This window comes from Eublepharis macularius, chromosome 3 (assembly GCF_028583425.1).
Source record: "Eublepharis macularius isolate TG4126 chromosome 3, MPM_Emac_v1.0, whole genome shotgun sequence".
In the NCBI taxonomy this organism is placed as follows: domain Eukaryota; kingdom Metazoa; phylum Chordata; class Lepidosauria; order Squamata; family Eublepharidae; genus Eublepharis; species Eublepharis macularius.
In genome coordinates this window covers 149858320-149995275 of record NC_072792.1, presented here as the reverse complement: position 1 = coordinate 149995275, position 136956 = coordinate 149858320, and the positions used below count along the sequence as shown (strand labels likewise).

At 42.2% G+C, this 136956-nt stretch overlaps 2 protein-coding genes and 1 long non-coding RNA gene across 3 annotated transcripts; 1 reads left to right on the top strand and 2 right to left on the bottom strand.

Moving 5' to 3' along the window:
• Positions 1-37472: 37472 nt before the first annotated feature.
• Positions 37473-40126, bottom strand: LOC129326770 (uncharacterized). Its single transcript, XR_008596732.1, has 2 exons — positions 39913-40126; positions 37473-38044 (listed from the first exon to the last, which is right to left on the bottom strand). It is a non-coding gene; the product is annotated as an uncharacterized LOC129326770 (long non-coding RNA).
• A 225-nt stretch (positions 40127-40351) lies between these two features.
• Positions 40352-47081, top strand: RFXAP (regulatory factor X associated protein). Its single transcript, XM_054973097.1, has 3 exons — positions 40352-40902; positions 43774-43881; positions 44268-47081. The coding sequence occupies exons 1-3, from the start codon at positions 40441-40443 to the stop codon at positions 44376-44378; spliced, it is 681 nt and encodes a 226-aa protein (XP_054829072.1). The 5' UTR covers positions 40352-40440; the 3' UTR covers positions 44379-47081.
• A 10831-nt stretch (positions 47082-57912) lies between these two features.
• SMAD9 (SMAD family member 9) lies at positions 57913-112778 on the bottom strand. The gene is made up of 7 exons (XM_054974341.1): positions 112695-112778; positions 83112-83702; positions 79301-79555; positions 71922-72032; positions 68679-68900; positions 67322-67578; positions 57913-61502 (listed from the first exon to the last, which is right to left on the bottom strand). The coding sequence occupies exons 2-7, from the start codon at positions 83521-83523 to the stop codon at positions 61359-61361; spliced, it is 1401 nt and encodes a 466-aa protein (XP_054830316.1). The 5' UTR covers positions 83524-83702; positions 112695-112778; the 3' UTR covers positions 57913-61358.
• Between the last annotated feature and the right edge of the window lie 24178 nt (positions 112779-136956).

Here is a 136956-nt window from a genome sequence, read left to right as displayed (position 1 = left end):
AAGATCCACATGGTCATATAAAGTGACCTTATTCCAAGTTAGAATGCTGGTTCATCTAAGTTAGTATAGTTTACTATGCCTGGAAATAACTCTGATACAGTCTTTGGAACACAAGGGTCTTTCTCAATTTCTACTACTTGAGATTCCCTGTAGAGGCCAGGGACTTAATTGGGACTTCTGCATGGAAAACTGGTGCTCTCTTACTGGCCGCTGACCTTTCTCCAGAGCGCCATTTGTTTGGCCCTCCAGGGCAACTGGTTGGTTGCTGTTTAGTTTATTTTTAACCCGCCCTCCCCGCAAGTGGGTTCAGGGCGGGGTACAGCAATAGTAAAATACACAGAATAAAAAGTAAAACAACAGTCTCAAAGAGTTTAACTTCAGAGTTAAAATCAAGAATATAAATTCAGACATACCAGGACAGGGCCCTTTTATGCTTCCCTGCCCACCAACATAAGATAAAAGGGGGAAAGGTGTGAGTTGATATTGTACTATAATGTTGCATGTATGAGGGGCAAATCACTGTACAGAGAGCTATATAGCTCCCCCCCTGCTGATAGGAGACTGATAGGGAGGTTCGTTTGATGGACCTAATGCTAGTCTCAACCATATGCTTGGCAGAATATCTCTGTCTTGTAGGCCCACCGAAAGGATGCAAGATCTCGGCGGGCCCGAGTATCCTCCGGCAGAGTTCTACCAGGTTGGGGACAGGACTGAAAATGCCCTGGCCCTTTCCTAAATGTATTTTTCACATGTGTAGGAGCAGGAGGAGAGATGATAAAAATCAATACATAAGAATCTTATATACTAATCGCCAAGTGGCCTCGATCTGTGGATACCTAAATCTGGAAATTGGAGCCATGAACAGACAAGATCTTTCTACACATCTGAAAAATACCCAAGGTTTGCAGAAAATTCTGAAATCTAAAAAAAAACAAATGATTGAAGGAGCTCCTGTAGCTTTAACCAGAGGCCCTCAGTGGCTGTTGCTAGGCAACCATAAAACAGTATTCCTGGATTGGTTTCTGTCAGGAAAAGGCAGGGGGAGTGGGCAGGGCCCTTTCCAGGGATGCTTTGGCCTTTGAAGGAGGACTCTTTAGGGCCTGGCCCAGAAACAGCCATCAGATGACTTAATACCTAGGCTTCTCTGGTCCAATGTATTGTTGAAGGCTTTCACGGCCGGAGAACGATGGTTGTTGTGGGTTTTCCGGGCTGTATTGCCGTGGTCTTGGCATTGTAGTTCCTGATGTTTCGCCAGCAGCTGTGGCTGGCATCTTCAGAGGTGTAGCACCAAAAGACAGAGATATCTTAGCTGCTGGCGAAACGTCAGGAACTACAATGCCAAGACCACGGCAATACAGCCCGGAAAACCCACAACAACCATCCTTCTCTGGTCCCTATATCCTCTTCGCAGTATAGGGACCTGGGACTTGCCTGTGGGAGTCTCCTCACATGCTCACACTTCTGGAGCAGCCACGGGCTTGCTCCCATGGTTTGTGTAGGGCTAATTCTTGCCTGGCTGGGGCCAAAATTGACATCACTTTGGGAAGTGATATTATTGCACCCCACCGGGAGTGTACCCCCTGCATGCTTTTCTGAGTTGCCTACCAGTGACAGGCAAGCACCAGAGGGTTGCCACCTCCCACTAATTGACAGGAAACCAGGCAAACCCCAGGAGATGGTAGGCTTATTAATACCACATAACTTGCATGACTCTCCCAGGCTTGCTACTGCTCATGAGCAACCCCTCCTAAAGCCAGTGTAGTATAGTGGTTAGAATTCCAGAGAAGAATGTGGGAGAGCCAGGTTCGAATCTCCACTCTGCTGCGGAAGTTCACTGGTTGACTTTGATCCAATCACACACTTATTGCCTAACTCTCATAGTTGTTGTGAGGATGATATGGAGGCAAGAAGCACAATGTAAGCTGATTTAGGTCCCCACTGTGGAGAAAGGTAGTATATAAATGAAGTAAATTAGTAAATATAGATGAAGATTCAGGGCAGATAAAAGGTAAGTTGTTTAATGGGTTGAAAGAGAGAAGAACATAGGGAAAGGTGAGCATGGGGGCTGCCAGGAGGAAGGAAAGAGGAAATGGTGTGGGGAAGGGTATACAGAGAAAAGTGAAGTTCCCCCTCCACAAGTCCTTGCAGGTTCCCCACCATGCAACTGGACCCTGCTCAGCTATCATCATGCAATTGGGCCATTGGGGAGAGGCTACCTGGAGTGGAAGGGGGAAAGGTTTAAAACGGGAACAGACAAAGGCTGGTGGGAAGGAGAAAAAGAAACAAGAAAAGGGGAGAATCCATGGGGGACAGGGAAGGGAAAGAGATCGTGATGCAGGAACAGAACACAAGATGCCTCCCAGAAGTCCTTGCAGGTCCCCCATTTGTAAAAATATTTAATGCCAATCTCATGCGGAGGGAATCAGTGAAAAAAACCTTCCTTCCTTCTATCAGCTGAAATTGTCTGCAAGACCCAATCCAAAGAGCGTCTCAGCTAAAAATATTGTGTAGTATTGTTTCTATTAAATATTTTTATTGCTTACATATTTCTAAATATATTCAGAAGTAGAAATGCTCATTAATGGACCATATGGAAAGAGTGTCAAGAATTTAGAATCACATGGCTAGGTGGACCCAAAGCAGTTACCCAGTTCAAATCACCATCTCAGCTCCCCAAACACCAAACAGCAGCATCCAGATCACAATTTGGTTTGCCTAAAGCAGAGAACAGGCTATTCCAGCAGCTTCTACGGAGCAAATCAATTCAGAGGAATTACAAGACCAAATTTATCATGAGTGTCTTCTCTCATCAGTTTGGACTAAACCAAAGACATCAATGCAGTAGTTAAAGGTTCCAGAATTTCTTTTTGGATCAGGACCTGGCAGCTGTACTGTGTGAAGGCCTAATATTCACTTTGCCTTTACAATTGTGACCGGAGAGTTGTTAGTGCTTCTGTGTCAAATACACTAATATATCTTGGTTATTTAGGAAGAGAGAAGTGTATTGCAAGTAGAGCTGTCAGTCCCCTGGTGGGGGTGGGGAATCTCCCACTCCTAGCCTCTGCCCTCCCACTGCCACTTACCTGGCCGGCAGGGTAAAAGGCCTCAGAGAACAGGCTCAGGAGACAAAAACCCACCTGGGCCAGTGTGCAGTGGGCGTGCTCTCCACAGGCGTGATGCCATGACTTCCTCAAAATTGGCCCCTGTGAAGACCAGGAGCATGCCCACTGCCAAGCGAGATAATGTCTCTTCCAGAAGATATGTCATGGTGCCTTCTGGGAGTGTATGCACGCAAATTGCGCACACGAGGAGATCGGCAAGGTACCCTCTCCTACTGGGAGGCTAAGGGGACCTGGTGACCCTAACTGCAGATCTGTTTCTGTGGAATGCCCCTAAAAGGGTGTCCCTCTCTCCCACCAATCTTGAATGAAGTCTGTTATTGCAGCTATTGTTTTTAAACAAGTTGGTCAGAATGTCCAGTTGTTGAGAATGTCCTAAAGATTATAGTGCCAGAAATTAAGTATACTTGTTTTCCTTGTGCTATTATACTTTTAACCATAGTGGATACTCTATCTTGGGAAATTCCTGGAGTGCAAAGCCCAAGGAGAGGAGAGTTGGGGAGGGGAGATAACTTGGGAACATGATGCCATAAAGTCTGCTCTCCAAAGCTGCTATTTCCTCCTGGGGAATTGATCTCTGTAGTCTGGCAATCAGCTGTAATTCCAGGATAACTCCAGCCGCCACCTGAAGGTCCGTAATCCTAATAGAGGAACATATTGGGTTAAACATAGGATACTACACTGCATAGACAGATGCTCTAACACACTCAGTACTCATATCAGGGAAAAAGCCTTTACCTTTATGCCCTGTTTGTTGGCGACTGGCTGGCTGCTGTGTGAAACAGGATACTGAACCAAATGGACCTCATGGTTGGACTGAGCATGGCTTGTTCTTCTCATATCAGTGGTTACTGGTGGCAAGTGCCAACTTCAGATATAATTGCACATCTTCTAAAGTAAAGTCCTCTGTGGAAAGGAGCTCTATAGAACTGGGCTTTTTACATATTGAAATCTCAAATTTAGACCTTGTCTTCTTTAATATCTTTCTTACGCCTTTTAATAAGAAATAAATATGTTAATTAATTTCATTGCAGGTGTTAAACAGTAGTGGGCTGAGAATGATCATGGAGAGCAAAGGCTGAACAAGGAACTGGGTGAAGATAAAACACAGGATGGAAATAGTAAAAAAAAAACCTGGCAGTGTCTGGAAAAAAAAAAGGTTCATATCCATAAAATACCAACTCTTATTTAGAGAAAGAGAAAATATTGGACAGCAGTTTGAGTTGAAGGCATTTATTGGAGATAGAAGGCAGAACATTACAACCATCTGGACTAGAGGCAACAGGAAAAGCCTGCATATGGTCACACACATACCCCCTACACACGCACGCCACCACCTGGTTTTACATATTCACTAATATTAGAAGGATTCAGCTTTCACTGCGAATCAAGAAGTGCTGTTTCTCTAGCCCTTACTAATTATGGGAAGAAAAACAAATCCTGTATTGTTGCAGATGTACAAAAGTGTTTTGCTACAGACTGTGGCCATCATTATAAGCTTTTGAAGCACTTTTGTATAAACAGGCCCCGCCTAGATGCCTGTTTGTACAGTATTATGGAGGGCAATGTGAATAGATTCTGTAGGATGGTTTTCATCAACTGGGTTATTGGTAAGATAACTGCAACTGTCATGAATGATAGCATTTGTCACATGGTATCACTCCATGAGATAGTTTTGTTTTTCATCTCCTAAGAGCTGCAGGTGTCAAAGGAAAGGAAGTTCCATCTCCTAGACCATCAGGTGATCATCACAAGGAGAGGCTTCCTTACATATCCAACATAAGCAGAGCTGAATAGACCATGATGTTTTTGTCTGCAGCAGCGAAATAAAGACTAACCACATTTATTGCAGCAGCTTCCACACATCATTGGGTATTGCACTATGGTTGAAATGTAACAGACATTTGTAACTGGATTGGCTTGCTGGCCAGAAAAATCCAGTTGTGAATGATAATTATAGCACAATAATAGCACATAGGGCTGACCATTAGCACCTAGTGGGAGACTGGGAGCGGGGACACTGTCATATTGATGGCATGATGTCACTTTTGGGCCAAAACCAGAAGTGATGTCATACTACTGTAGGATTCAGCAGAAACTATGATTGTACCAGAAAATCCTAGAGTAGGGTGACATCACTTCCAGGTTCAGCTAGGCAATGACATCATGCCATCACCACAATGTTGTTTTTTCTTCATTTTTCTTCTTCATCTGCCAGCCTAAGCAGCAGGAGGGTTCAAGGGTGTTGATGAGAGGACTTCCACTATAGCAGGAGAACTGGCAACTCTAATAGGGCAGTACCCAATGATGCAGGATGCAGCTCCTCATATGTGATAAGCTTTTGTGAATCACTTCTGCCTCACACAAGCTTATTTTGGAATAAATTTTAAGGTGCCACTAGACTCCTGTTTTCTAAATCTGAGCAGGGTTCTTTGGGCTAGATTCTCCAAAGGCCCTAGGAATCTGAATGCAGTGGCTCCTGCATATCTATCAGTTTGTATATGGGACCCTATAACAGGGTTCTCTCTCCTTTCTCTGCTGGGTGGAAAAGCAGTAAAGCAAAGGAAAGAGATGGGGACAAAAGAGATGGGGACAACACATCCAAAAAGAATCTATTTAGGTGAAAGGAAATGGTTAATATTCTATTAGAGCTAAAGTGAAAGGCAAAAACTAAGGTTCCTTTCTTTTCTTTTCTTTTCTTTTTTACAAATACCATAATTTCCCACACGGGTTGCTTTTCATTTATACTCAGAGGAACAGAAATATCACTCAGCTGTGTAAGCCCAATAAGTGTGCTGTAAGAAGCCAAATGTTCTATTACCTAAAATGGCAACAGTCTCTACAGTGTGTGGCTGCTGAGAGAAAAATGAAGAGGAGAACCAGCTGTGTTGCAGTATTGGAAGGGATCTTACTGTCTAGGTGGTGTCCATCCCATTGTACTGTCATTTGCAGAATTTGGGGGGGGGGGGGCTTGAGCCTAGATGCATGGTGCTGAATGTTGGGATTGTCCCCTATATAACAATGAAGGAGGAACTCAATGTGTTAATAACTCCAAAATGCTAAAGATCACCACAGTGTATAAACTATTATAAAGAACTACCTATATATCAAAGACAGAACATGCAACATGTGATATATATTTAAACACAGAACATCTACATCTTGATGAAACCATAGCACAACAGAGCACATAACACAGAACAGTATATATTGTAAAAAGTGAACAACATGTAACAGGAACCTAGTACTGTAGCCTTTTTAAAAATATCTTCATCAGGAGAATACAAAATTGAAGTAAAATGAAGTTCTCCAATTGAAGTAAAATGACATTCTCTTAGATCTCCAATCACTGATTATAACCATAATAGCTGGAGAATATTCTGGCTTGCTCCCACAAAATGTAAACTTGCAACATCTGAAAAAGCTTTATCATCTTGATGCAATAGAAGTTGCAATAGACTTGCTGCAACTGACCCAGGGTTGTCAGGTTCCCTTACCCTCCCAGTGGGAGGGGGGGGCCCAGCACTCACCTTGTCTTCCCTCCTCGTGCATGTGCAAACCATACACGAGCTCCTGTATCTGTGTAATGTCATTGCTTCTGGGAAGTGATGTCATTGTGAGGTGCAGAAGCATGCATATGCTCTTCGCAGCAAACCAATTTGGGCCCCAAACAGGCCTGATGGTTGTCACACTGCCCTGGGATTGAGCCTGAGAGGCCTATTCCCACACCTCCCCCCCCCCTCATCGCCAGCCAGGTGAGTGATGGTGGGGGTGCAAGCGGGGGATCCCCTGCCCCCACCAGGGACCTGGGATCCCTAAGCTGATCCTTAGAGAGAAAGAGACCTTTATAATAGTGTATGAAGTACAGTGCCCAGACCTAGATAGTTCAGGCTAGCCTGAGCTTGTTAGATTTCAGAAGCTAAGCAGGGTCAGCCCTAGATAGAAGATCACTAAAGAGAAGCAGGCTATTAGACAAAATAATAATATACATGGCTTTATACATAATTCCTTGGAATTTAAAATTATTTTATATGCAGATGATATTTTATTAATTTCAGAATCTCAGTCTTCTATTCCCTTGATTAATAATGTTATGATTTGTCTGGTTATTCAGTTAATTGGACAAAATCAGAGTTGATGCCCCTGGGAAACAATATATCATGGAATGGATTTGCTAATGATTACTTATTTTGGAATATTGATTACTAGAGATATTAAGTGTATTATTATACTAAACTTTAGCAAGTTGATCGGTGATATATCTTTGGATTTGGACAGATGGGCAACTCTAAACTTGTCATGATGGGGTAAAGTAAATATACTCAAAATGAATATTGTGTCTCAGATTATATATATTGTGCATGCAATTCCTTTTCATATACCTTGTAGATATATTCATAAAATAAAACTTTGTTTTGGAAATTTATGTGGGGTTCATCATTGCCTTGGCTTGCTTTAAAGAGGCTGCAACTTTCAATTAATGAAGGAGGATTATTGGGATTGCGCCTCTCAATTAGATTATCCATTTTGGGCTTTCTTGGAGGTTTCTTGTTTGGCCTGTGTTAGGGTCTATTAGGGTCTGTTAAAATGGCTCCTATTCCTCCTGCAACTTCTGCAGTTAGAGAAGTATGGTGCATAATATCACAGCAATATCAGTTTGACCTATTCTCACATGCTAAATTAACGTTATGGACTAATCCAGATTTTAAAACTGGGAGGAAATCTTTTTTTATAGAAGACTTGAACAGATAAGGAAATTTTTACTGTGTATCAAATTGATAGGCTATGATGATGAGTTTTTGTCATTTTCTCTTCTGAGGTCTAAATATGATTTGCCAAATTTTGCTGAATGACAATATTTACAACTGCAACATTTGTTGGTATTTAAATATGGTCCTGCAGCTTTGAATATTTCACAGTCTCCCCCACTTTTGGAAACTCTTATTGAATCAACACAGAAAACAAAACCTACAATATTTATTTATAAATACTTGATGTCAGTTAATAAATATGATATGTAGAGTCTCAGAGATGAATGGAATAGTGAGCTAGATCACCCAAGTCTGCCAAAGCCAATAGGACAAAGCTTTAAGCCTTATACCTGTTGCTTCTATGAATCTTAACCTGCGGCCTATTCAGCAAAAAAATAATGTTTAGAGTAAATTGGACATGACAGTGCCTTTTTAGTAAAGGATTATTTATATAAAGGATTATTTAGTAAAGGATTATTAATTGCTGGCATTGTAACTTACAAGATGCATCTCTTAAGCATGTGCTTTGGATGTGTCAGTTATTTGGTCTTTTTGGGAGGAAGACATTACTCATATTAATTTTTATTAGAATACTCATTTATTTTTGAGAATGTTTATGTACTTTTAAACTATTTGTCTAACCAACGGTCAATGGAAATGAATCCTCTCTGTCCTCACAGTAGTTCAAAGACTTATACTACAGCACTGGAAAGACAAAAGCCCATATAGAGTTCATTAGATTGAGGATCTTATGGCCTTATCAACTTTTGAACATATTGCTTAGAGATGACAATTGCTTATGGACTTATTTTTAAATATCTGGAGACCCTTTATAGAAACCTATGTATATATTTGCCACCATTGGGCTTTTTTATTTCTTTCTCTCTTTTTGCTTTGCATGAATAAATAAAAATTAAATTTTAAAAAATTAAATGAGAAGCAAGCAATGCAAACCACCTCTCTTTGTATCTTCCCTTAAAAATCCTACGGGGTCACCATAAGGTGACAGTACCTCACACATATACACATATAATTCTATGTTCTTTAGCATTTTGGATTTGGGTGAATTGTCCCCCAGGACAGGGAGGGTTTCCAAATGGTCAGGAGGAAAAAATATATCCTGTCCCTTTAATACAGTCTTACTAGGATGCTATCAGATGATGTTATTTACCTCCATGCCATGAAAAGCTTTGATAGCTTAAGTCTCTGTTGAGGGGTTATGACATTTTTCTCCAGGCCAGTTGGCAAACCTAATGATGGAGGGAGGGGACTGTCTGCAAACTGCTTCAGTTTCTCCCACCATTCTGTGCAAAAGAGCAAATGAAACATGTCTGGGATTTGTATAAAATATCTGCATCCGTAATCTAATGACAAAATTCTGCATAATGTCTATCTCGAGGCTGAACTGGTGACAGAATTGTTAAGCAATCACTTCAAGTACAATTTTGCTTAGTTCAAGCAAAAGCCCATGAATAAATGCAGGATACCTACATAAGTATGCAGAAAGGATTTCCCACCTTCCCGCCCTGTCAGTGCTATTATCTTTTCCTGAAATGAAGTTGTCCCGGTGTATGTAATTGGCAAATGAATGAACCAGAATAAAAATGTATGGCTTAAACCAACGTCCAGAGCCCATTATTTTGCATAAATAACACCATATTGTGATTCTTTGCTTTAAAACTTAGGGACCAAGAAGTCCTTGTGATAGAAAGACAATATGATGTGTTGGTTATTGTTATGATCTTTACTTTCCTTGGGGTAGATTTTTCTTTTAATCTATCCCTTAACCCTCTGGGTAGTCTGCTGCCACCAGGAATATTTTATTCCAAGATATTTTTTTTAAATTTTCCCTTTGGTAACGTTCCCAAAGCATCAGGCTCCTTCGTGGTTCTATGTGGCCCTGAGGATAGGAATGGAATATAGCAATGACAGCTACACTGGGATATAATAAAACAAAATAAACTTTTATTTAGTTAAGAAGCGTATTGGTTTCATAAAAGTAGTTCTCGGTTCTTAAAGTTACTTCATTTACTCTCATTCACACAGATCTCTTCCAAGGCTTCACACACAGTTAGAGCAGAACCACAAGTGACAAAAGGCACAGATTGGACACTTGTCAGCTTCCCTCAAGTTTTGATGGGAAACGTAGGCATCCTGGTCTCGCAGCTTCGCTTTCTGACTGCTGTCCAATGGACTTTTCAACTGTCACTTGTCCAACATTCCGCCAAGCTGCCTACATTTCCCATCAAAACTTGAGGGAAGCTGACAAGTGTCCAATCTGTGCCTTTTGTCACTTGTGGTTCTGCTCTTAGCCTCTTTCTCTAACTCAATATTTGTCTCACAGAAATGCTTAAAACTCCTCAGGCAGCACACAGCTAGCCTCTCTGACTCTTATTCACAGGTAATAGAGTGGGCTACACCACTACATATTGCAGATGCGGTATTATATTTTCCAAAGTTTTACTGCATTAATCATTCCTTGTAAGTGGAGAATTAGCACAACATACAAAAATGGCAATAGATCCACACTACTCTCATGTAGAAAGCAACTGTATGAGTCGAAGTCTGTGCATTATTTACTTAGCCATGTAGCTCCATGATCCTGACCTTGGAAGTTAGTAGCAAGACTGGCTGAAAATGTGAACTTTGGCCTGTCATGCCAAGTGGTCTTCAGTGATCTCCTACATCACCACCGAGCGGCATGTGCACCTGCATGCACCAGAATGGGCAATCGTGTATGTCAGCTTGCAGGGCACAAGCCCCAGAGTCTGGGGGGTGTAGAATGTGGGGTGGTCCAAAGCTCTTTAGGGATGTAGGAATGCAGCTGTCCTATTCAGTAGATCTTATCATTAACTTCATTAACTTCATTGATACCCCGCCTTTCTCCCCAATGGAGATCCAAAGTGGCTTATATCGTTCTCCTCTCTTCCATTTTATCCTCACAACCCTGAGCAGAACCACAAGTGACAAAAGGCACAGATTGGACACTTGTCTGCTTCCCTCAAGTTTTGATGGGAAATGTAGGCATCCTGGTCTCGCAGCTTCACTCTCTGACTGCTGTCCAATGGACTTTTCAACTGTCACTTGTCCAACATTCCGCCAAGCTGCCTACATTTCCCATCAAAACTTGAGGGAAGCTGACAAGTGTCCAATCTGTGCCTTTTGTCACTTGTGGTTCTGCTCCCTGTGAGGTAGGTTAGGCTGGAAGTGTGAGAGTGGGCACTATGTTTGCCTTTTTGCATGCCTGTAGTGGGTAAATCTCCACCCTCAACCCCAATCCCCTGCTCTCGAGAAATTGAAGAAAAAATGGTCAGAAAATGGCCTCCACAATGAAGCTAAAGGACAGGGATCCCCAACATTTTTGAGGCTGCAGGCACCTTTGGGATTCTGACACAAGGTAGTGGGTGCAACCACTAAATGGCTGTCATGGGAGGTGTACCCCACGAATAATACAACAACTAGCATCTCGTGTTCACTGCCGCAGTCCCATATGGCAGCAGAGTCCCACTGTTAAATTATACTCACTGTTCAGAAATAAATGAAAACATCAACAGGCATAGAGTCCCAGACCTGCAGCTAATAGTTAGCAATAAGTAGCAGCCAGTGGCTACTCATAGTCATGAGAATTGGCCTTTTTAAGTCCTCTCTCCCTTGGGTTCTCTTCCCTAAATCAGTAAGTCAGCCAGAGAGAGTTGCACAGCAGTGAAATGAAGGAAAGAGATTCAACAAGCAGCTGAAGCAGCAGCCGCCTAGATAACAAGGCCTCTGAGACAGATATCAGGGTGCCATCAGTGAGCGAAGAACAACACAGTGGCAAGAAAACAGGATCATAGGGCATCATCCAATCATCAGCATGCCAATTTAGGAGAATCCCTACTAATTTGGTGTCAGTGTGAAGTTCAGCCTTGTAGAGTTACTTGTTTAATCTGTTCTTTTTTTTTATTAGGAGGAGGAGGAAAAAAATCACCTTTGGTTACTTACAAACAGAGATTTCATTCCTTTTCCTGCACAGAGGAGATTCACCTAAGGACTCCTACCTACCTTTAAAAGCTCCGCAGAAGTGGTCTTAAACCCTTGGGTTTAAAGAGGGCCTTTTTATTTGGATAGGACAAAGGAATTTTGCACAAACACACACCTCTTTGTTTTGGGGGACCCAATAAAAGGAAGCGGGCTTTGGCCCAAACTATATCAAGGTGGATTGTATCAGCAATTCAGAGCACATACCAGCAAGTGGATGTAGAATGCCCACTGCGAATCAGAATCCACTCTGTCTGCTTTTCTGAGGGGAATGACAGTAACTCAGATCTGTAGGGCCACAACCTGGTCCTCTTCAGATATTTTTGTTAAACATTATGCAATGGATGTAGATGTCACATGTGATGTTGCTGTTGCAAGGGCAGTTTTACATTCCTTATTGGTCTGAAGCACTGACAATATATATATGTATATATGTATAGATGATGTAAGATAAATCTTACAAAGTTAGAAGACCCAGTTAGTTGGGTCATGTTATCAATCAAATGACCCCAAAAATGTTTGGGTTACCACTGTATAGTTTATTATGCTTGTATTTACAAGACAGCTCTATATTTGTACATGTTTAATGTACATGCTTATTGTTGATGTTGAGCAACATAAAAAAAAATGAACTGTTTGTTCATACTTTGGGTGCTGAAGATGTGCTTCAGTGATACTCTTGTGTTGTAAACAAATAAAATTTAGTTGGAGAGATTAACCCTGCCTCCTTATTGTGTGTAGCTTGGTAATCTTCCCAATGTGGGAAGATGAAAACGGGGTTGTACATACCTGTAATGATTGTTCATCAAGTTCTTCTGTGCAGACACACATCCCTCCCTCTTGCTCCACTGTGAACTTTCTGATGGTAACTAGTTTGGGTTCGTGGCAGCTCAGGAGAACTGGGGAGGGGTGTCACTCCTAGGTCACGTGACTCATTTTAGGTGGGAAAAACAGTATACATCACTGGGGAGAAGTAGCCCATAGCAGAGCTCAAAAGAAGCTAGTAAGTTTCTCTGAACGCACACGCAATCCCAATGTGTGTCTGCACAGAACTCGATGAACAATAATTACAACCCTGTTGTGCAACCCTGTTAAGCAGCAATTAGGAGTAAGAGATGGTTGAAGGAAGGAAGAAAGGCTACCTTAATTAAAATTCAGGCTCTTTATGGTGGGTTGGAAAATGGGCCACATTGAAATTCACGCTGGAAATTTAAACAGGAAGGTGGGCCACATTCACACTGAAAGATGTCAAGGGTACACGTCTCCCTGACACCATATCATAACATTCCTGTTCTCCTCAAACATGATCCAGTTGAAGCCTACAAGTAGATCTGTAATATGATAATATGATATGGCCAAGGTATGCCACCTCTGCAGCCCAGCTGTAGTGTAGAAAATGGGTATACTTTCCCAAAGTACAGTCCATGGTGCAAAGCCATTATCATGATAAGATCTGTTTGTACAGTTTCAGTAACAAAGTGGACATTTTTCTTTCATGACTTGTGTAGGTTGAGGATATGTTAACAAGTACCTAGCCACAAGAGGTTGTAAACCTCTAATTTTCCCAACTATGCCTAATGTTCTCTTCCAAGTAAATCCTCAGGGGATGGAGAAGGGGGCACAACAAGGGAGCTAAATCCAAGTCTCTGCTCACATAGAGCAGAACCACAAGTGACAAAAGGCACAGGTTGGACACTTGTCAGCTTCCCTCAAGTTTTGATGGGAAATGTAGGCAGCTTGGCGGAATGTTGGACAAGTGACAGTTGAAAAGTCCATTGGACAGCAGTCAGAGAGCCAAGCTGCAAGACCAGGACGCTTACATTTCCCATCAAAACTTGAGGGAAGCTGACAAGTGTCCAACCTGTGCCTTTCGTCACTTGTGGTTCCGCTCATAGATGGGCAGGAAAGGTTGGGACTAATAAGTTTGTTAAAATTCCTCTAGGACTCAGATATTGGACTTAGGGTGCCAGACTTTGTTGTGGGGCTGGAGGGTGGGGTTCACTAGAAGGTTTTTAGGATGCCCCAGAAGGCAAATGTAACTGTGTCCTTGGTAAAATCGCTCAGCTTGAAGCAATTCCACAGACAACTATACAGACCAGCATATCAAAAGCAGTAAACTTTACTGAATTTATTTCCCAGCCCAATGCATGAACAACTTAACTTTTTATTGAAGTCATCTCTCTTTTACTCTGTTCTGTCTTCTATAAAGGGGATAGATTTTCTGCTGAGTAATTTAGCCAAAGAGCCCACAGAGCTATAAACCTCTTCAGCTTTATTCTGTAATACTGAACTCCATGCATCCCATTCAGAACACCTACTTCGCTAAGATGAAATTGCTTTGAAGCTTCATATCTTCTTCCCGTTAGGAGTTCTGCCATTCCATATTCTGTCTAGGCCTTTGATATGGTAATAATGTTGGGGTGAGGGATCTCCTGCTATGTTTTAGATGTGGTAAAATTCATACATATATATATATATATATATGTATATATATATTTGCTTTCTATTGTACTCTAAAGACAACTGGATGTGTTTCAAAACAATGTCTCTGGAAAATGAGCATGTACAGCTGAAACCTCATGATATTTAACTAATGAATTGCAGAATGAGATGATTCCAACAATATGGCCATTTCAGTACATAGACATGCTTCTCAAAAACTGCTAGGCTGGCTTTGTTCCAGGAGACAAGACTTTTTTCAGCAAATTCTAAGGCCAGGCTCACCTACATATGAACATAATTTATTCACCAATCATTTGATGATATAAGAAATCATGATATTAGAGCAAACTACATACGAAGTCTTGAGGTTAGTGGAAGAAAAGCAGTATTTCCAACTCTGGGTTTCAAAATTCCTGGCGATTTGGGGGTGGAGCCTGGACAGGGAAGGGTGGGGTTTGGTGAGGGGAGGGGCTTTAGCAGGGTATAATGCCATAGAATCCACCCTCCCAGGGCTTTTTTTCTGGGAAAAGAGGTGGGGGAACTCTCACCCGGGGCAACTCCCAGGAAGAGGTGGTGCGCGCTTCTGGGACGGCATGATGATGTCACTTCCAGGAAGTGATGTCATCACGCAGGCATAGCTGCCTTGGGAGCAATCCTGCACTCCATGGGGGGGGGTCCAATTCAGCCTGGAACAGGCCATTCTGCCATGGGGGAGCACTTCCCTGTCCAAAAGTGGCCGGATCTAGGCCATTTTGGCCCAAATTGGGCCAAAACGGGCCCAAAATGGCCCAGATCACTGTTGCCACATGGGAGAGCACTCCCCCGCAGGGCAGCAGCCCAAACCTGGCCATTTAAAGCCTGATCCAGGCAGTTCTGGGCCCAAATCGGGCCAAAATGGGCTAGAAACAGCCTAGATTGACCTGGAACAGGCTGCTGACACATGGGAGAGTGCTCCCCCCCCAGGCAGCATGCCCACCAGATCCGGGTCCAGATGAGAACGGTGGGGGAACCCTCCCTCACCCAGCACCAGATAGATCAAGGCCGTTTTGGCCCCAATCCTGGCCATTTGAAGGGCTAAATGAGCACAAAACAGTCAAAAATGCACCGAAATGGCCTGGATTGGGGCCAAACCAGCCTGGAATGGGCTGCTGCCGGGTGGGGGAACCCTCCTCCGCCTGGCACTGGCCTGATCCTGGCCATTTTGAGCCCTATCCGGGCTGTTTTGGGCCCAAAATGGCCAAAACAGCCTGGATCAGTCTGCTGCTGGGTGGGGGAACCATCTCCTGGCAGGCACCGGCCCAATCCTGGCCATTTTGGCCCTGAACTGGGCCATTTCGGCCCCAATCCAGGTGATTTCGGTGCAGTTTCGGCCATTTGGGGCCAATTTAAGGCCCAAAACGGCCCGGATCGGGGCCGAAACATCCCGTATCTGGCTGGTGCCGGGCGGGGGAACCCTCCCTCCCCCAGCAGCAGCCCAATCCAGGCTGTTTTGGGCTCTATCCAGGCCATTTTAAAAATATTTTAAAGAGCTGCCGGAACGCTGTTCTGGGAAGTTCTAGCTCAAAAAAAGCCCTGCACCCTCCAAAGCAGCCATTTTTGGGAAGTTCCTGGAGATTTGAAAGTGCTGCTCGGGGATGGCAGAGTTTGTGCAGTGGAGGAAGTTCAGCAGGGTTATGGTACTGTAGAGTCTCCCTCCAATGCTGCCTTTTTCTCGAGGGGAACTGATTTCTGTAGTCTAGAGATCAGTTGCAATTCCAGATCTACAGGCAACCCTAAAGGAAGGTAATGACTCTTTCAGGGTTGTTTTTTCCTTTTAGGGCAAAAAGCAACAGGGGGGTATTTTGAACAGAAAACTAGTCCAAGACAGGAAAGGCAAATACTAAACCTACGGGAAAGAGTTAATCAGTTGTAAGTACTCTCCTACTCAAAATTCCAGTATCCTGAATCCAGAATCTTCATTTTCCGTTTTAAAAAAGTTTTTCATGTTTTAAAAATTAAAAATAGCCCACAAACCTTGATTGGCAGCTGTCCCTGCCAACTGGAGATCTCCCGGTCTGCCCCATACAGCAGAGCAGCAGGGCAAGTGGGGTGATTAATCTCTTAGGCAACTGAGGAGATGGGCCTACAGTATCCATGGGAACACCAATCTCATCCCCCAAAACCCTGTTAGACAGGCCTGTCTGCCAACCACAGTGCTCCTGTTTTGCTCTGTGTCAGCATTTTATATAAAAACCTTGTGGTTTCAGTTCAAGTAGGCAGGGGGACAGGGAGGAACTGTAGCTGGAACTTGGAGAGTGAGAGAGAGTGCATTTGGGAGCTTTGGCCAGGATTTGGTGCTGGAGAAGAGACTGAAATGCCTCTTTCCAATTTCCTTTCCTTCTCCTAGTGGGGACGTGTTTGGGAAAGGGTGCCTTTCCCCCTTCACCCCACCCCACCCTAGCCCCGCCTTTGCCTGGAACTGGGGTCAAGTTTTACTGAGGCCTCCCTTTTGTTTTCTTTGCTTGTCTTTGTTTCTTGCTCTTACCAGGTCACGGCCATCTGCTGGAACTCCACCTACGAGCAGAACCACAAGTGACAAAAGGCACAGGTTGGACACTTGTCTGCTTCCCTCAAGTTTTGATGGGAAATGTAGGCAGCTTGGCGGAATGTTGGACAAGTGACAGTTGAAAAGTCCATTGGACAGCAGTCAGAGAGCGAAGCTGCGAGACCAGGATGCCTACATTTCCCATCAAAACTTGAGGGAAGCTGACAAGTGTCCAATCTGTGCCTTTTGTCACTTGTGGTTCTGCTCTACAACATGGTGAGTCATTTAGTGGAGCAAAAGAACCCTGTGCAGGACATCATGTCCTCAGTGCCAATTTTGCAGGGGAGAGAGGAGCTCAGCCTCAGCTCCATGAATTGGCTAGCCCTCTCTCAGATGGTCCGTGTCCTGAGGCCATTTAAGGAGACCGCCGAGTTCCTATGCTCGTATGAGTCCAGTCTGGGCCAGGTCATCCCCCTGATTCATGGCCTAGACCAGGTGCTGGCCAGAGAGATGGAGCAACAGGACCAGCTTGTCCCCAGGGTCAGGGACTTGGTTGGGAGGTTGCAGGCAGGCGTGGCCACCTGCTTGCATCATCTCTGCAAGGAGCTGCCATATAGACTGGCCTGCATATGTGATCCACGCATAAAAGGCAGCATAGTCATGTGGAATGGAGAACTCCATCAGTGGACAAGGGACCTGCGCAGAGTGGTGCCCAAGTTCTGGTCCAAACGAGTGGGATGGAGGGAAGAGGGTGTGGGTGCAGGGATGAAGAGGCGTAGACACGCTGGGCGTCCCCAAGCAAGACAGCTCTCCCCATGATGAACCACCACACTTCTGGTGCTCGGTGGTGGGCTGGGCAGTTGGCAGCAGTGGGGCTGGTACGTCCATCATGGCGGAGGACTCGTCGGAGGCGATGGCCAGAGAGTATCTCACCGAGCTCCCCAAGCCCCCCAAGCCCAACCCCCCTGGAGTATTGGGCAAGAAAATCTGCCATCTGGCCAGATGTCTCGAATGTGGCCACTAACATCCTCTACTGCCCTCCCAGTATCCAGAGTGAGCGGGTGTTCTCACACATGGGAGACCTCCTCCATCCCCACTGCTCGAGTCTGGACCCGGACCTGGTGGACATGCTGTCTTTCCTGAAGGTCAACCTCCCCCTGCTCAGCTACTCCTCCCTGGAACTGGAGTTTTCTGACCTCTGAGCCACCCTTGTCTCTGCTTTGCCACCCACCTACCATTAGGCTCTGGCACAGCCACAACATCTGAGATCAAGGTCCAAGCTTACTGGGTACCTCTGATGCAGGCTCACGGGAGCACATTTTAATGTTTTGTCTCCTTCACTATTCAGAACATTTTGCTTTTCCTTCCCCTTCGCTTTTGAGCACATTTTGAGTTTCTGTCTCCTTCGAGTCTTATTTTGAGCACCTTTCTCTGATGGGAAGGAGACCATCCACTGCCAGGGTCTGGCTGGGTTTCTCTGCTCACAGGAAAATGTAATTACTTAAAATGCCTGTCCAGAATGGGAAGAGGTGTGTGGGTTCAGGTCCTGCTGCACCAAAAGTGAAGACATCCACCATCAGATTCTGGGCCACCCACATGTTCTCGTGGTGGAAGGACATGTTAGTCTGTCTGCAGCAGTAGAGAAGAGCTACAGGTGAGTAAAAGAGTGAGGGGATTTTCTACCTCTTTCCCATTGCCTCGTGGGTGGCAGGCTTCCCTCACAGACCCCATGTCTGTATGGTGGGCTCTGCTGTTGAACGTGGCATTTTCAGAGAGGAGGACCTTCCCCTCCCACCCCGTTGTGCCAAATGCATTGGAAGAGGTGGGGTCCGAAGATGGCCACAGTGTCTCTATTGCATGGGCACCTTTGTGCCTACATCTGGTGTCGTGGATCAGGGAAGGTGATGGTATAATTGATTGTTTGGTGTAGTGGGTTCCACATATACTGTAATGTCTTCAATGCAATGCGATGCCCTATTGGCCTTTGTTTCTCCCTTCCCAAGACAGAGGAGAGCATCCTCCATCGTCGGCACATCCGGCTGGTGAGTTTTGTCGGTGGCAGCCTCTGATTCTCAACAGGAGGGGCAGGCAATAATTCAACTGTGCTGCCCTGCATTCTCTGTTTGGGGTAGGGGTTGGTCTCTCCGTCACCAGCTGTTGGGAGGGCACCCATCCTTGCTGCTATGTCTGGCTGGTGGGTTTTGCAGATGTTCAGCACCCAGGGGTCTTATTTTGTGCAACATGTCCCTCCTGCAAGGGTGCGTGGCACTCACCAGCATCACCATTTCCAGATGGTGTGTTCCATTGCGCACTGGCAGCCCACGCCCCACTCCTCAGCATGAGGGGCAGGCATCACTATTTATTCCCACTGCTTGCTGAACTAATGGCATCCATATCCATTCAAAACCACACCCATATCGGATTCCATTTGATATCAATTTGGAAATCACGTCCGGCCGGTAGGTTCTGCAAGGTATTCCTGCACCTCAATGCGAGTGCTGCACATGAGAATGGTGGGCTACCTGGCTGCCCCCATCTGGGGGAATTGCTTTGAGCATGCTGTCCCTTGTAGGAGGATGTGCAGGGCTCCCACCGGCGCCTCACTGTATGGCTGGATGGCATTTCCGGTGGCTTCCGTTCCTCAATGCAAGGAGCGGTCACCTTTCGCAGCATTGCTCTGCTTTCCCTTTTAGGGAGGAATGGGTCTCTCCCTCCCCTCCCCAACAGTGGGGAGAGCATCTTCAGCCACAACCATGACTGGCTGGTGGGTGATGTCACTGTGTGACATTTACTTTGTACTACATAGTATGTAATAGGTTATATGTGATATGTAGTATGTCATCCCTAAACCTATCTGAACCTATCTATATCAAAAACTACGTTTTACCCTGTACTGATATACCAATGAAGAGTGCACGTTGTGCCTATAACTATTACCCCATACCGATATACCGATGCAGATTGTGCCATATTCCTATACCCACACAGTACCCCTTACCTATATACCAATAAAGAGTGAACTTTGTGCCTATACCTATGTATGACCCCATACTGATATACCGATGAAGACTGTGCCATATTCCTATAATCACGTATCACCCCTTACTGATATACCAATGAAGAGTGAACCTTGTGCCTATACCCACGCATTACCCCTTACCGATATACCAATGAAGAGTGACCTTTGTGCCTTAACCTACGTGTTACCCCATACCAATATACTGATGAAGACTGTGCCATGTCCCTACAACCACATATTACCCCTTACTGAAATACCAATATACTGATATACCGACTTCATTGGTATACTGATATACTGATGAAGAGTGAATTTGTGCCTATACCCACATAGTGCCCCATGCCAATATACCACTGAAGAGTGAACCTTGTGTCTACAACCACGTATCACCCCTTACTGATATATTGATGAAGAGTGAACTTTGTGCCTTAACCCATGTATTACCCTGTACTAATATACCGATGAAGATTATGCCATGTTCCTATAACCACATATTACCCCTTAATGATATACCAGTGAAGCATGAACCTTGTGCCCATACCCACGCATTACCCCTTACCAATAAACTGATGAAGAGTGAACCTTGTGCCTACAACCACGTATAACCTTTTACCAATATACCGAAGAGAAGTGAACTTTGTGCCTTAACCTACGTATCACCCCTAACTGATATACCTTATGAATCAGAGGAGTTAGCCGTGTTAGTCTGTAGTAGCAAAATCAAAAAGAGTCCAGTAGCACCTTTAAGACTAACCAATTTTATTGTAGCATAAGCTTTCGAGAATCAAGTTCTCTTCGTCAGATGCATGGAACAGAAACTGGTCAAATATAGAAGAGGAGGGGGGAGGAGAGGAGGAGAGAGAAGATGCAGTTAGGGGGGGAGAGGGAGGGTTCAACCAAAACATTCCTTTGCCAGTAAATGTAAACATCTCCTTTTGGAGTGGAGATTAGTTGGCTTGTGTGAGGCTTCAAAGGAGTTTGCCGTGTTGGTTTGTAGCAACAAAACAACCAGACCATCCAATTCCAATGTAGTATAAGCCTTCGATAACTACAGCTCTCCCCGCCAGATGCATCTGACAAAGAGAACTGTGGTCCCCGGAAGCCCATGCCAGGTGCCACTGGGCTCCCCCAGACCCCGCCTCTGTAAAGGAAATCTGTTACCTGTGATAATGTGATAACCATTCATAGTCCCGATTCAGTCCCAGCTTGACAGAGTCAAATTTGCATATGAATTCCAATTCAGCAGCCTCCCGTTGGATTTTGTTTTTGAAAGGTTTCTGTTGAACTACAGCGACCTTTAAGTCTTTGATGGAATGTCCTGGTAGATTGAAGTGTTCTCCCACTGGTTTCTGGACGTTTCCATTTCTAATGTCAGATTTGTGTCCATTTATTCTTTTGCATAGAGGTTGGCTTGTTTGTCCAATGTACAGAGCAGAAGGACATTGTTGGCACATGAGGGCATATATCAGATTGGAGGATGAGCAGCTGTAAGAGCCAGAGACAGTGTAGTTGATGCCACTGGGTCCTGTAATTGTATTCCCTGGGTAGATTGTCATGTCCCTCCTACCACGTTTTACCCCTTACCAATATACCAATGAAGAGTGAACCCTGTGCCTGTAACAACACATCTCCCCTTACTGATATACCAGTGAAGATTATACCATGTACCTAAACCTATGCGTAGTAACCAATATAGTGGCAATCGAGAAGTATATATTTATTGTGACACCAGTGTACATACCGAACAATGTCAATATCATGGCCAAAGGGGTGTTTTGTTGGCAGCCTCCACTCCTCAGTGAAGGTCCATCAGTAGGTCTCAATTGTGTGCTGTGGCAGGTTATAGGGCCCCCCTTACAGTACTGGCATAAATCTGCTGCGTCGCTCTCATTTCCCGTTCTGGGGGGAATTAGCAACTCCCTTCCCTACCCTGGTGGAGGGCATCCTCTGCAGGCATCGCCACGTGCAGCCGGTGGGTTCTGTTGGCGCCATTCTTTGCTCCTCAACGGGAGGAGCGGGCATCAATTTAGCTGCAATGCCTGCTGTCTCCTTTGAGGGGACTTATTTTGTGCACCCTGTCCTTCCTGGGAAGGTATGAAGGGGATCTCCCAGCTCCACCACGTCCGGCTGGAGGGTGTTTCCGGTTGCCTCTGCTCCTCAATGCGAGGGGAGGGCACCTTTAGCTGAGTGGCTCTGCTTTCCCATTCCCGGGGGAATGGGTCTCTCCCTCCCCTCCTCGACCAGGGGGAGGGCATCCTTCACCACCGCCACAGCTGACGGGTGTGTTTGGTCAGCAGCAACCACCGCTCCTCAATGTGAAGGGCGGGCATCAGTTCTGAATGTGATGCTTGCTGCTATGGTGTCTCTTTAGGGGAAACTTGGTCTCCCCCTCCTCAGCCCGGGGGAGGGCACCAGTCCCTGACTCTGTGTCCGTCTGGTGTGTTTTGTTGGTGGCCTCCGCTCCTCGACACAAAGGGCGGGCCTCAGTTTGCTGGACTGCCCCACTGCCTCATTCAGGTGGCTCATTTTGTGCACTCCGTCCCTCCAGGGAGGGCATCTCCCGGCTCCACCATGTCCATCCAGAGGGTGTTTCCTGTCACCTCTGCCCCTCGAAGCAAGGGTGGTCACGTGTTGCTGCGTTGCTCTGCTTTCCCGTTACGGTTCATAAAAATGGAATGTTCATAGAAATTCATGGTTCGTCAAATGGGACAAACCACAAATCTCCAAGTTAGTTTTTTTGGCAGTTCGTGCCCATCTCTAATAGCCAGTATTCTTTGTAACTGATTGAGCTGGTACCACTTCTGAAATTCTTTATCCTCCTTGAAGAAATATTATGTTCAATGTTAAACCCCGCATAAATTCTGATACATGGAAGTTCCACAGTAAAATGTCAGGCTGAACTCTTCTTTTATTCCTAGAGAGATGACTGCATAAACGTTTAATTCAAAAAGAGCAACTCCACCCCCAGCGGGTCCCATGCTACTGAAGAATCCTATCTCAGTGTTAGCAAAGGCAAAAGCAAGCTGGGCTCAGATGCCTCTTTCTTTTGCTTGAAAAATGTAGAGAACTGGAATTTGAGATATTAGGGTTTGCCTGTTCTTCTTTCAGAAGAGTTGCCTTGAAAAAAAGCTCCTCAGGCTTTGAGGATAATACCAAAGGGTTAGCCATGTTAATCTCTTGAAGCAAAATAAATGAGAAATCCAATGGCACTTAAATGACTAATGAAGTTTTTTCCAGCTTAAGTTTTTGTGAATCACAGTCTACTTCATCAGAAGCATGGAGAGTTCATATACGTTCATACTCAAAGCCCCAGGCAACACCAAGGTGGCAGTGGGGAATTATTACAAAGAGAGGCCCCTTGAAAACAGTATCAAAAATATCAAGGGCACCTTAAACTCTAACAAAGTTTATTCTAGCATATTTTAGCTCACTTCTTCAGAGGCACATAAATGCCTATCCCAAAAGGATAAATGTATACAAACAACCAAAAGGGAGCGAGAAACTGGAGAGAAGTCATTCACAGGGTCATCATTAGTCAGAAACGACTTGATGGTACATCGCACACACACTGCCACACACACAAATGATGTTTTAACATTATGATGTTATGTCATTATGTTTGGTTTGGCCCATGAGGGGCCTTTGATAGAGTCACTTCCTAGATTCTTGTAAAGAGTCCAGTATCACCTTTAAGATTAAATCTTTATTGTAGCATAAGCTTTCAAGAGCTACAGCTCTCTTCATCAGGATGCTAATGTCAGCAGCTGGTCTCCCTGACAGGGTAACGAAAACATTAAGCTAAAGTTTCCTATCTGGTATTTTACCAACCAAAATGGGCTTCAGCCTATTTGTAACCTATCACTAATACCATTTCAAAAGCTCCTTTTTAATCAGTGTTGATTCTGCTTCAACTGTGACATTTGCTAAGAATCCCAGATCAAATCCTGGAGGGATAACAGCAGTTGAAAATAGCACTTTTGCTAATGAAGTATGTTACTCACTGATGGTGTCTGGAAAAGGGAATCCTCCAGGGACAGGTATTTCATTGGCTTCGAAGCACTTTCCTTCCTGATGAAAGCGTGAGAGGCCATCATCGACGAGTGAGCAGAATGTGAAAGTGGATGATTTTAATTTGCTGTGGCATTACACAAAATCTCTGCAGAATCTTATTCAAAGCACTTGTGGTACCCAAAGGGAAAAAATCAGTAGATATAATCTACCACATATCAGCACCTGATGCAATATTCATAGGATCAACATCATTTGATGGCAGTTGTATTTTAGGGGCAAGGTTTGGATTAATTTAGGCTATCTTTGTGAAGTGCCATTTGTCTGACACTCAGCCATGTCTAATTAAACAATACCTGTCCAAAGAATGTTGTACAAGGAATGGTCAACTGGCAGCTTGTGAGTAAATCTGATCCTGGAAGCAATTTTATACAGGTCAGAGAGATCCTGCCAAATTTTAATCAAAGTATGGCAAGAAAAAGGTTGCTCACAGTTTTCCTCATAAAGAAAATTAAAAATTTATTTCAAACTGTAAGAAATACAGATAACCCACTCTTTAATACTGCATTTTTCTTTTTGATTTGGTATTATGGAAATATACAAATTCTTATGTGTAATGCTATGCTTTGATGGTATGTGCTCCATAACTGGGAAGCCCATTACCGTTAGGTGGTCTCCACTCTGTTAAAGAATTAGAACAGTTATGAATTGTCTGAAGAACAGAAACGGCCCTCAAAAGTACAAAAGTGTATTATCCCTGTCACTTTATATAAAACAGTATAAAACAGTTTCTATGTTCTTATACAGAAAACATTTCTAAGAATTTTAGGAACATTTTCTGTATAAGAACATAGAAACTGTTCCTGGGCTTCCCAGACAACAGGAGGAGGGGGGAGGCAAAATTACTGTGTGTGTGTCCGTGTTTCTTGCTTGCCATATGGCATTGCCTGTCTGGCTTCTGCTTTGGTATTACTGGCTTACTAGGTTGGATTCTGGGATTCTCTGGTTTGATGTTGGTTCTGGTGGGCTTGTTACAGTGTCCCTTGCTTCAATTTGGTTCTGGTGGGATTCTCTGGTTTGACATTTGTTCTGTTTGCATTGGCCCTGGGTCTGTTGGTTCTGTTTGCATTGGAAGGCTTTTGGTTATTGGTGGCTGTTGTGTGTTTGGCTAAGGTTTCCTGAGTCCTGGAAAAAGCCTTGACTTTTTTTCCCCACAAGAAACAATAGAAAGTGGATGGGGGCAAATTGTTCAGGGGCTGTAGAATTTGACTCTTTGGTCCAATTCACTTAAAATTTGGAATCCTTTAGTGGACAGACAGGACTAGATTCTTTGCAATTTTGGTGTAATTCACTTGAAAAATGGCCCCTCCAACAACCCCCCTCCAAGATTTCCCCATACAGAAACTGCTATGTTGATGTCACATTTGGGAATATTCCAAAATGTTTGGAATATTTTTAATAAAACCCACACCCCTACCTAGTCTATACCAACTAACTCAGTGGCTATAGCACACATGCAAAGAAAAGTACAGCACTGCTATCTGCAATACAGAACAGCAAAAGCGCAACTGCTGAACAGAGAAGATGAAAAGCTCAGCCCAATCATGTCTTTAGAACCAAAAGGCATTGCCTTTGTTTTCAGAGCTGAAATGCACTTTAGGAATATTCATCACATCAGATGTACTGTACTTGATATTATATCAACTGTATAAAATCAGAGGAATGCCAGTTATCACTATCAAAACATGCTATTGAATCCTTAATTATAAAATAACAGAAATTATTCATGGGAGCATTGACTAACCAATTCCTTCCAGGGCATATTTGTCAAGAAAAAGCACAAAAAATAGCAAAACGTTGGCAAATTCTTCAGCTTGCAGGTTATATGGATATACATTAACAAGGCAAAATGTAATGACTGAGTAGAATTCATCTATGTAATGAACTGTCAGATATTGTTTCAGACTAATATTTATTCTCCAGCAAGCCTTAGTGTCAGTCTTGTATATTTTTTCATGAATGAGCTCCTTTGTTCCGTACAACAGACTTTTTAATGAAAAGAGATGCTGTCATTCTAATTAGGCCTCCTGCAGCTTAACACTTTCACTTCTGGCCCTACTCTTCTCATATTCTATATTTTTCCTATGATAGCCTTTAAGGTGTCTGAGCATGGCTAACTGATTGACAGGGCTATCTGAAATTTGGAACATGCCTAGTCTAGCAATTTCACTGCAATCTGTTATCTCTCTTTCAAAATGGGGAACTCAAGTGGATCCCAAAATGCTACCCCAAACTAGCTAGGTGTTTGTGCAGACACCGGAGGAAGTTCTTAGCCATCTCCCAGTGGGTCTGTAAGGGCAATAGCTCTCTGTCACCCCATCAATGAGCTTAGCAGCCAGTCTAGACTACTAGTCTTAGGACTGCAGTCCAAGGTGGGTTGTCAGCTCCAGGTCCTGGAACTTCCTGAGGGTTGGAGCCTGAGGAGGGCAGGGTTTTGGAAGAAGAAGGACCTCAACTGTTTATAATACCATACAGTCTACCTTCCAAAGCAGCCATTTTCTCCAGGGGAACTGATCTCTATAGTCTGGTATCTGAAGATCAGCTGTAATTCCAAGAGCGCTCCAGGCCCAACCTGGAGGTTGGCAACCATAAGAACAAGCCAGGAGCCTTACTCCGGCACTCTTTCAGAATGAAGACTAAGAGCTTGCAGAAGTATTTAAGATAGTTCCAGGCTACGGTGAAAGTTAATATTGTCCCTGATATAGTCCAAGAGACTATGATTACTAGGCAAGTCTGAAAATGAGGCATTTAAAAGACTTTTTCCTTAAAATGAAGGATCAAAAACTGTGCCCACAAATGGTTAAGACAGTTGCAGGCTACCCAGAAAGTTAAAATGTGACATTTAAGTAGTAGGTTTGCCAACTGGTTAGAGAAAATTGTTCTGTCCTTTTAACAGAGGCTTAAAGAGATGTTATTTACCAAGTCATGTTATATACCTCCATGCCATGAAAAGCTTCAACTGCCCACTTTGCCACTTTAATCCTTTATTAAATGGATAGGACATTTTCTTCAGGCAACTTGCCAACCCAGGTATGTAGCCCAAGGCTCACTGGCTAGTGGCATAAATCTGTAATGGGCACCTATATGTCAAAGGAGGAGGGAATTAAATTTTCCAAAAAAGCTAGAATTCTATCACAAATCAACCCAGGACACACATGGAATGGACTGCAGAGGTGTGGGAGCTCTATAAGAGGTTCTTTGGATCCAAACTCTTAATCTTATTTACAGGCTGGCTTATAAAGCTTACATTTATTTATTTATTTATTTATTTATTTATTTATTTATTTATTTATTTATTTATTTATTTATTTATTTATTTATTTATTTATTTATTTATTTGATTTCTAGCCCTCCCTCCCCGTGAATGGGCTCAGGGCGGGTTACAATAAAATGCTCAGTAAGCATTAAAACATATAAATACATTTAAAAGTCCCCCCCCAAAAACCCACCCATGAATACATATAAAACAACATCTCAGATGGCAAGCCCCCTCCAATTTCCCCAATCATGATATAAAACAAAGCAAAACAAAAGGGAGGGGGTGAGAGGGGTCACAGTTTATATTTCAGTGACTGCACTTATAAGGAGGCGGATGATTACGTTGGCCCCCTCTCAGGAGACCTGTAGGGAGGCTTCTAAAACAATCAAAGACTGGCCTCAACCGTACGCTTGGTGGAACATCTCCATCATACAGGCCTGCTGAAAGGATAGATCTTGGCGGGCCCAGGTGTCCTGTGACAGAGAGTTCCACCAGGTTGGGGCCAGGACAGAAAATGCCCTGGCCCCAGTGGAGGCCAGACAGGCCTCCCTGGGGGCAGGGACCACCAGTAGATTTTTATCTGCCAATCTTAATGCTCTCCAGGGTACATATGGGGAGAGACAGTCCTGCAGGTATGCTTGTCCCAGTCCGTTTAAAGCTTTAAATGTTAAAACCAAAACCTTGAACCTGATTTGGAATTCCATGGGGAGCCAGTGCAGCTGCTGCAGGATGGGAGTAATATGTACCCTGTATGGTGTGCCCATCAGGGCATGTGCAGCAGCATTCTGGGCCCACTGTAATTTCTGAGTTAGGCCCAAGGGAAGCCCTGTGTAGAGTGAGTTACAGTAGTCTATTCTGGAGGTCACCGTTGCATGGATCACTGTAGTTAGGTTGTGGGTCAACAGACAGGGCACAAGCTGCCTGGCCTGTAAAGGATGGAAGAATGCAGACTGGGCAACTGCCATGACCTGGCCCTCCATCTATACGGAGGAATCCAGTATCACTCCAGACCAATGAGACAGGTGCTAATGGTACCCCATCAAAGGTCGAGAGCCAGATTTCCAAATCTGGCAACTTTGGGCCCAAGTACAGGACCTCCATCTTTACCAAGTTCAACTTCAGCTGGCTCTGCTTTACCTATCCAGCTACAGCCTCCAAAGCTTTCATTAGGACATCAGGGGCAGAGTCAGGCCAGCCACCCATCAACAGATACAACTGGGTGTCATCCGCATACTGGTGACAACCCAGTCCGAAACTTTGCACCAACTGGGCAAGGGGATGCATGTACAGGTTGAATAACAAAATGGAGAGTATCGCCCCTTCTGGAATGCCACACACCAAAGGCTGGCATGTGGATAAGCTCTCCCCAAGCACCACCCTCTGTCCCCGACCATGGAGAAAGGAGACTGCAAGGCAGTCCCTTGGATCTCTACCTCAGCAAGGTGGTGGGTCAACAGTTCATAGCTGACTGTGTCAAATTCAGTGAAAGATCCAACAAAATCAGCAGCACCAACTCGCCTTGATCCAGATGTCTGTGAAGCTCCTCTGTGAGGGCGACCCGTACTGTCTCTGTCCCATGTCCTCGGTAGAAGCCAGACTGGCATGGGTCCAGGACAGAAGAATCCTTCAGGAAAATCTGCAGCTGTTCTGCCACTGCCCACTCAATCACCTTCCCCAGAAATGGGAGGTTCGAGACTGGTCGGTAATTGGATGGATCGGTGGGGTCCAAAGTTGTTTTTTTCAGGAGAGGCCTCACCAGCCTTTGGTGCTTATGAAAAGATTCAAATAATGTTTCTGTTAAATGTAGGAAAAGTATTGAAGAACTGATGACCAGAGTGGTTTCAGTAAGAGTGGGGAGAACTTGGGATCAAATGAGGATGCTGGTTTTTCGGTTTTGGGCAGGCACTCTTCCCTTGCTGGGCTCACTCACCTGTCCTTGCAGGGAAACAATTCCTTGGACAAAAGCAAGAGCTTATTGTTTTCATTTCCTTTATATTGCAGCACAGAATATCCAAAAACATGGAGCAAGATGAATTATAACACAACCTGTAAGACAAAATGATATAGCTCTTCGTTCAGGGAGTATGATGGGGAAAGCTCATTGATTCTCATGGGCTTTTGCTGAGGCTGTAAGACAGATGGGGTGGGAAGAATCATATTATTTGTTTTAGTGCAATTATTCCAGCAAAAAAATGAGGGAAAGATTTTGAAATGTATTATGGTGTTGAAATACCAGTTTTCCATTTGGAGCCAAAATGAGCAGATGGAAGCAATTTTAGTAACAATTGTATGCGTGTAATGTGTATTTCAACAAACCCAAAATGCTACAAATGGGTTTCTTCCTCCTTTCCTACCTCCCCCACTTTTAATTGTGTCTTCAAAAGGGCAGGTGCCCTTGGTTGGGACTGGGCCAACTAATTCTGAATTCACATGAAACTCTGAACTGCAGTAGTGCTGTAATGTTTCAGGATGGCAGGGCTGTGAACAGTGTCACAGCTGTTCATTAGCTAAAATGCAGATTATACAGGGGACCCAGATCTATACAAGGAAAGTGGCCTACTGAAATTGTTTGCTGTGGATTAAATAATGCAAAGGCATATGTGTTAAAAGCAGCTGTTATTGGGTGGGGGTGGCCATTGGCATTTTCCCTTTTGAACATATGAAGCTGGCCCGTACCAAGCCACAACGTTGGTCCATTTAGTTCAGTATTCTCTAATCAGACTGACAGAAGCTTTTCAGGATCTCAAGCAGAGAGGAACCTGTTCCAGCATCTGCTGCCTGAGTTACATTAAACTACAGATGCTTGGGACTGACTCTCTTATATGACACTTTTCTTCCCAATGGGGACCAAAAGTGATTTACAACATCATCCTCCCCTTCTCCATTTCACTCCACAGCTATCCTGTGAAGCAGCTCAGTATGAGAGTGTGTGACTGGCCCATAGTCAACAGCAAGTTTCTGTGACAGAGTGTGGATTTGAACCTGTGTGTTCCAGATCCTAGTCTGCCGCTCTAACCTCTAGGGTTGCCAACCTCCAGGTGGGACCTAGGGCTCTCCTAGAATTACAACTGATTTCTAGACCACAGAGGTCAGTTCCCCTGGAGAAAATGGCTGCTTTGGAGAGTTGACTTTATAGCATCATATCCCTACTGAATCCATTCCCTTCCCCAACACTGCCCTCCCCTGCTTCACCCTTACATCTCCAGAAATTTCCCAACCTGGAGTTGGCAACCCTACCTCTACACCAAGCTGGCCGTCATTCACTGTACTACTCAGCTATGGTCCCTACCCTTTGCAGGTAGGGTCTGCAAGGCAAAGCGTATCTTGTATCTTTTAGGTAGGTTACCACTCCGTTTTGGGCACTCATTCTCAGGGCCTAAGGTAGCAATCTCAGCTAGTTCACACTATTGATAGCATCTTTGAAGACATATCTGCTTTTTACAAATACTTTACATGTAGCTTGGAGGCAATAACCTGACCCTAACAGCTCAAACATATATTTAATGCATAGTTAATTTCCATATAATTTAAATGTTTTAAAAACAGTGTGGTAGATTATCTCCATTTTCACAGCCGTATGATACAATTCCTTCTGGGGCAGTACTATTTGTGTTGCCTGGAGAAAAATGTTCTGTCCTTTTAATAAAGCCTTAATGTGTGGAAATGGGCAGCTGAACGTTTTCATGGCATGGAGGTAAATAACATCATCTGGAAAACGGCATCTCATTAAGCCTTTATTAAAGGGACAGAATAAACTACCATCAGGATTCAGATTCCGTATGACGTCACCAGGCATTGCCCTATGAATCTCATGGTTTGGGATGCCAGGGAGCTGGCAACCCTCCACCAAGGTCACAGCACGTTATTGCAAATACAGTTCGTAATTTTTTATTTGTGTAAAATACTTGTTTTCCTCCTAAAAAGGACTAAAAAGGGATTTAGCATGCATGCAGTACTTTTAGATTTAAAATACTTCATATATAATGCTTCACTAATCCTTACAAATGCTCTCTAAGATAGCTCAACAGTTACAGGATCTCATCATAAAGGTCTTTCTCGTCAGGCAGTGTGGTGTAGTGGTTAGAGTGTCAGACTAGGATCTGGGATTCTGGGATTCAAATCCCCTTTCTGCCATGGAAGCTTGCTGGGTGATCCTGGGACAGTTACATACTGGTCTACCTCAAGGGTTGTTGTGAAGATAAAGTGGAGGAGAGGGAAATGATATAAGCCACTTTGGGTCTCCACTGGGGAGAAAGGTTAAGATAAGATTTATCTGAGGAATTGGCCTAAATTTGGAGCCTCATCCATCCTAAGAATAAAATCATGATGATGATAATAGTAATAGTAACTTTGACCTTCTTTCCATGATACAGATTACTGAAATGTGGTAACTTGCCTATTACCACCTTCTGAGTTCATGACTGCAGTTTGGACCAGAGACTTCCTAGTTTACACTCATACAGTACCCCAGTTAAAGGAATCCTCTATGTACACATTTTTTCCTCATAAACATGTATTTACATAAAGGTTGCAAACTCTACATTGGGAAATTCCTGGAGATTTGGAGGAGGAGCCTGGAGAGAGTGGAGCTCGGAGAGGGGAGAGAATTCTGCAGAGATGTAATGCTGTAGAGTCCCTGAAGCTTCCATTTCCTCGAGGAGATCTGAACTCTCCGGCCCCACCTGGAGCTTGGCAACCCTAATTTACATGGTACACACTTTGCAGGAAAAAATCGCAGTGCTCTGATTTGCACAAAGGGGAAATGAGCGCTGTCAAACTAATCCAAACACACTTTAATAGAACTATGGAGAATATTATGTGAAGGTGCTTTTGACATTTCAAAGGCTATGGTTTGAGGGGCCCTTCTTAATGTACTGAGCCAGAAGGATACCTACAGCTAATCTTTATGGTTCTCAGCTGGGGACAGCTTCCTAAGAAGCGTTAATTACCTGGCACAGCAGCTGAGACACTTGCTTGGATCACTTCTACAGTTGTTGGCTTGTGGACTGGAAGAATCCCCCTCTAGCCATCACAATTTCTCATTTGGGAGAATTTTATTTCTTGCATGAAAACAGCCAGGTGGTCACTTAATTACAAAGAATGAATATGATCTTACAAATATTCATGAAGGGTTTCCAAATATTAAAATTATTCTGATCAGTTGTTGTTTCCCGTACATATTTACAGTCTATCGGGTACCACTGGGGTGGATTAAGATCAAGAGTGGACTTTTCTCCCAGAGTGGGAGAATATATTATTTTGATGCATAATCTGCTGCATATTTATTTTTATGCATGTTATGGTGAATTTTAAGCAGGAAGAACAAATAATATTCATGTGCCTACAGTGAAAGCACAGAGATATATATGAATATCAAATAAAATAAACAGAAATGAGATTCTTATTGTATTGTATATTGGAACTGGAGATGTAATATACCAAAATGAAAACTACTGACCAATGTTGTGCTTCTACAGAGACCAGCTAAGCAGACAATAAAAGAACACATTCTGAAATGGATACCGCCAGTAAAAGACACTGGAAAATTGTGCCTTTCCAAATCCCTAAACGCTTGGAGATAATCTCTGTTGATTTAAATGGAAGAAAATGAACAGTGTCAGGGGAAAGTGGCTGGCACTAGACAATAGTCTCCTCCTTCTCAGTGGGTAATGCTATACTTGTAGGAGCAACCTGGGATTTCCAAATAGCTTAGAGCATGTGATGTGCTCTAGGTGGTGTCAGAAGTGTTGGAGTATAGTAATGTCTGTGTACAAAGTAGAGGAGAAAAGATGCTGCAGGGGGCAGCAAGGTGTAACTAGACAGGACAGTAGGGGAGTACTTTTTCTCTAAAGGGAATAATGCTCCTCTCAGCGCTGCTGTAGCGCAGAGGTTAAGTGGTTTGGCAGTGAATCAACACTCTTCTGGTTTGAATCTCACTATTGTCATGAGCTCAGTCGGTGGCCTTGGGCAAGCCACTCCTCTCAGCCCCAGCTCCCCAGCTGTATTGTGGGGATAATAATAACACTACGTTATTCACCCCTCTTGGTGAGTACTTAATCTGCCTAGAAGAGCGGTACATAAGCGCAATGATTATTATCACTTTTATTTTTATCTTCTCCTCCATCTTAGAACTCTCCAGAACTTTCTCACCAAGCAAGACAGCTAGGTTTATTTCTTCTGTTTCCTATCCGGTCTGTTAGTTCTATTAATAAAGCTTTTGTCACTCTCAATCAGTTCAGTATCCTCTCTGCTGCGTAGGCACTCTGCCAACAAGAGGACCAGCCCACATTGTGTGACATGTTACTCTCCACCCAGTTTTGTTGTAATCCTGGTGGGCTGTAAAGACAGCAACAAGTCGGCGCTGAGGCAGTGATTCCCGAGAAAAGGCTGCTGCCTCTTTCCCCTCATGTAGCAGATGGTTCAGTTGCCACCACCATCTTCTTTCCAGCAACTGCCTTCTTGCAAAGAGGCGAGGAAGTGATAGTGGTGGCTCTGCCCTCACACCTGGACTGCTGTCTCTGTGAGGATGAAAATACAATGGACGTTGCCATCAAAAAGATGGCATTCCAAGTATGAGTGGAGCAGCCACTTCCTACCCTTCTCTTCCCCTGCTGCTGTGTGTCTTGGCAAGTCAAGTTGCAGCAGTTTTGGCAAGCAGAAACCAGCCCCTTTGCAGCTGCCAACGGCCCTTCAGAGACGCAGCCCAATAGGCATTTCCTGCTAAGTAAAATGGTCAATCTGCCACCTGATATATGGCTGTAGTGTTATGTGTAGCAGTTTAATCAAGTCTGGAAGAGCTGTCTGACAGACCACATGTTTTGTTTCAGCACATAAAGCAAGACTTTGTAGTCTGACCCTATCCATGTTTACTTGTTTGTAAATCCCAATGATTTCAGGGAGATTTCTTATTTCCAATAAAGGAAGTCCAGGATCACATTCTTTCCCCCTGCTGCCAGAACTAAAAGCTCTATGTGGAAAGTTATTTATTTAATATTCTAATGTATAGCTTACAAATTGAATTAAACAAGCTGATGCTTTCAAGAGGAAGGGTCTAAGTATTGTTTTGTACAAAGGTGAAAGTAAGTAGGTGCATTGGTTGGAAAGTGGCCAAATCCCAGTCTGCGCCAACACTGCCCTCACATGGCCACATCTGCTAAGCAGCAGTGGGAGCTGGGTTGGCCAGGATGGGTAGACTGGCTCTTTAATGTGGGCCACTGCACTATCTATAGGGCCACTGGGGCTGTGAGCAAGCAAAGCTAAATGGCCCCGCAGCGCATGGCGTAGCTTGTTCCAGCATCTAGCCTCCTTATCTCCAGCCCAGGCTTCTGCTGACACAGCATCATGGCAGAGCAGTGTCTGCCAGAGAGTGGGCAGGGAGAAGAGGGTAGAGATACCTTCCCAATGGGGCTCAGCAAAGGAGTCTGAGGCTTCTCTAACATTTCTTCACTACGCCATGCAGAGCAGGTAGCTGGAAGGGCAGCAAGGCTATGGTATTGACTGCTGGCAGCTGGGCATGTTGGTGCCATCAAGGAGCAAAAGAGGGTGACATGTGTACTCCAGTGGACTAGGGGCACGTTGGACCAAGTGGAACTTGAAGCAGAAGCTTCCTGTAGAGCTGACAGGGCTTGTGCCTCAGCCCTTGGTGCTGCTTGGCCTGCTCCTGGACAGGGTTTTAGCAGAGGCTCCTCCATGCAGGCTGGTGTGGAGGGACTGGCTGACTCACACCTTTCCTGTCATGGCTGAGGATGGGAGGTCAAAGAGTAGGAGGTGGCTGCAGTCCACAGCTAATGGCCTCATCCCCAGGGTGGGGGCTTGCTTTTTTCCTCTGTAATCTCAGATATCCATAGCAGAAAGACATCAGGTGAGGGCCCTTGCTTTCCCAAGGACTTCTAAGCCAGAAGTGGAAGCCCAGGTGGCTCTGAATCTTCTGTAGCACTTCAGACAGGTTAGCAAACTCTTTCATGTATTGGAGTTTGACCCTGGGGTAAAAAGACTTGGGAAAGGGTGCTTATTAAAATTTGGGGGGGGCATGAGGAAAAGTCTCACAACACTGGCTGAAAACCCCACTTTTAGCATGGGGTGGTCTCTGAAATGGACAGCCACAAAGACTAGAACTGGGAAACTACTACATTTTTTTAAACAGTGGTCGCCAGCCTTCCATCCAATTAGGCAAAACTAATTTGTTGATTAAATATCAGAGAAATTTTGTCAAATATTTGGGGAATATTCAAATCGGTTTGTTTCTGCTCGGAGAAAACATGGAAAGCAGAAAGCCCCTGCATTAAAGGGAAACATCCACACAAGGTCATGCTCATTCTTCGGCTTTTCCTTTAAACTGGATTAAAAACAAAGATGTTTTAATACAGCTCCAAAAGGAATCCATGAAATGGCTGCAGGAGAACATCTGTGTGGACACTCCCTCGGTCACCACTACAAGGAGAGGGACAGAGTTAAGCCCAACTTTCAATATATGCTTGTATGCTTCCAGGTTTTATTGCCTGGCATTTAATGGTGGTTAATTTTAATGGTTTTATCTTGATAAAACTTCTTCTGTCACTCATCCCCAAGTCAGGAAAATTAATCTGCTATTTAAAAATACAGGAATAAGCCACTTTAAAAAGTTGTTAACCGTACTCTGGTCTTGCACAGGGATTCATTATGTCAGCAGGAGAATTGGGGATGTGGAAGGTACTGCATGGTGACTGGCAAATACCCATAAGAAATGTAAGCTAATTTCACTCTGTTTTTGCATCTGCAGATAGCTTCCTTTCTATATAATCCAAAGTTGTATTAGTATTGCGAGTCTTATGAAGCAGGACATTAAGCAGCAGAATTAAATATTTAAGAAGACAGTAGGATTTTGAAATCCTTTGTGAAATGTAACTTTATTTGAGTAAGATACAGCTGAAGCCCACTGTAATCAATTTTGCTTAGAATCGGGCTGTAGCAACTTTTTGGTATTATGCTGCATTTTCTCACATCTTCCACCTACCTTTCAAAGCAGTCTTGTAAAATCCCAAATAATGTTCTTGATGTGTCTCTGAATTTTCTAATGGTTAAAAAAAAGTTTATAAAGTAATTTGCATTTAGATGGTTTTCTCTTTAAAACCAGAAGCCTGAGGATATATACATTTGATAGACTTATTTTACACTGAAGTCTTTTATGCTACACCTAGTGGACAAAAGCACAAAGAAGCTCTTTGTGTAATTTTTTTTTAAAAATAGTGTACTAAGAGGGAGAGATAATGTTTCTTTTGTAGTTAAATTTTGAAAGCAAATCCCAGAGGAGTAGCTGTTTTTAAGTTTATAGCAGCAAAAACAAACAGAAGTCTTGCGGCCCAGGGAAGACTAACACATTTTTATTCCTGCATAAAGTTTCACAGACTAGAGCCCCAAGGAAGTAAACTCTAGTCTACAAAAGTTTATGCTGAAATTAAAATGCATTAGTCTGTAAGGTACCATAAGACTCCTGTTTGTTTTAAAAGCAAACGTTGTGGGCAAGAAATGTGCCATTTATGTATCCATGAACCTGCCTTTTACCACATCAGAAAAACAATCTTTCTAGCCCACCAGCACTCTTTCACTTCTCTTTTGGCTGGCAGTGGCTCTCTGTTGTCTCTGGAGATCTATCCCATCACCTGTTAACCTCTGACCCTTTGAAACTGCCTGCAAGGAAAGCAGAAGCGCTGCTATGAGCTATGGCCCCTCCCCACTCAAAATGCTTAAACCAGGCAATACATTGTTATAAAAAGACAACACATTTCACTAATCTTTGCACTAATCTTTGCACTAATCATTAGTTGCTAACAATAATACTTTGGTCAATTTTGTATTGTGAATACTGGTTGACCACTGGGTTGTTACAATTTTAACTCAATATTTTGAACCCACACTTTGTAACTCTTATCTTTTAAAAAAAATTGGCTCCATCCTTTTATTTTTTCTTCTCTGCAACCCATAGTTGTGTAATGTTCTCTCCCCCTCTACTCTCATTTCTACTGCTCTTTATTTGTGTTTCCACCTTCTACACCCTATAGTTCCTGCAGTCTTCTCGCCCTTATAGAAAGAAAAACATCCATGTGAGCATAGACTCATCTTGTACTTTTCACTTTCCTGTGACTGATGGATTCAGATACGGCTTTCTGGAACCAGGGCAGTCAGTTCTAGTTTTGTGTTTACTTCTTTCCCTATACAACTGGGGTATCATCATGACCCATGTTATGGGGTGTTGCAGGAGACTGGGGAGGGGTTGATGCTCTATGGCCAGATGGAGTGTAACAAAGTCCCATTTTTATTTCTCATCTCAATAGTACAAAAATACAAAGCAACCATTTCCATGCAGTACCTGTTCTCCTCTGTGCAAGTTTGTCTACTCCAGTCCTGACCTGCATAGTGTTTCAGCACACAACTTGGGGCTTGAGGCCTCCTGGGGTGTGGTGGAAGTACAATGGCTGTTCACCACCCACACACCCTTCCCCAGTAGTACTTAGCATCATGTACAGACATGAATGTGGGTGGTGGAAGGGCTCAGAACAAGCAGATCAGCAGGGAAGGTGACTGGGCGGGCAGCAGCAGTGGGCCCCATGAGAAGGTTTGGGCCTTGGCAGGTGCCCCAAGTTATGCTAACACCAATCCTGACAGTAACTCAGGGTGGTTGTTGTGGGTTTTCTGGGTTGTATTGCCGTGGTCTTGGCATTGTAGTTCCTGACGTTTCGCCAGCAGCTGTGGCTGGCATCTTCAGAGGTGTAGCACCAAAAGACAGAGATCTCTCAGTGACACAGTGTGGAAAAGATGTGGCAGGTCATTTATATCTACTCAGGAGGGGTGGGGTTGAGCTGAGTCATCCTGTAAGGAAAGAAGAAACCTTAAGAATGAACAGAGCATGGTTTCCAGTTCTGAAAAACACCAGGCTAACAAAACATTCTATCCCCGACAATAGCCCTGCAGAGAAGATTAGCACATCAAGTACCAATCCATTTGCAAAAGAACCTCCTCAGGATACAGTGAAGCCTCCTTCCATTAGCATTCCACACCCTGGGAAACTCTTACAGGATGACTCAGCTCAACCCCACCCCTCCTGAGTAGATATAAATGACCTGCCAACATCTTTTCCACACTGTGACACTGAGAGATCTCTGTCTTTTGGTGCTACACCTCTGAAGATACCAGCCACGGCTGCTGGCGAAACGTCAGGAACTACAATGCCAAGACCACGGCAATACAGCCCGGAAAACCCACAACAACCATCGTTCTCCTGCCGTGAAAGCCTTCGACAGTAACTCAGGGTGTTCTTAGTTTTGTGAGGCTGGTGGTGAGGGACTGTTACTTTTCTTTTGGGAGCTCACTTATGGAGTTCTGTAGGACAAATCCTCTCTCATGCTATGTAAAGTTGCAGGCAGAACCAAAGGGGCTTACAGCATTCTTCTCTGCTCTATTTTATCCTTCTAAGAACCCAGTGAGTTAGGTTAACTTGAGTGTGTGAATGTCCCCAGATCACCCAATAAACTTGCATGTCAGAGAAGGGATTTGAATTTAAACCTGGGTCTCCTGGATCCTAGTCTAATATTCAAACCATTAAACCAATCTGGCTCTCACATGCTAGTTCTCACCATGCTGGTTAGCATAAGTTTCTTTTGCTCCTTCCATAAGATGAGAATAAATCCCCGTTTGCTTAGAAAGCATCAACTGGTTGTGAATTTTTATGGTGGTGGTGTACTTTTCTCAAGTTTTAAGTCAAGGAGTGCCAGTTGGGCTAAGAATATGGGGGGGAGGGGGCGTCAGGGAGTCTCCAGTCTTTTTAAGTCTTAAAGGGATATTTACCTTTCAATGATATCTACCTCTGTGTCTATTTTTACTATTTTAAATTATTTGGCCTGCTGTATTTTTGTATCTGAATTCTTTGCTTCTGTGATTGAGATGTTTTATAATCCACTGCTTTTAATAGGGATATATACTTTCTGTTGCTATTAACTGATCTTTTATGATGGTTTTAATCTGTTTTATTAGCACAGTGGTAATTGTGAGCTTCCTCTGGAGTCTTTTGATGGAAAGTTTTGGTTACAACTATATTAAATGTCTATTCCGTTCTACAAGGATAATAATCTGTTTAGTCACATGATCCCAAGATACAGCTCTTTAGCAAACATGATGACATCAATGAAATTACAATGACCTTGTTTATTTTTGCTGTTTTGTGCCGCATTACGGTATGTGTGTCATGGTCTTGGCATACCCCTGACATACTTAAAGGCCAATCCCTAATTAGGAGAGGCTGAGTAAAGGTCTAATGGACATTGTACTCTGATGTTAAAAATCCTGTCTCTGTAACAGCGTGCAGAGGAAGGGGGTTCCTCCCAGCTTATCTGTCTGTTTCTAGCTTTCGGCCTGGGAAGAGAACCGTTGTCATGGACACTTAACCTTGGAACTGGTGAAATTTCTAAAACATCTTTGCAGATTTTTTAGCTGCTTTACTTCTAGCTTTACATATACACTGTAGTTATTGGGGGATGGGGAAGCTAGACTAGGCTGCCAGCAAAGAGGGTGTACTTTAACTACTACAATAGTTTAGGGATCCCAGCTTGGGGCTGGGCATAGATTTCATTCCTGGCAATGATGACTCTGTAATTAACAGATCACTGAACGGATAGATTAGCAATAAAGCTTTAACTCATGCAATTCTGGACTCATGGAGATGTCATGTCATTGAGATTTACCTGGCAGCAGAAGCTTACAATGTGATGCTTTCGAGTTTCGTTGTTTTCAATGCTTTCCAGTCATGCGATCCTACTCCTACTGCACTGTTTATTAAATGTCTTTTGTAATCCGTCTTTTGTAAAATATTTTGTAATCCGCAGAGAGTTTCAGCAAAAGGCGGGCTAAATGAGGAAAAGAAGTAACACCTACGCGCTGCACAAGCAAAAGCAAACCCTTTCTTCCTCAAGTACAGCGCCAGAAAGGTTCCTCTATTGAGCATGCTCAACGACCGGATTTGACCCTTGGCTGCGCTTGCGCCGTCCAGGGAAGGAAGAGGCGTGCAAGACCCTTGGCTGGCGCTTGCGCAGTGGGTGGTAACCTGTCACCACCGGCGCCGCTTGTTTGCCGTTGCTGTGGCAGCCGGAGCCCTTCGAGGCTCGGCTGAGAGACCTGCGGGCGGGACGGAGTCGTCAGGCGGCACCGGCGGCAGCTCCGCCGCCTTCTCCTCCCCTTCTCCATCCCCGCCGCAGCCGCTCACGCTGCTGGTGATGCAGCCCTGCGGCGGGGGCGGGGACGGGGAGGCGGTGGGCGCCATGCTGCAGCCGCCGGGCCCGGCCGCCCAGGCCGCCTCGGAAGCGGGCGCGGCTCAGGGCGGCCTCATGCTGGTCTACGAGCTGGACCCTGCGGGCCAGGCGGAGGCGGGCGGCGAGAGCGCGGGCAGCCCCGGCGGCGGCCTGGACGAGCTGGACGACGATGAGGAGGGCGGCGGGCAGGGCGGCGGCGGCTGCAAGAGCTGCACCTACCAGGGCTGCCGGGAGACCACCACGCAGGTGGCCAAGCAGCGCAAGCCCTGGATGTGCAAGAGGCACCGCAACAAGATGTACAAGGACAAGTACAAGCGCAAGAAGAGCGACCAGGCCCTGGGCGGCGCCGGAGGCCCGCCCGCAGCCGCGGCAACGCAGGGAGCAGCGGGCGGAGGAGCCGCCCCGGGAGGCGGCGGGCGGGTCGAGGTGAATGGGGCGGCGGGAGAGCAGCCGGGGCCTGGCTGGGGACGTGGGGCGCCTTCCCCGGGCACGGCGGCGCGGCCAGGACGCGGGCTCCTGACTGTTGCCTGTTTGGTAACAAAATAGAAACGTTTCTTTAGAGACTCGAGAAAAGATGGGGCGCTGCGTGGGTGCCAGGGGTCTGGAGGAATGAGGCTCGGGCGCCGGAGAGTGCCGCTGCTGAAGCTGCAACTCTGTGGAAAGTGGCAGGCTCGCAGCAGGATCCCGCAGGAAAACTAACAAATTCCGTGTTGGTCTGCAGTAGAACAGCAGGATTTGAGTCCAGTGGCACCTTACAGACCAATTAGTTTTTCGATGAACTACCTATCCAGATCAGGGCAACACGTTTGCCCTTTTCAGTCTACAATTTTAGCACTAAAACTGCACGTGTGTGGTTATCATTTCCTGTGATTATTTTCTAGTTCTGATATACATGATTGGAAATCCAGATTTGTTGAGAGCACATATCTACATGTAGGAAAGCTGGAAAACGTGAATTCATACAAAATGGCAACTACATGTATTAGATGGGTCACTTGTAGCGGGATCTTCACTTATGCATTGTGTGAGTGTCAAAACTAAAAGTAATGCCTGAAAAGGACTATAGTGGCAATTTACACTTTAAAAAATAGCAGGAGATCCTTTCATGGATCTCACAGTTACATCTAGCTCAGCTGTAAGGCAAAAAAGAATTATAACCAGTTGCAAATTCCCGATGTCTTCACCCTGGAAATCTTGTTGGTCTCTAAGGTGCCGCTGGAGCCAGATCCTGCTGCCCCAAAACAGAGTACACTGCCTAAGCTTGGGGGCAGGGGCGAGTGTAAGGAGTTGCATATAAATAGGCTTTTATTCTTACTGCTCTGGAGCGTTGGAGGTTTGTGATCCTTTAGCCGGCCTGCCACTGTCTGTTGTGTGTAAGGCAAAAAAGTTCTTCAACAAAGACACTCTTGTTTGTCTCACACATTCTGGTAAAGGTATACTTGGACCTCATTTATATATTTGATGGATATTCCCATTTAAAGAAGTACAGCAACATGCACAATTCTGTTGAAAGTTAATGGTGCCAGAGGGGCCCTCAGTGGGTACAAAGTTGATGCTCTGTGGATTGCACTTAATTCTGCAGAAACTTAAATTCCTTTAGGATTCTGCTATTGTTGGTTGCGTTGTTAAACAGCCACTCTGAAGAAATTTGTTCTGTGGGCTGCAGTGATGCTTGCCATTTTTTAGACTCAAGGCAAATTACACAAATACAATCAGCAGCTGAGCCATTCAATAAATAATACAATAGGGTATGAATTGCCGAAATTTGAAAAACGCATAAATCTAAATAAAGAGCTGTAAGCAATGCTGAAACAAAAGTAATTTGACATGACACATTAAATGATGTGTACCCAGTAGGAGCATATCTACACCAACAGACAGTACCCAATAGTATAGTCTACAGTCCCTGCTCCTTTACCAAAGCATCTATCTTGAGCCATTTCACAGATTTCCAGATTACCATGATATACCTTTCTAGAGCTGATTCACATTTATTTTTATAATCATGGTTGCTGTTCATTAACATTTGGAAGTGTCATGTCCCAGTCACAATCTATATGCTGTGATTGGGACATGACACTTCCAAACACGTGATGAACATATTCACTGTGGGACCATTCTAAAGATGTCTGAGGATGCACTTTTTTGTTTTTCTAGTCTAGTATTGTCATTATCAAATTGTCCAGACTAATTTAAATTAGTTGGCCTTTCCTAGAATATCCCTGTGCTTGATCCCTGTCCATGAAGGAAATACAGGCTTAATTTTATATGTGATGCTATGTACTAGAGACAAACCAACAAAGAGAAATGTGTTGAGGTGGTGAAATAGGTCTAGATGTTTAGGCTTGCTTTAAATCCAATCTTTGCTACAGTAGAAATGATCAAGATACATTATTTGTAGAAAAGAATACCTGATGAATATTAGCCTGTATATAACAATGTTGTATTTAATTTCTCGGGGCACTTATATGGTACAAATTTAAACTCATTTGCAATTGCTATGAAATGAAAGTGACTATTACAGCTTCCATTGAAGAACCATAGAAACCTTTTCCTTTGTGAGGCTGATGAAATTTGTTGTCAGCATCTTGTTAAAGGTCCTGAACTTTGTCATAGTATGTTCCCAGTATTGTGTGGGGGTTGTTGTAGTTAAATATATTTTAAAGCAGTTTACATGCTATTGTGTAGCCGTGGCATTACACGGATTATTATAAGCATCATGAATTGTTGCAGTGGAGCTTTGAGTCGCAAATGCTCATACCTTGGAAATCTAGTTGGTCTTTAAGGTACTGCTGGACATGAATCTTGCTCTTCTACTGTAGATCAACATGACTACACTCCTGAAACTGCAATAATTTGTTTATATTGTTTTCCTGTTCTTTATTCTGGTGATAGAAAAGACATAATGATAGAAAAATCATAATAGTAACTTACAGTGCCATCAGGCATCTGATGAAGAGAACTTGATTCTCGAAAGCTTATGCTACAATAAAATTGGTTAGTCTTAAAGGTGCTACTGGACTCTTTTTGATTTTGCTACTACAGACTAACACGGCTAACTCCTCTGGATCCTAAGCAGAGTTACACCTTTCTATGTTCATTGAAGTCAATGTGCTTAGAAAGGTATAAGTTCATTTAGGGTCACACTGTTAATTTACTAGAATTGTTGAGGAAGATCCATATTCCATATCCATATTCCACAGACACTGATGTCTTGCAATATGGGTCTTCTCCTTAAAGTGCTTTTTAATGACAAAAGGAGTTAATTTTTATTTTTTCCTTTCTCTTTGTGCCAAGGATTGCACTGAAAATGCAGCTTCTGCATCAAAACAAAGAACGGGTTCTATTGGTGATCGGCCAGCAAAACCTACGCTTTTGGAGCAAGTGTTGAACCACAAAAGACTGGTAAACATCTTTAAACATAAGGAAATCTATTCATGCAATAAAATTTATTTTTAAAAAAAACTTAAGGAACCGGTGGGACTTACAGTTGTCTCAATATGCTTTCTGGTGCCCATTTTCTGTTCAAGCTTCCAAAATTTATAAAGTTTTACCATTAAGAAAAAATACACATTTTGAACATCTAACTTTTTATTACCTTTTAAAAAGCCATACATATAGCATAAAATACATCACCAAAGTTCAAAATTAAATGAATGATTGTAGGGTTTAGTCCTGTTTCAGAAATTTTAAAGCCATGTGGGGGACCCCATTTTTTTGGAAAGAAATGGAAATTTGGGGGTAAACTGTAATATAAGATGTCTAACCTAAAGCTATTTGTCTCTTTCTAGTCACTTCTTAGAAGTCCAGAAGTTGTGCATTTTCTACAGAAACGACAGCAGTTGTTAAGTCAACAAGCTTTGGAGCAAAGGCAGCAACAGTTCTCTGGAGCACCAGTGTGATAGCTGTGTGATAGCAAACTCATATTTTTATTGGAAAATAACTTCTTCCACCATTTTAACTGTTGTAGGAGACGTTAACAGAATTCTGAACTGCTGTCATTGTGGAGTGTGGTTTCAGTTGCTATTTAGATTGTTCTAGGTTTGCTGATTTGTCTATGCCCTTTGTGTTTCAGCAATGATGTTTGGCTTGTATTTATTTTAAAATTTATATTAGCTTTTATGGATTCTTCCTTCATTTGAAAACTTCCATTCATGTTCTGGAAGCTGTTCTGAGAAGGAGGCATAGAAATGAATAGACCAAATCAAAAATAATTGCCTAAATGTTTTGCTATGTGAAAAGCTCAATATCTTGCATAAGGTGATTTTTAATGACAATCATTGAAGAAAGCAATATTTACTTTCTGTGGAAGTTGTAAAATGTAAACTTGGAGCCAATCCAGTAGCATATATAGTTCAGGGATATATATAGGGGCAGTGCTGGACTTGCAAATTTATGGGGAAAGCTCAGCAAGTTCTGGCCTACTTCTCCAGTGCTGGTAATAGATTTGTCCCTCTGGTCAAACTAGTTGATCATCTTCTGTATTATGTTGTTTTACAACAAATCCCATGTTAATATTAATTTTGTATGCATTTTGTAAACATGGTTTTCAAGCATTAGTATGGTTATTTCAGTATATTACTGGCATAAATCATTAAAAGGCACTCATTTGAGCCTATTTATATTAATTTTATATTTTAGTAAGATTTGTTTGTACCAATGAACAAATAATGTTCACGAATATATTAAAGTACCATTTTTGTATTTTTGTAATTTTTAGGCTGCTATTTCTGAACATGTTTAGGATTTTTTAAGTCTTTTTGGATAATAGGTATGTCATCTAAAAAATTTTATAATCGGATTTTAAAAAGAAGTTTCTGTTGAATATATTGGGTTCAATTCTACCAGGTTTTATGCTACTGCAAGAAGGGTGGAAAGCAATCTTGCCAAATCCCTTCTTCACTACAGCCTTGACCATATGGCATTTTTGTCATCTTGGATTTCATGATGCTCAGAATAATTTTTTCAGGAGTCAAAAGGGGCCCTTTTACCTTCTTGCGCCAGTGAAATACCTGGTAGGATCCAACTCATTGTATGTAGGTATCTTGTTCCACCATAGTATGAACCTGACTAGTAGTGGATACCAGAAACGATCCTTGCAGTATTTCTGGCATGCTCTTTAAAGAGAAAGGAACTGTATGCTATGCTGAGATGCAAATAGTATGCAAATTTCAAGTGCTCATGGTGCTTACCAGTTCTTACTAGTTTGACTGGATAACAATTTGGATAACATTTTTCCAATTCTATGTAGAGGAAGTAGTTAAATGCAATTTATGTTAGCAGCAACCTTCTGCTTTTCTGTTTGCTGTATTTGCTGTGTAGTGGAAAACTTCATTGGCTGAGGTCTGCTGTGCAGTAAGGAATGGGTGAAATGTTCCAGCAATTTGCTGCCACTAATTAGATCCAGTTCCTTTTAATAGTGCTTTGAGTGTCTGCTGATCAAAAATAGCGGTTCTCATTCTTTAATTATTTCATGCAAGATTTTATCTTCTCCTTCACCAGTAAAGAGAGTTTCAGGTGGGTAGTCATGTTGGTCTGCAGTAGAACAGCAAGATTTAAGTCCAATAGAGATTTAAGTCCAATAAAGACCAACAACATTTCCAGGGTATAAGCTTTCGAGAGTCATTTGACAAAGGGAGCTTGATTCTCAAAGAGGTATACCCTGGAAATCTTGTTGGTCTTTAAGGAGCTGCTGGACTTGAATCTTGCTCTTTACCAGTAAAGAAATTCATACATTTCCTGCACTGAGAGTAGTTGATCACACACCTGCAGTGGTCTACTGTTGGGGAAAAGTGTCATGGAAACTACTTTGTAGTTATCTGAGCTCAAGCAAAGATGGAGAATTTTTTTGAAAAGAGGAAACTATAACTGTTGTTCTTCTAGGTTTTCATGCAGGCACACATTGGGAACTGCACTTGCTCAGGCCAGCTGCTCAGAACAGTATTTTCTTAGCTTTTAGACTACTGAGGGGGTGACCTTCCCCCTGGACTGCTCCAGAGCATTTTTTCCCACCCCAAACAGTAACATGGTTTAGAGAGGTCACCCCCTTTTCCTCTCAGTTCTCCTGTGCCTCTGTGAACCCATCAACAGCAAACTGCAGAGAGCTCACAGCAGGACAGGAGGGAGGGAATGTGTGCCTGCACAAAGACCTAGATGAACAACAGTTACAGGTAGTGCAACTCTGTTCTCATCTACAGTCTTCAGTGTAGTCCCACACTGGGATAGTATCAAGTTACTCACCAAGAAGGTAGTGGGACGCTCTCAGATGAAGAGATTGTAGGACAGCTTTACCCACTGCTGTCTGTCTTCTAGAGTTAGCATCCACTGAAGGCCATGTAGCCATCCGGCAGATGTCCACCAGCAGCACCCTTTGAAGGAATGTAGCAGAGGCAGTTTGTGCTATTGTTGGATGGGCACAGAGTAAATGGGCAAGGAACTGGAGCAGACTCATAACACATTTTAATAGCAAGTTATTACCTATCTAGATATCGTCTGAGATGATGCAACTTTTCCTTTATTGAGGCCAGAATGGCAAACAAGAAATGTGGAATCCTTCTGAAAAGATTTGACTTCTGTCCATATAAAATAAAACAGCTCTCTTCACATCCAACGTGTAGTGTACGTTCTTGAGAAGTTGTTGGATTGGGAAAAAACACCAGGAAGTTTATGCTAAGAGAAACATGAAATCTAGACACTACCTTGGGTAAGAACTGCAAACTAGTATGCCTCACCACTTTGTCAGGATATCTGTAGGAAGGGGGGATTCATCCTTACTGCTTGGAGTTCACTAACTCTCTTGGCCAATGTAATAGCAAGAAGGCCACCTTGAAGGAAAGGAGAGTGTCACAACTAGAGATGGGCACAAACGGGGAAAAAACTGAACATGATGTTCGTTGTCATCCAGGAACAGGGACGAACAAGGCCCTGTTCATGAACATGTTTGTGGTTGGCTGTTCGTGGGGGCCAGCAGGCTCTCCTCCAGCCATCATCCAAGTCAAGATCCCTACTGTGCCACTCCCAGAAACCTGACCTGAGCAGGCATCAGGAAAGGTACCAATAATAAATAATAGCTTGGCCCCAGAGCCTGGCAGCAGCCCTGGAACTTGAAGAGGTAGATCCCTATCCCACCACACAAAGAAAATTCACGCTCCAATACACTCTTTATCAAAATGCCAACAGCAACTGTCCACTGCCTCCCTCCCCCCTGGTATTCGCTCCCTTGTTGTAACAAATTTGGAGCTCCACACTTGAAAGGAAGACCTGCCTATCAAGCTAAATTGGGCTTTGATTGGGGTTTCCAGGGCAACAGCAGGAGTTCAGACAATCCCTGCCTAAGTTGCCAAGGGAATTGATTGCAGGTGCCAGACTGTCTGGCTTGACGCAAAGCAACCAATGAGGCTTGCAACAACCACCTGTTCATTTAGAATGGGGCCTCATGAACAGCTTGTTAGTGTACAGCAGATTGGGCTGTTTGTGGCTTTTTTTTGGTTCATAGTGCTGTTCGTGCCCATCTCTAGTCACAACCCCCTTTCTGTTTTGTAGTTAGATTTTGCCTTTAACCCTCTTACACCTGGGTAAATTGCTGCCACCAGGAATTATATTCCAAAATAGTTAATTTAAATTTCCCCTTTAATAATGTGCCCAAGCGTCAGGCTCCTTAATGGGACCATGTGGCCCTGAGGATAGGAATGGGATATAGGAATAACATATACACTGGGAGGAACAAAAAACCAAAATAAACTTACTTTTACAAGCGTATTGGTTTCACGCTATTAAGCTTGATAGTTTCAAAGATAGTTACCGGTTCTTAAAGTTTCCTTACATAGGCTCAGTCACACAGATATATATAACTTTCTCAGGCATGCACACAGTTTGCCTGCTTCAGATAGATCTATCACTCAAATATACATAAACTTTCAGACCTTTTGAAACTGCCTGCAAGGAAGGCAGAAGTGCTTCTATGAGCTATGGCCCCACCCTACTCAAAATGCTTAAACCAGGCAATACATTGTTATAAAAAGACAACATATTTCACTAATCTTTGGACTAATCATTAGTGGCTAACAATAACACTTTGGTCAATTTTGTATTGTGAATACTGGTTTAACCACTGAGTTGTTACGATTTTAAGTCAATATTTTGAACCCACACTTTGTAACTCTTTATCTTTTTAAAAGAAATATGGCTCCATCCTTTTCTCTTTCCTTCTCTGCAACCCATAGGTTGTGTAATGTTCTCTCCCCCTCTACCCTCATTGTTACTGCTCTTTATTTGTGTTTCCACCCTCTACACCCTATAATTCCTGCAGTCTTCTCACCCTTATAGAAAGACATCCATGTGAGCATAGCCTCATCTCGTACTTTTCACTTTTCCTGTGACAGACAGATTCAGGTATGGCTTTCTGGAACCAGGGCAGTCAGTTCTAGTTTTGTGTTTACTTCTTTCCCTATACAACTGGGGTATCATCATGACCCATGTTATGGGGTGTTGCAGGAGACTGGGGAGGGGTTGATGCTCTATGGCCAGATGGAGTGTAACAAAGTCCCGTTTTTATTTCTCATCCCAATAGTACAAAAATACAAAGCAACTATTTCCATGCAGTACCTGTCCTCCTCTGTGCAAGTTTGTCTGCTCCAGTCCCGACATGCATAGTGTTTCAGCACACAACTTAGGGGCTTCAGGCCTCCTGGGTGTGGTGGAAGTACAATAGTTGTTCACCACCCACACACCCTTCCCCAGTAGTACTTAGCATCATGTACAGACATGAATGTGGGTGGTGGGCCAAAATTAATTTTTTTTTTAAAAAAGGTAAGAGTTACAAAGTTTGGGTTCAAAATTATGCTGGAACAAGACAATGGTTGCCACCACTGCTCATCTATTGAAGGGGGATGCTTTACAAACAGAAGTTGCAAACCTTGGTTTTTTGAGGAGTGTTTCTCATATGACTGCTGCGAAGGCAACACTCCATATTGTATTATAGAAGCAAACTAAGTGGTAAAGGTTAATCCACATGGTAAGGCAGGTTTAAGCAACCTTTACATGCAGATGTGGCATGAGGATGGCTCTAAATTGTAGTTAGATGTGCTTGGCTTTCCCAAATTGTAGCTTTTATCAATAGTTTTCTGTGCAATTCTTTTTGAAATGCTTGTGATTAAGAAAAGTACCCACATTTTTGTTTCACTGTGAAATAAAACCACATTCTGCTCAAGCTGAAAGTGGGCTGCTCCAGCTGCGGAAATCACTGTAAAAATGTTTTTGTCCATTTAATGTCCAACGTGGGAAAAAACTATTGGACCAAAACTATGAGGAAATAAAATCACAGTGGAACAAAATCAAAAACTGCATAAAAAGGGTAGCTGAGTTGAGCTGTTTTTGAAACTTTGGTGCCCCGATGAATACCACTTCCTTTTGATGCATCCCTCTTAGAACAGAAAGAATTCTGATCATGTCTAAAATTCATTGTATTTAAAGAACCATATACAAAAATGTAGATTTGAACTTTTTGAGCATTATTTGACCAGGCCATTAGAACCTATTTTCACTGCGGCGTGCTAAATCTATCACAAATGGCTCCCACAACTTGAACTGTTATATTACTATAAAAATATAGAAATGCTAAGCTAACTCAGATCTTCTACAAAATACTTTGTGTGGAAGTTGCATTCATTTGTGTGTGTGTGCGCGCGCACGCACCTGCACAACCCATTACTTCTGACTATGAATGTCATCAGAAGTCTACTATATTGTTCTATAGTAATGGTCAAACAGTACTTCCTGGCATCGTATTAGCTGTTTCTACTAGGAAACAGGCTGAAGCCTAGTTATAGGAGCAACTCTTCTCAGGCCAGCAGTGAGCAGGTGAATACAGCTTGTTGCTCTAGCTATTTGTATTTTTCTGCTTAATAGTATCTTTCAGCTTTAGATAGTATTGCTTTTCTTTTTTAAGGAGTAAGGTAGCGATTGTTCTAATATTGTAGATCTCTCATCTTTGTATATTTCTGCTTCTCCAACAGAATAAACATCTGTTCAAAGTCTAGAAATGAAAAGCAAAGTAAAACTGGTACAACTTCATTAAAGAGTAACTTTATTAACAGTAAGCACAGTACATTATCACTTACAACAGGATAATTTTAGGCAAAAATACTAAATTGTTCATTATGGCATGTCAAATTTACTCACTGGTCAGCCTACTGAGAAAACCAACTTTGGTTACAGCAAGGTTAGTAGAACACTGCAGAAATTTTTCATTGCCCGTTGCTTAATTTAGAGTGGCTTTGAAGTCTTGAGTTTTCTTTTAATTTAGATGTAATCTCTGGATGCAAAGCTACTGGTGACACTTTCCACCGCCATCTTTATTGAGTTATCTGCAGCAAGCTGTTACCACCTCCCTCAAGAATTTAAACCATTCTTCTGTAGCAGCTTTTCTCTGAAAACAAAGTGAGCGGCAAAGCCAGCATCTTAGATCCTGCAAACGTGTTGTGTGTGTGTGTGCTACATAGTATCTGTTGTGGAGCACAATATCTCTGCTACAACTTTCATTTGCACAAACAAATAGTTTTCAATGGGCACTTGTGTAAATGGAAGTTTTAGCAGAAGAGGAAGCATTCTTTGCAGCAGAAACTAGCCAGCATGGAACTCATCCATAGGATCCAAACCACAGAAATTGATCATTGTAAACTGTATATTGCATTTTATTTTAGTTGCTGATTATTACCTTTGGGAGTCAAAAATTAAACCTTGCAGATCCACACACAGAGATGTTAAGATTGATTACTGGGTTTTTAGTATCCTTTAGAGTTCACCATAAAAGAGCTGAGGTTTCTCCCCACTTCTCAAGATTAAATAGTAGATACAATAGTATGTACTCAGCCTTGTCCCTACCAAGTACACTAGAGTACATCTACTCATATTTTTCAAAATGCTAAAATTCATTATCAATAGTTGGAATGAACATAATCTTATTAACTATTTTTCACATCCATAGAATATTGTTGTGTGAATTAATTTTCTGCTATGCAGGAAACTAGTTTGCTACAGGCAATAGTTTTAAACTTATTTGACATTGCAAAGGACAAAGGTTTGAACAAACATCTACAGAATTTATTTACACTATTATTCATGATAACTTCCATTCCATTTAAGAAATGGAACCGGTAGGGAGGACACCAATGACTGCACATAAACATGAATGAATGATCACAGATTTATGTTCATCATACAGGAGATCACCAACCCCACAAGACAGATGAGTATCTAGGACTTCTTTAACAGTGTTTCAAAAGGGAATTGTTAAAGCAGGACTAATGGTCTACTTACAGTTGTTTGGGGGGGGGGGTGTCCTAAAGTACCAAGCATCTGTTCTTTCTCCAGTTACATTTCTGGGTCACTCTGAGATTAAGAAGGGGAGTATATATGACAGAATAAAAGACTATCTTCTCTCTCTCCTGATGGAAGGAATTCGCTTTAGTAATTTTTTAATTGGACTGCTCCATAGTGGTGAGGACTACAGAAGTATCTGGCTGTAGAAACAGGAGAATGACTGAAGAAAGAGAGCTTATGTGTACTTAGCCATTCCCTAGATTTGGGAGAACAGTGATTTGATCTTGGTCATCTTAGTCAGCATCATCAGTTTGTATTTTTCAATATTATATGCTGCTGCTTCTAGCCAAAAATACCTTTAATAAAATTCCTTGGTTTTTTTGTTAGCTACTGTGGCAGTTGAAGGCAGATTGAGAGATTCTAAACCCAACAACTAGTCTATGTGGCTTTTAGAGCAGTGCGGTTAATCTCAATGGTGAATAAGAGGCCCATTCTTAGCTCGTTCTTCCTTACATGGTTCCATTGACAGGCTCCATTCACAACTGCTGCAAGGGGACTAAGGAGAAAGTGCTTGTAGAGGAGAAGCTAATTGTAACTTCTTACTCCACATCTGTGCCACTACAGGAATGGAGAAGACCTTGCTTCCTTTACTAACATTGAGGGGTTTAGGATTCTTATTGCTAGGTATTGGGTGGGAGGGCGGGGGTATCACAGTACCTGTTTAAGAAACTGACTGCGCTAGCTAGAAAAGCTGATGCCTCCGGTGTGCTCAGTGGTGCCATAGGCCATTTGTGGCTTGCAAGCCTGACAAAACTGACTACCTAGCTAATGTAGAACATGAGATCTGCAAAACCTTGTTTGTAGCAGTTTCAAGTTGGAAGAGAGTAGGCACCTAAGAGGCATGCTTCTGTCCCATGCTTCCAGTTTATCATGAACACACTGAGATAGATAGATAGATAGATAGATAGATAGATAGATAGATAGATAGATAGATAGATAGATAGATAGATAGATAGATAGATAGATAGATAGATAGATAGATAGATAGATAATGTACCAAGGGATTGTATTTAGGTCCTATTTTCCTCATAAAGTAGGAGCATTAATTGTGCAGAATGGCAAGGTTATAAACATGCTGTCCCTCTGGGCACATAAACTGAGAAGTGGCTGACATGGCTGAGAATTTTTTGACAACAGAAGATGCATGGATTTTAATAAATTATAAAGCTATTATACAAATATATATTATTAGCAGCATTTCTCCTCAAAACTTCCTACATCCTGAAATCATAGTGGTGCTCTTTAAGCTAAATGAATCTAATAGGTTAGAATTTATAATGTCTGAATGGCCACTATATAACATGCTGTACTACTAATATTTTACAACCTATTTCAGCTAACTAGAGGTGCAAGTAAGCTGATGCACAGTACCAATAAGTGAATGAAGTGGTACCTCCCATTTCTGTGACAAGCCCCCCGAGAGAGACAGTACAGGTTAGAAGTTTCAGGTACTTTCACCCCTGTAATTACCCTAGATTTCACGTAACGTCATATATTCTTGAAAGCAAGAACTGCCAAAAATAAGCTTTTCAGTAAGCTAAGAACATTGAATACGGTCCCTCTGACATTAATGCGATTCACATGAAACAGCCTTAAATGGAATTATACCACTGGTCTGTCAAGTTCAGTATTTACTCAGAGTACCAGTGTCTTTCTAGGATCTCAGGCAGAGGTTTTAAAAAATTTTTTAATTGGAGCTGCCAAGGACTAAACTTGGGACCTTGTGCAGGCACAGCAGATGCTATACGACAGAACCACAACTTGCCCTCATCCATACATTTGTAATCCTGGAATAATTATAATTTAAATAAAATTCTGGTCTTAATATGCTTTAACGGTAAGGCTTACACCTGAGCACAAGACAGATTAATACTCCCTATGGTGAAAAGTGGCTTAATGTCTGGATTTGTGACTTGGCTCAAGAAAAAAAGCTCTGTACTAATAATCTTTCCCCCCTTGAGGTCTGTAGCTTTACTTATTAAGCGCTGGGTTTAAAGCCTGGTAACCTGCTAAAGGCCTGCTCCCGGAAACTGATTGGTGATCATTGTTCCAGGCACTCAAGTGATCACAGTTGATGCACAGCTGAGTGATCTAGCTCTGTAAGGGGTCCTTGCAATTGACAAAGTAATCTGCTGTAGCACAGTAGTTTGGCTACAAATCAGCACTCCACTGGTTCGAATCCCACTACTGCCATGACCTCAGCTGGGTGGCCTTCGTAAACCACTCCTCTCAGCCTCAGCTCCCCAGCTGCATGGTGGAAATAATAATACTAACTTGTTCACCACTCTGGGTGAGGCAGTAATCTGTCTAGAAGAGCGGTATATAAGCACAGTTATTGTTATTATTATTATAAAAGTATATGCTTAAAATAAAAACACTCTAATCCATGAAAGTAAAGTGCTCAAATAAAAAGCTGTTTGTCTTTTAGATGCAGGAGGCTCCTGTTTATTTTTGATGTAGCAGCCTAACAAGGCTGCCCCTTGAATTACTTTCTAGCATCAGTAAACACTTGTTAGTCATCACTGAAGAAGCTATTTATTAGGTGACAATGTTCTCCGAGGCCTAAAATCACTCCGTACCTAATTTCTAAACTGAGCAGTGCTTACAAGCTTTCATCCTCTGGCTTCAAAGCCTTCACTGCAGTGCTAGGCATGTGTAGTTAACTAGTTAAGAGGTGAATGAAAAAGCTCTCTTTTTTCATGTGCCCAAAGATGACACATACTATTAATTTATATGTTTTGGTACTAAGTCCGTTCACTGCCTTAAATTAAATCCTACCAATACTGCAAGATAACAGCATTTGAAAAAATATCCTATTTCTCCTGGGCCTGTTAATACTTTTATGTTCCACTAGAATGTGATCTAGAAAACAAATTCCTTTATAATGCCTGATAGTTCATGAGGATATAATTAACATAATCTACCTGCATAAATTCATTAATAATAGGTTTAATTTTTTTCCAGAAAAACTAGTTTACTGTATCAAGGCAGGTAAATAAGAGAGACAGAGAGTGAATTACCAATACAGATCCCTTGGAGCCTCTGTTAAGATTCAATAACATCACTGTAATGCTAGTTTGCAGATAATCTAGTCTTTACCTATAGGAGTCTGCTTTACAGTCCTATTTTAACAGGAAAATAGCAGGCTTGAACAACGTGATACATGTTTTTTTTAATGACACAGGCAGACTGAATGCTAGCAACTCCCCAGTGATAAAGATGTCTGTGGAAAACCTGAATGTGCTTTGAGCTGTTGACACACAATTGCCTAGACAACATTATGCCTTATTTTCCTTAAAACAGCCATCAATAAATAGCTCCAACCTACCCCCACGCACAGTAAATGGCTTTTATATCTTTCAGGCAGCCCATCTCAAAAGATGGTGTTTTAATGAGCAGATTCTTTAAATATAATACTGGCTGAGAGTTATTAAAAAATTCTGGACTAAAAGGGTACCATTTAAACGGGAAAGTCATTACAGGAGGAAGGAGCCCAACCATTCCTATAGGAGACCCTGAAGCAAAGATAGAAGCCTTACCACAGTAGCATTTTTTAAAAAGAGGAAATGGTGTTTTATGTATTTTTCAATTTTAATTTGGCAATAAGTTTTGTTTGCTTCTCAATTTAGTTTTTTCCTTATTTTTGTAGCTGAATGAAACTCGAGTGACAAGCTGTAAGTAATTTGATGATCATTACCAGTCCAATATTAGAAATGTATGAAACTAACATCAGCAGTTTCCTAGAATTTCAGAAGCAGTTTGTCATAATTATCATACATTACACAGCTTCTTAAAGGTGTGAATACAGCCTGTTTGATTCTTAACACAGCAGGTATGCCAGGGTTTCAGAAAACATTTCTTTTACTAATTAAGACTGTGAAATAGATAACCTAGATACAGTTTTATGAGGGAAACCAGAGCAAACCCCCCACTTGTTCAATAAAAGAATTTATGAAGTTATATCTTGTTTCCATTCTTTAAAGCAAAGTGGCCTCTGAGACTTGAGATTTGGAGAATACCAGCTAGATCTGAGATCCACACACTACGTCATATATTAACACAATCACCTGTCATCTGTCAGTTTTCAATTCCTGTATGTGAGGTGCCCGATTCGGATCAGAACCATGGTGTACATGTCTAAGGAGCTTCAGCCTTGCCCCCTGCATCACTTTCCCAGCCTGAAATGGTCGGGACACATTTCTGGGCCTTTTTGGGAAAACCATGCATATCCCAGGGGAAATGTGGATTTCCCTATAAACCCCGCCCCCTCTCCTGGCACTGTTTCTGGGCATGACTTGTCCTACCTAGACATGAGATGTGAACAAGGTGATAAAACTTCTCCATAGTTTTGGGTGAAGGGGCTGGTTATATATTGGTACTATGGCTCTTTTTTCCTGTTCACTCATAACCCAACGAGCAGTTTAAAGAGCAGTTTGCTTGTTCCAATAAGAATATGAAAATTGTGCATTGGTTGAATCTTAGGAACTTGCCCTTGCAGGGGCAGATCTTCCCTGCTTTTTGCAGGGTATGAGTTCAGTGGCACCTTATGGACCAACAGGATTTTCCAGGTATAAGCTTCTGAGAGTCAAAGCTCTCTTCTTCAGATACCTGAAGAAGGTATCTGAAAATCTTGCTGGTCCCTAAGGTACCATTTGACTCAAATCCTGCTGTTCTAGTGCAGACCAACCCAGCTACCTAATTGAAAATATTCCTGATTTCTATTTTCCATAGTCCTTTGACATCTAAAGAACCAATGTTGGGGGCCGGACAACCACCTTGTTGACAAAACGCATCTCAGAGGAGCTGCAGTGAGAAGGAATGGACAAAATCACCCTCTTACTCTTCCACATGCAGGAAGCTTGCTCTACCAATTTTCTTCCACTGATAGAAGAGAGAGGTGGGGAAAGATTTTGCCTGATTCCTCCTCATTGCAGTCGCCTAAATTGTGCCTTCTTGCGTTCTGTCTATGAGGCTCCCCTGACTGTGAGTTTGGCTAGGGGGCAAGAATACAATAGAAGGTTATGTGAAAGGCAAGGAAGACCTACCTACCTAAGAACAACTTGATAAGATCCAGCTTGATACTTCTATCTCCTCAAAGACATTCTTTGGTAACATCACATGGAAGAATCCACAGTAGAAACACCTGACTGGAACTTCCCAACCAGGTATTTAGGAATTTGCTGCTCCTGGCTCTGCCAGGAGCCTACGACAGAGAACATCCCATGGATAATTGCCACACTATTTATTCAGCTTCTCAATATAAACACATACACACTTCATGGTTTTTGGAATCGTAGTTTAAGTCCCTTTTGAAACGTACCCTTGACATTTACACAACTAATTAAAGACATTCCTTGTTAAAAAAAAAGAGACACCAATTCTACTTATTGGTTTACTGAAATAATAAACATTTCTTTAATTTTTAATACTGAAGTTATGTTTAATTAGATCTCATTTTGGTTCTTGCCAATATGTGGCATTTTTAAAAAATGCCATGGAAATGTTTTTAATGAAACTGTTACTTTCAGTGTAAAAGAACTATAGGCTCCGAGTACCAAAGCACAGGGCTGGATGAAGGGACAGGGTTGGCCAAATTGCTCTGCTAGAGCTCCTCCCAGTCAAACCTTGAACACTATAGCAGGCACTAAGCTTTGGCAATTAAGATAGGAATTGTGTTCTTCCTTGGAGGAAGAACCACTTACAAGCCCAGGTCAGCAATCATTTCCTGTTGGGCTACAAATCAGGAAACAAATCACATCAGTCCTTGCTCCCTAAAGGGGATCGCCATCAAGTTCGCTTACTACTGACACCACTTCCCCATACATCTACCCTCATGTCCCTACCCTTATTCCCAGGCTAGAGGCATATGAAGCATTCCTCAGAGAGGCAGATTTGGCTCATGAACATCCAGTTGGTGACCCTCTAAACGATAACCAACCATTTATTTTTGTATGAGGTACTGACCTCTCTCCAAAACAGCATAAATGGATTACTAATGTGATCCATCAGCAGCCCAATATTATGGAGCAACTATTAACTGTAGAGGCACAAGCAATATCTATTTTATTTTTTATTTATTTTCACATTTCTATTCCACCCTTCCCGCAAGCGGGCTCAGGGCGGATCACAACCCATTAAAATACAGTAAAACTCATTTCCATAAAACATTTAAAAATATCATTAAAATAAAAACATATTTCTAATTATGCAGTCAGCATTACAAACTAAAACAGGATGGTGGACAGCCTTCGCAGGGAGGGTTAGATTTTATACACCCCTTGTTGTTTCTGGCCAGCGGAGGCCCAGACCTCAGCCATGCGCCTGGCGGAACAGCTCTGTCTTACAGGCCCAGAGAAAAGATAGTAGGTCTTGCTGGGCCCTAGTCTCAGTAGACAGAGTGCTCCATCAGGTGGGAACCAGGACTGAGAAGGCCCTGGCTCTGGTCAAGGCTAAGCGGGCCTCCTTGGGGCCAGGGACCACCAACAACTGTTTATCTCCTGATCGGAGTGTGCTCTGGGGAATATATGGGGAGAGACGATCCCGCAGATACGCTGGTCCCAGTTCGCGTAGGGCCTTATAGGTCAGTGCCAAAACCTTGAATCTGATCTGGTACTCCACAGGCAACCAGTGCAGCTTGCGTAATATTGGTGTTTTATGTGCCCCATTTGGCACTCTTGTAATATCACGCGCTGCTGCATTTTGTACCAGCTGTAATCTCTGGGTCAGGCTCAAGGGCAGCCCTATGTAGAGCGAGTTGCAGTCTAGAGATGACCGTTGCCTGGATCACTGTAGTTAAGTCATGGGTTGACAGGTACGGGACAAGTTGCCTGGTCTGCGCAGATGGAAAAAAGAGAACCTGATAACCACTGCGACCTGTGCCTCCATTTTCAGGGAGGCATCCAGAATCACCCCTAGGCTCCTAACCCTCGGAACTGTCACCAGCAGTGCCCCATCGAGGGCCGGAAGCCGGAGTCCCGAACCTAACCCCCCATGGCTCAAGTACAGGACCTCTGTCTTTGTCGGGTTCAATTTCAGCCGATTCTGTTTCAACCAGCCAGTCACAGCTGCAAAAGCACATTCCAGGACATCTGAGGCCGAGGCGGGCCAGCCGTCCATCATCAGATACAACTGGATGTCATCTGCATATTGATGGCACCTGAGTCCAAAACTTTGCACCAACTGGGCAAAGAGGCACATATAGACTTTAAACAGTAATGGGGAGAGTATTGCTCCCTGCGGGACCTTGCACACCAAAGGGTGGTGGGATGACAATTTCTCCTCAAGCACCACCCTCTGGCCCCAACCATGAAGAGACAAGCCACTGCAAGACCGTCCCTCGTATCCCCACATCGGCGAGGCAGTGAGTCAAAAGATCATAATTGACTGTATTGAATGCTGCTGATAGATCCAGTAATATCAGCAATGCCGAGCCGCCTCAGTCCAGATTTCTGCGAAGATCGTCTGTGAGGGCAACCAGCAACGTCTGCGTCCCGTCCCAACATCTCTGGGCAGAACCTGGACTGGAAGAGATCTAGGGCCGAGATATCAGGAAGCCCCGCAGCTGTTCCACCACTGCCTACTCAATCACCTTTTCCAGATACGGGAGGTTTGAGAACAGACAGTAAATGACCAGGTCAGTGGGGTCCAGAGATGGTTTTTTAAAAGAGGACTCACCATGGCTTCTTTTAATGGCCCTAGCATTGTAGCAGCAAAGACACCTGGTTTCTCCCTGCATGGAATACTCTTGGCCCAGCCTCTTAATTTCCAATTAAAGTTTCTTACAAAATGCTCTTGTCATCCAATGATCTGGCTTTTCCTTACTGCAACTGTCCAACTGACTTTGGGTTGTGGAGTTATGCACACAGGGGCCTCTCTCTCATAATCTTTACAGAACTGGGAAGTAAGGAGGTTTCTATGATCATACATCCTTGTACAAAATGACCTCAAGTCATCAATTAGCTAAAAACTGAAATTTAGCACATGTATCAAGTATATGAATTCTTCACAAGGGTAAATAAGAATTGTTATGAATAGCAACAAGCCAAGTTCTTAATCCAGAATGTTTGTCAACCATCCAGTTCGTCAATAAGGAAGGACGCTATGTTTATAGGAAATAGCAGTTGTGTGTCAATCTAACTAGTTTAGCACATCAAGGCTGAGCATGTTTCATAGTCACACAGTGCAAGTGCAGAATTAGATACTGTGTGCAAAACTTGCCACCTCAAGAACCACACGATATAACATGTTACAACAAATAAATGATCAGCTGGAGCCAAAAACAGCAACTGCATGATCATATCACCTGGTGCAAATACACGTCCTGACATCACAGGATAGTGCATCCTGGCCCACCCCACCCCCTCCACCAGCAAATAATGTGAGGAGAAGTGGGGGAAAGTACCCTGCCTTGACATCAGGATGTGGGTAACTCTGCTGTTACCAAAGGAAAAGTTAAACACACAGTTGTCTTTTTGGGCAGTAGTTGTGTATTTATCATGTAGTCTTGCCCTACCCCACTGGATGGCATTAGTGGGGGGAAAATACAGTGCCATGGTATCAGGACCTAGGCAAATTTGTCCTAGGCATTACAGAGAAGGGTAAGTAGGATCTTAGAGAGGAGACAAGTCCCTGTTTTCTCAGGTTATGTTAAGTAACGAGAAAGATATACCAACATGGGTGGGTGCCATTTTCAATGGCAGCTATGTGTTAACATAGGGTATACCTCCAGACTCAGATTTTATTTCTAAAACCAAGTTTACAAATCTAAATATTGAAAACAGATTTCAAATGATGAGGCCAACACCTCATGAAATTTTGCATGTGTGCATGAATCAGCACAATTTCCAGCGATCAGAGGTTTTGTTACCAGCCTTTCTGCAAGGCTGAAAGAGGGAGAATGAATGGCACAAACTAATACATTGAACAAATTCATGGAGTATGGGTCTATCAATGCTATTATCTATAACAGTTCAATGGAACCTTCATGACTGAAGGCTCCATGCCTCAATTGCTAGGTATTATTGACAAAAAAGACATTGCCAAAACTCTATGGACTTCCACAAATATCTGAATGGCAGAATATGGACTAGATGCACCTTGGTCTGGATTCAGCATGACAATTCTTACAATTTTATATGCCATTTTGCTAGACATGCACAATTAATATAAGTTACACAGTTTTACTTCTCTTGGTGCAGTTTTGATTTTTTTTAAGCAATATACCTAACACTGGCCTTATTCAAACCAAAAACATGCCTGTTGACCCAAGATTTTTGTAACTTTTCCCACAGACAGCAACACAAAGGATCAGACTAGCACTGTATTAATAATCACAAAACAGACCATAAAACATTCACCACCACCTCTCCAATAACAGGCTATGTATATACACATTCATATATTTACAACTACATACAGAAATTCAGGGTTGCTGCAATGTGAGAATTCTACCAGCCACTGCCTGCAATAGCGTTCATCCCAGCGTCAGGTTGCAGAGACGATTCTCATGAAACAGAGGAGATGGGGTTGTGAGGAGAACCCATTTGCGTCAGCACTTTATCTAGCCATTGCAATGGTCCATGGAGGTGGATCTCAATCCAGCACGGAGTGCTTGTAACATCCTGGCGATGATACTCTGCTCCCCAGCCCTAAAAAGAAATGATCCAAAAAAGTAATTATTTTGTCCTTCAGCTCATCAAGGGAAGTCTATTTCAGTTACATTTCAGTGTAGAAAATCCTGCTGCGTTAAAAAAAATAGGAAAACAATCAGAACAAAGTATAAAATGCTTCACTTCAAATCAGATTAGTTCATACCAAGAAGTTGAATGGAGGTGAACCTGCAACGAAGAAAAAACCATCAAGACCCAGAAGCGGTGTCTCTATTAGACAGCATTTAAGCTTGCATACATTGTTTTCCAGGTAAGGGGGCACTACAAAGAGCCGACTGCAGAGGATTTTTAGTACTGACCAAGAGCTGCTTCACACACGTTCTTGTTCATCACTACTCACTGAATCACCGCCGAGCGTGTTCATGGCCTTCTCTGAAAAGCACGGTGTTCTGAGCTTTTGCCAAGTAATACAAAAAAAACCTTTTCCAGTACTGTTTGAGTGGCAAATGCCCCCTGAGTTTATTCATGTAAGTCTTGTTGGTTTTACAGGAAATAGTTCTATGCATTCACTCTGAAGGAACAGTAAAAACTGTCACTCAGACAGCTCTTCTCCCATTTGGAGGCTTTGCATGGACCAGGAGCCAATTCCAACAACATCGGACTCTTCTGACACGCTGGTAATTGAAGTGCCGGGCCCCCTAGGCCGGGGACCAAGTGACCAAGTCACCCCCTAGGCCTCAGAGCTCGGTGCAAAGGTGCTCTTCATCCAAGGTAACTGCACTTGCACTACTGGGACACAACTTATGTAGGTAGAAAAGGTGAAAAGATTTTTATCTTTCCACTGCAGACCCCCTCACTTCTCTCCATGCTATTTGTGAGGTCCCCTGACCTTGAGCAGAATTCCACTTAGCTCATTTGGCTGAAGAGGAGCAAGGAGGCTGGAAAATCTTGTTCCTTGAGCTTTACTCCTCTTGCAGTACTTTGGATCCAACCCACTGTCAACCAGTAACTGTTTACTGCACAACTTTTGGCGGACAAGCACTCCGATTTAAACTGAGAAATCCACTTCAGCAAGAGAATTGTACTGCTGAATCTGTGCCACAAATGCTTTTGATTTAAAGAAAAACCCAACTCTTCATGCCACACCCATGTTTTGCTCTTAGTTTTCTTCACTGATTTGATAAATGAATGCATCCCCTCAAGAGGTGCCTGGCATCATCATAGCTGAGCAAACCTTCTGTTTGGTAAGCAAGTTCCAACACACCACAGCAAATCTAGAAAATGTCCATGCATGTACATACCTGTACCAGTGTTTTTTTCTTTAAAAAAAAAAAAAAGAGGCACTGGTACTCATGAAGTCCTCCCCTCTCAGCCCAAGTCCCACACGCCCAAGAAGTGCCGGAACTCTATTCCAGTGTATTCCTTCCTGTAACAAACACCCTGCCTACCACCTAGAAACACGCTTTATGCAGGTATTAAAACGGGCTGTAGTTCAAGAACGGCTGTGCCCACAATAAACCTATTAGTGACACAAGATTCTGTTCTTAAAAATGGTTTCGCCTCTTACATTTGTAACAGTGGAGTATAGGATAAAAACAGTTAAATGTTAAAACAGCCACATATAGCACACACATATATAGCACATCTGATGTTTCAGGCATGAAACAATGGCTGAACTAGCATCAGATGTCTTGTGAAATTCTGGTCTCGTTAAATGATTCTCCATCCCCCTCTGGTGGTGGTCTGAAAGCAGTTTCAGGAAAATTTTTGTTAGTATGTGTTCTGTATAAACCATACAGCACTAAAGTGCTTAGCCTGACTTTTTAAGACAGCAATTTGTGTTCTTCAAGCTCCTTATGGTGCAATTTTCTAGGATGGCAGAAGAAATCTTTCATTTCACATTTTCAAGTGAGTCCCAAAGGCTTAACAAAGAGACATGATATAATGAAAAATGTTGAGGTCTGTTCACAAAATTGGGCCCACAGGAGGGTGAGAGCATAGCCCAACAACACAAAAGCTGTGTCATATTGGCCCTGTGGGGCAACAACCGGGCCAGTGGCGGGTGTATGGGGAGAGCATGGGGGATGCTGTTGGATCAGTGTGATGTCTCTTCCCAGGAGAACACAGACGTGACATTTCAGCTCTCTAGTAATGAGTGGAAACTAGGGTTGCCACTGCCAAGCATGGCGACTGGCAGGAGTCATGGGGGCAGAAAGCCATTTAATTGTGATGCTGAGTCAGTCAAATGCCTTGGCCTTAAGAGAGAGATGCATTCCTGAGTTCAACTGAGTATGAAGCGGATTCTGGAACAGCTTGCCCAAGATTTAGAGATGGGCCTCTTTAACTATCAGTATCTTGAGGGAAGAATTAACATGCTTAAAATGAACATTATTCCACATATCATTTATGCCCTGAGAGGGCTCCCAGTACATTTTCTCCGAAGATTTTTTGCAAAAACCGATTCCTTGTTTAATAAATTTATTGTGGTCTCTCAGGCAGGCCTATCATATGAAAAATATATGAAAAATTTCATCTGCCAGCAGAAGAAAGGGGCTGTAATCTCCCTAATCCATACCAGTATCATTTAGCCTTACTTCTCTCTAACATGAAATATTGGACTCTAGCTCCTGAGCAGAAAACACCTGGGCTCACCTCAAAATGGCCCAGCTCTATTACCTGTGTAAGTGGGCAGCCTTGGGCTCTACCCACTTAAATCATCCTCTAGTGTATTCTCCTGTAACTGCAGCAACTAGATTGGTCCAGCAAATGGATGGTACTCCATTGACCCTTCTGTATTCCAATCCTTAGAAATTCTCCCTAGAATACTATCATTATAAAAAACCTTTTAAGAAGCCAAACAAAACACAATCTATGGTACCACCAGACTCAAATCCTGCTAAAATCTAGATCCCCCACAGTCCTAGTGGAACTTGTAAGTGAATACCCAAATCCACTTGTCCCAATAGCAAAATACACATAAACTAAACTGTGCTGGAAATACATTGTCTTGTGTACAGAGAAGGTAGAAGACACAGAATACCCGCAGGGGGCAGCAGGTCGGACAGTTAGATAGATAACAAGATGGGGTCCTTCTTTCTTCCTGTCCTTCTTGCATGTCTCCAGATTGGTATTCTTAGGCTACTTCCTGCTTCTTCCCAGAAGTCCCTCTCTCCCAGTTTAGTAAGGTAGTTAGTATCTATTCTGTTTCTCAGCTTTCTGTCAAAGTTGTAGTTCCTGAATAAACTCTCTTCATTCACTCCTTAATCAGACTCAAGATCATTCCTAAGATATACTATACCTTACAAGCTACACAAAATACATATTAAATCTTCTACTCAGGATTTGCATCTAAGGCTTATTCACCCCAAAACTCTTGAACAAGTACATTGGTATCCTGCTAGATTAACAGGGCAATCCTCATAACACTTTCTTGGGAGTCAGCCCCATTAAGTAGACTTCCGTAGGATTCTGAGTAAACCTGCTTAGGATTGCACTGTTAGCCATCTAGTCTTGCTGGAAGTGATGTCTGCTGGCACTGCCAGATGCCTACAACTAATCTGGTCACATGCTCTGGAGATGTCCCAAAACTGCATATCTGTGGCAAGATACTATATTTTGGATTAATTTTACATTATCTACCAAACTGTGCTTCACAGTTTATAATCAAATCCTAGGTTATATACCACCTTTAAGGGCACTTCCCAAGCATCACATGTTATGGGTTCAAAGGCCAATCTTGGTTGCCAATCATATTATCTTACAGCACTTGTATTGCTCCCTCTGTGGATGACTGGGTTAGTAACATGTTAAATCTCCGTATGTCAAAGAGAATTGCATACAACAAAAAATGCAAAGGTCCTGAGACCTTCATGTCCATGTTGCAAGGTTTCTTGTCTCTCTTTGAGCAGTGATGCCTCACCTTCTCCACTCCTTGCATAGCTAGATCCATATTACAGCTTCTCACCCCCACCCCCCATTCTCACTCTCCCTTTTTAAAAAAACCTCTATTCTCATTTGCCTGTGTGTGCAGCTCTTAGTTTCTTCTCTTTCTGATAGGCTATGCTTGGGGGAAGAGAGTAAGTGATACAGTTACATATGGTTTGTTTGTTGTTATATGTACTATCATATGCTGGAAAACCAAAAAAAAATCTTAATGGAAAAATCTTAAAGGGGAAAAAAAAACATGGCAAAGCAGAGGCCAAAAAAATTCTGGGCAAAATTCTTAGGGAAAGGACAAAGAGTTGTTTAAAACACGAACAATAACAAAATGTTAGATCTTCTGTAAAAATCTCATGATCACTATCTAGTATAGAAGATGAGTTTTGAAGGAGCAGCAAAGACCTGCAAAGTCCAACTACATTTTAAAAATCCAGTTCTTCACTCTCACTCTCACTTTCCTCCTTGAATAACATGCTAAGAGTTGGCTTGTTTACATCTGAATACAACATTTTTCTCATTGGTAAACTTGTAAAGAGCATCATGACATTGCAAATAAAGTTTACAAGACTTGTGGGAGTCTTTCTGGGAAAAAATATGATTTGAAAGCAGATTAGGTGACTATTTTCTGTCTGTTTTTTTTAATGCTGTATGTGACTTATCTTATTTGCGGGAGTTACTTGAACAGCCCATTCCTTGCCTGTTAGAAATCCTGCTAATTAGCCCCTTTGTTTCTTTTTTACGATTCATCTGGTAGGCTCTAAAGTCGAGGGGCTCTATGCTGATTGTTCTGAGCCGATTTTGTGCATTCCATTCCAAAGAAACTGTTTCAGCTGCTGTAGCACAAATCACTTGAACAAAGGATGGCTACACAGCATCCCATCCTGGCCAAGTGGATCCAGAGCTCTTCGACTGGCTACAAGCTAAGGCGGGTACAGATTTCTTCTGAATAGAGTTGAGCTACATTTTTATGGATTTCAGTTTTTGTGCTGAAGTTTGTATGTTCTATAAAGGAGAGCAATTTTTTTTGGCTCAAATCTTGCACTAATCACAGCTCAGATATAACTATAAAAGCCACAAAGGCTGATGTTCATATTTTGTAATTCAGATGAAACATGAAAATAGAATTCAGATGGAATATGAGAATAGAAGCATTTAATATCATAGCACTGCATGGAATCAACCCATAACTTCACCATCATTCCACAACAGAGACCAAGAATACCGCACATTTCATAATTGTTCCAAACATGTTTCTACTTGCATCAGTCAAGAAAAGAGAGACTGCACCAATGCAGAGTACAAGAGGGGGAAAAAAGAACTAGATGCTGTAGAGGAATAGTTTTATTAAAGATTATAGATCCCAACAAGTTTTGCTTAAAGCTTTTTCAAGGGATCTGATAAATCTAAAAATTATTAATTAATATTTTTAAAAGGTAATTTTAAAATGGTATAAAATAGACAAGACACTTTTAAAGTACAGGTCTGGGCATGTTGAAAAGAGCATATTGAAAAGAGCCATATAGTTCTTTTTAAGTCTATAATGCAGTGTCATTATGTATATACAGATACAAATCTCTGTGTATCTCTGTATATATATCATGATACTATATTAAAGAGAATAATATGGTTGTATGCTGTTTTTAACTTATCTTTTATACTTTAATGAGATGATTTTTAAAAATTCATTAATACAAGTGGAGGGGCATCTCATTTCCCCCTCCCCCACCATGTCCTCTTTCACTTTCCTGCCCTCCATAGCCTCTCCCCTTTACCTACTTCCTTCACTCCTCACCCACCTTTGTCTGCACCCCGTCTTCACCTTTCCCCCATCTCTCCCTGGCAGACAAAATACGTCTACAATGAGATTAATAATGCCATTTTACAGTTCAGTTTCATAATGGGAGAAGAGAAATCCTTACTTTCACAAAGCTCATCCGAATGGTACACATCTTGGTTAGCTCATATACCACCTCGAAGCCGTGATTAACTGACTGGGCAAGCAATTGGGCAAAGAGCTGGTTATTGAAAATCTTCAGGCTGCAGCCACTGGGGATCTTGCAGACAGTAGCCGGGTGGAAACCATGCTGATAGTTACAGTTGCGGCTCTGCACAAAAATGCTGCTGTCACTCACACACTCGGCATATACCTCTCCTCCAACATAATAGAGGTGAACACCTTCAAAGAGAAAGAAACAAAATGGAATTCTCTGCTGTCTTCACCCACAGGGTATTTGCCTTTTTTTTTTTTTAAATCAAACCGGTAGTTCCAAAGTATTTTATGTACGGTGCTTAATGTGTTGTAATGTGCTTTACAGAGCACACAAAAATTGTAGACCTTGTAAAAGGATTGCATCTACAAACCCAAACCTCATAATTAGTACAAGGATCCGACTGCAGAGTAGGTTATTAGCTGGGGCTTGACTTTCTACATCCTTGGTTTCAAACAACCTTGTTACTTGAATAAACGAAAGGACCCTTGCTTTCTGGATTGCTCCTAGTGGGTTTGCTCCTTATACTTTATTTATTTACTTCATTTATACCTGGTCTTCCTCCCCCTTGGTGACCCAAAGCAGCTTATACTGTTCTCCTCGTCTCCATTTTATCCTCTCAACAGCCCTGTGAGGTAGTTACGCTGCACGTGTATGACTGGCTCACAGACACCTAGCAAATTTTCATAGCAGAGTCAAGATGTGAGCCAGTGGCCTCCCAGCTCCTAGCGCTTACCTAATACCTTAAGCGCTAATATAGAAACCATTCTTGACTAGGCAACTTAGGCCTTCTCAAAAAAGTTTTATGTAAAGTTTTAATTTTCTAAACTAGGGCCTTGCTTGTGGCCTGGCTACTTTCAATGCTTATCCTTTCCCTCTGGTCTCTGCTCTTGATGTCCCTCCACCCCCCCCCACCCTTTCTGTCAAGCCTCCCCTTGAAGAACGCTGTGATATTACAGCACAAAGTGGGGAGGCTTAATGGCCAACAATGAGTGACATTTTCATTGACATTCTGGCAAGCCACAGGACCCTAAGTTCCTGGGCAACTCACTAAGTTATATATACTATACTCAATGGATAGTTGCAAAATCTCCTAGGTTACAGTATTCACTGTGGAGTAAACATTTCAAACATGTCCTAAACTATAGGGATAAATGGGGATAAAAATAAACAGATGTCAGGGTCAAATACTACTTCCAAGCACTGTTTCTTCTCATTACAATGACAAGCAGCGTAACAATAATATTACAACTGTAAACATCTCATAATGAGAAGTGTTTGCGCTTACCCTTTCCGATGTGTCTCCTGGTGTTCTCTATAGTAGAGTTCCTGTTTACATTGGAGAGCAGTCCAAGGCAGAACCTGTTCTTATTGTTTGAAGGATCTGTAAAGCCGTCTATAAGTATACTTCGAGAAGAGGCCTGAAAAGTCTCCCCTACTCGATTATTGAGTTCATAATAGGCTACTGAGCACCAGTGCTGCGGCTCTTCATAACAAACAGGTCGGAAGTCTAGAAGGACAACACAAAAACTGAAAGGCAATCCTGTTGTGATGTGGAAAAGAACAAGAATGTAGACTCTTCAGCAAAAAAGAACCATGTGGTGGATTATCAGAAGATGCCTCCATAGTAAATTCTAATTTTCCAGCTCAATCATTCCAGACTTTTTTTGTTATTTCTGATGACTTGCTGCTACAATGGTTGCTTGAAAATTTACCACATGGCTCCTGTAACCTGGGTTGGGCATCAGTGCTCGATTGCAGTTAACCCAAATATTCCCACCTTTCCACTTCTTGACAGCTGCCTAGAGGTCATTTCTCATGTGATCGTGCCTACAGATATTGCCTTCCTCATACGGTTCCAGATACTAGGATGCATCCAACCAACCACCAGTGCAAGTCACTGGGGGAAACATGCTTTCCCTACGTTCTGCTTTCTACAGCATTATCCAGCTAAATGCTAGCATAATGTACATTGATTTCTTCACGTCCCCCTTTTTCCAGCAATCCCTTTGACTCCCAGAGAGACGATGCATGGGTTTGCAGGACCCAGGTAGTCAGAAAGTCGTGCAAGACGGGAGGCTGCAGTGAGGAGGGAGAATTTAGCAAAATCAACCCTCCTCCTCCCTGTTCAGTAACTGAGCAGAAGTGTGTGCGTGGGGTGTGTGTGTGCAATTTCTGTTTGATTCTCCCTCTTCACTACTTCATCTCAGTCCATATGGCTTTTTGTCTGTATGGTTCCCACACCTCCAGGCATCATATTTATTTTGGGGGTGGGGGTGGGGGTGGGGAGGTCAAATGGGATTGTTGAGAGAAGAAGAACACAGAGAAACTCCACGTGCATTATGCTGGCATTTAGTTTGATACAACCCATTATTTTGTACAAAAAGGGAATTCTCATATCTACACGTTTCCTTTTCAGATATGATGGCATGCGGTTTAAAGCAGAAATGGATGTGAGTTTTTGCATTCCACAACCCACATCTGCATGTATTGTGTACAGAACATCATGGTAACTATGTCTGGCGCATCCATTTTACATAAACTGTGTGTAGTTTGGACCACCATAACCCAATAAGAGTGGTTCTGCTTACAAAACAGAAATTTCCCATCTCCTCCTTTTCACAGCGTTTCAACAGCAGCTGATGATTGGGGGGATCCTCCAGAATGGTGTGAGATGTAGCACGGGAGGGGGAGGGGCACAACTGAGGGGAGAAACCTGCAGAAATCAGGAACCTTGGCCCATGTGAGCAGAAACACTTTTCACGGATGTACTTGGGAATCCAGACTATGTATTAAGAGGAGGCACAGAAGGACAGTTAAGTAATTTATCTGTATCCCACCTTTTCCAGTGCTTAGGACATACCACAAAACCAGAGCAGGCTTAAATTGAGACTTTTTAGCTAAAGAAAAAAGTGGAGTAAGTGGGAAACAACTAAGTGATGTGGAGACCAAAACAAGTCATTCAATCTCTCAAAAATTTATCTCACTGCATCTTGCAGTGGAAGAGGAAAGGAACTATGTCTTCACATAATATGTAAAACACCGTATGTAATACACTGGGAAATCACTGCCACAGGATGTTGTAAGGACCAGTAGACCAGTCGGACAGATGACTTTTTAAAAGCATTATTAAATATGGTGCAATATTGTATTGTGAATTGGTTTTGGAAAGCGGTGTGTGAAATATCATGGGGTTTGCTGTTGAAAGAAATACGTCATATAGTGTACAATAGTACTTTTCTGCAAATAGTTCTATCAGAGAAAATGAGGCAAGTTTTCCAGAAACATCTGAATTGAAAATATTCTGATGCACTAATGTGTTTGAACTCTCTGATTTGATTTCATGCATGTGCATGTGTGTGCCTGTGTGTGTGTGACAGAGAGAGAGAGAGATCTTTAACAGATCTGATCAGGGCTTTTTTTCTGCGAAAAGAGGTGGTGGAACTCAGTGGGTTGCCCTTGGAGAAAATGGTCACATGGCTGGTGGCCCCGCCCTCTGATCTCCAGACAGAGGGGAGTTTAGATAGCACTCCGCACCGTGGTGCAGAGGGCAATCTAAACTCCCCTCCATTTGAAGATCAGGGGGTGGGACCACCAGCCATGTGACCATTTTCAAGAGGTTCTGGAACTCCGTTCCACCGCGTTCCAGCTGAAAAAAGCCCTGGATCTGATTCTTCAGAACAGGCACACGAGAAAAGCCTACAGCTTTGAAACTTCCCACTTTGAAATTTGTATGAAGTTATAAATTAATTTTGCACAACAATGCATTTACAGAAACAAACGACTGTCTTTAGTAATTGTGAGGGTGGGGGAATCAACAGAAATAATAGTAGTGGAAAAGTTTCTGCTTCACATTACTGGTCAGATATTATTTATTAGATATGGCTGGCAAAAGTGTAACCTTCATATTCAGAGCTGGAGCTTGGTCTGAGCCAGAGCGGGTAATTTTAAAAAAATCTTTCTGAAGAGAGGAAAGGGATACCAGAAGTTTAGGTGAAGAATACAAATGACAGGTTCATTGTCGTTTTACTACCTTGGGTTCATTACCCACTGAATAACTGGCATGTTTGATCTGTGCTGTGAACTGAGAAACAGCTAGCATCAAAGTCTTCAAACCACTTCATACAGTGCAGTCCTACCACCACTCTTCCACACCCTATTGCAACCTACCAGAGTAGAGGGGAGGGGGATTTCTACAAGAAGTTCTAAATCAAAACGAAACAAACTATCTCAAAGTTGGAGCCCTGGAAGCACATAACAAACGATTAGCTGCAGCAACAGCTTTAATCAACTGAGAGCAATCCTACCAATAGTCCAGGCAAGGCAGTAGATCGACACAAATAACCTTTTGGAGTAAGTGATTTGAAGGTTTCAGCAAGATGTAACTTTTGTGGTTGTTTTTCAGGATCATCACTGTTAAAGATTTCAGGCATTTCAATCAATGGACTATCAATACGCATTGCCCACGTCTTTCCCCTAGAAAGCAATACAAGTATTTACATACTCTCGTGTTCTTCATCTGCAGATTTACCTCCATTGGGCAAAGACAGCACTAACTGGCTGTCTGCGGGTGGATGCAATGGACGCCCACTGTGGTTTCTGAGTGTTTCTCTTGCATGATAAGGTGGAGGTGGTGTTTCAACTGGGAAGAAAAAGAAAAAGACACCAGATTTGACATTTCATTGACAGACTAGCACGTTCACTGGAGAAGGGCTAAAAACAAAGCATTATTTCTTCTACTTTTCCTTATTGTCCAGGCTATGACTGATTCAGCTAAAGCACTGGGTGGAATCTATCTGTGGAGTTTGATTCTCCGAGGTTGTTGTGAGTTTATTTTTTAGTTTATTTTTTAAACTGACAGCATGGGGCCAAAATATTTAAATGAATCATAGAATCATGGGGTTGGAAGAGACCTCCAGGATCATCTAGTCCAACCCCCTGCACAGTGCAGGAGATTCACAACTACCCCCCCCCACACACACACACATGCCCAGAAGATGGCAAAACACCGTCAGGATCCATAGCCAAACTGGGGGTGTAAATATATAGTGGCAAAATGGCATTTCCAAATATGAATTCATCTGCATCCTCACCTATCAGAGGTGATAAAAGGAAAAAAAATTAGAGCTAACTGACAAATTATAAATTCACAAGTCTCCAGAACCAGATGGCATTCACTATGGACTTTGGACTATGGCCCAGAGCCAAATGAGACATGACAGCATCCACAGGTCTGACCACTGCGATTTAAAAATGCCATGATGGCCTGATCCTGATCAGGCCCACAGCAAGGCAGGCTGAGGAACCCTTGTTCCTCCTCCCCACACGCATGGCTTTTCAGGTGCCAAAATGGACACACACACACATGACTGTTTCAGCATTTGAAAAGGTGGGAAGGAGGAAACAAGAGTGCCTCAGCCTACTGCGCTTTGTCCTCACAGAATTTTTAAATTGCTTTAAAATGGCAGCAGCAGCAGCCACCAGTTGGACCTAAGGACACTGTCATGTCATGGCTAATTTGGCCCTCAGTGACAGAGTACATGCTTTCTATGCAAAAGATCCCAGGTTCATTCCCCAACCTCTCCAGTTAAAAGGAGGTGAAGTAAAAGGGACAGGTAAAAGTATGGGGTGATGTGAAAAGCTCTGTCCGACCCCTTGGAGAGCTGCTGCCAGCCACTGTAGACAATACTGAACTTGCTAGACAAACAGCCTGACTATAAGGTAGCTTCCTGTACTCATAGTTGTAAGAGCTATTGTAGCATAGTGATTAAGTAGCTGGGCTGCAAGTTAGCACTCTGCTGGTTCAAATCCCAGTCTTGCCACGAGCTCCATAGGTGAGTAAGCTGCTTCAGCTCCTCAGCTGAATAATAACTCTGACTTTGTTCACCACTCTTAAGTGCAGTTTTGAAATTATTATTATTCGAATCACAATCAACAATAAGCAGAGGTCACGTTATTATTGACTGGCCTTGCTAAGCTGATACAAGTTTCCACCGGAGACCTAGGTATCAACCAGATATCGGTGTAATATGTATGAACACTGTCCCAAGTAGCACCATCTTTTGCAGTTCTGTAGGTGTTATGTCAGAAATCTGCAGTTTTTCCATATGAACTGCAAAGTTTTTCGAGATGGTTCCAAGTGCCTCGATCCCAATGGAGACTACTGTTGCATTCTTCTTCCATAGTTGGGTGGTTTCTATTGCCAGATCTCTATATTTAATCATTTTTTCTTGTTATTTTTCTTCGATTCTGGCATCCCCAGGAATTGCAATGTCGATTATCGAGACTTTTCGATTTTCCATGACTGTTATGTCTGGTGTATTATGTTCAAGGTGTCGATCAGTTTGAATTCTGAAATCCCACAAGATCTTGATTTGTTCATTTTCTAGCACCTTTTCCACCTGATGTTCCCGTGAATTCTTTGATAATGGCAAGTTATACTTTTTACACGATTACCAATGTATCAGCTTTGCAACCCTGTCATGTCTAGCTTTGTAGTCTGTCTGTGCAATGTTGCTGCATTCAGAGATAAGGTGGGACATAGTTTCATCTTTTTCCTGGCAAAGTCAACATTTTGGATTTTCACTGATTTTCTGAGTTTTGGCTTTCATAACATTTGTTTGCAATGCTCGTTCTTGTGGTGCAAAGATCAGACATTAAGTTTCTTTCTTGATTGTACCCATCTTCAACCATGCCCAAGCTAAGCTGTTGTCACTTTTTCCTTCAATATTTTTTAAATGTTGTCCAGCCTTTTAATCTATTCTCATACTGTTTCTTCTTGTATTCCGCCTTTGTTTTGGTTGTTTTTAATATGTTCTCTGTTTTCACAGCCTAAAGAAATTTTTCTGTACTTCTTCTGATGTAATCATTCAGGCCTCTCTTTTCTTCTTCCACTACCTGATGTAACAGTCCTCTTCCAACAATTTTTCATGGTAAATATAGCCTGTCAACATCACTTTTTAGGTGTAAAGAGTGGTGCATGTTCATTAGTTTTTGCGTTTTTCAATCCATTTTTTCTATATCACTTTGTGTCCAATCTTTTATTCCAACTGGATATCTGATCACTGGAATTGCCCATGTATTTATGGCCTTGATTGTATTTCCACCATTTAATTTTGATTTCAGAATTTTTTGTACTCTCTTGATATATTCTTTCTGAGTCAGTTCTTTTACTTTCACATGTAGGATGTTATCTAATTCTAATATTCCAAGATATTTGTAATTTTCATTGTTTGGTAAAGTTTTCATAATGTCGCCATTTTCAAGTTCTATTCCATCAATATTTTTTTACTTTTCCACGCTGCATGGAGAGTACTGCACATTTGTCTAAGCCAAATTTCATTTGAATATCATCACTGTACATTTTCACTGTATTAAACAATGATTCAAGTTCAGTGGGACTCTTTGCATACAATTTCAAATCATCCATGTACAGGAGATGGTTTTTCTTAGCCTGATCAGAAATATAATAACCCATTTTTGTTTTCTCTAGGACCATTGTCAAGGGGATTAATGAGATGTTGAATAATAAAGGCGACAAGGAGTCCCCTGGAAATATACCTCTTTTGATACAAACTTCCCCAGTTTCTTCACCACAGGCCATTAACATGGTTTTAATGTTAATGTTGTTGTTGTTATTATTATTATTATTATTTTCCATTTTCACATATTTTCCTTAAGGAACAGCTTGATTTTTTCACTAATTCCAAAAATTTCCAGGCAGGTATTAATCTAACTGTGTAGCAGTGAATCAAATGCTTTTTTGTAGTCAATCCATGCCATATTCAAATCTGTCTTTCTTCTTGAATTTTTCAGTACCATTTTGTCTATTAGCAGTTGATCTTTACTGCCTCTTGACTTTTTAAAATTGCCTTTCTGTTCAATAGGGTACATATTGTTTTCCATTAAATAATCATATACTGATGCTGCTAATATCCTTGTGAAAAGTTTGAATGTTGTTGGAAGGCATGTGATTGGGTGGTAATTGCCAGGTGCACTGCTTTTTCCTTCATCCTTCACAATCAGAAATGTGCGGCCTTTTGTGAGCCATTCTTCACTGGTAGAATTTTGAAGCATTTCATTGAATTGCACTGCCATATGTTGATGAAAACTTGTTAGATGCTTTAGCCAAACCCCATGCAATTCATCTGGCCCAGGTGCACTCCAGTTCTTCACATTCTTTTTTTTTTTTTTATAAATTTTTTTATTTTTCATAACTACAAAACACTACACCAGACTATCACAAGGAAAGGGGAGAGGGAAAGGACAAAGGGGAGTGGAAAAAGAAAAAGGGGGGGGAATGAACTACAAACACTAAACACTACACTTCAATGTTTCCCTTCATACTGTCATAATACAAAAATAGCTCCATAGAATAATGATGGAGTGGTTAATCATACAGAAAATAAACATTTCAAATTCTGATTAAACTTTCCTCCCCCTTCTAGGTCCCGGACGCAATTCTCTCTGTGCAACTGCTGTTGCGATGCTCTCCTCCTCCCCCCCCCCTCCGGCTCCTCCTTTTCTTCATTCTTGGTGCAGCAGAGTTCTGGGTTTTTATTCTCAAAATCCTTTTGTTGATCTTCTGATAATATCTTATAGGCCTGATCTTTATATCTGAACCATATTCCTTCCGGGAATAACCATTTGTACTTTATTTCATGGTCCCTCAGAAGAGCTGCAAACTTTTTATATTTAAAACGCCGTTTCAGGACTAGAAATGGAACGTCCTTCAAAATCTTGACTTTCAAACCCATAAAGTCCAAATCCGCATTGTATGAGTTATATAGGATGGTGTCCCGAATCTTTTTAGTTGAAAAGTCAATAATGATCTCACGAGGCAACTGTCGCTTTGTTGCATATTTTGAAGAAGCCCGATGGACCTCCAAAATGGCGCTTTTAACCTCTTCTTTAGTCGTCCTCGCGGGTGTCGCCAGTAGTTCCGAGACCAAATCCCACAGATCCTCATTTTCCTCCTCTTTCACGTTTTGGAGACGCAAAATTGTCTGCGTTCGTTCCACCTGTAGCCCGATCAGTTGGTTCTCCACCAACTTCAGCTCCTTTTTTGTAGCCTTCACAAGTGACGCACTTTCCAGAGCAGACTTTTCTGCCCCCCCGCTGCTGCCTTAATGGTTTTCACCTCGCTTTCAATTAAGCCCACCCTTTGATCAGTTTCGTTCAGCTTGTCAACAAAGGGTTTTATGGCTTCCACCACCGCCCTGCGCACCAACTCTTCGAGCGACTCCCCTTTCTGCAAGGTGGCCGAGATTGACTTACCGAGAGCGGGACTTTGCTTCTTTGCTGCCATTTTGGGGGGGGGGCGCCAACAAAATTCTGGAACTCCACGAAGGGGAAGAGCGAGTCTTCTTCAGATCAACCTCTCCTTCACAAACGCTTGTAGAACAGAAGGGATTCGCTTGTTTACAGGCTTCCGCCTGTTTCTTTTACTTGCCGTTTCTCGTTGCCCGGCGGCACTCGAGGCGCCGCGCACATTTGCCGGCCTCCATAGGGACAAACGGGCAATTCCCCCCCGCATTGATTTCGGGGAGTTCTTCCCGCCGCGTCCCGGACCCTGGCTCCCTCCCTGGGAGTCCTGGGGGCTAATCCTTACGGATCAGCCGCCCGGTCAGGGTGCCCGGTCGTTTCCTCCCGGACCAGCCGAGAGGAGCGTCCGGCATGGCTGAGAAAACGAAAACGAATCCCAGTTCTTCACATTCTTCGCTTGTCTGGCAACCATTTCAGTTGTTATTACCACATCATTCATCCGTTTCCCTTTAAATTCTTTACTAATGTCTTTAATCCATGGGGTGTTTCTGTTATGCTCTATTATTATTGTTATTAAAAACTGAAATGTGAAATTTCAACAAAAATGTACAACATAACTAAAACCAGAATCTTGGTTAAATAAGGGTAGTCAATGTAACTAGAGCTTATTAAGAAAAGAATTCCTGAGGGATGAAGAATTATGGAAATTACAGATAAATTGACAGAAAGTATTATTGAAGGTAGTACACTGAAGAATAAGCATGCTGAGAGTGAATCTGCCTGGCTTCTGCAAACAGAAGTTCTGTCTTACTAACCTTTTAGAATTCTTTGAGAGTGTCAAAAAGCATGACAATAAGAATTCTTGAAAGATATTACGGGTTGGATTTTCCAAAAATCATTTGATAAATATCCTCAACAAAGTCTCTTTTTTTTGGTGCTACACCTCTGAAGATGCCAGCCACAGCTGCTGGCGAAACGTCAGGAACTACAATGCCAAGACCACGGCAATACAGCCCGGAAAACCCACAACAACCATCTCTTAAATAATTTTATGCAGAAAGAGAATAGGTCCTCTTACGCATAAGTAAGTAGAGATGGGCACGAAATGGAAAAAAAAATGAACCATGTGGTTTGTGGTTCATCGCATTTCACAAACCATGAACCATGAACTTTACGAACCTGCCCTGGTTCACGAACCAGTTCATTTAGTTCGTGAAAACATCACATCCAGGTCAGCAAATAGTCACTTCTGGGTCAGCAGAAGGTCTGCAGGAATTCCATTCCCTGTTGCCTAGGAAACTGATTGATCGGCGCTAAGCTGTCTGCAGTGATGAACCAAACAACAAACCAAACGAACCAGCGTAAAGTTCATGGCAGTTTGTCAGAAATGGGCTCTGACGAACCACTAGTCCATGAATCACAAACCAGCCTGGTTCGTCATGAACTTTGGTTTGTATTTCAATTCGTGTCCATCTCTAGTAAGAAGTTATAGAATAGAAAACAAAAGATAGGTATAAGATTACATTTTTCACAATGGAGGAAAGTAAGTTGTGGAACTATATCTGGGACAAGTATAATTTAATATATTCAAAAATGATTATGAGATAGTCAAAATATGTGCATGACATCAAATCTTCAGGATAATGATATCCAAAACAGACATTGTGGTACTCCAGAAGATATCTTCATACCAGATGAATCGACAAAAAACTGCAAACTCAGTTTTGGAAGCATTAAGATTGGGAATAAAAATAAAACTTCCAGTATCACAATGGTCTATGAAATGGCTTCATCTGAAATTCTGTGTACAGTCCTGGTCCCTCTATCTCAAAAAAAAAATGCAGCTGGAATATTGCTGCTGGGAAAAGGTAGCAATCAAAATTATGCACCTTTCTTATGAAGAAAGCAAAGTGTCTGGAGGTTCTTAGTTTAGGGGAAAAGATGACAGGGTTAGATGATTTTTTAAAAACCATGATTGGTGTAGAAAGAGAGCTGAGGGAGAGAGATTCCTTTATCATATACCCAAGGAAACTGACTGGTAGTTGATTTAGGACACACAAAAAAGTACCATTTCATACAGGGTGTTGCATAGACTTTACTACCATAGTATTGATTGGCTTTAAAAGTGTGGTTACACAAATCTCTACATGCACACACACACAAAGTATAGACAATTATGTCTATTTGATAAAAGAGTTTCAGTGTCTTGATGTTTCCCTAGGCTGCTTAAATCTCTGAGAGCCCTGTTTGCCTGCAACTATCCCCGGTGGAAGCTGGGGTCAGGTAGCCGGCTCAAGGTTGACTCAGCCTTCCATCCTTCCGAGGTCGGTAAAATGAGCACCCAGTTTCCTGGGGGTAAAGTGTAGATGACTGGGGAAGGCAATGGCAAACCACCCCATAAAAGGTCTGCCAAGAAAATGTCGTGATGCAATATCCCCCCATGGGTCAGTAATGACTCGTTACTTGCACAGTACCTTTACCTTTACCTATCATAGTAATACTATTGTCATGTGCTTGGTGCATTGGATTAACATGAACAAAATAAAAAGGCGGCTTTCTTTATTGAAAATTCTGCAAATTTCCCTGTTCTCTAGGAAAATCACTGAGCTCTGGAAAAGGTGTTGAGAGTCTGAGGCTATCTCATACCTGTGACTTGATAAGGACTTCCTGGTGCAGAAGAACTTCCTGGAGAATCAGGGTAGCTTGCGCTGCTGGGTGACTGAGAAAACACATTGGGTGATGCTGGAAAGGGAGTGCAGGGAAGCTGCTGGAAAGAATCAGGATAGGTTGCATTGTGAGGCATCAGAGGCTCACTGTGAAGGGACGTGTTCCGGAATTTGGCAAGGAGGCTGAGGTGTGGGTTAAACTCACTGTGTCTTGGAACCAGCACTGGAGGCAACACTAGAACAAGAAAAAGAAATAACTGTTTTAGAAGGAGCTGTTAAAAGCCAGGCTTTTTCTTAGCGCTGGCATTTATCCACATCATCCTTGTTACACTTTTCCTGGAATGTTGACACCAATATGTTAGCTCAAAGTAAATAAACTGTAAATGCATGTAAGAAATTCCACAAGAAGAGACATGTGAACTCACAGATTCTCCATTCCCCCCCCCCCCCAGACAGTATCTTCTCTTTGCCGGGTGTCGCTTCTTCATTCTATCCCCATACCTATCTTCGTGTTTCCAGACCCCTTCACTCCCTCCTCAGGTATCTCTCTCAGACAGACACGGGCATGAAATCTATTGTGAGGAAGCTGCTCAGCAGCCCAAAAATCTTTCCTATGAATAGAACCACCAGAAACCAATGGACCTCTTACCCTTGAATGGTTTTAGGGCATAAGTGATATCACTACTGCAGCAGCCTGTTCAGTGCAGCAGCCCAGAGGCTGAAGACACCTGCAGAAGCCACTGTCACCAGCCCAAATTACTATTAAAGTTTGTATCCCTTACAGCTAAAATGAAAAGTATAAAAAGACTTCAGACTTCTTCTTTCCCAGCTATCATATGTTACACAGTTGTCCTATAAGAGGGGTGGCCAAACTGTGGCTTGGGTGGCTCTTCTAGACATATTGTGCGGCTCCCAGAGGTCTCCGAGTATCGCTGTGGCCATACATTTTATTTTAGTCTAGTTTATTTCCCTCCCTCCCTTTCCTTCTTTCTTTCTATGTCTTTCCTCCCTTTTCCTTTATTCCTTCCTTCTTTCTTTCCATGTCTTTCATATGTTCAATAAAAATGTTGGGGTTGCCAGGTCTGACTCAGAAAATATCTGGGGACTTTGGGGGTCAAGCCTAGCAAGGATGTGATGTCACTTTTGTGATGTCACTTCAGAGTCAAAGGTCAGGTGATGGCTCTTCCCAAGCTCCACCACTTCCAATGTTGTCACTTCCAGCATACTACACCAAAACCCCACCCCTTTCAGGACACTCCCTCAAACCCACTTCCTCATCTGAAGTCACTTCAATGCATCATGTCTTGTGACTCTCAAACATCTGATGTATATTCTATGTGGCTCTTACATTAAGCAAGTTTGGCCACCTCTATCCTATAAGAAGCTTTGAGATGACAAAATATCAGGGTGTTCTTTAATTTTTCCATCCAATAGTAATCAATTAAGGGAAAATGTATGCACATATATTAATTACAAAAATGCAGTTATTTCCCAGATAGGAACTTATGTTATACTTCAACAGAAGATTTTAACAAAAGACTTGATGCAAGCTCCATTGTATAGCAAAGCTTTTACCCTGCCACCAGCTCCGTCTTTTTTTAAAAAATTAGTTTTTAGTTCCAGCTTATTTAGATAGCAAAGTTCATTGAAAATCTTACAATTTTTTGGTTACATGATATATACTATGCATTTCATTTCATCTCTACAAATTCCATCATAATTATATTATTTTCCACTAAACTATTATCACTGTAAGTCTACTTTCTTTAATTCTAGTACTTTTTTTCTTTCCTTTCATTCATTCAGTTGTGTTTTGCTAACATACAGTTATGTCCCTATGTTATACTTCCATTCAACCCATCTATAGAGCGGGGTCCATTTTTGTTTCCCATCATGTTTTGGTTTTTTTCTTTTATTAATTCTGTCAGTGTGTCCAGTTCTGCCATCTCTAAGATTTTCTCTATCAATTCTTCTTTCATTGGTATATCTGTATTTTTCCAATATCTTCGCCAGCTCTGTCTTTTCAAACTACCCTTCCTGGCTAACACTGCATCTCCCGACATGTGTTCTTCACATGTCAGATGTCTCATGTAAAGAGACTTTGTATCCTTCTGTTTTCATGGGATTCCTTATATACCATCTAGCCATGACTATCCAGGGCTTCCACTTGCTACCAAAATGAATATGCAAATCAGTTGCCTCTGCTTTGAAAATTAGCAGGAAATGATCAGAATGGGATAAATAATTTTCATTTTAAACAGATGCTTTCCCCATTAAAATAGCCAACAATAAGACTAATATAAAGCAGTAAGGATGTGGGAGGGGATTATTAGAATTTCAGAAATGTTGCTTTCGCTCCATCAAAGTAATGGCTCTTCCCACATGAACTGTCTTTAAAAACTGTATTTTTTAAATCTGAATTTGGTCAAGTGGCTAGTGTACAGAGATGGGACCTGTTCACATAACTAGTGCAGGTTTTAGAGCTACTGCAAAAGTACTAGACTGGTTGTGAATGTTGGCTCCAAATTGGTGGTAAGCTGGGTATGCACATGTGCATAATATGCAAGATCCACGTTTTAGCATTCAGGAGCACATGCTAAAGAAGAAACACAGACAGTGAAGTGCCAACACCTGAATCCATTAAGTGGCTGTAGATGCGTGCTGCTATCTAGTCCCAGTTCAGCACCGGCACATGAAGTATTTTCAAGTATCTACCATACACCCAGATGTTTGAACTTAATTGGCTATTACAAAGACACACTAGCAATCACATATGGAATAGGAACAAGACTTGGGGGAATCAAGCATAAATTCAGCGGAAAGCTAAAAATCAGCCAAAACTTCAGCACCTTGGACAAGGACAACATCAGGAGGGCCAGAGAGGCATATGCAGATACCAACTTTTTTGTAACGCAAGGAAGAATCGCTGTTTATTGGTTTCACCTACATTTGAGCACAGCGGCTTTCAACAATTATTTTTTGCACATCCAACTTGCTAAACCCTGACACAGAGTAGCAGCAAAAGGGATAATTCATTTTTTTAATGGATAGTTCACAATCAGAATGGTAAGATGTGCACCAGGGCTGGGCTGGGCTGAACTTGCAGTAAAAGTGATCATGTGTTTCCAGAATGGAAAGCCCAGTTCCTGTGTGGCAGGTAACAACCCATTTGCAGAAGCTTTGCTAATTGCCCAGACATGATCAGTTCCCATGATCATCTCCCATTCTCATCATTCTAATTGGTGCATGTGAATTGGGGATGGCAGATGAAAAGATCCATGGTTTGGATAAAAATCCTACTGAAAAGTACCACTGATGGAAGAATGTAGTGTACCTGCAGTGCATGACTTTCTGTCTCCTCCCTCCCAATTCAGCCCAAAATACCACTCCTGGAGGATAAGGGATTCCCCCCAGAACAGTGTAAGTTGGAGATCTGCAGTGGGATCAGCAAAAAACATATCCTCCATCAGTGGAAATTAGGGAGGATCTATTCCAATGGACCCTATCTAAAATGTGAACACGGAGCATGCACTCTTATATTTAAGAGTAACTAAGCCTGAAATTCTCAGAAGTTAGCAAGATGGGATCCCCACCCCCACATTACTGTGATATAGTGCACATCCTATCTGACAGCTGGAACAAGCCTTTTAGACTAGATTAGAACAAACTGAGTTTTTATCCTGCTTAGTAAAATCTATTTCCTGATAACAGAGTAGGAGTTACAGTCTTGTTATATGACACCCATGGCTGTGATAACCTTCACTGAAATTGTCTGTAGATGATTTACTTACCTGGAGTTTCCACACGCCGATAATGGTATGGATTAATGCACACTTCTTTCTGCTTGGAGCCAAATGGGAACTCGCAACATTCCAATGGCTTTAATTCATGGTGAGACTGTAGATCAGGCCAGCGCCATACTCTGCAGTAAATGACATGTGGCAGACCTTTACGGTGAGATACTTGCAATCTCCCATCCAGAGAGCGAGGGATTGTGACACACTTACTGGGCTGTCCAGGACAGCTCAGTGCCCGCTCCAGTTCCTCCATGGATCCTTTCTTTTTCTTCAGCTTCTTTACTAAGGAATCAACAGCTTTTTCTGCCCACTTCTCCTCTTCATCTCCTTGCTTCCAGCCTAGCAGTCTCTTTACTGCTGGGCTGGTGAAGGAGAACAAAGAACTAATAGGGGTGCTGGAGTGCATATGAATTGGAGATTATATGTACGGTTTGCAAAGCGAGGCCCAGATACTTCTCTCTTTCCGCCAAGCCTTGAATATAAATATGAGAAGGGCAGCCACCTTCAAAGTCAGGATCCTCCACACATTATCTTGGATGTTATTCAAAATATTTCATCTCAAATGTCTTCAAAGGTTGAGCAAGTCTGCAACAAAAGAACAGTGGGAAAATTTGGTTGGGAAATTGAAACTTCACTCTATTTTACACATTTTCTGATTTTTGTCTTTAAAAAACCCTTTTGTCTTTCAAGTACATGTATTATGAATGTCATAACCAAACTTTCAAACACTAATAAAATTCAACAGGAACCAGACTGCAGCCAAGCCGCCAGAAAAAAACTCCTGTCATTTGGTTGTGGCTACGACATTTCTTATGAAAGCTACAGCAGAAAGAATTTGGAAAGGATCTCCAAACTTCTTCTCTATGCTTCCCTCAAAAATATCATCACCCCCAGATATTCTGTTTCAAATTCTCTTCATATCCATTTATTATGTTGAATACATTATGAAACTTTATGTAAGAACAATCCATATTTGCACCATTTATTCGCCACGTTAGATCACAGTACTTGTAAGCAGACACTAAGGAACACCAGTAAATGTTTAGTGCTTCATATTGGAGGTTTTCATGATCAAGAATCATTCTTGGGGGATTTCCCCCCCACCTCAAAAATCATGAAGTACCATTCCCAGTGTTAATCTTTAGCTTTTGAGACTCATAAACATTCTCTTCATTTATTTCCTTTTTTCATATAGTAGCGGCAACATTCATATTTAACCTATTTTGTTTTTGACTCACAGCTCAATGTTTCAGTTTAAAATCAGCAATTTTTTTACATAAGCCAGCCAACTTTTGTGCTATTTTACCATGTTCTCCGAACTGGAATGATTTTCATCTGAACTAGTTTTAGTAACTAGATTTCTGAAGAAGGCTATATGGAGACATCAGTTCTTTTTTTTTTAATTAAAAATTTTATTGGATGGTTAACATAGCATATAAATGTTATTACATCTTACTTACTAATTGTCCCCTGTATAGTATGCTCCCCACCCCCTCCCCACCCCCTTTCTTCTGTTGACTTCCAACAGCACTGCAACCCCCCGTTTCTTGTTACAAATACTATCTCTTAGTTGTTATTTTAAACTTAATGGTAAAGATTTACATTTTATCTTATCTTACTTAATACATTATATCTTATCTTACTTAATAACACTTAAAAGACCATAATTGTCCTTTAACATCCCATCTTTTTTCTAAACATTTTTTCAATTTCCCCCAGTCCTCAAAAAATTCCTTTGGATCTTGCTCTCTCAATTTCCTTGTTAATTTGTCCATTTCCGCCATATATAGCACTCTTTGTATCCACTCTTCAGTTTTCGGTATTTCTTCTTTCTTCCAATATTGTGCATACAAAGTTCTTGCCGCCGTTATCATATAGTACAATATTACTCTATCCCTTCTATCAATGTCCTCTAAATGCAAAGATAACAATAACATTTCTGGATTCTTAACTACATTATTTTGGAGTATTAAAGACATTTCAGTACATATTTTAGTCCAATAGTCTCTAGCCTTATCACAAGTCCACCACATATGAAATAGAGAGCCTTCATGCTCTTTACATTTCCAGCACTTGTTGGATAGCTGCTTATTAGCAATGGCTAACTTTTTCGGTGTTAAATACCATCTATATATCATTTTATAGCCATTCTCTTTGATACTGGTACAAGTTGAAATTTTTAAAGTATTTTTCCACAACTGTTCCTATGCATCCATCATAATCTCATTATTACAATTTATTGCCCATTTTACCATTTGAACCTTAATCGTCTCATCTTCAGTATACTATTTTAACAATAATTTATACATTTTAGAAATTATTTTATTATTATCCCCCAATAAAAGTTCTTCTAATTCTGAATGTTTATTTCTGAAACCTGCCTTCCTTTGATCTGATTCAAATAAGTCTTTAATTTGTCGATATTGCAGCCAGCTGTATTTAAATGGTAGTTCTTCATTCGATTTAAGTTTCAACTCATTGTTTTCGGTTTTTAATAGTTCTTTATAAGTAAGCCATTCATCTCCTTTATATTACAAATTTGGGTTAATTACTTCTGCAGGAACAATCCACATTAGTTTCTCTTGCTCTATAATTTTTTTGTATTTTAACCAAGTTGACAGTAAATTTCTTCTCAAGTAATGGTGCTGGAACCGTGTCCATTTTATACTTATCATACCATAAGTATGCATGCCATCCAAAAAGTTTGTTATAGCCTTCCAAATTTAACAACTTAGGATTGGATAAGGACACCCATTCTTTTAGCCATACCAAGCATATTACTTCATGGTACAGTCGAAAATCCGGTAATTGCATACCACCTCTTTCTCTTGCGTCACAGAGCACTTCATTTTTACTCTAGGTTTCTTTCCTGCCCACACAAATTCTGATATTTTCCTCTGCCATTTTTCAAACTGTTTTTTGTCCTTAACAATTGGTATCGTTTGCATCAAAAACAAAACTCTAGGCAGCACATTCATTTTGATTGTAGCAATCCGACCTAAGCATGATAAGTTCAATTTGTTCCATTTTATTGTATCTTTTTCAATTTGAGTCCAGAGCTTTTCATAGTCGTTTTTAAACAAATCAATATTTTTAACTGTCAGCTCTATTCCCAAATACTTTGTTTTTTATACCACTTCGCAATCTGTTACTTCCATCAGTTCTTGTTGCTTCTTCTTCGTCATATTTTTTGTTATTATTTTCGACTTCTTTTTATTTATATAAAAGCCTGCTAAATCTCCAAACTCTTTGATCTTTGCTAACAGTCTTGGCAGAATTTGTACTGGGTCTTCAACTATAAACATCGCATCATCTGCAAATGCTCTTAGCTTGTATGAAGACCCCTTTAATTTAATCCCTTTTATATTCTCATCTTCTCTTATCTGCCTCAATAATATTTCTAAAACCATTACAAATAACAGCGGCGACAGTAGACAACCTTGTCTTGTTCCTTTCCTTATTTCAAATTTCTCCGTCAGGTCATCGTTAACACAAATTGCTGCTCTTTGGTTCTTATAGATTGTTTTTACAGCTTCTATGAACTCTTTACCTAGATCCATCTTTTCCATCGATAAAAACATAAAATCCCAATTCAAGTTGTCAAAGGCTTTCTCTGCATCTGCAAAGAAAAACCCCACTTCTTTGTCTGGATGCTTATCATAATATTCAATGGCATTTATAACCACTCTCAGATTTTCTTTTAATTGTCTGTTCGGTAAAAACCCGGCCTGATCATCTCCTACAAAATCCATTAGCCATATTTTAAGTCTATCTGCTAGTATTCTTGCCAATATTTTATAATCATTGTTTATTAGCAAAATTGGTCTGTAATTTTTAACATCAGTCAGTTCCTGTGACTCTTTTGGTATCAAGGTAATATTTGCCTCATTCCATGTATCTGGAAGACCCTCTCCTTTCAATATATCATTCATTACAACTCTTAAGGTTGGAGCTAGGTCTTTCTTCATTGCTTTATAAAACTTGGCTGTAATCCCATCCGGTCCAGGTGCCTTACCAATCTTTGCCGCATCTATAGCTTGTTCAATTTCTTCATCTGTTATTGGAGCATTCAGCTTCTCCTTCATGCTAGTTGATATGGTTGGTAAATCTATTCTCTGCAAATACTGATCTATATTCTCTTGTGGTATTGCTTTCCTTTGAAATAATTTTGCATAGTATTTATAAAACACTCGTTTAATTCTGTAGTGTTCTTTAATTTCTTCCCCTTCTTCATTTATTCTACTAATTATTTTCTTTTCTCTTTTTTTCTTTAGTTGCCAGGCTAGATATCTTCCAGGCTTATTCGCTCCTTCAAATGATTTTTGTTGCAATGTCCTCAGTTTCCATTCTAATTCTTTATTTTCCGCTGCTGTTACTTGCTCTTGCAATATTTTAATTTCTTGTACTATTGATTTTTTCCCTGGTTTCTTCTTTAATTTTTGTTTTTAATGTAATTTCTCTTGAATTTCTTGAGCTTTCTCCTGCTTCCTTTTTTATCTCTGTTGTTTAATGTAATTAATATTCCCCTTATTACTGCTTTGTATGTATCCCATACCATCTGGGTTGAGACTTCATTATTTTTGTTAGTTTGAAAAAAATATTTTGTTTCTTTCTGTAGATATTCCATATTTTCTTGATTATGCAGTAGGTCTTCATTTATTCTCCATTGTAATTTCTTCTGTCCCATTGCAACTTTCCACAGGAATGGATTGTGGTCTGAGCTCACTCTTGGCATTATTTCCACTTTTTTTGTCCATAATGCCAATTCTTTGGTTGTCCAAATCATATCAATTCTTGAAAATGATTGATGCCTCGCCGAGTAGTACGTATAATCTTTTCCTTTAGGATTTTCTTTTCTCCAAATATCCTCCAGTTTTTCTTGTTCTACTAGTTCAAAAAATGATTTTGGTAGTTTCCCCAATTTCTGTTTTCCTGCTCTTATTTTTCTATCCAATTACAAATCTACAAACCCACTGAAGTCTCCAATCATTACAATCTGTTCATATACATCTTGATCTAATTTGTCTATTAATTCCCTATAAAATTGGTCTTTAGCTCCATTGGGTGCATATATACCTATTATTAAAGTCTTATCACACACATTAATTTCCACAGCAAGATATCTCCCATTTTGATCTCGAAATACTACTTTTGAATCCAAATCTTCTTTAATATACATCACTACTCCTCTTTTGTTTTGCCAATGCAATAAATTCTCTTCCTAGTTGTCTATTTTTTAAAAACTTGACATCTTGATCTTTAATATGTGTTTCTTGTAGACAAATTATATTACAATTTTGTTTTTTTAGCCAATGAAAAATAGTTCTTCTCTTCTGTGGTGAATTTAGTCCATTTACATTCCATGATATTAATTTGTACTCCATCATTCTATTTTCTTACCGATCTAGAAAAGTCATTTGCATTCTCAGAGAGAAACTCCTTTATTTCCTGTCTTGATTTAATTATGACTCTCAAACCATTAAAGTAGAAGCTCAACCCTTCTGGTATTTCCCATCTGTATCTAATGTCTTTCTCTCTCAACTTCTGGGTCAATTCTTTATATTTTTTCCTCTTTTGGAGAATTCTTCTAGGTACCTCTTTCATTATCTTGATCCTACTTCCCTCCAGTGATGGGGGATTCATAAAATGTCTTTGGATAATCTCTTCTCACATTCTTTTCGTTATTAACTGCACAATAATGTCTCTTGGTAGGTTCTTTTGTTGTGCATATGCGGAATTGACCCTATATACTAGATCCAAATTTGCAGTGATTTCTTCTGGTTGTTTATTCAAAAATTCTACTAAGATATCCGTCATTTGGTCTTGTACATTTTGCGCCATCGATTCTGGAACGACCCTAAATCTTAGTTGTCTTTCCGTTGCCTTACATTCCATCGCTGCCATCCTCTCCTGCATCACTTGATTTTCCATCTTCACATTTGTAGCTAAATCATTAGTCTTCTGTTCCACTTCTTGCACCTTATTGTTTGTTGCTTGTAGTTCATTTCTAATTCCCTCCATATTCTTAGCCAATTCTGCCACCTCCGTTTGGATTACATCTTTCAAATCTTTTACCAATTTCATGCATCTTTTGTATTGATTGGTTCAGTTCTTTATAACCTTCTGTAACTTTCTTCTCCAGTCCTTCAATCGCTGCATCTACTGAGGCTTGCCACTCTTTATCTAATTTTTTCGCCATACTTGGACTTGGCTTAGTGCCCGCCCACATGTCCACTCTCTTTCTTAAATCCGTTTTGCTTTTTTATTGTTTTCCCCTTAGTATTACTCATTTTCCGGTCTCGGTAAAAAAAGAAGAAAAATTCAATTTGGATCCAAAATGTCGGGCGCAATTTCTCTATGGTAACTGGAATCGCTTCTTCCCTCAGAAACAATGGCGTAGTCCCGATTTAGTCCCAATTTCTCACGATGCTTACTTTATTTTGCTTCCGGGTCTTCTTTCTTCTCGCTGTTCTTCCTGCTTCCAGCTTATTCTTGTCCTCTTTAGGCAGACGTTGTCTCCTCCTCCTCTCCCAATCTCATCTCCTCTTGCGATGTTTCAACGCTATTTCCCAGCTCCCTCCTCCTCTCTCACGCCGGTTATCTCTCTTCAAACTGCAAGTATGCGTAAACAATCCTTTGTATCTCTCTTTTTGTCCTTAAAAGCTTGCCAAATTAGAGATTTCTTACTCAGATATTGTTCCTTATTGTTTCCTCTATTTAATTAAGTCTGTTTATTACTTTAATATCTGGTCTTTTTCTGCTTTTTCTGTTCAAAAGTCCGATAGCAATCTTTACCTTACGCTGCTTTCTCGGGTTGTCTGTGCTGTTTCCTCCGTTTCTAGTTGGTCAAATCTGGTACTGAGGCTTGGTTTCTGACGATCTTATGCCAATTCAATGACTCCAGAGGTACTGCAGAGTTAGTAGCTCGCCCTTCTCTGAGGGGACCTCAAAGTGGTGGGGAGAATCCTTGATTCAGAAACCTACCCTCAACCAAGATCACACACTCTCAGGGCTGCGTAGCATTCAAGACCCCCTTCTCCCTGAAGGGGGGACGGTAGCAGGCGTTTGAGCGCCTCGCTTCCCCAAAACAGTATCTCGGATAGCCCAGCTCCCTAGGCTACTTCAGATCACCATTAATCCCAATCTGGAAGTCCAGACATCAGTTCTTTTATGGGCTTTGCCAATTTACAACCCCCCCAAAAAGACTACTGTGTATAAAAAATTAACATTGGGCAGTGAATAAGAAATACTCATATTCAGTCTTGAAGTTGTATAAGAATTTATCAGCACTTTGCTCTATGGATAGTTATTGACTGTGCTATCCTAAGCAGAGTTACATCCTTCTAAGTCCATTGAAGTCAATGGCTCTAGATGGGAGTAACTCTGCTCAGGAAAGCACTGTGAGACTCTGGGGAGTTACTCAGGAAGCAAGCATGAAGCTGAATGATGGAAATTATGATGGGAGTATGTGTGAGTTTGTTTATTGAAATATTTATATTCTACCTTTCTCTGTGGGTTGAGGCAAATAAACTGCCAAACAGACTTTTTTAAAAAATCAACAAAACTTCAAAAACATGTATCAACAATAGTTTTACACACCTTTCTATATACACAATTAAGGAACTCTCTGGGCCTCTGCTGGTAAGCCATTCCAAAGCACAAGTCCAATAACTGGAAAGGCCCCAAATTGAATGGACACAAAACAATGACATAATACCATAAGCAGGAGCTGACAGGCATGAGGTTTTTCATATATGGACCCCTGGAAGCAGTACTCATAAGCAGACACTGAGGAACACCACTACATGTTTAATGCTTTTTTAGGTTTTAATGGGGGAATGTATACTGCAATACTATGGACAGGAAATCATAACCTGCTAAGAGCCATTTTGAAAAACGTAAGAAACTATGGTGAGGTTGTACTTCTTTGAGGAAACTTTCTTTCTATAACCCTGCTACAAATATAACAATTTCATTTGTTTTACTGAATTAATGGGTTGGAAATTACGTTTATTGCTGTAAACCACCTTGGGTATTCCACAGAATAGAAAAGGCTGTGTGTGTAAATGCCTTAAAATAAATACCCTTCAGCCCCTAGAATTCCTAAAAACTAATTATTTTAACACAACCGTCTCTGTAAAAGGAAACACCTAGTTTTGAAGAGAGGCAGAATCTACATTGTTATTCCCATTATGGGAGCACAAGTATGAGAATCAGTTCACAAACACCCTGTCCCAAGTCTTTTAAGGTCCATGGACCAAATAATTCTATGGCGATGGTGTGAAACTGACCTTCAGTCTTATCACCTAACCCAGAATTCAAACATGCACATACATAACACACAATCATACTTTTTATGCTGATAACATATCCAGAAAGATCTTGTGACCCACAAGTGGGACACAGAGTTTACGAATCAATGTGTTCAGTTATATGCTCAGGAACTAGTACACGGACTCATACATAGCACTATGGGCCAATTTAAATCTCTTAGAGTTAATTGAAAAGAGAGGGAGGGTGGAGGGAAGTCTGATACAACCATTGAAATGGGAAGTCTTTTAAGATAAAATAACATAAAAGAGAGAGCAACACCAAAGCTGTGGGGTTACACTGCTTATCTGAAGGTAGCTACACAATGGTTAACAGACGTAAGCAAGGTTTCCATCCTGATAAGTTAATGTAACTTCATAGCCATGCAATCATAAAATCTTAAAAACTAACATTTCTGTTGGGAAGTGCTGTCTACCAATTCTTTTAATTCTAATTTCAATAAGGTTTTAAATAAACACATTTATCTTTTTTTCAGTCAGATTAAACAGGCCTCTTGTGACATTCTCATGACTCTAATATTACTACTGTTAGTGAAAGAGAAACTTAGGACAGAGGGCTTTATGAAAAATAAAAGTAGGCCTGCAAGCTGCGTAATAAGAGCCAAAAGGTACACCAATTTCATAATTATCTGTTCTTTTTCACTGATTTCTTTAAAAATCCCAATAACTTATAAAACAGACAGTGTTAAGAAACTCTTGAAATGTCAGTAACTGACATAAACCTGAATTTTGTCAAAGTTCTTCCACTGGCAGAAGATCTCAGACACCAAAGAGCCAGTGCAAGAGCTGGTGTGGCAGTTTGTATGCAAGAATCCAATATACAAATAATCCCTTCCCAGCTAGGAAGCCTACTCAGAAGGCTGGGTGAGGATTTGTATCTCAGCCTAATCATACCTCACAAAGGCTGCATTCAGATAGCATGTTATCCTGACTAATGATAAGCAGACACTGTTGACAAACCAGGCTTTGCTGTTCGGTTTGTACACACACTGTGCCCCTTCCTCCTCTCCCTCCCTTCTTACACATAGTGCAGTGATGAAGGGTTTAAGAAAATCCCTCATGACCTATGACATATAAATGCAGGTGCCTGGGTCAACCAGAGTTAATCTTCCCACTGCAGAAATCAGGTTTCTAAACCATGTATTGTCGAAAGCTTTCACGGCCAGAGAACGATGGTTGTTGTGGGTTTTCCGGGCTGTATTGCCGTGGTCTTGGCATTGTAGTTCCTGACGTTTCGCCAAAAGCTGTGGCTGGCAACTTCAGAGGTGTAGCACCAAAAGACGGAGATCTCTCAGTGTCACAGACACTGAACCATGTTTTAATCCAGGCTGAGAACTATTGCTCATGGGGAGGAAACAAACTCCAGTTAACCAGGGACAAATTTACTTTTTCAGCATTTGAAAAGCAACAGTAGGAGGAAAGGGGGCAAGATCTCTAGGTCCCACTACGCTGCAGGTCAGATCACGGTATCATTAAATGGCTTTCAGATCTAAACTGTTGGGTGTCCATGGGTCAGACCCGTGGATGCTGTAATGTCTAGTTTCACCATGAGGCGCCCTTATAGCTGGGTAACTGGAGTTTGTTTTAAACCTGGATTCCTCCATTGTTCTCCCTGCAAGTGAAAGGACTAGGAGGCAGGGATGTGCATTCCATAGTTCCCAAGCTGAAAATATATACAGAAATGGCCATTGTGGCCATTATTATGATTTTCTGGAACATTTACACAAATCTTAGGCATTATAAAAACACCCCCTCTGAAAAACCCATAGCTTTTCATGCTCAAGTGCCTTCCGCCAGCAGGCATCTTGTTTTTCTTTGGTTCTCTGACTTTCCCAGGCAGTGGGCTGGAGAAGGTAGCTCCCATCCAGTGCAAGGCAGGCCCAGGGCCCAGCAGAGCAGCAATTCTGGCTTGCTCCTCCTTCCCCCTCCTTTGTTGGGGCAGAATACTTCTTTTCTCTGCAGGTATGATGGCTGAGGTTACCTTGTTCTGGGGCCTGTAGAACTGCAGCTCTTGGTACAATTTGCTTGAAACGTAGGGGTTCTTTAATAGACAGGCAGCACTAGCCCCACTGCAATTTTGGTGGCATTTTGTTGATTAACAGCCACTCCAGTCTCCCCCAAATCCCCCATAGGGAATAACGGTAGAGCAGCAGGATGGGATGGGAAGGTTTTCTGCAAAGGAAGCCTCCCTCACTTCCTGAAAGGGAACAAACAACACACTACAGCAAGCAAAAACAGAATCTTCAGAGGAAAGGAAAAAAATTTTATTGTGTCGGTCAGTCACTGTAGGAGTAGGAAAATGAAATTAATTCAGACAGGGTTGTTGTTGTTTTTTAATGCTGATGGCCAGCACTTTCCTTTGTTCAATCTGCTTGAACTTAGAAGATCTTTAGGTTAGAAGCCACATTAATTTGAGTCCCCAACCGGTAATGTCATAACCAAAAATCAGCAATCATGGTACTCCCCCACCCCATTTTTTTTCTCAGAGCACACCCCTAGTGAGGAGTATTCACATCCCCAGCAACAAACCAGGTTTGCGCACAATGCCAACTTAATATCCGTTACCTTAATTTGATGTCTGAATGTAGCTAAAGTTATAAGGATAAAATTGAATGGTCCCATGTAAACTGCTCTAAGCGTTTTGGAGAAAAGGTAGAATTCAATTGTGATATGTAATAAATAAGAGTGTTTTGAGAGCTGAAACAACCACAATCAATGGAAGACTCTAAAAGCAGAGCTGCTAAATTGCATCACACAAGGTCTTACATACAGTAGCACACTTCTTAGGGTCCCTGTGGATTTACTGTTCTGTTTTGAAAACATCACTGAAAACAGGACTGGACATTCACCGGCACTATCCTCCACCACTCTCAACAAACTGGCTTTTATCATCCAGGATTCAGTGTGCCACAATGAGTCAGCCAGAATGAGCAAGGTACACTGTGTGCATAATTGCACTGGTGGGAAATAAAATAACAGCAATAGGAAATTAAAGACATATTAGATAGTTTAAGCAGAACTTGTTATTGACGTACTTCCAGAAACTACTTTCTCATACAGATGATGTCAGGCTCCTAGAAGGACAAAGAGTTTCATCTTGCTACCTTCTGTGAGCTTAACGGAGCAACATGACACTTGGGAGAGCAGAAACAAAGGTCACATAACAGCTGTATACGTTGCATAACAAGTCTTGAAGTCCATGGAACAGCCCAGTCACATCCGTTAAGGAAATTGTTGAATTGCTAAAAATGATTCTGAGAAGGAATAAATCTACCTACACTGTGGTTCACGTATCTGAAAACAACATATACAAGGCATGACATAGTAACAAAATTGTCTAGTACAACCTCTGAAACTGGTAGTAAATGAAAACATCAGAGAAAAAGGAAGGCAGTATTGTATAGATCTCATAAGCTAAGTAGGATCAGTACTTGGATGGGTGACCACCAAGGGAGACTCTGAAGAGGAAGAAAATGGCAGCTGACAAAATGGAGGCTGACGCTTCTCTCTTCCTTTGAAAGCCCCTTGCTGGAGTGGCCGTAAGTCAGTTGTGACCTGATTGCACATACATACACATGAAAACATTAGACAGTGGCAGGAGAGAAATGGTATCTCTTCCGTACGGCACATGGAAGCTTTTACCCAGTCATATTTCACATCACCTACTCACTGATCCTTTTAACTGGAGATGCCAGTGATTGAACCTGGACCTTACGCATGCCAAGCAGAAGCTCTACCACTGAGCTATGCCCCCTCCCCAGCCTAACTGGTGGCCCAGAGAAAGGGATGGACAGAAGGCAAGCAAGAGGGTGACAGCACTCTTGTGGGGCAGCCAAAACAGAAGCCATCATGCATAAGAGTCTGGGCAGTGGCTCGGAGGGAGAAAGGATCATCTGGCAGCTTCTTCCCCATCCGGATCCTACTCTGATCACCTGCTTATCTATTGCTCAGGCCAGTACCACTGAGTCCATCGTGTGTGTGGGGGGGGGGGAGTTCAGGATTTTTAAAAAAAATTCATAAAGTGATGTATGCCCGAAAAACAGTGAGACTTTCTCTCTACTTCATTTGCTCATTGCTGGGCAGAGCCTTAAATATCTTTTTTTGCTTATTTAGAGCCTGATCACGTAGAGGTGATTTTTACTGACTGCAGGTGATCAGGTGAATTGCAATTTCCAGGGTACGAGCTTTCAAGAGTCAAAGCTCCCCTCAGCATTCCAAACTTTCGATTTTTTCATGAGACCACAATACATCTAAAAAGATTCTATTGAAAGTTTGCAGGCGCCAGCCTCAAGAATCTGCCATCAAAAATTTTATTGTTTCAGACTTTTGCAGCACCACACACATTTGCCATAAAGGAAAAGAAGGCATGTCTCAAATTCACATAAAAGTTACAGTTACATACAGTATCAGAAATCTTTTTCTGTATAACCTTTCTAGGGGGATTGTCTTAGATTCAGGGTTGACTTGCTTTGAGTCAGGGTGTTTTATTATAGTTACAACAGTGCGATCCTAAGTTTACTTTCCTAGGAGCAAGCCCCTTGAATAGACATGAGTAGGATTCTGAATAGACCTTCTTAGAATGACAAGTTTACTAAAAGTCCCCAAATAGTATGCAATGCAATAAAATCTATTTTAAAAATCCAGGAAAATACAAGAAAATCAAACACAAGAATTTTTTTTTAAAGTACAATACTAAATAAAAGTAGGTAATGAAACTGCATAAGGACTGGCACTGCCTGCCTACTCAGCCTGTATACTTGCAATCAGAAGATATTGCAAAGACAACTAACAATTCCAAGGGAAAAACTGCACCCTCCTTGATTATATTTCATGTCCATCCTTCTCTGCCCATCTTCTATGGTTAGAAATGTCCTCATTCACTCTGTATGCATTGATTTCTCTCTTGTTATTGTTTCAAGCTTTAATATCTTTGTAATAGGTCTCCACACCCACCCACCATCTGCATGTAACTCTAAGTATAAATAACAACTATAGACATACACTCCATGCATCCGATGAAGTCAGCGCTGACTCACGAAAGCTTATTCTGGAATAAATCTGATTACTTTTCAAGTTGTCACTAGCCTTGTTTTAGTTTACAAACAATGCAATTCTAAGCAGAGTTACTCCAGACTAAGCCCACTTAAATCAATGGGCTTAGACTGGAGTAACTCTGTTTAGGATTGCACAAAAACAGTGCAAACCTTAAGCCCTTGGTTTCCAACCTCACCTTTTCCCTGTAGTGTAAATTTGGTGGAATAGGACAAGTTTGCTAAAAAGAACAGGTGCTTGACCTCTAGCCCACTGCTGTCCTCCACCCCACTCCCTCCAGCTGCTTTGCCCTCTGCTAGGCGTTCTGCGTTTCAGAAGAGATCCTGGATTGGGAAAAATATAATTTAAAACAGCCTCAGGGGCACATCACCCCACAATAGCTGTGGGGTTCAGTTCCCTCCTCTGAGCCACAGACTTTCCCCCTGCAAGCACTCCCCACACATATGCTCATGAAGAAAACCAGGGAAGAGGGTTGAAGCCCATACCTTGTAGCATGTGGCTCTGCCTCTGGGGAAATGTAAAATATAAACCTTTATGATGTGTAACAGAACCAAATAAAATGGATAGGGAATCACACTCTGTGCTATGGAATGGCCATGAGAAAGTGTGCAAGCAATACATTTGCGGGCATAAGGAGGAGTGGTGTGTTAATAAAGAATCATGTAAATATTTTTTTTAACATAGAGGTTTTCTGTCTTTGACTTTTAAGGCACAGGATATTTTCTTCTTTAACAGGTGTGAGTGAATAGGTATTTTACTGGGCTAGCAAGATTTTTTTCTTCTGTTTGTACGGCTGCACTAGTGCCTGAAATATCAGGGTAGGAAAAGGCTGCCAGATGATGTCATCGGTCTCAATGTCATAGAAAGTGCCAAATCAGTCCACAGGCTCAAGAGAGGGCTGTCTAGACAGATGTCGCATTGAACTCTTGTATACTGCCAGATGGTGGAAAAAACACTGTGCTGGTGCTATTACTAGAATCCAAAGGGTGGTAATTTAGATAGCCACAAGAATTTAAAAGGAATAATGCCTGCGAAGATATCAGCCCCAGCAAAAAAAGAGAAGCAGATTTCTGAACTTTTATTTCAAACTTTGTACCGAGCTGAACAGAGATACATATGCATCATACTGAAATACAGATGGATTTTTGAAGCTATATGGCTTACTAGTTCAACACTGTCCAGGATTCAGCTGGATGCCTGACTTTCCCAGGGAGGTTTCTCCAGATTTCTACCTGTGCACTCAAATCCTGAAGGTGCAGAAAGCTGCCATTCCAACGGGGCAAAGAAAGGCAATTCTCGGCACCACTTCATGCTTTCCACAGCAGCTTGGGCACAAGGGCTGTATTTTGCCAGTTTTGTGCGTCAGACATAGAAGCACAATGCAAAGGCCTGCTTCACATATACTCCAGTGATAAGGAAATACCCGATGAGATTTTTATATTGTTTTATCTTTGAACAAAAATTGTAGAGAGGAAACTATGCTAATCAGTTGTAGCAAAACCAAAAAGGAGCCTTTTTGAACTGTAAAGACTATCAACTCTGTTATGGGCTAAAACACATTTAACAAAGTGGGCCCAACCAACACTTATGCTGTCGATTATAGTCTTTATGGTGCCACATGACTCCTTTGACAAGCAGATGCCCTGCCAGTGTCATATCATAAACTACTTTTGAAAATCCCTTCAGTTTTCAAAGTAGGGAGCCTTGCGGTGGGTAGCGGGGCGGTTGCCGTTAACAGACTACAAAGCCAAAGCCCCTTGTGTCCCAGGCCTTAGAATTCCCGCAACAAAGCAGGAACAGGCATCCTCAAAGCCACTGTGCAGATCCCCCTATTCACTGCCTGCTTGGCAATGCATATCTGCATGCATTATTCCTTTACAACGTCAAGCCTCTGGCTGCTGCATAAACTGTGAAAGGGTTTTCAATTCTCCTACTACTGCAAGTTTAGTTTTCCTTCCTATTCTGAGCAATTCTAAAACTCTATTCCTCTGAAGGTTTCCAGGAGAACAACATTTGTCTGCTCTATCAGCTAACAATTGCCCAGAAGTTCAGCAGCCTGTACTCCGAGGGCAAAATGGCAAGCTCTGGCTACACATTCCCCCTACGCACTTCTTACTCTTTCCCCTTAGCCTTCCTCTTACCCTTTCTTGGAAGGAAGGCCTTTTCCTGTCTGCCAGCCCGTCCCTATGACCTCTCCTGCTCTGCTTCGCAAAAGAATTCTCTGCATTCAGATTCTAAAAAAATTGACAACATGACAGAAATGAGCTCATGATTTGAACCAAAAACTGTCCACTTTTACATACTTATAAAAGCCTTCAGGAGTAACACTTAGAAAAGGAAAATAAGGAATACATAAGAATTTGATGGAGTTACTTGACAGTAATAGCCTGGCTGAATTCTGCTGTAGTTTCATTTGGCTTTTCATTTCATTTTGCTTTCTGCTCTCAAGAGTGGCAACAAGGTATAGATGGAACTCTCTGTCTAGGGCAGTGATGCTCTGTATTCTTGGTGTTTGGGGGGGGGAGGCAATCAGCGGGAGGGCTTCTAGTGTCCCTTCCCCACTGGCAGACCTCCTGAGGACACCTGGTTTTTTGGCCACTGTGTGACACAGAGTGTTGGACTGGATGGGCCATTGGCCTGATCCAACATGGCTTCTCTTATGTTCTTATGTTCTAACAACTATCCACACTAGAGAAATCCAAAGGCCATTCTAGGATTGTAACTATTTTATTAGAAAGTATTATAGAATTATGGAAACATAGAGCTGGAAGGGAATCCAAGGGTCATTTAGTCCAACCCCCTTCAAAATGTAGAAAAGGTTGTTGTGTCTTTAAACATTGTATAACTAGCAAGAACTCAAGTTTTCCCATAATTGTGTGCCAGTGAAAGCTGCACTTGTTACTCTTCTGTCTGCCACAGAGGCCTGTGAAGGGGAAAAATGGTGGCAACTATATATGCACTCTTGTTAATGACACATGAATTTCCCCTTTGGTTTCCCATCACAAGCTGTCAGATATGCCATATTGTAACTAAATGCTTTATTTGAAAGGAAGAGTTTGTCCATCACGTAGGCCCTTAAATATGTTACTGTAAAGCCAGAAAGAAATACTAAGACATCCAAAGGTGACTGTACACCTGAGGGCACGCTACATGTTCGGTTCTACGTTCCCATCTAAGTAGCCCTGTCACATTACTGTTTTATAGAAGCCTGCTGAGAAAAGTATGCTCCCTTCCCCTATTTACAATTCGTCCATTTCTTACTCTAGTCAAAAACAAGGCATCATTTATTTTATAGCACGTATTCTGCTGTCCCTGTGGAACAAAGTACAAACGCTAAAACAAAATCACAGTTCCAAACAATCGTGTCAAGTTCCGTACGATCTCTTATTTGACTTTGCATCTTTTGGGTGCAACATACATCGTAGGCTATGGTCCAAAGAGCCCCTCTCAAGGGATCCCAAGGGCTTGTGTTTTCCAATAAACCTCGGAGGATTTGAACGGCAGACATGCATGCTGTATTACAAGCTGCTTTCAAAACTCCCCAGAGTTTCATTAGTCTGCCATGTGGAGGAAAGTGGGTGTTTAGTTTGGATAAAAGCTCAAAAGCACTGGTAAATATCCAGAGCGGGCTCTACAGTAATTCTCGAGACTATGGCTTTGCCATGTAATCTTGCAATCTGTTATGTGTGTAAATACCACTGATTCTGGAAGAACTTCGGAACTGCAGGGTAGTTAAAAAAAAGATGTGCATGAGAACAGCTGAATTACTAAATCAACATATGCAACATGAACCCACTCGGGAACGAAAATGTTCTGCTGCCATTCTGGAGTTTGGCCGTAGGGATGCCATATCATATGCCAAAGAACTTGAGCCAAAATCTGGAATAAAGGGGAAATGCTGCCTTTGGCCCACATAACAAGTCACCAGGGGAGGGAAGAAGGCTGTGGGCTTTTTTCCCGCTCAGCCATGACTCGGCTACATCAGACCAACACTGACGCTATGCGGCATCATGCTTGGTAGGCAAGACCACAGCTGACAGTCAGTGTTGTATAATGGTTACAGCGTCATTTTGGTCTGCAGTTCAGGTTTTGTATCTGACAAAGGGAGCTTTGACTCTTGAATGCTCATATTCTGGCCATCTAATTGGTTTTTAAGGAGCTACTGGACCCGAATCTTACTATCTCACAGGGCTGTTGTGAAGATAAAATGGAGGAGGGGAGAGTGTTGTAAGCCACTTTGGTCACTACTGGGGAGAAATGTGGAATATAAACAAAGCAAATAAATAAATAAGTAAAATACGTAGCTCCTTCCACAGTTTTACAGGCTGCAATGGGGTTATTGTGCAACAGAAATGGCAGGATAGTCTGGGGACAGAGGCCGTGTGTGTTTGAGGCCGCATCCTTTCTCAAAGGAACTGAGTAATGCTTCTGGCTCTCTCTTCTTCATGCATCTGACAAAGAGAACTGTGGTTCCCGAAAGCTTATGCTACAGTAAAGTTAGTTAGTCTTAAAGGTGCTACTGGACTCTTTGCTATTTTGCTACTACAGACTAACACGGTTAACTCCTCTGGATCTTCTTCCACTGTATCCCCACAACAACTGTGTGATGTAGGCTAGGCTCTGGTCTGATACTCTAATCACTAAACCACATTGTCTCTTTAAAACTCTAAAGCCAGTTCCAAAACTGATGTAGGGATGAGTCTATGTTAACAAGTAGTTTCTCCATGACAATCACCTCCCCACCCCCCACTCCTTGCAGACAGCTAATTTTGACTTTTCCCCACAAAGCAAGTTTACTCAGAGCCCAGGGCAAGACAGGAAACATGTACAGTGCATGTTACCACCTTCACCCTTGAAATGTCACAAAATATTTTGTATTTTGGCAACATATTAGTATTCCACTGCAGTATCTTTATGCCCGTGAAGAGCAGGGGGGTGTACTTTTGGGAGCTTTTTGCCCTTTGACAAAAAGGACACAGCAGATACAAACAATGTGTCCCATTAATTCAATTGAAAATACAGGTATTTGTATCAGATAAAACATGGGTACTTATTGATGCATTAAATATTATCATGCAGTCCAGTAAGTGCTCCCAGGAAAAATGAGCTCAGGAAGTACATAATGCTCTTGCCACCATAATGTCACAAACCATGACACTGCAAGCATTTTTGCCTGCTCAGATGTTCCGATCTGTGACATTAGTTGCTAATGTATTTTTCAGTAATTGCAGAAGATCAAAGCAGGGACAAACTTGGAAGAGCAGCATTTTGATTGCTGAGTGGATGAAAATTATGTTCCCGTAGTAGAAGTATAAAAAAGAACAATGGTCAAAGAAAAGCATAAATGTAGGAAGCATTATAAAAGAGATATACAATAATGTTTCAAGAGATGAGAAACTGATAAGAAGTTTCCTCTCCAAGAAATAAAGACTTGTAGTAAAAAGACACCAGACACAATCCACAAGGACATTCTCTTGCATAAGCCTTACTGAACAGATCTACATGATCTTATGCAACTTCTATTTCAAGCGGGCTTGTGCAAGAAAACACATTGATAGATTTAGCCCAAAAACTCCTGTGCCATTTTAACACTAACTATAAAAATATCATAAGCATAAACTGGACTAAGAAAATGGTATGTGTATATTCATGTGTGGTGGATGTACATAGGTGGAAGTGGCAAGTTCACAAAATATGACAGTAAACAGTCTAGTAGCACCTTTAAGACTAACCAGCTTTATTGTGGCGTCTGACTAAGGGCCAAGCTACAAGTGACTAATGACACTTGAACAGCAAGTGTATTTCTCCCTGTTCACTTGCCCTCCACTTGATCCACTTGCCATTCAAGTGTCATTCGTCACTTGTAGCTTAGCCCAAAGAGAGCTGGGGTTCTTGAAAGCTTATGCTATAATAAAGTTGGTTAGTCTTAAAGGTGCTACAGGACTCTTTACTATTTTGCAACTACAGACTAACATGGCTAAGCTCCTCTGAAAATATAACGGGAATGCAAACAACATTCTGATAGCTGGTATACGGCAAACAATGCAAATTTCAATAATGATTTGCAATTCCTAGAACATGAAAGGGAGCAGGAATAAATTTTGGGGAGTGTGAGAACCACCCCAAAATGATACATGAGATAGAGTGATATTCTCTCAGGTCATATCCTGGATAAAATGAATGCACATGGCAGGCAGGATGGCAGCAGCAACTTCAACAGTTCAAGGTCCTACAACATACAAATGTATGCACATACGATTGTAGGGTTCCCAGTTATATGAAGTGTATGTGCATGTATAAGAACTCTGTTTACTGACCAAATTTCACTCCACCCCTTCCTTCTACATGGAATGTTATATGAAGATGAATAATGACTGCATGAAATGCACATTAAAAAAAGACTTTTATTCTACTTTTTGACAGACAAGACACTGGAAGGTTTGGAACAACCTGGTTAACACCTTAAGTATGGCAACATCTACTTGCCATTTGTCTTTTCTCAAACATCTCTCAAAGAAAAGTGCTGAGTAGCTTGAAAGCTTATGTACGCCACAAGCATGCAAGGCAGATCACTACACAAAGCAGGTTTTCACTTATGGATTGCAATTTTCATTCATTCATTCATTCATTCATTCATTCATTCATTCATTCATTCATTCATTCATTCATTCATTCTTAAACTTCTATTCTGCCCTCCCCACAAGTGGGCTCAGGTCAGATCACATCATTTAAAACACAATAAAATACAATTCCATACAATTTTCCATAAAATAATTAAAACATTATAAAAATCTAAGTCAGTTATGACAACAGTTCTGGAATCCTCACCCCCTGCATGTGGGAGAAGATGAATTAATACATATATCTTCACATTCTCTTCAGCAGATCCCCCCGTGCTCATTCTAGCTGAACAGATAATCAATACTGTAAGATGTGAGAATACTGACCATCAGTTTGCGAGAATGAATCCATGCCTTCTTACCAAAAACAGACAAATGGCGCTGCCAGAGTTTACAGAACTATTTGTAGACAGGAGAAGAAAAGCTCTATAGCAGCACATGTCATCTTGGGTTGGATCCAGCTAGCTTTTTCAATTAATCTCACCCAGTTTCCCTTCCTACTACAATCACCATCCTATATGGCTTTTGAACATGGTGGTCCCGGATTCGGTTTCGTTTTCTCAGCCATGCCGGACGCTCCTCTCGGCTGGTCTGGGAGGAAACGACCGGGCACCCTGACCGGGCGGCTGACCCGCAAGGATTAGCCCCCAGGACTCCCAGGGAGGGAGCCAGGGTCCGGGACGCGGCGGGAAGAACTCCCCGAAATCAATGCGGGGGGGGAATTGCCCGTTTGTCCCTATGGAGGCCGGCAGATGTGCGCGGCGCCTCGAGTGCCGCCGGGCAACGAGAAACGGCAAGTAAAAGAAACAGGCGGAAGCCTGTAAACAAGCGAATCCCTTCTGTTCTACAAGCGTTTGTGAAGGAGAGGTTGATCTGAAGAAGACTCGCTCTTCCCCTTCGTTGAGTTCCAGAATTTTGTTGGCGCCCCCCCCCCCAAATGGCAGCAAAGAGGCAAAGTCCCGCTCTCGGTAAGTCAATCTCGGCTACCTTGCAGAAGGGGGAGTCGCTCGAAGAGTTGGTACGCAGGGCGGTGGTGGAAGCTATAAAACCCTTTGTTGACAAGCTGAACGAAACTGATCAAAGGGTGGGCTTAATTGAAAGCGAGGTGAAAACCATTAAGGCAGCAGCGGGGGGGGGCAGAAAAGTCTGCTCTGGAAAGTGCGTCACTTGTGAAGGCTACAAAAAAGGACCTGAAGTTGGTGGAGAACCAGCTGATCGGGCTACAGGTGGAACGAACGCAGACAATTTTGCGTCTCCAAAACGTGAAAGAGGAGGAAAATGAGGATCTGTGGGATTTGGTCTCGGAATTACTGGCGACACCCGCGAGGACGACTAAAGAAGAGGTTAAAAGCGCCATTTTGGAGGTCCGTCGGGCTTCTTCAAAATATGCAACAAAGCGACAGTTGCCTCGTGAGATCATTATTGACTTTTCATCTAAAAAGATTCGGGACACCATCCTATATAACTCATACAATGCGGATTTGGACTTTATGGGTTTGAAAGTCAAGATTTTGAAGGACGTTCCATTTCTAGTCCGGAAACGGCGTTTTAAATATAAAAAGTTTGTAGCACTTCTGAGGGACCATGGAATAAAGTACAAATGGTTATTCCCGGAAGGAATATGGTTCAGATATAAAGATCAGGCCTATAAGATATTATCAGAAGATCAACTAAAGGATTTTGAGAATAAAAACCCAGAACTCTGCTGCACCAAGAACGAAGAAAAGGAGGAGCCGGAGGGGGGGGGGGGAGGAGGAGAGCATCGCAACAGCAGTTGCACAGAGAGAATTGCGTCCGGGACCTAGAAGGGGGAGGAAAGTTTAACCAGAATTTGAAATGTTTATTCTCTGTATGATTAACCACTCCATCATTATTTTATGGAGCTATTTTTGTATTGACAGTATGAAGGGAAACATTGAAGTGTAGTGTTTAGTGTTTGTAGTTCATTCCCCCCCTTTTCTTTTTCCACCCCCCCTTTGTCCCTTCCCTCTCCCCTTTCCTTGTGATAGTTTTGTGTAGTGTTTTGTAGCTATGAAAAATAAAAATAAAATAAAAAAAAAAAGAACATGGTGGTCCCATGATCCCCAAGTATAACCCTCTTGGGTGATCAAAGGGAATCCAGCAAAAAACTGGGTGGATTTAACCTACTGCTGCACAACACAATCTCCAGATCACTGTCTTTATTTATATATCAATATATTAATACATCTATATCTATATATATATATATAGTGGAGTAAAACACAGTTCTGGTCCAAACAGCAGTTTTGCCACCGATTTCAGTGGTTAGCAGAATGCACTGTACCCACACTATTGATTTAAAGTGCTTATTGGGTTGCTTTTCTCCTATGATGGAAGGCAGGTACCATCAGATACGACCCAAAATCCCTGTCAGTAAAACCCACAAATACACTCTGGCAAAGAATAAAACCAAAGACCTATATAAAAGAAGAAATAAAAAGACCAATCTACAACTATTTATGATCCTTATCCTACCTCAAATGCCCTTCTGAACAGCCCAGTTGTACAGAACTTCCCGAAGACCAAGAGGGCAAACAATCTCCTCACGCTCAGAACATTCAGGCTGATAAAGAGAAAGCCAGAAATGGCACCTGCTTGCATAAGGTGATGTTTAGAAGGAACTGCTTGAGATGATCAGAGTTTCCACACTGGTTCATACTGGAAGAAGCAGTCCTTCAAGTCTGTGAGTCCCATGTTACAATGACCTTTAAAAGGTAATAACCAGCACCGTGTATTGAACCTGGAAACAAACAGGTAGCCAGTGCAAAGATTTCCAAGTGGGAGCAATATGTGTGAAGCGGTTCACTCCAGATAATGATGAAGTTACTACATTCTGGACCAAATGACTTTTCCAGATAGACTTCAAGGTCAGTTCCATGCAAAACATGCTACAGTAATTTAGCCTTCAGGTACCACAGCATGGCTCAGTGTGACTAGATCACCTTTCATGTTAAACAAAGTTAGAAAAGAATACTTTCTGCCACCATTTTTTACATTACATATTGTTTTTTTCTGAATGGAGGCCTGGATCTCTAATAGCAAAGCTCACTCCCATCCCAAACTCTTCTAACACCACCAACTAACATCACCTTTGTCTTATCTGGATGCAGCTGCAAGTTGTTCTTCCTCAGCCACTTAAGTATGGCTGCCAGACAACTGTAGAATGTACAAGTATTCTTTCACTGAAAATGTCTTTCAATTGAATGAAGAGCTCTACATATACGGATAGCAGGTATAATTCCAATCCACTAAGTAGAATCGTTTTTACCCTGTTTTTTTAATGGTTTGGGTTATGTTATGACCGTTTCATAGAGGCTACATATTGATGATACTTGATTTATTAAGAAAACTACCAAAAATTAATATTATTCCCTGTTGGGGTAACCTGATTTAAACCATTCAAAAAGCTCCAAAATTGCCCATTCATTCATGCAGATGATCTTTCAGCAACAGCAGGGTAGAATTCTGCCGACATACCAAAATGCATAATCTGAGGGATGTGGAAACATACCTGGCTGAACGTTCTTCTATACAATCTGTGCAGAACTACACAATTCCTAAACTGATTAAAAACAATTCTCAATTTGTTCACTCCTACTTAGAACATCCACTAATGGCAAATTACTTTCTGTCAAGCATTACTTCACGGACCATGCCAATAGATTCACAGACACATCACATTTACGAAAGTTTTAGCTTTGTTGTTCATTAGTTGAGTAATATTTTTCCTTGTTCAAAATAATAAACCCTGAAAGCTCAGAAAATACGATAACCCAGCAACAAAAATGGAACCTGGGCAGACCAGGAGTGTGGATTAATCCAGAAAACACAGAGACTTTCAGAAGATGTGGTCTAGTTGGCTCTAAAATAGCCCCACTAACTACTGAATGGTCAACAACAGAATCTAATCATCAACCTATGGACCACATATTGAATGTTGCTAAGGCTGGTAATGGCTTGGTCAAAATTTTGGCTAATGTGGTTTTAAAACTTTGCTAATGTGGAAGTGGGGGCTTTACTCTACTCTAGTTTATAGTTAAAGAATTTAAGCCGAGAGTTATGGCAGCTCATTCAGCAGTGAGGAATGCTGGGGAAAAAACATATTGCTAACTTGAAATTCATGGCAAAGTCGTGTGGTAAGCATCACTCCAAGATGGAGTTCTCTTATTGTTCCAAGCGGAGGTAGAGGAAGAGAATGAATGGGGTTAGCAAAGCAAATACTCATCCTGCTTATTTCTCCACTGGATGGGGCTTTCTCACCCCTCTTCACTGGCACGATGGCTTATGGCATGGTAGCACTCTGGCCGTGGTCGCCCTCATTCCTCCCTGACACTGCTGTAAGGCAGCTCACACTTGCTATCATCTGAAGCAGCCAATCAAAGTTCTAAGAAAGCTCAGCACTGTTTTGGATGTGACCATGTAATTGGAGGAATAAGAGGTACTGCCGAATTTCCACATTCCACATTTCTGCACCAGAATTATTCATATGCATCTCCTTATAGGATTGTAGGGGAAGCCTGCATATATCCCAACTGGGAAAGAGACAAGATGACATTTGGACAAAATGCAGGAATGGAGTGAAAAGGGAGTGGGAGCCAACAGTACAACCTGTTCTCCTCACTTTTCATGACGTCTGAAACAGCTTTCCTGTATTTGCCAGGCTTGTTTCTCTGCTCCCTGCAGACTTGCTTTTCCTCGCTGAAGAACTCTATTTTCTGTGCAAAACTCAGAACAATTTGAGATGCATAAGAAGAATTAGGACAGCTGCTTCCAGAGAATCAAAGCCTCACACTTGACAAATTTACCTTGAGTTCTCACCTCCTAACTATGCAATACTTCATGTCCAATGGTAATGAATCAAAGAAAAGGGTTTATTAAGGCTCTGGAAAGAATAACAAAAAAATGCATGCATTTTCTAGCCTGCACTTGACTCCTAGTCTGAAGATATAGCACTTACCATCTGGCTTGCTAGCCCATATGGAGCTGGGGCTGCATCTTATATGATAAGGTGTCTGCCAATGTGTCTGCAACCCAGATGAATGACTCTGTGGTAGCCCAAACTATTTCCTTTCATCCCTAAAATTCATTAGCCCTGTATCCTGAAGCCGGTCATACAATCCTTTGGAATATCTTATTGCCAGAACAATTCAGCCTCCCTCTTCCCCAGTATAACTCTCTGTCTATATTAATTAAGCCTAATTAAGCAGGAGACCTCTGCTAATGAGGGTTCTGTGCAGAGTCAGGATCTGAACTCCATCTTGTTCACAGATGGGTCCTTTAATTGGACCAATGTGTGGCGAACTGGGCCTAGCTAACAGACCACAGCTAGGAAAGGGCTAGACACTGCTACCGACTTCCATGTTTTGCATGCAGTCTGCGTGCTACCTGGGCCAACCATCCAGTCATGAGTGAGCTAGGATAAATTCCTAGGCAATTGTTAGGATAGAAAATGTAGGTTGGCAGGGAAACAGATGGGCAGTTCAAGGTGCAACAATGACATCACAGCACACTGGCACAAGGACTGATCTAAGATTTAATTTATTGTCAAGACCGTAAGTCACATAAAACATATTGCAATTACCATTTTAATTTGATAAAAATAATGTCATTCAAATACTCATGCACTAGTCATCACCATTATTCATTTTAATTACAGCCAGTTATGGTATTGCCCAAGGGTAAGGGTTAGATACACTGATTTGCTGCCCATGATCCCACTACAACCCACCAGTTCTGTGCAGCATTATGACACCACAGGGATAAGATGTGGCATCAAAACTAGTCAACAATGGCTAGGGATAGGAAAAGAATGCCAGCTGCGTGAGCTCGTGCAAGAGATCTATTTAAAAGAACAAAATACGGATGCAGTCCCTAGGCTTCACTGAATTCCTTCTCAACTCACAGTATAAGAATGTAGAAGTCATAGTCTTGGTAGCCTGGTGGGCAATTAGTTGTTTTTGAATTTTGGCACCAACATTGCTACATCAATCTCTCTCTCTCTTTTAATGAGTGAACACTTTTGGTAATGGAAATGCTCTCTCTCATACACCAGTCTTTATATGTTTACTTTATCTAGACCCCACCTTTCTCCTCAATGGGAAAGAAAAACAGCTGGCCTTGTCCCCCTCTCCACCATTTTATCCCCACAACCACCACCCTGTGAGGTAGGTTAGAATGAGAGTCTAAAGTCACCCTGCAAGCCTCCATGGCAGAGTAGGGATTCAAACCGGGGTTCCCCAGACCCTAGTCTGACTCACTAACCACACCACCACACCGGCTCTATTTGTACAAGAGTTACGTTACAAACAGGATGAAAGACTCAGCCATGATTTTTATAGTATACAAGGCTTCTGAACCTTCTGAAATTAAGGCGGGGGTTTCGCACAGAAGCAATGGTTACTGGATTTTTTCCCCCAAGAGCTGTTATACAGTATTATGTTCAGTTACAATTATAACTTTAGTGATAAACCAGTGGTGCTATAACCAAGGTCCACAGAATTTTCTAGGATCCTTTAACCTGAATGTTGTTAAAACGTTATTTTACAGCACCATCTATTCAACACTATAAAGTTTTATTTTACCGTTGTTTAAAGAAAAGATTGCTCTTCTTTATTAGCACTGGGGCTACTACATATGCTTATTTGTAATAAAGCCAGACTTAGGGCCAACTCATAGGTTGGATCACATTTGCTGGATATTCTGCGCTTCCCAGATGTGCCCAAGTCTGATTCAGATCAGGGATGTGGCATGTAAGAAGAAGAGGCTTCAATCCCCACCACCACCCACAATATTTTCTAAACTTGAAATGACCCTGGAAAGCAGCTATTTTCCTTTCTATGAAACTTACATGTTGCCAGTATTACATGGAGGTTTCCATTCAGAGTAAACAGTAGTTCCCCTGGACCACTCCAGGACTGGATGGGTGGGGAGGGAGAAGGCTGAAGCCCCGTCTCTACACACATGCTACAATCATGATCCAAACTGGGTCCATACTTGCCTCAAAAGCACAAAACTCCCAGGGCACACAATTCTAATTTCAATGTGTGAATCTTAGTTTGAGCAAATGTACTGGAATCAGGCTATAAAAAGCAATCATAATAGCAATAAGTTAGAGGACTAATTTGCCAGCTACTTTGAAACAGATGTAACGATGGAAGGAAAAACTACAGGGAGAATCCACTGGGAATCCACTGGAAGGTTCTCATACATAAAGCTCCATTAAGATTTATGTGAACTGCAGTGATGCAGTTAGGTAATTTTAGACGCTGCTCTTAATGGTCTCATGCCCCCCACCCCATTTAGATGGCAATGTATACTTCAGATGGGGCGCTACTGCCTGCATTTGGGGGTCTTAGACTTAGCCCGTAAGCCAGGGTCCTGGAGTTCTGCCCTAAAGTCCAGACCTCACAGCACCACTGATGAACTGAGCAAAAGCAAAAATGAACCCTTCCACTTAAGTAAAAATGAGACCTAGAACCTTTTCATGTTTTCAGATATTTCTTCCCAGCACTCAGTTCATCAATACCTCTCTTAATCGTCTCTATACACAATTTCCTGGATACAAGCACCTTCATTCTGAGAGAGCTAATTAAGAAAATACAAAGCTGTTTGCCAATGACAAAGACCTGCAACTGTTAAGACAATGATCAAATCAGAAAGAATGCTGTACAGAACCCATAAAGTTTATATGAATGTTGACCAACGTCCTACCTATTGTTCTGGAATTTATTGTCCTTAAAAGACTTTTATAATATTAGCTTTGCAGAAGACACAAAGACAATACATTCTTTAAAAGATTTTGCCTTTTAAAAAGAACTTTGCCTTTACCTTTCTTTCTACCACAAAAATATTGTATCTATCTCTTATCTGCAGTCCTCCTGGACAGACACAAAGTTGACTATACTCCAAAACCATGTGTATCTTTTCCTGTGTTTTAGAGCTATAGGACAATTAATCCAACAAGAGGCTGCTCCCAGTTTGTAATTAGTCCCCTCCCCCCCTTTTTTGTTTGTATGGATGCGCTGCAATCGGATTGCACAGTTAGTGTTTCATTATACATGCATTCCTTCTTGGCTCATAGAAGTTCTTCAATACCTAAACAGTAACTATTTGCCAAACATCATCTCAGTCGGGTAATCTCTAGCAGCAAAACAAAACAGGAGACAAACTGCATTTTAAAAACAAAGAGAATTTACTCCAGTATAAACTTTTGCAAAGGCTTATGCTGGAATAAATTCTAAGGTGCCCAAGTGCCCCAGGGGACTCCTTGCTTTATTCTCATTCTCTAAATATTCCTGACTGATAGTATGCGCTGGAGATCTGTAGGGGAATGTTTAATTATATACATCTTCTTTCCACCCATAAGGAATTCAGAAACACAAATACAGTTAGGCACTTTTCAAAAGCTAAAGTGCCTACAATTCTGCTAGGATCCAATGAAATGACTAAACTCCCTCCGCTCTAAATAAATTGTGGATTTCCTCCAACAGCGGCTGGCAAAAAAAAAAAAAGTCAATAGCTTAACCCATGTTAGACTTGAACACAGAAATAATCACTGAACTATAAAAACTGATGTTTGAAGTTTTGACTCAGAAAGATACTGTTTAGCTGGACTGACAGTATAAACAAAGCGAAGTGACCCTATTTCATTGTCAGGTGATGTTCAGTTGCTAAATTAAAAATAAATAAATAGATAAATAAAAGGTTTTCCAAAATGTGCTCTCTTTATTTAGAATTCAGGGAAAGGAATCAAAATAGGGCTTGACAGCGTTTAACCAGCCATAAAAACGTTGCTTCTCGCGTTCCTCCTTTCCATCACAATACTGGCGTCAGTTTGTCTCCTGTATCTATTCTCGCCCCCCCCCCCCCGCCCCTCGCGCGTTCCCCTCTCCCTCCCTCCCTCCCTCCCTCCCTCCAGGATCTGGCGCTGCGAGCCAAGCAGCAAAAGCAAAAGTTATTTCTGCGCAAGGAAATCCAGAGTCTTTAGTAAGCCCCAGCTTTCCAACTCTTTAAACTACGCCCGGGAGCCTCCAGGTTGAAAGACGGGCTGGAGGCTGGCGGGGGTTCAGTCGCCTCTTTTTTGTTGTTCCTGGCCTCCAGCTCCCGGATCAGCGGCAGTCGCGGTAGCCTGCCGAGCCTCTCTCATGGGCAGGAATTGCCCTCCTCGGGGGATGAACACCGCGGGGCGGCCGCACGAGGGGAGCGCTCCACGGCTTGCGCAGAACAGAACCCCCGGGCAGGCTGATTGCCAAGAGGAAACGGGCGGCCGCCCACCCGTTTCCTCTTGGCAACCAGCCTGCCCGGGGGTTCCCGTTGCGACGGAGCGGCGGCCAAAGCCCCTCGCCGGGCTGCTTGGCGGCTTAGCGCCTGCAGCCGGAGGCGAGGCACCGCGCAGCTGCCGCCCTGCCAACCCGACGCCGGCCAGGCAAGACCAGAAGCAAAGTTTGCAAGTCCCCGAGGCCGCCGCAGCCAGCCCCGAGCGCCGCTTCGCAAGCGCCTCCGGCTGCCGCTGGGGACTGGGCGCGAGGCGGAGGGGCTGCTGCCCAGCCGCTTACCTGCCCGTGGCGTGGCTGGCTCGCCGTCCTCCCTCGCTCGCCCGCCCGCCCGCCGGCTGCCCCGTTGTCTCCCCGCTGCTGCTGCCCCGACTCCTCCGGAGCGAGTCGCTCGCTCGGGGTTCGTGTGGCGTGTGCTTTTTTTTCGAACAGGGACGCGCTGCAGCAACCCGGCGGCGGCGGCAGCGGCCAGAGCGATGGCAAGAGCGAGAGCAGCCCCAGCCGGCGTCAGTCAGGCGGGAGCCGCCGAGCTTGTATTAGTGCGCCGACCTGGAACGCGGCCAGGAATCCCTTCTGACTGACGGCCTGGCTGCGAGGCTGCCTCGCCCGCCGGCGCGCTCCAGCCCCCTCCCGCCGCACAGGCGAGGAGGAGAGAGGCGGCGGCGGCGGCCGGGGAGGGGAAGGAGGGGCTGCCTGACCCCAGGGCGCGGCTGCTGCTTGGCCCCGCTGCCTCCCCGCGCGGGTCTCGTTTCCTGCAGCTCTCTCCCCTTTCCGCGTTACCTTTATCAAATGCCAGCCTTTCTCCCAAGTGTTCAGGGCAGCATTTCTCTCACAACAGCCCTGTGAGGTAGAGCAAGAGAGGGCTGCAGTTAGCTTTTTTTTCTTTTGCTCAATCTCCCTCTTTCCTTACCGCACAGCTTTTGTCCAGGCAGGTCCCCTGATTCGATTCCCAGCATAGCTTTGTTTCAGGTGGGCTGCGCTATTGGTCTTTAGAAGAGCAAGATTCGGGTATAGTAACACCTTTTGGACCAAGGAGATTTCCAGGATCTGAGCGTTCCAGAATCAAAGGTGTCTGACGAAGGGAGCTTTGACTCCGGAAAGCTCATACTCTGGAAATCTGGTTGATCTTTAAGGTGCTTCTGGACTCGAATCTTGCTCTTCAGCATAGCTTAGTTGAACAAAGGCAAACCCTCCTGTCTTTCTCCAGCCAGGCAAGCCTGAACTCATCAAATCTGAGAAGCTCAGCAGGGTCAGCCTTGATTAAGAATTGGATGGGAGATCTCCAAGGAATACAAAGGCTGCAGAAGCAGGCAATGGCAAACCACTTCTGATCATCTCTTGCATTGAAAACCCCAGCCTGGGTTGCCATCAGTCAACTGTGGCTCGACTGCACTTTCCACCAGCAGTTGGATCCAACACAGACAATGTAACTGTCCCAAAGTTGTCCAGGGTACTTAAGCTCTGATTGCAATGTTATGGAGAATGCATGTACATCCTGCATGTATGTTCATACATCTATTTGTAAGAAAGTTAAGATGAGTTAACTTTACAAATGAAACCGGGGACCGGGACCGGGATAAATATGGAGTTTAAAGCACGCCTTCAGGTGTGCACACATGTTGAATGTAATATGAGAATTGCATAACGAGTGTATACAAAAGTACATTGTATACAGATTGTACATGTTTTCACTGTAACTTGTGTATAGGGCAATGGGGACTTGAACATAGGCAGTCTTCCTTGTCTCACACTCTGGGCATTACACCATACTGACTTCTGCTTCCACCCTTGAAAAAAGTGGATATATAGACAAATGAGCACTCCCTCCCCCACCCCCACCCCACACACATACACACACCCTGAGTTCCTTTATAGCTATGTTGTCCTGGAGGCATCACAGGTTAAAACATTTTTGTGCTGTAGACAGTGCTGGCTCAAACAATGCAGGGACCAGTCTTCTAGTGAAAGGGAATATATAGTTTGGGGTGGTTCAAAGCTTATTTTTAAGATGAAGAGTTGTGCAAACACTAGGCCTCTATCTAAGCTGCTCATGCACCTTTACGCTAAATAGGCAACCAAAAACCATGGACCGGCCCAAAACCATGTAGAATGTTATAATAAATAAAGTACATTTTATCCTGCAAGCAGCTATAAGGGTGTTTTCACATATGAAGTTGGTATTGCACAATAGTGCATGTGTGAAGAAAACAAAAACCCCAAAAGGGCAGTGAGTTAGCACAGTGGCCATAATGACCACACTCCTGCTATGAGTGTGGAGTTTCAGCAAGAAGACATGAAGGAAGAAGCTGGAGAACAGTACACAGAGAACTCCCCAGGTGGGAGATCCCTTGGCAATACATACGCAGCAACAATGAAAAAGGGGAGACTCCTCGCCATGTGGAAGCATCTTTAGTCAGTTTTTAATGGAAAAATTAATTCTAGGGTCATTTCTGTACTTCTGTCAAGACAAGAGTCCTAAGAGGTCAACTTAGACCCCTCCCATTAGTCTTTGTGTTCCATCACATTCAGCATCCTTGAAGTCCCCCTGCTTCTGGCCAAACTCCCCTGGGAATTTCTTCTGCGCACGCCCCATTAAAGTGAATCAAGAGCTGTACAAAACTACAGCCATGCTTCAGTGCAACTACCATTCCTTTCAATGGTGACCAGGAACAACCAAGAACTTCCTGGTTGTTTATGCCCAGTTAAACTAGGAAAGATACTCAAACAGACTTGTGTTATTGAATAGATGCTAATGAAAATAGTAAACATCAGCTAGCATTCTTGTACAGTAGTAAGTTCAAGATATTTTTGCTCTGATGTGTTTGTACATTTTAATGGTTTGTCTGCTCAGAAGTAAGTATGTTATTCAATGGGGCTTGCTCCAAGAAAAGTGTCCCCAGGCCTGCAGCCTTATAGATCTATCCTATGCAGTTATTCTAGTCTAAGACCACTGTGAGTGCACTCTGGTTGTTGATCTCTTGCAAAATGTATATTGTGCATCCTAGTTCTTGCAAGGATATGTGCTAATGTTGACATTGTTTTATTTAGCAGCTCGGTTCTTGCAAGTTTCCCTTGCTTGTCTTATTTGCCAATAATAATATTTTGTTTTTTTCTCCTGAAGAAAAACACTTCATATCCTTGTTCCTTGATGGACAAAATGAAAGCAAATCAGTAAGTACAAGAAGATTTTTTAAAAAGCGGGGTATCAGCTCCCACTAGCAGTTGGCTACACAAAGAAAGATTGTCAAGTCTACAAAAGCAATTTTCAGATATTATAGTAAGTAGCCCGATAGCACTTTCCCACAGTCAACTCTGGCTCTGTATCAGCACAACCAGGGCTTTTTTTCTGGGAAAAGAGGTGGTGGAACTCAGTGGGTTGCCCTCATAGAAAATGGTCACATGGCTGGTGGCCCCGCCTCCTGATCTCCAGACAGGGGGGAGCTGAGCGGCGCGGAGGTCAATCTAAACTCCCCTCTGTCTGGAGATCGGGGCGGGGCCACCAGCCAGGTGACCATTTTCAAGAGGTTCTGGAACTCCGTTCCACCGCCTTCCCCCTGAAAAAAAGCCCTGAGCACAACAAATGGTGGGCAGCAACTGAATTCATGTTATGTTCATTCAGTCGCCACATAGCGAATTCCTGGCCATATGTTGATTGGGTAGTAGGGCACTGATGGTCCAAAATATGGCATTTGAAAGCTGTATATATGTTTGTTTGAAATAATGTAGTCTACAATAAGAAAGGTCCTAACTGGCATTTGAATAACTAGTCCATACTGATCAAAATTGGAATTCCCTGTGCTAAGACAGGATCATCTAATTTAGGAAGATTTTGTGATACCTACAATATAAAATAAAAACCTTTTAAAAATAACTTTGCAGTGAATTACCAGTCTCTCAGCTCATTGCTAGTTTCATCTACTTGTTGGTTACTTTATGCAAAAATGGGTAAGCTATTTCAGGAGGGAGGCTGAAGAAGAGTCTCTGTAGACTGTGCAAGGTATAGTTGCAGCTATTCTCACTACCAATTGAATTCCTTATTCCAGAGTCTTGGGAGTCATTAGGACATGTCTGCAGGCAAACTCTTTTCTATTTCAATGAGGGTTCACTATATTTGATTTGTGGTTGAGCTGGCACGAGTCTGGTTGCCTGCTTCGTAGTCTGCCCTCATACAGCACAAGAGAATGCTTGCAGTAGGTAAGGCATGAGGTGCATGTCGCCCCACACCTTTTCCAACCCCAGCTCTTGGTGGTACCACAGTGCAATTCAAATCACCGAAAGAGAAATATGTTTGTTTATATCCCATTTTTCTCCCCAGTGGGACCAAAAGTAGCTCACAATGTCATCCTTCCTTCCTTCATTTTATTCTCACAACCACCACCCTGTGAAGTGGATTAGGCTGAGAGAGAGCAACTAGCTCAAGGTCTCCCTGAGAGCTTCTGTTGTGGAGTGAAGATCTGAACAGGGGTCTTGAAGATCTTAGTCTGACACTCTAACCACAACACCACACTGAGTGTCTATACTAAACATGTATAGTCTAGTACTATTTTGCTCAGGAGGAAATTGCAATGCGAAGGTGGCGATGGGATATTCTGATCACAGGGCGAGATATACTGACATCCTTAATACCTTTCCTTCTCCTGCCTGTGGGCTGGGTTTGAAAGGACAGAGCAAGCAAATGAGTTCCAATGTTGTAAGGAGAGCTCTGTCACAACCCCATGAGAAGAAACTGGAAAGCAAGCTGCGGAATGAAGGCAGCAAGTGTGTGAATGGTTTCAAGACCCATCTCCCAACCTTATTCCCCCAAGAGGGGTTCAGAAGCAGGATCGCATTTGCTTCCCATTTCTGTTTCTCTTATACTCACCACTCCATCATGTCAGAAGTGGTTTCAGTTCCTGCTGTGTGGAGTTGGGAGGAGAGTGTCAGGCATCCTTTAAAAAATCATTCCTCCCCCCCTCAAGACTTCTTGTTATTAAAGCTCTCAAGTCAAGGCTTCACACCCCTCTCTCCTCTGCATGCATCCCTGGGCTTTGGCTGTCGGTGCAGCATGCCTTTTACAGACCACCATCCCACTCAATTGTATCAAATGTTGCATTTGGGGGTTCTAGTTGAGTACCGATATGATTTTTCTCCCTCTGTCAATCAGGATGTACTGAATAAGGATTTTGGAGATTGTAGGGAGGAAGAGATGCAGAGGGATAAGGGATGCAGGATTTCATAGTATTTATTTCCAGTGCCCCTTTTAAAGTTAAAAAAGAGACCCCTTGAGAGGACTTTGTCTGGCAAAGTTATATTGGATCTCTAATCTGGAGATTTAGCCTACCCTTTTTAAAAAACTGTTTTTACCTCTGCTTTTCCTGTGTGTTTTTGGCTTTATTACCTTTTTATTTGGGTTGTGAAACAGACACTGAGTAAGGAATTTTGGATTTCTTCCAGTTCTATTGGTTCAAACCATTTGTGGTTTTAATTAATTTTGTGGTTGCATTTCCTTGTTCCTTGTTCCTTTTGAATCTTTTTTGTTTTGTATGGTGTAATTTGTTTTCTTATGCAGTTTGAAAGATGACACATGTTTGATATCTAGTTTTAGTAATTTTACTTTTTTAAATTGTTAGATTATTAATGTGGCAGCTTGGCAGTGTAGTCCTGAACCAAGATACACTCTTCTAAGCCCCAAACTACATGTTTATGTTTAACAACTTGGGTCCAATCTCCTGGTCCCCAGACTCAACTTGTGTTCGGAAATGGCTTCTTAAAAGGGAGCGGGGGAGACAGAGAGCAAAAGGGATTGGAATTCTGCCCTGAGGGGGGCTTCCACCTTCCCCCCAAGCTGCTTTCCTTTATGAAAACAGTGCAGAAAGGAGTTATTTCCCCATTTTTGTTGTTTCATGGGCACACATACTCTATAGGGAGTAGATTCACTGCTTCGGATTCTTCATGCATCCATGTGGAAATCTGGAGGGTAAGAGAGGAAATCACTTGATATGAATGGTTCTAGTGCCTGTTTTTCATTCCTTCTTCTTGTTTCATTCTTTTTGCCCAAAAGGAGCCTTTCTTTGGAATAAAGTAAACATTCAGGTTCTACTTATTTCAAATTCAATCATTTTCAAATTTTGATTCAAATTTAAAATTCAATAATATTGAGTGCCTTTTCTTATTTTACTGCATTATGTTCTAGAGTATAGTAGAACAATATATGTACATGGGAAGCTTTGGGGTTTTCAAAACTGGTATAATTATCAGAGGAAATCCACTGTATATTAAGAGGATCTTAAAGTAAAACTACTTCTCTGTGAGATGTGATTTTTTACAAAGATTAAATGATAGAACTCTTTCTCTTGGGGAGATTTCAATAAAATAAAGATCATAATGTTACCAGAACTGCTCTTTTTATAATGGGGAAATTAGCTTTAGCAGTCTGTAACTAAAATTATTAGCGCGGATCTAACCTATGTTTACGGAGGTCCCGATTCCAGACACTCTAGTGACAAAGAGGCAGACTACAAATAGGTTCCAAACACGTGTATTTTACTAATAGTGTGGCGTAAGCCTGAACTTGCACATACACACAAGAAAGCACACAAGACCTATTTCATATAGAGACTTTCGCATTAGCAGGTTCCCAACGTTGGTGGGGAATACTCACAATCCTGAAGCGAAGCAGAGACACAACAGCGAGGTGGTCCAATGCCAGCAGTGGAACCACAGAGGGACAGCAAGGAGGTCTGGATAGGATGGCATGCGCCACAGACAGCAAGGGGGTTCTGGATAGGAATGGCCTAAGCACCGTGTGGTCTGAGAGACCAGCTTAAATACCCCAAAACGTACCCTGGGGCTGGTGCTGTACTTGGTGGTTCTCACAGATTAAAACAAAGGTTCGAATGGGTTACTGAATGGCTTGGATGGGCCACTTTGGTAATCTGATTGTGATAAGTGACACCTCAGGAAGAGAGGACAAAAGAGGGAGGGGGAAATCCGAGTGGGCTGAATGGATGTTCCAGCGGACAGGGCTTGCCCTGATGTCATCAGCTCTGGAATGCGGAGGTTTCTTTGAGATGCATTCTCTAAGTGCTTGGGATGGTCGGCACTTAGTTCCTTCTCCGGGGCGGCTCCTAAGATATGTAGAGCGGGGCGAGGTACTCTCGCTGCGGACATGGTGTGCCCGCTTCGCCGAAATGGCTTCTCAAAGCAGTCTTCTTCCCTGGGTCTTCTGGCTGCCTGAGAACATGGATGCCGGCTGGGCATAGCTGGGGCTGGATAGCAGGCTGCCCGGTAACGAGGGCAAGCTCGGGGACCGGCCCGCGGGAGGCTCCAGGCGGGAACTGACCAGGGAGCGCCCAGCCAGGCTCGCTGGAGGTTTCCCCAGCAGGCACCCGGCTGCTAGCAGCGGCTTGGGCCCATATGAGGCAGGCTTCCATGGAGGCCGGGGGAACAGCTCGTAAAACACAGTCCAAAGCAGGGAACAGGCACGGTCCGTGGCAGATGGCAAAGCAGGCACAGGGCACACTTCTAATAAAGTCCAAACACACACTGGGAAATCCAGGTATAGGTCTGGGCAGGGCTGCCCAGGAAGACAGTCCTTTGTGCAGTTAACCAAACATGGAGTCAGTAAACTACACAGTCCATTGCAGCAGCAAGGTAATTAACAAACAGGCAGGAAACTGACACGTGTACCAAAACACGCGTGCAGGGCAATCTTTGTGTAGCAGTAAAACAGCAACGCAGGAAACTTTAACACAGTCCATGGCAGGCCTTAAAGCAGGAGAGGGGGCCTACTTGGCAACAATAATCAGTCTATATCTGAATTATTTATAAAAGGAAAAGGTGTTAAATCTCTTGCATTAGTAAATCTGTCAGGAAATTAAAAGAATTACCATTATTATTCAGGTTGCTAGGCCGAGCCTGGCAACCAGAGGGAGGGGTGGAGTTGGGACATAGGGGGTGCAACGCTGGTGATGCTTATGGTGGCTAGTCCCCCAGTGGGAGTGGGAGATCCCCTGCTCCCAGTCTCCTCCCTTTGTCACCGTTCACCTGGCTGGCGGGGGGAAAGTTGTGGGAATGGGCCTCCCAGAGCACACTTATGGCATGGTGCGATGACATCACATCCAGGAATGATGTCATCATGCAGGCCCTGGGAGTGCTTCCAGGTTTCATGCTGGGTTAGTTTGGCCAGCCCAAATCGGCCCAGCATGAAACCTGGGAGCACTCCCCGAGCCTGTGCAATAACGTCACTCCCAGAAGTGACATCATCATCACACCACACTGGGAGCCTGCATGCTTCATGCAAGGATGTCTGAGAGGTACCAGGCCCCCCCCCCCAGGAGGGTAAGAGGACCTGGACACCCCAGTGACGTTGCAACATCACTTCTGAGTAAAAACCACAAGTGACAACAGGCAGCTCTAGGAATACTCCAGAAACCATAGTTTCTGACCATTCCTAGAGCTACCCTTTGTCACTTCCAGATTGTACAAGGAAATGACAGCAACATTTCTCCTGCTACTATTTGGAATGGCAACAGGCAATGGAGCTTGCCAACAGGAAGCCTCCCACCATAGCAGGAGGACTAGCAAGCCTAATTATTATTCTAATTGTTATCTTTATTATTGTCATAAAATTCTTTATTTGTGAGCCTATTTTTTCCTGAACAATCAATATGTCTAAAATAAGACAGACCAAGACCTGCTGAAATGTAACTGTTATATATGTGTTCTCATTAATGCAAAAGTTATTGCTCCAAGAACTTACAGCCGCCAAGCAGCCAGGGTAAATTCATCAACATTGCTAAACTGATAGCAAATAGGAAACAATAACCATGGGAGAATAAGATTTAAAGGAACAGTACATATTCTGTTCATGTCAAGGAAGTAAAGTTTTGGCTCAGCAAAAATGTCAGGTTGTTGTTATTTTAGAAATCAATGCAGGAAATTAAAGAGACATTCAGTGCAATCCTTAACTGAGTCACATCCTTCTAAATCTATTGGACTCAATCCATTGGATTTAGAAGGGTGTAACAGTTTAGGATTGCGCTGACTATAGAAAATGGCTCTGGCTTTTGCAGCCAGCTGCTTCTGTGAGAAATCTGTTTGCCTGAGCAGTGGAAACCAATAATACCTTCCCCTTTGTGAACAGAAGTATGGCAAGTCTTTGCAGTACTGGCAGCTTTTTTGTATTGTTGGAAATGACTCAAAGAATGCTACCTTTCTTGCATTTTAATAACCATCCATCCTGGTACTGGTGCCCTAAGTAATAGTATGCCAATGAATCATGCCAATGTTTTATTATTCTCTTTCCATTTCTTTCATTAACTGAGTCCAGTATATGTTTGTATTATTTTAAGCCCACTCCTCTGGCCTGGCTGAAAATTGTATGTATGTTTCTGACTCTTCCACCTGGCACTGATTCAAACATTCAATGGATTTGCTGCTTCCTGAATTTCATTCATGATGTTAGAAAGAATCATCAGCCACTGCAAGCATGTTTGCATGGTCCCTATGAACTCTTCACCCTTCCAGCTGTAATGATTCATTTTAACTGAGAATAGCTGCCCAAAGGTAAAGAAATCATGTACAGATATCCATTACCCAAAGCCCTTGGGGCTGAGCTGATGAGACGTTTTCACAGATTATGATTGTTTATTGGCGGGCAAAGGTCATTGATGTAGAGTGCTAAATGTTAAAGAGCCCAGTGGCTGGTGTTCTGGAGGGGGAATGATCTCCATGGGATATAACTGCAGGGACAAGCTATTAATTAGGCACAATGGACACTTGTCCTGCTGTTCAAGGTGACATTTAATAGATCCAATGCTCCACTACCTTTCTGTGCTGAAGAGACAACAGAGCTGTGGAAACTGCTGTGTGGGAAAAGAGATGTGTGCAAGTGGGGGTGGGGGGAAGCAGAAGGTGGAGAAGAATGATGCCTGGATTGGGTGGAAAGAAAGGAGAAGGACTACATAAGCTAGGCAGGGGGCTCAGAATCCAACAGCAAGGTGATGATCCATTAGCCATTCACTGTAAGCATGATAATCTTTCAAGAGAAGGGGTGCTCCAATTTAAGGAAAGACCGATAAATGCGACATATTTATTTTTTAAATAAAAAAGACTTGCATAATAACTAGTAAAGAGTCCAGTTGCACCTTTAAGACTAACCAACTTTTATGTAGCATAAGCTTTCAAGAATCACAGTTCTGTTCGTCAGATGTATCCTCTGGATGCATAATAGCTGAATAAGATGGGTGAGCAATTATTTGGAAATTGGTGAGCAGTTATTTGGAAATGTATTTGAGAGTCATTTTCATTCCTCCTTTACTGTTTCAACCAAATTCTATTCTAAATACTAAACAAGCAAGGAGGATGTTGCCCATTTTTCCTGCCAATAGATTCTCTCATTTAGAAATTCTTCTAAATGCTGAAGCATCCCCTTTCATAGAGTCTCCTCTAAATAGCCTCCCCCAGAAATACCATTTTTGCCTTTTTAAAAAAACCTTAAAACTTTCTGCTGTACATCTCTACTGCCTTTGTGCCATCCCAAGATCCTGAATTTATACACTAGTCCCCACACTATTTCCCAAATACCCATTTGTAAAACTGGCCTAATTTTAGCAGCTTCTTGATGACCTTGACCAGAATCTGACAGTTTCTAGTCCCTTTTTTTGTTTTGTTTCTAGACTGTAATAATAGATGTAATGGAATAACTTATGCTATTTGTAACATAGTTTTGTGTACATTCTTCTCAACCTTTGACCAAATTCATGATAAGAAATGAACTAGGAATTCCTCAGGCTCTTGCAGCCCTTCTCCTCTCCACCTTTCTTCTCCCCTAGTGCACACTGCATGCCTTTTTGTTTTGAATGAAATAATTTATTGTAACACCAAAACTAGGAAAAATGACCAGCCATGGTGGTTTGTTCACTTACCGACAGATAGGGCTTCCAGCCTCCAGATCTCCCAGAATTACAACTGGTCTCCAGGATATAGGGGTCAGGTCCCCTGGAGAAAATGGCTGTTTTGAATGGTAAATTTACGGTGTTATACCCTGCTGAAGTCCCTTCCCCAAACTCCACCCTCTCCAGGCTCCACCCCACAAGTCTCCAGGAATTTCTCCACTTGAAGCTGGCCACCCTACCAACAAACTAGATTTTTAATCCAAGATTAATATTGGTTTAGAAAAAAAAACACCAGTTTATCATATTGCCTAATTAGAACATCACCAGATAAATGCAGTTCATCCTTAACTAGAAATTTCTCTCCATTGCCTTCCAGAGGAGAAGGGAGGAAGTAGGGTACACACAGCCTAGAAATTCCTGATTTATTCTCATCATGCAGCCTTACTCTATTAGACTTACTGATCAACAAATTTTGCATTCTGCAAGCATCTTTGGTGGTTCCCTGCAAAATCCAGTCTCCAGAAGTTTGAGAAATGGTTCAAGTGTGAAGCAAACTTGCCAGCTCTGGGTTGGGAAATTCCTGGAGATTTGAAGGGTGGATCCAGGGGAAGGCGGGTTTTGAGGAGGGAAGGGACCTCAGTGTAGGATTACCAGTTGGCATCCCCTCCCAATACCAACCCCAGAGGACAAAAGACTCTCAACACTCAACAAGGGAAGATGTTGCGCATATGCGCTCCTGGCCCTAGAGGAATGATGTCAGTTCCAGAAGTGGCCTCATCCACTAGGCCACACAGGCTCCAATCCCTGAGTCCCTCACTGCTGGCAGGGCCACATAGCCAGGGGCCAAGAGCCTGGCCAGCCCAGCCCTCCCTGGGGTGTGCCCCTTGATGACGAGTGGAGAGACAGGGGTGCTGGAGGCTCAGCTTGTGAGCAGGGGAGGTAGGGATGCCAGCACCCCCGAACCTACCTCCTAAGGGAATGCCACTGCTCCTGGGCCAAGTCCCAGCTGTTCTGTGGTGGTGAATGGGCCGGCTCAGGAATACCTATATAAAGGAACACAGGCAATTGATTATCTTCAAGCAGAGCCAAATTTCAGCTAGCCTTAAAGCAAAAGACCAAATAGTTTAATTCATCTCTTTCTATCTCAAGACTTAAAGGCACCATATTCTACTAAAGATTTTTTACAGCCAAAAGGAACTCTTTATAACTATGCACTAATGTAATAGTCAGAGATTTGATTAAAATAGCTACTGTAATAACATCTTATCGGAATGCAGAATGAAGACAAACTTGGTTACTCAAGAGACAGTGGTTTATAGCACTGGAAAAACAGATAACGCTAATGGACTTTCACCTTTTAACTAGAATAGCACAATATTTTGAAGGATCGGGAATACCTTACTTCCCATAATTACTGGGGTGGGGGGACTAGTTTCTGGTCAGACGAACAATGTTAGGTTGGCCTCTGAAGAAAAATAATTCCAAAAACTATTTTTATACTTAAATATTTAGAATACATAAACACTGAATAAACATCTCAGTAAGGGGTGGCAGAAGAAGAGTCAAGAGTCAAAGCTCCCGTTTTTATATCTGATAAAGGGAGCTTTGACTTTCACAAGCTTATACTTTGAAAATCTTGTTGGTCTTCAAGTCCTGGAAGGGGCTGTGGCTCAGAGGCAGAGCATCTGCCTTTTATGCAGAAGGTCCCATAGTCAATCCCTGGTCATTGCCAGTTAAAAGGATCACATAGTAGATAATGGAACTCCTCAAAAGCTGCTGCCAGTCAGAGAAGACGATACTACCCTCGACAAACCCAGATCTGCTTCAGTATAAGGCAGCTTCCTGTGCTCAAAATAGAAGGTAATTCTAAAGAGGTTTGCAACCCAGCAGGTGGGTTCCATAACCTGAGCATCCTGACCCATAGACAGAAGCATACTTGACATTATGCAGATGTCTCCTCTTTATTCTTTTCACCAGAATGATGACAAGATTGAGCAACCAGTCAATTAGACACTGTATATATGAAAGAGGGATCTTACATTAGAGATTGTCTACAGTATGTCTTCAGGTTCATGCAACTCCAAAATGCACACAGAACTCTGCACAGATAGAGATTACCTCAAACTTTTCCTTGTTTAGGAAATGTTCTGTACTAAGAAGCATTTTACAACAGTAAATTAAATTAGAACTTCTTCTGTTCATGTGGAGCTCTATAGATTGATTGTGTTTGATCCTAAGGATCATTAGTGAAGCTCTTTCCTACCTACCCCTTCTTGCTGCAACCTGTAGGCCGCTGCACTATCAGCATTGCTAATCCTGGGGGGGGGGGGTGTCAGAGGACTTTCAGGATCACATGGGATACAATGTACAGTGGGAAGGAAGAATTTGTAAAAATTATTTCCTTCCCCCTTGAGTGAGTGGAAGTTCCATTCCACTTGTGGATAAAGCCTTTAGATCCAACCCAGTGAAGCCATTGGATCAGTGTGTATGAGATTACTAAGTAATCTCTTCCATTATGGTTGCCATACATTGACTGAATTGGTCAGTCCTTATGCCCTCAGTTGCTTTCCCCTAAACAGACTTTATGTCCTCAAAAATGAATACCTGCTGGGTCAGGCAATCTCTGTTTACCATGGGCTATAGTTGCTTACTACTTGATCTGGTACTTATCAATACCATGATAACATTTCTGGTGGAAGGTGAGGGGGGTATTTTCTCTACAGCGTTGCCACCAGCAGTTCATCCTGAAGGGCCAATGAGCCTTCAGAAGGTGAGGAACTAGGGTTACCAGGTCCAGGGTGGGAAATTCCTGGAGATTTTGGTGGTGAAGCTTGAAGACGGCAGTGTTTGGGGAGGGGAAAGCCCTCGGTGGGATATAATGACATAGAATACGCCCTCCAAAGCAGCAATTTCTCTAGGGAACTGATCATTGTCACCCGGAGATCAGTTGTAATTCCTGGAGGCTGGCAATCTTATGAGGAACACAGAACAACTTCTGTCATGGCCCAGTCTGGGCTCAGTGAGAGCGAGGACTCCTCCTCAGGAGGAGAGGGGCTTTGTGTAGCCAGCCAGGACTCCTCAGGAGAAGAGGAGCTCCATGTAGCCAGCCCTGACTCAGCAGAGGCTGGTAATCAGGAGCCACAGCTGCTGGCTAATCGGAGCCTACAGCCAGCAGCTGAAGCAGAGCCATCAGTACTCTCCAGCCCCAGCACCACAGGGGAAGCTCAGCCAGGGACTTCCACAGGGGAAGCCCAGCCAGGGACTGCCAGCACCACAGGGAAATCCCAGCCAGGGGCTTCCACCCCTCCAGGTTTGCCCACACGTAAAGAACGCCACAGACAAAGGCTGAGGCTGGAACTGCAGGAGAGATGGCGCAGTGCTCATCTCCTGAGCTGACCCCAGCTGCTGGAGAGCGATGATGAGTAGCATCAGGATGGAGCCCCAGCAGCTGGCTGAAAACCACGCCTGGCTATAAAAGCCAGTCAGGAGCAACAGCCAGATGTGGAAGCAATGTGTCTACTGCCTGCAACCATTCTGTGTTCTGTGGACCTGGCCCGTGCCTGCTTTTGGACCTGACACTATCGGTAACTGACCTTGGACTGTGCCTGACCTTGCTCTTGGACTCTGGACTCACTTCTGGCATTAGCTCGTGCTCTGACCATTGCTTTGACTTGGCTTTTGGCTCCTGAAACTCCCCCTGGACTTGGTGTTGAGGTTTGGACTTGAACCACCCTGCTTGGGCTGGCCCAGCCTGTAACAACTTCTTTCATAAACAATTGTATACTACTGTTTTTACCTAGATCTTAATAGATTGTTTTTTATCTTTTATTATGTAAGCCACTCTGAGAGTATTTAAACTGAGACCATGGGATACAAATACCTTAAATAAAAATTAATTAAAGGGGACTGTGGTCATCACTTTGGATAGGAGTGAAATGAGAGTGTCCTTCCCTGCTGTTCCCTTTTGTTATAAAGGATAAGAATACAGGTGTGATTATGTTTGTCACATAAGGTGAGGTGGTGGTGATGAAAGTAGTCCATAGTGGGTCCTAAATATGTAACTCATTTTGTTATTACTTTACATCCTTGGAAAGGGCTCAAGGGAATAAAAGTATAGCTTTCTAAACAACTAGATGAGAGCTAGTGAAATGACTGCTTTAACTAACTAAAGAATTACCTGACCTCTTGAGGCTGGCTACTTTACATGGAGTTGTATGAGTTTGGTGGATGATTGTGTTTTTCTTTCTGTTGTGAATGTATGTGTTGGGCCTTACAGCATTTATACTCTGAAGTACATGCCCTTGAGTTATATGGGACTTAATCCCTAGTAAGTGTGTTTATGATTGAAGCCTTAATTAATCAATTGGGAGTTTATTGTGTGTCTGGGGAACAAGTATTTTAAATTGGAGGGATTGGGTTGGAGCTACCAGTGTTACTGGGAATGGGCCTCCTTGCAAGTAAGTGGGGGGAATTAGCGGCAAGGAATACGGCTATGCGAGGGGTAACAATGGGATGTCTTTGCCAGTATTTACGGGGTCCCTTCCCCAAGGAGGCAAATGAGACCGGTGATCTTTGAGTAAAAGAGTATCTTTATTGAAGGGGGAAAGCTCAAACACACACTCACAAGAGATTGTTTGCAAACACACAAGATGCCTAGGAAAAACAGTGGTGAAAGTGGAATAGATTTGGGGGATTTCAGGGTGATAATCAACTATCTAATGAGCAGAGTAGTCAATGGAGGAAGAGCTTCAAACGTCCTGTATTCTCAGCCAGGAGAGAGAGAGAGTCTTAGGGAAAGTGACCCTAAGGGAGCAGTGCTTGGATCCAGAAGGTGTGCACAGTTTGAATGGGACAAGAGCCCTGGTTTTTACAGGGCAAAATGTGTCCTGAGGCTGGAAAGCCTCCTCAGTCATTGGAACAAAGACCCTAAAGGTCAGTTCCTGAGAATTGCAAAGGTTTGATTACTTGGATTACTCACTGCCAGGGTGTGTGAAAGGAAATGAAAGTTTCTCCTGCTTCCTCACAAAGGGGCAGTTTGCTAATGAATCTTCCCGGAGCTGGGTTGATGAATTTAGATATGAAAATACATATTCCCAGAGACAAATGAAACTTGTCCGTGCTGATTGATTGAGCCTCAATCTTAGGGTGGGGATTTCATTGCAGAAGGAGGGTATCGGAATGAGCTAAGTGGGGTGACACAACAAGACCCTTTCTTATCACAGCTCATGTGCGTAGTTGGGAAGACCATAAATACAATCACCATGGTCACTCTGCATTTGCATGAATGTTCCATTGATGCTTGATTTCCCAGGCGGGACTCAGCGGCACTCGCTGCCCAGCTGGCTGGAATTCCCCCTGATGGGGGCCCTGTGATTTTTATATCAAACAGTTATTAAATATGGCAGAGGCCTGGGCTAACTACTTATACCACCATCAAGTATATGTAGCTGGAAGAGGCTGGCCTGGCCACATTTTCATATGTCTTACCTCCAGATCAGACCATTCTTAAGTATTCTGCATGAGGCTGGTTTTAAAAGTACTTGGAAACTTCACCTGGCACAAAATGCAGCCTCCCAAATAGTTAATTGGGAGCAAGCACATTTTGCACACATCTTATGTGGCTCCAGTTTGTTCTTCTCCCAGTTCAAAATGCTGGTTTTAAAACCCTGAACTTTTGGGGATCAAAGTACCTCAAGGAATTCCTTATGCAGCATGAGTGTGGTCAGACATCATCTGGAGAAGCTTTGTTCTATGTTGCATTTAAAGATTCAGCAGGGAACTTCCTTGGGCAGGGCCTTCACAGTGGCAGCACCAAACGTGTGGTGGCCCTTCACCTATGTGGATCATTTGACATTTTCCTTGTTAATTTTCAAAAAATTGATTGAGATTCTTTTGGTTAAATGGGATTTTATTAGGGGCATAAATTAATACAGTAAAAATGACCTCCGCTCTCTTGTGGCTTTATTAGTTTACCTGACATCCTGGTGTTTACTCCGCTGAATGTTAGTGTGTTGATTATGGTGTTTTTGCTGTTTATCTTAATTCATTTTATTGCTGTAAACTGCCTTGAGGGTCCTATGACAGAAAATAAATATATTAATAAATGAATATTTTTAAAAGGGCATTCCTGTAGATGGAGTAAAGTTGTGGTGTAATAGATCACCTCAGGAGGTGACTTTTATTAGGAACAGTTTCCCCTACATTGATGGTCTTGGTTCCTTAAACAGATATGTTGTTCTTTTTCTCCCCTCTGTTCTACAATTCCAGCCTAACTGCATTATTTTGTTTACATGGGATCTTTGCTGTTAAATTCAAATGTTATCATATCTTGTTAATCTGTTAACTGATTTACTGAGGTTATCATATTGTTGTAATCTGTTTACTGACTGAAAAGTTTTCATCATGTCACCTTGACTCCCAGTGAGAACGGCAGATTATAAATGAAAATAGTAGTATTAGTAGTAATAATAGTAGTAATAATAAATACCAGACAAGCCATTTCCCTCCACCTGTGTTACCTAGCCCAAAGGGCTCCCATCAGTATCCGTTATGGGTGGATCCCAAGAAGGATTATTTGGCCTTACAAAACCAAAGGCATGAGGGAGCCTCTTCCATCAGCTCTCTGGACCCTAGTACACTGGGATCAAGGGAGCATATTAGGGTTGCCAGGTTCCTCCTGAAACCAGCAGGAGTTTCGGTGTGCATGAGATGGGTGTCCTGCACCCAACACGATGACATCGCTGCTAGTGTAACCCTGTAAGCAGCCATTTGCCTGGGCTACCTGCCAATGGCAGGTGACTTCCAGGTAGCCTGCCTCCTCCCACCAATTGTCAGCAATCCCCAGGCAGAAAGACAAATCACCGGGGCCGAATTGTATCTAATAGTACTCTGCTTTTGGCCTTAGGATGTCAGAGAGGAAACAAATATTTTCTGTTATACGCCTGATCAAAGGTATTATCTACATAGGAAGAGTTTAAACAGCCCTCTTGGCCCTAAATCATGATGCTGTTTTTGCAAGATAAATGATCAGAGATATTTAGATTTCCTTTATAAGTGCTGTTCATGTAATACTATGATCAAAACAGGAAGGACTATTTGGTCTCAGATACCATCAGCATATCTGTGTCAATCTTAACACCTACTCCAGGTGCATTTTTCATATATGTTCTAGTAGTCCTCTTTTAGGAATAGCTTATCATGGCCCAGACTTTCTATAATACACAAATAAAGTCTTGGATCCAAAATTTCAACAATCAAAATCTAGGCCAAAGTATACCAATAATAGTCAGCCTCCAAAATTCTGGACCAATGCCAGAAGAGACTCCAATATTGGACCAATAGTAGTTTTCCCTGTTGACACCTAGTTAGATTCAAGTGCCTAAGAAAGGCTCCCTGAGCCCTCTATTTTTAGTAGATGGCTTCCATCCAAAACCATCTTGCAATTACCACAAACACCATAACACTGATCCTCTTCCCGTTTTGCTTTTCTTCCCCAGTTTCATGCACTCTTTTCCACCTCTCCTCTCTTAGTTCTCCCACTTGCCATTTTGAACCAGCTTGTTTTACTACAGCTGGATCCTTCCAATCATATCCATATTAGGGAATCTCTTCCCATTATCCCAAACTCCACTCCCATTTATCCCACTGTACCTTCTGGTCTAATTTCAGGCAGCCCATCACCTCTCCATTCTCTAGGGAGTTGGTCTGCTCTAGAATAGTCAAGTGAGAAAAATATAATTTGGACCCAAACTTTAATTGGGAAGTTAGCTTAAAATAACACAATTACACAGTAGGACTGGGTAAAACTGATTGATTTCTGGAATACAGCTGCCTATTATTTCTGTTTTCGTCACTAATTCTCTATTTCTTATTTGTAACTTGTTCAGACAATAAAGTTATTTGCAGGTTAATTGCTTTGGGAATTTGTATATCCAGAAGCAGGATATACAGCCGACAAAAACTATTCCAGTTAGCCTCAGATCTTGTCTATGGATTGTATACGTACAAGGGAAACTTTGACCTGTCTGGCCCCTCATGAGGTCTCATCTGGGCAACAGCTGATTCAAACATTCCGTTTCTGTCTTGCTCAGCTCTTGCTCAGTTTCTTTGTGACTTGCTGCATAGTCTTAATTTAATTTAATTTATTATATTTATATTCCGCCCTCCCTGCTTTCGCAGGCTCAGGGCGGATAACAAAATACAAATATCACACACCATTAAAACCATTTAAAAGCACTATGTCATATCATATATGATATCAGCTATTTACATATAAATAATTAAAAAGCAGCACATAACATAAATTTGGTGTTTCGCACAGTGGTTCTACCAGAGCAAATACATGCAGTAGTAATGAGTGTGGCAACAGCATCTGTGTTCACATAGGGCCGATGGTTTAACGCCCCCCCCCCTTAAGCAGAGTTACTCATTCTTTTATGTCCACTGAGGTTAATGGGTTTAGAAGGTATAACTCTGCCTAGGATAGCATTAACAAGATTTCCAGATATAAATTTTCAAGAGTCCAGTGCCCTTCACCAGATATCAGATGAAAGGAGCTTGACTCTCAAAAGCTTATATCCTGGAAATCTTGTTGGTCTTTAAGGTGCTAAGTGGACTCAGATCTTGCTGTTCTACTGCAGATCAACATGGCGACCCACCTGAAACTAAGATTGCACTGTTAGTTTTTTTTTTTAATGAAATGAGAGAAAAGGAGTGATAATCCATGAAGGTGAATCATTGACACCTGGAAAAGAACGGCTTGCGGTTCTCCATGTATTTTGATTTGGGCTTTTGGATGAAAGGCTGGAGTAGAATGTTTCATCAATAGGAATCAAAGAAAGTGAAACATGAAAAATCCTGTAGGTAACCTGAATGGAACCAAATAGCTCAGTGCTATGTAAATATAGGAGTTACTTTCAGTTGTCATATCATTAAAATACAGGTAGTTGGATACAAAATAAGTACATGTCCTGTGAGCCAAACACAGACAAATTAGAACATGGAGTTTACACAGTAGTCAATTCCTTAGAGAAACTTACTCTGACAAATTGTGAGAATCCTTAGTCCAGAGTATTCATAGATGGTGGGAAAAAGGGCTAACTGGCATCGGTCTTCTGGCTTTTCGAAGGGCACTTTAATTAAGCCACTAACTGGACTCACTCCAGCCATTTTCAAAGGAGTCTCAAAGAAACATGGGGGAGGGCAGGGAAGAATGAGCTATCCTTCTTTTGGCCTGAAGGATTGCCAGAATGAGAGAGAGCCAAAATTTGGCACTAAAGAGTTTAGTTAAAACCCTTAGACACTCTGAAGATGATGCCATGCTTACTGAATCTAAATGGAAATGACTCAGCAGACAGATTCCATCATTAACCTTCCTTGAACACATTTCACATTTCTAATCCTCTTCTGCAGAGACTGAGAATATTTTTGTATACAGTACCAATCTTTCACGCTTATTGTGCAATATGTGAATTCTGTAAATGTATGACAGAATTCAAAAGAGCTCTATATGAATCTGAGTTGTGTGAAAGAGTATATCATGGAGCAGTTTGGAGCATGGATGTAACTGCCACGAACCAGACATGCATTAGATCTATTGTAAGACATAGTCTACTTTATCATACATCCATTTCCTGCAGTCTTAACTCCAGGTAAATTAAAAAATAATTATGATAATCAACATAAAGGTATTTTGAGGATGTTCTGTTTGCCAAGTTTCTGTGCTTCCATTTTGGTGCTCATATTTTCAGAAGAGCACACAGGAAGCTGTGTGCCCGTAAACTCTGCATCTGATTGGTAGCTGTCATGCCAAGACATTTTAGTGCCCTAGCCAAAATATTCCTCCTGATACATTAAAATTATAATAATAATCTAACAGAGCACTCTTACACAGAGTTACACCCTTCTAAATCCATTGAAGTCAATTGGTTTAGAAAGGTGTAACTCTGTTTAGGAATGGATTACACTGTAAGTGAATTAAATAATGTTCAGTTGCATCAAGCATTCCCCTTCCCCACCTGGAAAATAGGTGTAGGATTGAGCTGAGCTTGGTTTCCTACTTGAAACATAGCACAGACATCTAGTCTTGTTCTGATGTTTTAGTCTTAAAGAAAAGTATCATACTGCATTGCATTTTGCATTAACCTACCCCATTTGAAAAGATGGACAGGGGTTAGCCTAGCATTTGAAACCAAACTGTAAAATTCCTAAATTCCTGTCCTAAATTTGTGTACCCCATTTGCTTTTAGTATCTTACATATCATTACAAACTACAGTTACCAACAAATGGGATGCCAAATTGTGGAGTTCACGCCAGGGGCTTAATTTGCTCAGCCACTAATTTATCATTTGCTGGCAAACATGATAATCTAAAATCTGTTCTCTGAGCCCTTGCAGTACTTATTGGGTGGGGGAGGAGTTATATTAGGGAAGGGAGAGGAGGACAAGTTACCAATTTGTTTATTGCACTGGGATGAGGATCCCAGTGATACCTGATAAGAAAGCAGTTTCTCAGATTAGCAGTTCTTTACATTTCAACAAGGTCTTTAATCAGAGAATTGCCAAGTATTTGAGTTAAATCGTTACTCTGTATGGCTAGCAAATCTAACCCTGATGAACTTTGAAGAAAGAACGTTATATCAGTGCTGGAATTTTCCTCTAAAATTCCCTCTCATTGTTCACCTCAATTAAGTTGTTATCAAGACCAACAACCTCAGTGCCCTGATAACTCACAGCAGATCAAAGCGTTTGTGGCCATGGTGTTCTTTCAGAGACAGCGAAAATGATTTGGATTTGGCATTTTTAAAAATTTGGCTACTTATGTTTTGTTTCTTTTTGTTATGTTTTGTTTCCTTTTCTTAGTTCTGTAATGTCTCTGTAGTGTTCTGATATAGTCTTTCCTGTGCTCCTGTGCTCTAGTTAATAAAGAGGTATGTTAGTGAATAAAGTTTTTTTCCCCTAAAGATCTAAGACCGTGTTTAGAGATATCACCCAGGACACCTGGTTGCTGGTCCATGCATAGATCAAAATGTCTGGGCTGGGGGAGAGTCAGCAGGCAGGGAAAGAGGTAATGCAAAGCATCTCACAGCCTCTATCTGTGGCTCAAACTGCAGACAGCAAAAGAAAGGGTTTGAGTGACAGCAGAGATCTGAATAAGACCAGGGGGGAAGGCAAGGGAGAAATCCATGTCCTCTCTCTGTCTGTCCGTCCATCCATCCATCTCTCTCTCTCTCTCATACACACTCTCTCTCTCTCTCTCTCTCTCACACACACACACACACACACTCACACACACATCCCCAACACTTCTCAGGGACTATCAGACAAGGTAAGCAGGGAAGGGAGATGGACCATCACACAGATTACTTGCAGTGACTGCCTGGAGCTTGTGGGGGGGGTATGACCACTCTCTTTCCAGTGCAGTGAGTCAACCTGTAGACAGGTCATCTGCACAGAGCTTATGAGAACCTGCTACACAGATCCCAACTTGCTCCTCTCTATGGCTGCAGTTACAGTTTAGAATATTTCTCACTAGCCTTGTTCTCAGTGGCTGTGCTGTTTTGCCTCTTTTATGAGACTGATATTATATTGCATTTCTACCTTTATTAGTGTTCTCTTAGATTTTTGCTGCCACCAAAGGCTCTTGCCTTATTTGTCTCTGTTTGACTTATAGTATAGGAAGGCTTATAGATGGTAGAATGACAGAATGGTCAGAATGTGGGGGTGGTTGTGAGGTAAGAAAAGGATCCTTTATTCTGCATGAAATAGGCATTTTACTTAATCAGAAATAAGAGTTTATTTATAAGCAGACATGTAATGGTTTCAGAGTAATTCATAAGCGTGATGGTTTCAAAATAGCTATAGATGTCCAAATGTTTCTACACACACTCAGTCACAAAGACTAATTTTCCCCACAGTTACCACTTAGGCTAAAAATATCCTCAATAGAGAAGAACATGAGTTTTCTGAGTTCCAGAAGTTCAATTGCCATCTAGTCTGATTTCATCCACATAGGCTTCCCTCAGAAGTTCACTCAAAGAACTCCTCTCTCTCTCTCTCTCTCTCTCTCTGACTGATCGAAATCTTTCCCTCAGAACAACTCTCTAAAGGCTTGCAGTCCACTCTGCCCCCTAGGGTACAGCTATCATCCAATCACAGCTTGCTTCACTCACCCATCCAGCTGCCCCTCCCTGCTTCCTGCTTTAGAAGCTTGAACTTTTAACCACAGTAATCATACATTTAAAACCCTACCTTAACTAGCTGAAAGATAACACAAAAATATTTACATAGCACAACATTACAGTTACCATTACCAATTATTCAATTTAGGTCAATTGATCCAGTCACCAGGTCAAGATGTAACAATATTTCCTTCTGGACTAGTTTCCTCCAGTACAACTGTTAACATGTAAATAACATTCGATATTTTCTTTCCTTCTGCTTGACAGACAGTAAGCATTTTAAGGCAGTCCTAAGCTATGTAAAGAATCTCCACATCACATACCCTGAAATAGAACAAGAAACAAAAACACACTAATATTTATTATCAGTAGAAAAACTGTTATGGTTGTCATGAAATATTTAGAATTGCATTATTTAAAGAGCTTGGTCTGCAGTTATGACGTTTACTAACCTCCTAAAAGTCAAACACATGTAGAAGACAAATAATTATATACTGACTGATGAACTAATTACCGATTACAATATCTCCAGCCACTAAGTCCACATTCAAAGACAAATTGCCAAACTTGGACTAATATTCAGATTTTTCGTTCTGACAAAGGTTAAGGTATTTTAAAATACAGGCTCTGCTTGGTATGCCACAAGTTTATTATGGATAGTGTGCAAATATGCATATTGGTTATTTTCATTTCCTGTTGGTATGCAATTCATGCTTTATCACTGCACTGCCAAATTAAGACTAAACCCTTGTCCTGGAACATATCTTATAATGAAAAGGTCTCCTATAAAACCTGCTGCATATATTTGTGAAGTACATATAGCATGAATGAAAGGAAAGGAAAAAAAAGATAATATTTATAAGCCTGCTATGTGTTTGTACCGCCTTATATAAATTAACTCCTTTTCTGTTTGTAAAATAAAAATAAATAATAAAACGGTTTGAGACTGCATAGTGGAATGATAAAAACTGGATTAGAACAAATTTCTTGGAGTACACCAAAACAGTCAATGTAGATCTAGCTATCAAGGTCTTCTCAGGCATCTGAAGAAGTGAGCTGTGGCTCACGAAAGCTCATACCCTACCACAAATGTTGTTAGTCTTATAGGTGCTACTGGACTCTTGCTCTTTTCTGCTGCTACAGACAGACTAACACGGCTATCCATCTTGATCTACAAGCATCCCAGTACAAGAAAATTGTCAAGAACAAGAATTGCTTAGGACAAAATCATTTCATACATTGTGCAGTAACTAACCTGTGTGGGCCCTTACACAGGGAGATGTAGCCAATCGCAGGCTCTCAAAAAGCATTCCTGCATGTTGCACATGTTTTATTTATTCATTTATTAAATTGATTAATTAAAATACTTATACCACACCTTCCCTTTTGCTTCAAGATTTTCAAACCATTGAGTGTTGCATACATACTTACATTTTAGGTATGTAGTTTTAAAAAATGTGGTATGTGAAGGGGCTGTGAGAGATTATG

Bases quoted from the DNA above. Each gene is read 5' to 3' on its own strand.
- RFXAP (XM_054973097.1), top strand. From the start codon at position 40,441: ATGCAGCCCTGCGGCGGGGGCGGGGACGGGGAGGCGGTGGGCGCCATG. The intron at 40,903-43,773 runs GTGAATGGGGCG...CTTTGTGCCAAG, and splicing joins GAGGCGGCGGGCGGGTCGAG to GATTGCACTGAAAATGCAGC. The intron at 43,882-44,267 runs GTAAACATCTTT...GTCTCTTTCTAG, and splicing joins TGTTGAACCACAAAAGACTG to TCACTTCTTAGAAGTCCAGA.
- SMAD9 (XM_054974341.1), bottom strand. From the start codon at position 83,523: ATGCACTCCAGCACCCCTATTAGTTCTTTGTTCTCCTTCACCAGCCCA. The intron at 67,579-68,678 runs GTAAGCGCAAAC...TTCTCTTTGAAG, and splicing joins CAGGAGACACATCGGAAAGG to GTGTTCACCTCTATTATGTT. The intron at 61,503-67,321 runs GTAAGGATTTCT...ATTTCTTTTTAG, and splicing joins TTCGGATGAGCTTTGTGAAA to GGCTGGGGAGCAGAGTATCA.